The sequence below is a fragment of the Tachyglossus aculeatus genome, chromosome 12 (genome assembly GCF_015852505.1).
Source record: "Tachyglossus aculeatus isolate mTacAcu1 chromosome 12, mTacAcu1.pri, whole genome shotgun sequence".
NCBI classification, from domain to species: domain Eukaryota; kingdom Metazoa; phylum Chordata; class Mammalia; order Monotremata; family Tachyglossidae; genus Tachyglossus; species Tachyglossus aculeatus.
In genome coordinates, this window is record NC_052077.1 from 33,576,745 (window position 1) to 33,720,923 (window position 144,179).

The window sequence follows — 144,179 nt, forward strand, 5'->3', positions numbered from 1 at the left end:
TTGGGCAAGTCACTTCCCTTCTCTGTGCCTCAGTTCCCTCATATGTAAAATGGGGATGAAGACTGTGAGCCCCCCATGGGACCACCTGATCACCTTGTAACCTCCCCAGCGCTTAGAACAGTGCTTTGCACATGGTAAGCGCTTAATAAATGCCATTATTATTATTATTCAAGATAATCAGGTCAGTCCTAGCGTGAAGTAATGGGTAGAACATAGGTCTGGGAATCAGAAGGTAATGGGTTCTAATCCTACCTCGGCCACCTGTCTGCTACGTGACCTTGGACAAGTCACTTCTCTGTGCCTCAGTTACCTCATCTGTAAAATGGGGATTGAGACTGAGAGCCCCTCATGGGACAGGGACTGTGTCCAACCCGATTTGCTTGCACCCACCCCCGTGCTTAGTACCCACCCCCGCGCTTAGTACCGTGCTGGGCACATATTGAACACTTAACAAATACCATAATTATTACTTATAATTATTATATTGTATCCTCATTTTACAGATGTGGAAACTGAGGCACAGAGAAGTGAAGCGACTTGACCAGGCTTTTTTCACTCCTATGTATCATTTATGCCTCTGCCACTCACAACTTCATATCTATTTGGTGGGGTTGGTCAGCTCATCACCTTCATGGAGTTATCTATCACCCATGACCAGGGTCTTGCTTTGCTCTGTAATTCCCCACAGTGCCTTCCTCAGCACCTTGCAGGTGCAACCTCCTTAATAAATGCATCAGGCTGACTGGTCTAACTAGATTATCCCATGTGGGTTTTTTTGTTTTTATGGCATGTTAATCACTCTGTTGCCTTGTACTCTCCTAAGCGCAGTTCTTTACATATAGTTAAGTGCTCAATAAATACCATTGATGATGATGATGATAGGGAGAGCAAGGATCCTCTCCCCATTTTACGGTGAGAAAATTGAGGCTCAGATAAATCAAGCACCTTGTCCAAGGTCACCCAAAGGCCAGTGCAGAGCTGAGATTAGAATCCCGGCCTTCTGACTCCCGAACCCAGGTTTTCTATTAGGCCATGCCCCGTCCCCCAGGGAATCAGATCACACTGTGGCTTGGGAGAATGCATCATTTCTGTTTTTCCTCTTCTGAGCTCCCAATTTCAGTGCTACCCTACAGAAGCAAAGCCAGCAGATCACCTTTTCTAACTTTCCTCCGGATGGTTCTTTCCCCAAGGGAGTTTGAAAGCAACAACAGTGGCCACAGGCTTAGTGGCTTCATCTGCGGCTCCCTGGGCATGAGCCTGGAAAAGCTTTGCCCTGACTATGGTGCAGCCACCCATGAGAATAACATCCATCATGGATATCCACCTATCGATCCATCACTGTACCTCGTTCTCGCCTGTCCCCGGCCCACGTCCTCCCCCTGGCCTAGAATGCCCTCCCTCCACACACCCGCCAAGCTAAATCTCTTCCTCCCTTCAAACCCCTGAGAGCTCACCTCCTCCAAGAGTCCTTCCCAGACTGAGCCCTCTTTTTCCTCTCCTCCTCCCCACCCCCCCACCCTACCTCCTTCCCCTCCCCACAGCCCCTGTATATATGTTTGTACAGATCTATATACCCATATACCTGTATATATGGACATATTTATTACTCTGTTTATTTATTTTACTTGTACATATCTATTCTATTTATTTTATTTTGTTAGTATGTTTGGTTTTGTCACCCCCTTTTAGACTGTGAGCCCACTGTTGGGTAGGGACTGTCTCTATATGTTGCCAATTTGTACTTCCCAAGCGCTTAGTACAGTGCTCTGCACACAGTAAGCGCTCAATAAATACGATTGATGATGATGATGATCTATTACTCTATTTTACTTGTACATATTTACTATTCTATTTATTTTGTTAATGATGTGCATTTAGCTTTAATTCTATTTATTCTGACGACTTGACACCTGTCCAGGTTTTCTTTTGTTGTCTGTCTCCCCCTTCTAGACTGTGAGCCCACTGTTGGGTAGGGACCGTCTATATTTTGCCAACTTGTACTTCCCAAGCGCTTAGTACAGTGCTCTGCACACTGTAAGCGCTCAATAAATACGACTGAATGAATGAATGAATCCATCCAACCAGTAGCGGCCCAGAAATAGCACCCACTCCCCAAACCTATGCCCAGTCACCCACATGCAACCCACAGGAAGCACACGGCACCCCGGCTTTGCCCTCAGAACCAATGGACCTTTCCAATCAGGCAGTGTGATGTGAGCGTGAAACTTTGGAGTTGAGAAAAGCTCAGGTGACGGAAATAGTCGAGGACACGGGGGAGTCAAGGACACTGAGGTGGCTTTTCTTCGCCATTCCTGCCTTCAAGGAGTGTATTGAAGGAGCTTCTGTGATTGAATAATTCACGAGGAACTTGGCTCGCCTTAAGAGGAAGGCAACACAAGGTCTTACTCTGTGACTTGTAATAGCCTTGAATGCCATAAAAACAGGGACTAATTCGATTAAGCTTTCACTTTTCACTTGGGGAAGAATTGAAAGTGGAGGTAATGGGCCCTAATGAACGCGTTGTGTTTGCGATAGGCTATGACACAGCACTGGCCTTAACTTGAACTGACCTTGCTTCAGTGGAAGGGGAGTAGGAATCTTGTTTGTTTTGGAGACATAATTGAAGGCACCATGTCACATTCTAATTAGGCAAGCCAGACTTCTTTCCTCTATAAACAAAAAAAGTCTCCAGTTGGCTAAGGGCGGCATTCTAAATCAGAGACCCTCGGGGAGGGTGTCCTGAATCTTTATCCTGGCTGCCTAGACATCAGGAAGTTCATTTGGCAGGAACGTAGGAAGCCACAGTGTTCTCCGAGAAGCCTGGCAGGCCACAAATGCCCAGAGGTGGTTCGCAGCCAGCATCGCAAGACTGGTCCCAAGCTGACCCGAGGTCAGCAAAACCCCAGTAGGGGTTAAAAAATGCAGGGCTGTGCTTCAACCAGAGTCAAGATTGCCTACTGGAATCGAGCCGATCTATTACTGGGCCTGGGGGAAGACTGTCTAGAGTTAAGGAGACAACCGGTACCAAATCTTTCCACACAAATCTATTTTATTACTATTTTAAGCATTTGTTAAGTGCTTAATATGTGCCAAGCACCGAAGGGAAAATCACTTGCCTTTACTGCTAAGAGGACTATGGAGTTGTACAAGTATTGACTCACGCACGATCTGCCTATGATGAAATATTTTTAAGGGTTAGTCAATTCAAGTTGAATCGATTATGGCATTTATTAAGAGCTTGCGATGTGGTATTTGCTGAACACTTACTGTGTTTGCCAAGTGCTGTGTTTAGTGTGGCGGCAGATCATCGGACTAGGCACGGTCCCTGTCCCACACAGGGCTCACAGCTTAGGAAGGAGAACAGGTATTTTATTCCCATTTTACAAATAAGGAACCTGAGAGGCAGTCAAGTTAAGTGACTTCCCCAAGTCACACGGCAGGCATGCAGTCCCATGCTCCTTCCACTATACCACACTCCCACCCTTGGTCCGGGAAATAATTGGATTTCCTTGATTTCTTCACTGTGGGCAGGGAACATGACTACCAACTCTGCTGCAGTGTTCTCTCCCAAGGGTTTAGTACAGGGCTGTGCACAGGGTAAGTGCTCAATAAATTGATTCTTGCCCCCTTAGAGCATGTGACAGTCTACATCTTCAGTTTAAAGCCTTTTTAGTAGAACTCTTCCACCAACACAGTCTTCTGCTGCTTCACTTCCATCCCTGAACATTATTTTTTTTTTCGTTCATGAGCAATTCTGGAGCCTACTCCATTCTCCTATGATGAAGTAGTTGTGCTCACAAAAAACCCTGCATTAAGGAAACTATGCATTATAATACTGATTGTGTTGGCATCATATACTCACACCCCCATGGTTTCTTTCTACACTGCTTCACATTGGATCCCAACAGGCTCCTGGTATTGGAAGAGTATTCTCTAGATCCCCAATGATGCCCTAGCCAAAACGAGTGGTGAAAATTTGTGATACAGCGGAACAGGGCGTAGTTGGTGCTAACTTGGAAATCTAATTTAGTAAACTGTATCTCACTCTCACCCGCTTTAACTACGGTCTTAGCAATACATGTCGGCTTGTCTTCTTGACTTGCAAGCTCTTCGAGGAAAGGGATTGTGAATCAAAGCTGTTCTGTACAAAGCAGGTGCTCAAAAAATTCCGCTGATGATAATGGAGGTAGTGGGAAAGGTTCCTTTGTAAATTCACTGTTTCTGGTCTCATACAATGCTCTCCTGAAAATAACGCCAATCTTCTCGGTGATCCGTCTAAATAACGTTTTGTTGTGTTACTGGCAACCAGATTGCATACTGGACTTTGGCACACACCTTCTTGTTTCAAGCTCTCTGCCAAGAACAATTTTCCCAGGAATGGGAATGTTTAAACACTTGACATTTCAGCAATTATATCACCCGATCTCAGAGAGGACAAAATTTCTCACTGTAGAGTGCAAACTCCTTGTGGGCAGGAAATATGTCACTTCTTTATTCTGTATTTCCCAAGATCCTAGTCCAGTACACCGAACCAAATGGTCCCTCAATAAATACTACTACTACTACTACTCAGGGTAGTTGTCAGAGTGACTGACAGACATAGAGGTTGAACATCAAATTTTAATCTTGAATCCTTTCATCTATCCCCCCTCCCCCAATCATTCACATGAAAGACATGATAAATTGCAATTTTATCATTGTTGTTGCGCTGCTGGGGAACAAGTCCTTGTTACAAAACATTTAACTACTGTCTCCAAAAAGGTCAATAGAAAATTCATACATTATATCATCTAACAGAACTATTAACAGATGAAATTTTAACTGACTTTTACACCATGAAACTATTAACAGAGGAAATCACAGAGCTTAAAATACAGAGAAAGGACAGGTAGAAAAAGGAATTTTAACCTGCAGTAGTCTTTTTCTTTTTTTGTATAAAATGCTCTAATTTCCCAAAATAAAGAATATGACACATTAGTGTCAACTTATGCCAATGAAAGCTGATGTCAGCTTTTTCCAGCTAAAGTTCTTTTTCACAAAACCTTTATATATTACATGACCGTCCAAGTAAACTATTTTAAAAAATATTTAAAACACAGGAACATAATGTACAGTGTTTCATAAAAATGGTTAATTTAGGAATGATTTCATATTCATATCCATCTCTTTCTATATATATATATATTTAAGACCATGGCACTTCCTGTCACAAGAAGTCTCTGTAGGTTTTGTTTACATTTTCCCAGTTTTAATCTTTAAAAGTAAAAAAAAAAAAATTAAACTGTCATGTAGGAATCTATGGCAATGTTTTACCTCACAACCTGGTGAATGCTCCTCCTTTTGGGTTTTCAAGTATTTTCCGACTCCACAGTCGCACGGCACGACAACATGAGCACTAGGAGAGGCCAACGTGGTCAAAGGAAAGGGGAAAATGGGCGGCTTGGCTGGGACCTGCCACGATGGGAAGGTGCAGGTTTGCTCCCCGATGTCCCAAAACACCAATTAACCAGTAACAACAGTGGCTGCACTTCAGTCGGAAGGCATGTCTAACAGATGGGTGGGTCCCTCATATTGCCGTCTCAATTCTCTCAGAGTTCTTGTCAGTATAGAGACTTCGGGTGGGGGTAGAAGAGAATACTGTTTTTTGTGTTTTTTACATCCCCTGCCATGAGCATTTCTGAGGGCGAATTCACCCCAACGGGAAATTGCAATGAAAAACACGACATCATTCACAGTTTATCTTACTGTGGGAATTCAGCAACATGCAAAACAGTGGGGAAAAAAAATCACAAAGGACTAACGGCTCCATGGTTAAAAAGTTAGTAAACTTTTCACAGTGTCTCTTACAGCCTTTTACTTCAACACAAGTGCACCACTTACCACCACTATTGCTCAAACATGGTTTTTAATGTCTCCCGGGCATGCAGACCACTTAGGAAAGAAAAAAAAAAAGCAAATTACATTTCAGAGCCATTCTCAGACAGTGAGTACAAGTTGAATTTAACCTAATTTCCAACCCAAGGGATTATGTTGCTATTGTCATAAAAACAAATCTGTCTCATATATGTTTATATTTTCCTAGTGTTGTGCTTTCACCTTATATATCACTGACTGCATTCTGTGGAATTCCCAAACATCCTACAAAAGAAATATATGTTAGTTCTTAGAGCAATATCCTCAAACTAACCTAGAATGTCAGGGACTATCTTTTGGGTGTTTTCACAGTTTCCCTCTTGCCACCCTAAGCACATATCTGATGTCTATTAAATTGTACATCTGCATTTCCCTGAAATGTTACATTGCTTCTGGGGCATGTTTATGTTGTTGGAGAACCAGACTGGAGAACAACCAGTATTTCCCTCATATGACCAAAAATACAAACGTCCTCACATTTCCTCAGTTTGAACTGATCCACAAAACACCACCGTTGCCACAATCTGATCACACTGACACTTCAAAAAGATCTACTCCACTGTCATAAGCCATTTAAAATGGAGGAAATAGAGTAGAGAAAGGTACTCCGTCTAAAGAAATAACTTCCTCATCAGGAGAGAATCCAGCTTCTCCTTAGCTATCATTTCATAAATTAATAATCTGTTAAGGTCATAATCCCAAGAATTGATCTTTCGCGAGAAGAATTCAAGTTTGAAAACCAAATAAATTAGTTACAGCCTTGTAAACAATTGTCTATTTTAGCTATCTAACGACAAAAAAAGGTTTCTCTGTACAAGTCGATCAGACAGACAGTACAAGGCACACCTTACACATAAGAATCCAAAGGGACAAAGCCAGCTAATGTCTTCATCATCTTCGTTCGCTGGTGTAATTGTGCTGTCGGACACTGGAGTTATTCGGCGATCGCATTGTTCAAAACTTGATCGTCTGAAAATCCATGACTGTGCTCTTTCTGCTAAGATTATTTTGTGCTACTTCCTAGTGGAGTGGAGGTGGAAACTCTCAATACGCGTCCTTAGATGTTCTCCACAAAGCTGCCTGGGAAAAGGCCAGTTTTTCCATTGCGTTGCAAGGTGCCTTTGAACCAGCCATCCTCCCGCTTCTTGTGAACGAAAACGATGTCTCCTTCCTTGAGTTCGAGTTCCGCCTCACTCTGGGGCGGGTAGGAGACCACCACCCTGTGTCTGCAGACAGAAACAGATGTTTGAATGAAGATTATACAAAACCGAAGGGATGAAAGCATTACGATGTTTACAGAGTCTGGACTTGGTCCAAAGTACCAGAGCAGGATGGGGCACGAAGCTGTTCACAGAGTTTAGAGATTAACTCAAAAATAACTTCCTTCTGCTCAGAATGGATCTGACGTCAACGGTGTGGAAGCTAAGTTCACGAGGGCCAACCATCCCACCACCCTGCTGCCATGACTGGGTTCTTTATAACTGAAGGACCAGGCTGAGACCCACATGCTGTACGTAGTCATTTCAGCTATGAGTGAGAAGATGAAAACCAGCATTGACATTGCCTGACTAAACCCTCATTTCTCCTCCCCACCCTTCCCTCTGTGTTGCCTATGCACTTGGATCTTTACCCCTAAGCCCTTGATATTCACCCCAGCCCTCCATCTCACAGCATTTATGTACATATTTTTAAACTCTGCCATTTCCCCTATCTGTAATTTATTTTACAGTTCCACTCCTGGCTCCATCATTTGCTTGCTATGTGACCTCAGGCGAGTCACTAAACTCCTCTGTGTCTCAGTTTCCTCATCTGAAAAATGGAGATTAGATACCTGTTATCCCTCCCCCTTAGACCGTGAGCCCAGTGTGGGACAAGGGCTGTGTCTGATCAGCTTATCTTGTATCTACCTCAGTGCTTAGGACAGTCTGTGGTACACAGTAAGCACTTCAAAAATACCACAGTTAACTACAGGGATACAAGTTTCTCTTTCTCATCCTACTCTCCTCTTTTCCTTGCCTCCTCAGGCAAAAATGCAGACAGCAGCTGCAGGGTTTGGAGAGGAGGAGGAGGAAGTAGGCTTCCTGCCACTTTTCCTTCATTGCTCCTGATGGTCCTGGCTCCCAGACCCGCCCTTTTCCTTGTCTTGTCCTGAAAGGAATGAAGAATGAAAGAAAGCAAATGATAGAAGCTTTGGGTTAATGTTTGTGCCTCCGGCTGGTGTTAAGTTTTGAAGTATTCGGCAGTGCAGGTGAGGGTTTTTCATTTTTTCTTCAAAGTCATAAAAGAATAATAATAATAATAATGATAATGATAATAATTATGGTATTTGTTAAGCCCTTTCTTTGTGCCAGCACTGTTCTAAGCACTGGGGTAGATACAAGGTAATCAGGATGTCCCATATGGGGCTCAGAGTCTTAATCCCCATTTGACAGGTGAGGTAACTGAGGCACAGAGAAGTTAAGTGGCTTGCCCAAGGTCACACAACAGATAAGTGGCAGAGCCAAGATTAGAACCCACGTCCTCTGACTCCGAAGCCCATGTTCTTTCCACTGAGCCACGCTGCTTCTCCTTGAACGCTTCATCCTTGACATTTCTGTGTTAGGGTGGAGGTGATGAAAGCTGGGCCTTGGGGAAGGGAGAGGCGGACCTCATTTCAACTTGGCAGACCTGGCCCAGTCTTCTCCTCCTCTCTCGCCAGAGCAGACTGGCCCAGTCTTCATTTATTCATTCATTCAATTGTATTTATTGAGCGCTTACTGTGTGCAGAGCACTGTACTAAGCGCTTGGGAAGTACAAGTTGGCAACATATAGACGGTCCCTACCCAACAGCGGGCTCACAGTCTAGAAGGGGAAGACAGACAACAAAACAAAACATATTAACAAAAGAAAATAAATAGAATGAATAGGTACAAATAAAATAAATAGAGTAATAAATACGTACAAACATATATACAAGTGCTGTGGTGGGGGGAAGGAGGTAAGGCAGGGGGGATGGGGAGGGGGAGGAGGGGAAGATGAAGGAGGGGGCTCAGTCTGGGCAGACCTCCCTCCAAGAGTGGACCTGGCCAAGTCCTGCCCTGCCAGAGTGGACCTGGCATAAATAAATGGATATTTATTTATTCATATTAACGTCCATTTCCCTCTCTAGATTCTGAGCTTGTTGTGGACAGGGAATGTGTCCGTTTTTGTATTGTATCTCCCAAGCGCTTAGTACTGCACTTTGCACAGGATAAGCCTGGGCCCACATCCGACCTCTGTCCTGGAATGCCCTTCCTTCTCAAACTTGCCAGATGATCACTCTCCCCACCTTCAGAGCCCTGCTGAAGGCACATCTCCTCCAAGAGGCCTTCCCAGACTAAGCCCCACTTTTCTTCACCTCCTACTCCCTTCCACATCACCATGACTCGCTCCCTTTGCTCTTCCCCCCACCCCGCCCCACAGCACTCATGTATATATCTGCAATTTTATTTATTTATATTGATGCCTGTTTACTTGTATTGACGTCTGGATGCCTGTTTACTTGTATTAATGTCTGTCCCCCCCCGTGAGCTCATTGTGGGCAGGGAATCTCTCTCTTTATTGCTATATTGCAATAATAATAATAATAATGATGATGATGGCATTTATTAAGCACTTACTACGTGCAAAGCACTGTTCTAAGCGCTGGAGAGGTTACAAGGTGATCAGGTTGTCCCACGGGGGCTCACAGTCTTAATCCCCATTTTACAGATGAGGCAACTGAGGCACAGAGAAGTCAAGTGACTTGCCCAAAGTCACACAGCGGACAATTGGCGGAGCTGGCATTTGAACCCATAGCCTCTGACTCCAAAGCCCGGGCTCGTTCCACTGAGCCACGCTGCTTCTCTAGCCACGCTGCTTCTCAACTTTCCCAAGTGCTTAGTACAGCATTCTGCACACAGTAAGCGCCCAATAAACTGAAATATGATTGAATGAATGACTGAACTGGCCTAGTCCTGCCTTTCCAGAATGGATCTGGCCCAATCCTTCCCTGCCAGAGTGGTCCTGGCCCTGAGGAAACGATTCTAGCTTCAACAAGCTTCACCTCTTAGAATGGACCCCTGCACTGTGACCCATTCAGTCCCAGGTTCCAAGCTGGGGTAGAACTCACAGCCTGACCAGGGATATAAAGGCATCCCAGTGAAGCAACGGTTGACTCCTTGGTTATTCCTCAATCAATCACATTTATTGAGCGCTTACTGTGTGCAGAGCACTCCACTAAACCCTTGGGAGAATACAATATAACAGAGCAGGAAGACATGTTCCCTGCTCACAGCGAGCTTACAGTCTAGAGGGGGAGACAGACATTAATATTAATAAATAGATTCTGGAAAAAAAGGAAAAAAGGAAAATCTAACCAAAAGGAGCCATTTCTCACTGGGGTCTTTCGCCTGCACATGCTCAGACCCACATGTCTATAGGACACACACACGTCACAAGTTGCTGGGAGATAACCAGGTCAGGTCTCTTCCAGGACTCACTCATTCAGTCAATGATATTTATTGAGTGCTTACAATGGTCAATGGGCAAAGCACCGCACTAAGCGCTTGGGAGAGTACAATACAACAGATCCGCTAAGCTAGCTCTCTTCCACCCTTCAAAGCCCTACTGAGAGCTCACCTCCTCCAGGAGGCCTTCCCAGACTTAGCCCCCTTTTTCCTCTCCTCCTCCCCATCCCCCCCGCCCTACCTCCTTCCCCTCCCCACAGCACTTGTATACAGTTGTACAGATTTATTACTCTATTTATTTTACTTGTACATATTTACTATTCTATTTATTTTGTTAATGATGTGCATGTAGCTATAATTCTATTTGTTCTGACGATTTTGACCCCGTCTACATGTTTTGTTTTGTTGTCTGTCTCCCCCTTCTAGACTGTGAGCCCGTTGTTGGGTAAGGACTGTCTCTATATGTAGCTGACTTGTACTTCCCAAGTGCTTAGTACAGTGTTCTGCACACAGCGTTCAATAAATATGATTGAATGAATGAATGAATGAATTAGTGGCTACATTCCCTGTCCATAATAAGCTTATAGTCTAGAGGGGAGACAGACATTAATATACATAAATAGTTTATAATCTATCTACACTCACTCCCTTGGTGAACTCATTCGTTCCCACGGCTTCAACTATCATCTTTATGCTGATGACACCCAAATCTGCATCTCTGCCACTGCTCTCTCTCCCTCCCTTCAGGCTCGGGTCACCTCCTGCCTTTAGGCCATCTCCATCCGGATGTATGCCCGCCATCTAAAACTAAATATGTCCAAGACTGAACTCCTTATCTTCCCTCCCAAACCCTGCCTTCTCCTTGACTTTCCCATCACTGTTGATGGCACTACCATCCTTCTCGTCTCACAAGCCCACAACCTTGGTGTCATCCTTGACTGCGCTCTCTCGTTCACCCCTCACATCCAATCCGTCACCAAAAACTGCCGGTCTCACCTCCGCAACATCGCCAAGGTCCACCCTTTCCTCTCCATCCAAACCGCTACCCTGCTGGTTCAATCTCTCATCCTATCCCGACTGGATTACTGCATCAGCCTCCTCTCTGATCTCCCATCCTTCTGTCTCTCCCCATTTCAGTCTATACTTCACGCTGCTGCCCAGATCATCTTTGCTGAAACGCTCTGGGCATGTTACTTCCCTCCTCAAAAATCTCCAGTGGCTACTGATCAACCTACGCATCAGGCAAAAATTCCTCACTCTCGGCTTCAAGGTTCTCCATCACCTCACCCCCTCCTACCTCACCTCCCTTCTTTCCTTCTCCAGCCCAGCCCACACCCTCTGCTCCTCTTCCGCTAACCTCCTCACTGTGCCTCGTTCTCGCCTGTCCCGTCGTCGACCCCCGGCCCACATCCTCCCCCTGGCCTGGAATGCCTTCCCTCCGCACATCCGCCAAGCTAGCTCTCTTCCTCCCTTCAAAGCCCTACTGAGAGCTCATCTCTTCCAGGAGGCCTTCCCAGACTGGGCCCCCTCCTTCCTCTCCCCGTCCCCATCACCCCACCCTACCTCCTTCCCCTCCCCACAGCACCTGTACATATGTTTGTACAGATTTATTACTCTATTTATTTTACTTGTACATATTCACTATTCTATTTATTTTGTTAATATGTTTTGTTTTGTTGTCTGTCTCCCCCTTCTAGACTGTGAGCCCGCTGTTGGGTAGGGACCGTCTCCATATATTGCCAACTTGTACTTCCCAAGCGCTTAGTACAGTGCTCTGCACACAGTAAGTGCTCAATAAATACGATTGAATGAATGAATGAATAATATAGAACCTTAGATCTATGGAACGCAGGCGCTTTGTGAACATTAAAAAATTCAGCCAAGTTTGGGTCCTTCGAAAATAATGAATACTTCAGATCACGCAGAGGCTTAATCAACCACCCTTCATCCCCAAACCATTTACCTGGACTGGACTGAAAAGTAGACTTTGAAGATGTGGTAATATTACTGATTTCATGTTGGCAATTTGGAAAATGCACCAAACTGGTTTTGTTTAGCAACAACAACAACAGCAAAATTTAAACAGAATTTCTGTAGGGCTGAGAACTCGTTTCCTGCCAAGTTCCCAACGGGAGCAAATTTCCCCTGCTATATTATAAACTTCTGGCAGAGGGAGTGGGAAACCATGTGTGCAGTGGAAACTTTGACACAGTTTTTTTTACCACTCTAAGACCTCCAGGTGCAGCAAAAAAATGACTTTGCTGTAAAGGCATGACTAGTAGCATGGACCTTCATGAGGACTTAGCTTTTCACCTTGGGCAGCTCAAAGTCTTTTGACTTATAAAAGAGGGGAGAGTGGTTGGTATGGAGATGAGGGGTTTTTCCATACATCCTTAGCTTTATAACCCCTCCACTTCCGTCTTGCCCACAAGCTTCCTGGAGTCAATCAATCAATCCATGCTATTTATTGAGCACTTACCGTGTGTAGTAGGTAGTAGCAGGTACTTAATAAAGACAGTTACTACTATAGGTAACTCTCTCCTCTTCATAAAATATGGGTAGGATTCATCTACCATCATTTGTCCTGGATTTGGTTACTCAGGCAAGAATGCTTTGGGGGAGGCAGCGAAGTAGAGTGGAAATAGTGGAATTGGAAATCTTGACCTCTCAGAGCCTCAGTTTTCTCATTTGTTAACTGGTGTGCCTTCCAACTATTTCTACATCTCCAAGTGTTCTTAACTTTTCCCTCATCAGAGACCCTGGGTTTTCCCCTGAAATTTAAAAGCTGAACTCATACCCTGGTAGTTTTCCAGCTGCTTCACTAATCCCTTTTAAAGCCAAGCTGTTAGTCTATCTCTCTTGTCCACTGGGTCCTCTCCTGTTCACACAGAAGATAAAACTGAGAGGATGTATATCATATTTTATTCCATCCCTCTGTCTCTTGCCTTCACTCTAGAATACTTCAACTAAGAGTTTTCTCCAGTTTTATCTGAAATTTCCTACTTATTTCTCCCAAGGAAAAAAAAAACAACCACCCAAGTGCACGGTCTGATATTACTTCTGCTTTCATCCAATCTCTGCTGTCTGCCTCCGGGACTCTGAGCACATTTTCCTTGCTCTCCCTAGCAAACACAAAGGAACCCTTTGGTTCCCCCAGTGAATTCCCCTCCGCTGATACCAAGATCCTCTCGACACACTTCAAGGTTCATCTTGCTTATTATGAGCGCTCTTAAGCCATCACATTTCAACGGCGCTCTTCTCATTAACAGTCCTGGCTCTCCTAATTGTATCCCTTTCACTTTAGACATGAAGGGCAGGGCCTTTGATGTGAGTGGAAATTTTATGTCTTCGTTGTTCTCCCGCCTTCTCCTAGTCCTATTTACCGCTTCCATTTTCTCTTATGAATCCCAGCAGATGTTTTCATATGCAGGCAGTTAAGCAAACCCAAGTTTTAATACCCAGGAATTCACATTTAAGTTCAGATCATGACCATTTGAGTATGAGAAAAGAGTGAGAGAGAGAGAGAGAGAAAGAGAGAGAGAGAGTGTTTGTGTGTGTACACAAACACAATGGGGGAGGGAAGTAGTGTTACGCAGCTCCATCATTATAGTTACTACATTTAAAGATTCTTTTCGGAGAAAATGTATTAAAGACTCTGGGCAGAAGATGCTCACGATAGCCTCCTTTATCTGTCGTAGAAATGAAAACATCCTTATTGGAAAATCTGTCAACTGATTAAATTATGCATGTGCCCATCTGTCCACTGATTAAATTATACATGTGTCCTCCCCCAGTTCCCATCAGTCATCGGAAGGACGGTTTCCAGTCCTTCCACTCCCTGAAACCGCGGGAGTCTTTTAGAGATGATTTAGGCACGGAACGCAGCAGCCACAAAGACCCACGCAAGTGATGAGAGAAAAGGAATTAGGGGAAAGAGGAGGAATCGGTACCTCAGTTACCACATATAGGGATTTGAGGAGAAGGGACTGATTAGCTGCGGAACACATTTTCCAAAAAGCATAAAATCAATGGAGGAAAGGAAGCAAAGTCCCAGTCAGGCGGGAAAAAAAGCAATGGGCCTGTGCCAGGAATCGGAGCAGAGAATAAGTACTACCCCTCAGTCAGGAGAAATGTAAATAAGCAACTGGAGCAGTTCCCGAGATTTCTGGCGATGGGAAGGATCCATCCCTGGAAAGCAGAGGACTATCCCAGCAGCAGACCGTGAGAACAGAGGAAAAAACTGAATGACCTTTCATTTATATATTCTAAATTACCTATTTAATTCATATTAATCTCTGTCTCCCCATCTAGACTGCAAGCTCATTACGGACATGGAACATGTCTGCTAATTCTGTTTTACTGTACTCTACCAAGCCCTTAGGACAGTGCCCAGCACATAGAAAGCACTTGATAAATACAATTGATTGACTGATTGATTGAATTAGCCACCCAAGAAACTATTACTAATAATAATTATGGTATTTGTTAAGCATTTACTACATGCCAAACATTGTTCTAAGCGCCGGGGTAGATACAAGGTAATCAGGTTGTCCCATGTGGGGCTCACAGTTTTAATCCCCATTTTACAGATGAGGTAACTGAGGCACAGAGAAGTTAAGTGGCTCGCCCAAGATCACACAGCAGAGTGGTGGAACCGGAATTAGAACCCACATCCTCTGACTCTCAAACCTGGGCTCTTTCCATAACGCCACAATGCTTCCCAAAAGGAAAGCTGGGGGAGAAAACACAATGACAGAAGTTGGAATGCAATGCATTATTTATTTATTTTTGCGGCATTTATTAATCACTTACAATGTGCCAGACTCTGTTCTAAGTGCTGTGGTAGATATAAGGTAACCAGGTTGGACAGGGTCCACGTCCCGCTTGGAGCTCATAGTCTTAATCCCCAGTTTGCGGATGAGGTCAATGAGGCCCAGAGAAGTGAGTGACTTGCCCAAGGTCACACAGCAGACAAGTGAGAGAGCCGGGATTAGAACGCAGGTCCTTCGGACTCCCATAACCTTTTAACGTATTCTTTTGCAGGGATGAGAATGGCATTACCCCTTACCTGGAATTCATTTTAATGTCTGCCTCCCACGTAAGACTGTTAACTCCTTAAGAGCAAGGGTCGTGTCTACAAACTCTATTATATTCCCCTGAGCACTTAGTACAGTCTCTGCACAGAGGAAAGCACTCAATAGATACTACTGATGGACTGATGCGACATGTTCTACCAGGTCACTTCAAATTATAAAGCATCTAATTTGTACAGCTGAGCTCATTCTCTATTTAACCATTCCCTGGGATGTGCTGCATGACTTTCCCCATACATTTCTCCCCCCGCGAAAGGTAACTCAGAACAATCACACAAGAGAAATTCTTCATCTTTTAATGAAGTTCCAGAACAAATGTATATATATATATACATATATATATACCTAGGTGAACTGTGACTAGATAAACTGGGGGTCAATTTAAAATTGGAATGCTCAAAAAGAACCGAAACCATCCTTTATGAGCAATCATAATACTCTTCCAAAAGAAGCCACTCTTTTTAACTACAGGAAAATGTGCCCAATGAGAAGAGAAAACAAAATGCAGTACAACAGTTGACACTGCAAACATATGGCATGTGTTCGCTTATTTCAATCAATAGTGCGCCTATTCTCAGGATAAATGTCGTTTTACGTAACGTTTCATCGTGTTGTTTAAATGTTCCTGGTAGACGATGCTTATCTTACCAAATATGTCTTTCCCCCTAACAACTTACATGACTAGTTGCTATATCGAGAGACAACTGTTCACTCCAAAGGACCATTAATCAACCCCAGAATTGCTGCCACCCGTCTCATTTTTATGCTGCATTTAACAGAGTTGAGCCACTAGCTCTCAGGAGGAAGAGCTGAAATTCTCCAAGAAACACCTCCATGGGAGCCACAGTTTCCTGGCCTGGGGATAAAAAAAAATCCAGAAGCTTTAGATTGGGAAAAGTTTCCAGGTGCTTCCCAGCTTCTGCTTGTGATTGACAGAAGTAAAGGCGAAAGGATTTCGGAAACTGACACACTTCATCTAGCAATATTAGTATTTCTGAACACCAACTTGGTATGATGTATTGCACTAAGTGCTTGGGATGCAGAAAACAAAGAAATGATAAATACCCTGTTCATCAGAAGCTTACACTACAGTGGCAAATCTTATATGAGTTGCAGAGACAGTCCAAAAAGAAGGAATACCAGGAGACGTTTGTGAACAAATGGCAGACGGAAGTGCACCAGCAAGCAAATCTCTACTATGTTCTGCTGTGAGAAGGGAGAAGGGTCAACTTCTTTTAAGGAGGAGTTTTGTTCAGTTCTTGATAGGAAAGGAAATTATTCGGTTTGCAGTAAATGGGATTTAGGGCAAGTCACTTATTTTCTCTGTGCCTCAGGTTCCTCCAGTGTAAAATGGGGATTAAATACCTATTCTCCCTCCTAGGTAGAGTGCTTGAGTTAAATGTGGGACAGGGACTTGTGTCCCTGATTATCTTGTCTTGTCTGATTATCCCAGACCACAATATAATGCCTGGCACATAGTAAGCACTTAATAAATACCACATTTAGAGACACGTTACCTCATAACGTCCCTTCATTTGGTTTGGGGCTACCCCGTAGACTGCAATCCGCTTGCAGGCAGGGATTACGTCTACCAAACCCTACCGTACTGTACCTTCCCAAGCACTTAGTACAGTGCTCAGTCCGTAGAAAACATTCATTCGTTCATTCAATCGTATTTACTGAGCACTTACTGTGTGCAGAGCACTTTACTAAGTGCTTGGAAAGTACAATTCGGCCACAGATGGAGACAATCCCTACCCAACGAGGGGCTCACAGTCTCGACACAAATACCACCGATCGACTGGTTTGGAATCCATTTGTTTCGGTCGTTATTTTCTGTTCCAGCCCAGCACACCCGGCTCACCTTTCGCACACCACAGGCCGGGACTCATTCAGGACAGGACCCAGGGAGGAGCACGCTTGCCGCGGCGGGGGAGCGATGGGCACACTGGTGTCCAGGGAGCTCGCCTTCCGGTGCAGGGCCTCTTGGGCCGTGGCGGCCGGTCCGTCGCCATCCGCGGGGCAGGGCCCGACTCGGCCGTGGGCACCACCGCCCAGTGGGACTTCGGGGCCCACGGCCCCCTGCAGTGCCAATTCCGCCGCCCCCTGCTCCATTTCCAGAGTCGGCGACGCCGGGGGAGAGACTCGGGGCTTACGTTTGGTGGACGCTCCGGAAAGCAACTTCAGGAGACCCTTTTTTTCTTTCTGCAAGAGATATGCCAACTAGTCAGACTAGATCAATCAGTCGATCAATCAATCGTATTTATTGAGTGCTTACTGTGTGCAGGGCACTGTACTAAGCGCTTGGGAAGTAAGCGCTTAAGAAATACCATTATTATTACCTTTTTCTCTCCCCTACCTTCCCCTTTCCATCCCCTTTCCTCCTGGAGGCCTTCCCAGACTGAGCCCCTTCCTTCCTCTCCCCCTCGTCCCCCTCTCCATCCCCCTCATCTTACCTCCTTCCCTTCCCCACAGCACCTGTATATATGTATATATGTTTGTACATATTTATTACTGTATTTATTTATTTATTTTACTTGTACATATCTATTCTATTTATTTTATTTTGTTAGTATGTTTGGTTTGGTTCTCTGTCTCCCCCTTTTAGACTGTGAGCCCACCGTTGGGTAGGGACTGTCTCTCTATGTTGCCAACTTGTACTTCCTAAGCGCTTAGTACAGTGCTCTGCACACAGTAAGCGCTCAATAAATACGATTGATTGATTGATTGATCCCCTTTCCTCCAGGAGGCCTTCCCAGCCTGAGCCCCTTCCTTCCTCTCCCCCTCGTCCCCCTCTCCATCCCCCTCCATCTTACCTCCTTCCCTTCCCCACAGCACCTGTATATATGTATATATGTTTGTACATATTTATTAATCTATTTATTTATTTTACTTGTACATATCTATTCTATTTATTTTATTTTGTTAGTATGTTTGGTTTTGTTCTCTGTCTCCCCCTTTTAGACTGTGAGCCCACCGTTGGGTAGGGACTGTCTCTCTATGTTGCCAACTTGTACTTCCCAAGCACTTAGTACAGTGCTCTGCACACAGTAGGCGCTCAATAAATACGATTGATTGATTGATTGACTGATTGGGAAGTACAAGTTGGCAACATATAGAGATGGTCCCCAACCCAACAGTGGGCTCACAGTCTAAAAGGGGGAGATGGAGAACAAAACAAAACATATTAACAAAATAAAATGAATAGAATAGATATGTACAAGTAAAATAAATAAATGGAGTAATCATCATCAATCGTATTTATTGAGCGCTTACTGTGTGCAGAGCACTGTACTAAGCGCTTGGGAAGTACAAGTTGGGTAATGAATACGTACCAAACATATATACATATATACAGGTGCTGTGGGGAAGGGAAGGAGGTAAGGCGGGCGGGATGGAGAGAGGAAGGAGGGGGAGAGGAAGGAGGGAGGAAGGAAGGAGATAAACCCACCGAGGCATCTTTCGGCAAGAATCGAAACACGTGACCTATTTCCAGAAGTTCTCTGTGAAAGGACTGGGGAGGGAGCTTGAAACAAATGACTAAAATTTAAGTTTTCTCAAATTCGGAGTAGACTTCATTCACCTTTGAGTTCTCCTGCCCCCACCCCCAACCCTTCAGGTCCACCGATAAGGGTGAGTTGGCCCGGTTAAACTTTAACAAAGTAGCACTTAGCTTAACAAAAGAAGCTTATTGTTTATAGATATTAAGGCTTTGATCAGAGACAGGTGTTTTAACACTGAGAGCCAATATACCCCCTCAATAACTGCTTCCTAAAGTCAGTGAAGGGAATTAATGTCACCAATCAATAAGATTTTCAATAAAACCATTATCACACTGCAGGGGCCTCTTTAAGAATTAGTGCCAGGGCTACAACCAACATATAATCAAGATCTTTTTTTTTTCATGGATAAAGGGGAAAATCTTTTGTTCTGGTAATTTTGTCCCACATTATTTTTGCTTGGCCATATCCTGGATTCAGAGTAGACTTCTCCTAGCAATTTTTCTATACTGTGACTTTTTTTTATTCTTGCCTCTAGAAATAGAATAGTAGTACAGTGCTTAGAACAGTGCTTGGCACATAGTAACTGCTTAACAAATAACAACATTATTATTAGTAGTATCAATAGTAGCAAATATAGTAGTAGAGGAGCAACATGGCCTAATGGAAAAGCACGCGCCTGGGAATCAGAGGACCTGGGTTCTAATCCCGACTCTGTCACACTCTCTGTGCAATGTGACCTTGGGGAAGTCACTTCACTTCTCTGTGCCTCAGTTTCCTCATCTGTAAAATGGGAATTAAGACTGTGAGCCCTATGTGGGACAGGGACAGTGTCCAACCTGATTACCTTGTATCTACCCCTGTGCTTAGTACAGTGTCAGGCACGTAGTAAGCACTTAACAAATACCATTAAAAAAAATCTGTGGGGCATGAACTGTGTCAAACCTGATTAGGTTTGTATCTTCCCCAGTGCTTAGTACAGTGCCAGGCACGGAGAAAACACTTTATAAACCCCATAAAAAGTAATAGTGGTAAAAATGTTTATGAAGTGCTTCCCAGTTGCAAAGCACTCTATCAAGCACTGGTATTCTCTCTTGTACTCTTCCTCTTTACTCCTACTGAGTCCCTTTAGGTACAGTGGAGCATTATTATGTCAGATTGCTTTTCAGAATTCACCAGTCAACGGACCCAACCTGAACTGGGGAAAAGAGTTTACATTCTCATTAACTTCTCGGTGCAGAGCATAGCACCAAAATGAGCAAACAAAAAAACCGTGTCATACAATTAGCTGGGCTTCTGAAGGGAAATAGCGGATAAGCTCTACTTATTCAACTAGGGTTCCCCACAGCTTGCCAAAATTCGCATCAGCCCCTCGGGGGGCTGCTGAAATCATCCCTGCACCTGTAGGTGAACAATCCTCAGTGCAGTGAAGCAGCACACGCTAGGGGCTAGTTACTCTAGATAATTCTGGCCAGCTATATAGCTCTGCGGCTCAAGGAACGAAAGGAGAAAATGTCCTGGGTTCTTAAAATTCGGTGGAAACAAGACATGCCAGCATTCAAAAAGGGGCTGGGCTGGTCGGACTTAATGTCTGAATAACTCTACTACTCTGCCTAGCTCTCCAGACCTCCTTTGTGAGCTGTGAACCTGACCAGAACTGAAAAATACAGAAAGAGGCTCCTAAAAATAGCATATCCACCTGGGAATAATAGTAATAATGATAATAATTGTGGTACTTAGTGAGCATTCACTGTGTGCCAAGCATTGCTGTCAGCACTGAGGCAGATTCAAGATAATCGGGTCCCATCCGGGGCTCTCCGTCTAAGTAGGAGGGAGAACAGGTATTGAATTTCCACTCTGCGCATGAGGGAACTGAGGCCCACAGAAGCTAAGTGACTTGCCCAAGGTCACACAGTGGACATGGGGCAGAGTCAGGATTAGAACCCAGGACCTCTGACTCCCATGCCTCTGCTCTATTCACTAGGCCATGCTGCTCCGCTAATGGCTGTTACCATCAGCAGTTTCTAACCAGCCCTTAATTTCAAAAAGCAATCTCAAATCCCCAGACCCCCACAGATCCACCCCGAACAGTAGGTTTGACAATAAATTGCAATCTCGGCTGGCTTTGATTAAAAACATCTCTAAAGCCTTGGTTCTGGACACTCGGAAAATGTCAGCTAACTGGATGAGATTCAGAGAACAGCCACGAAAAATGAGTAGGGGGAAAGATGGATTGGTTCATCTTGAGAGATTAAACAAATTATGTACAGTTTGCCTTAATGACTTCTAAAGGGATGTGTTATCATCATCAACAGATATTAATTGAGCATCCACTGCATGCCTGGCACAGTACCAAGCAGAAACAGGAATTGACACAGTATGGACAAAATGAAGTCCCTACCCTACTGAGTCAGGCTTTTAAAATCTGTAATTATGATATTCTTGACATAAGCAAAGAAGCAGCATGTCACCTTGGGTCTTGAGAACCCGGCACCCTTACAGACAAAAGTGAAGTGATACCTAATGTTTATAAACCCAACATGGGAGACGTTAGTCGTGGCTGAATGAAAAGACACTAAACTTTTTTAAACCGTCATACTGTTGTCCTCAAAAAGAGGACGGACAAGTCTTTGTTGATGGGATCTCATAAGTCTAGTGGTTCTGTGGATTCCCCAGGGTAGAAAAAAACACATACACTCACACATTTATAGAGGGATTGCTATTATTCACAAAAGTTTACCCTTCCAAGGGCTGGAGAGGCGGCCTGCGGTTGGATACCAAAATGGTGCAATGCAGTACAGAGAACTCTTAAGGACAGAAACTGGCAGTCAGAAAGGAAGCACTTTTCACAAGGGAAATATGAATACCAAATTAAGGGAAAGGAGCTTCCCTATCACGGTGGTCACGGAGAGGCATGGATAACTAAACCCCAAGAGAAATTCCCATATTCTTATTTGAAAATTTAAAAGTCAACAGTTTCTACCTCTTTCCTAATCCAACTTTTTACTAAACCCTCACCCCAGAACAGCCTCTGAGAGATTTGAGTTTTATCTCTTCTTTCTCCCCTCTCCAACCTAACAAGCAGAGAGCTAGCCGGAAGATGGGGTGGGAGATAGAGGACGGTTGGCCCTTTGACAAACCAGATTGTCAATCCTTATACTGTCACGGATTTCTAGTATTCGGAAAGTTGATTAAATAAGGGAATCTCTAGAGTCACAATGTTTTGAGGGTAATTAGTTGGGAGTGTTCAGGGGGTAGCCGGACAGCCCCAAAGGATGCTAGGTGATGACCTGAGTCTGCTAAACCCTGGCTGTCTGATGAGGTTGCCACCTAAGCAGGGTAAGAGACTGCGGAGTAGTCTAGGCTACTGTTTCATGAAAAATACAAGAGGTGACGCAGAAACGAAGAGAGGAGTAGGGAGGAGAGAAGATGTGGTTTGTTGTGCTCGGAGGGAGAGGGAGGAGTTGCAGTGAATTCAGTGATGGAAGGGACTGTTCAGGAGAGAAGTTGGGTACCATGAACTCTGAGAGCATGGAAGAAATCAGGGAAAACCTCAAATGTCCAGTGTTTTAAAACCAGGCTGGAGTCTGGCTTTTTATGAAGCATCTCTGCCCTGATGCAATGGGGATCTAGAAAGTTCCACAGTCCAGTTCACTGCTTTATTTCACCCTACAGAAAAAATGGCCCAGGAGCCCCATTTCCCCAAGCTTCCACATTCTTGATGGCAAAATCATTCCCCTTTACGATATTAGTAGAACGCAAAACTATCAAGGCCCTCTGGATTAATTTTATTTTGTTAATTATAACTCTCTGAACAGACACTAATCTTCTGTATTCATAAACTTTCATGTTAACCTGGCAATTAAATATTAACTTTCTTAGTAGGCCGCAAGGTTAACTTCCTCATAAATTCGTGTTTACAGGCATACAGTGCCATTTAAACAGGCACAAGAACATTACCAGGGAATGGGGTGGTTGGGAGTTCAAGAGTGCCTTGGGGCATCAGAGTCCTGAAGAACACTTTTGAGGGGAAATCCACGAAAGGTCCATAAGAGAGTCCCCTGGAGGACTGAACCAATCTAATTTTCCAGGCTAGCAATCATAATCTTCCCTTTCTGCTGTCTTCCCAACCTCATTTCTGGCCAGTCTCTAAAAATCAGACAGGCAGCCTAACGCTGCACTCTCGCTCCAATCGGAACACCCTCGCAAACCTGACCAGAAGGGAGGGCTAACAACTCATTCCATTAACATTAGACATTCTGATTTAATTTTCTAACACTTAGAGACAAACCAAGCGGCCAAAAGTCCGCACTTTTTACCGGGTTGGGGTAGAGAGCCCAAGGATAATGAAATCATCTGATGGCTGAAAACCCACACTGTATCCCATAATGTCAATCTGCTTCTTCCAAGCGGCGAATGAGTGACACTTTTCTTACTCTTGCTTTCTCCAGCTAGAACTGGAATAAATGGCTCAAAAGCGGGTAGACAGCAGGAAGGAGAAGAGAAACAAAGGACTTGTTGGAGGTGGGAAGTGTTCACAAACAGATATTTCGTCCCCAGTGATGATAATAATGGTAATGATGATAATGACAATCGTAATAATAATCATTGTGGTATCTGTTATGTGTCAAGTATTGCACTAATATAATCAGGTTGGGCACAGTGCTTGTCCCACCTGGGTCTGAGAGTCTAAAGGGGTGGATGGGAACCTGATTGCAAGCTCTGTGAGGGCAGGGATCATGTACAGAAGCAGTATGGAGTAGTAGATACAGCTTGGACCTGAGAGTCAGAAGGTCATGGGTTCTAAACCCAGCTCCACTACTTATAATAATAATAATAATGATGGCATTTATTAAGCGCTTACTATGTGCAAAGCACTGTTCTAAGCGCTGGGGAGGTTACAAGGTGATCAGATTGTCCCACGGGGGGCTCACAGTCTTAATCCCCATTTTACAGATGAGGTAACTGAGGCCTAGAGAAGTAAAGTGACCTGCCCAGAGTCACACAGCTGACAATTAGCGGAGCCAGGTTTTGAACCCATGACCTCTGACTCCAAAGCCCAGACTCTTTCCACTGAGCCACGCTGTCGGCTGTCTGACCTTGGGCAAGTCAAATCACTTCTCTGTGCCTCAATTACCTCATCTGAAAAATGGGAAATGAGACTGTGGGCTCCTTGTGGGCCAGGGGCTGCGTCTGACCTGATTTGCTAGTTTCCACCCCAGCCCTTAGTACGGTGCCTGGGACAAAGTGAGCGCTTAATAGATACCACAATTATTATTATTCTAGCTGATGACGTCCTCCCAAGAGCTCAGCAGAGCGTCCTGCCCGTTACAGGCCTGAAATGGCTACGAGTGACTGACCGAGGACAGATGACCCCACCCGGGGAGATAAACAGATAGAAGCCACCACCTTGCCGTCTCTGTCCGGTCTGGAGGGCCCGCCGCTCCCGCCCGAGGCCGCGGCGTTCTCGGGAGAGGCCGGAGGGCCGGGGAGAGCCGCTCCAGGCCTGCTGTTCGGCTCTGCCTCCAGTGAAGCGGCCGAGGCGCTGGCAGGGGGGAGCGAAGCCCCCGCGGCACAGGCCAGCGGGACGTTTGCCCGGTTGATGTTGACGGCGGTGACGTAAGCCACGGAGGATGAAAGCTGAGACTGCGGAGGCTGGGAAGCCGAGTGATGGGGCAGGATCACGCTTGCGGGGATGAGGCAGGCCGAATTCTGCGCCTGGATCGGGGTCACGGCTGCGGTGGGGCGTTCTTGGCTGTGGACCGCAACTATGAGCAAAGAACAAAACTTTACTGCTCACGGCTTGCAGAGAAAGGAGTCGTTTCTAGCAAATCCCATAAATGCTGACACTCCCAACTACGACCGAAAAACTGAATGGGAGAGCGTTTTGAGGCCTCCTGTCCCAGGTCTTTGAGCAACTATGACTGAATAGAATTTTCCGTCCGTTTTTGATCAACAACTAGCACTGGGACAGCTGATACGCCCGATGGACCTGTAGAATGTTGTAAACTCAAGTCGTCGGAGGACTTTCTGCTCTGACTCTTGTTCTGGTAAGCTCAAACCAGTCTTGGAAGTATGTTTCAAAAACACTTGGCAATCCAGCCGGCTCTTAACAATATCCAAAGAGTGATACGGCTTGAAGGGAGTGAACCCCGTGACCGAATTTCACACCATGGATCGTACAGAAATCTCCACCAGCGCCTTCAAAAGGCAAGTTCATTTTTAGTGAAATCAGCATTTGAGGACTAGTCTAGCGTCTCAACCTTAGGAGAAGTAGCGTGCCCTAAGGGATAGAGCAAGGACTGGAAGTCTGAAGGATCTGGGTTCTGATCCCAGCTCTGACTCTTGTTCTGGTAAGCTCAAACCAGTCTTGGAAGTATGTTTCAAAAACACTTTGCAATCCAGCCGGCTCTTAACAATATCCAAAGAGTGATACGGCTTGAAGGGAGTGAACCCCGTGACCGAATTTCACACCATGGATCGTACAGAAATCTCCACCAGAGCCTTCAAAAGGCGAGTTCATTTTTAGTGAAATCAGCATCTGAGGACTAGTCTAGCATCTCAACCTTAGGAGAAGTAGCGTGCCCTAAGGGACAGAGCAAGGACTGGAAGTCTGAAGGATCTGGGTTCTGATCCCAGCTCTGACACTTGTCAAATCACTTCACTTCTCTGTGAGTGATTTCATTCACTCATTCATTCATTCAATCGTATTTATTGAGTGCTTACTGTAGCAGAGCACTGTACTAAGTGCTGGGGGGGTTAATTCCGTACACACAACAAGCTTACATTCTAGAAGGGTGCCTCAGTTACCTCATCTGTAAAATGGAGATTAAGACTGGGAGTCCTATGTGGTACACAGACCTCCTACCTCACCTCCCTTCTCTCCTTCTACAGCCCAGCCCGCACCCTCTGCTCCTCTGCCACTAACCAGTAAGCGCTCAATAAATATGACTGAATGAATGAATGAGTGAATGCATCCAACCTGATTAGATTGTATCTACCCCAGTGCAGAGTACAGTGTTTCGCACATAGTAAGCGCTTAACAAACACCTTAAAAACCAAACCAAACAAAACCGTCCTCCATCATCTTCCTTGTTGCTGCCATCCATCCACATGTTCAAAGAGTTACTACATGCTTTTTTGACACTACAGTTCTGCTTTGCGGGGTGCTGCAAGTTGAAATCAGAACTGAACTAGACGGAAAAGCATTTTTCCAGGAAGCACGGTGCTCACAGCTGAGTTTCGCATCCCTCTCTCACATACACACACAGACACCAAGGTATCTTTTCCCGGCCATCGTCATGAAGTGTGTGGAGTTGCCCTTCCTCAATGCAGCCCTGATTTATCATGTGCCCATGGCCCCAACACCACGACTCCACATTTGTTCCATTTCTTTGTTATTTTTCACCCCCCTAATAGTCTGAGAGCAAAACTTTGCTGGAATTTGCAAGTTCTCATGTTAAAGACTGCAAGTCCCTCGTGGGCAGGGATTATGGGCATTGTTTCATACTTTCCAAAGTGTTTAGTACAGCACTCTGCACAAGGAGGCACTCAATAAATACCTTTGATAGACTGACTGACTGGAGCAGAGCTAGGGATGTGCAGAACTGCGTTGGCGAGGGCAGCAGTATTCTCAAAGTTTTTAAGAAAAACTCTTTCCTAGATGCTGATTTCATTCAGGCTGTAGGGATTAGTGGGTCAGTGCTGATCCAAAAACACATTTGATTCAATTGGCCTAGCCTGAATTCACTTACATCTACTAATTTGTTCAGCACGTTTAATCAATCAATGATAATTCGTCCCACTCTCTGCCCCACAGTACTTACGTACATATCCAGAATTTATTTATTTATAATGTCTGTCTTCCTCTCTAGACTGTAAACTCCTGATGGGCAGGATTTGTACAATCTCAAGTGCCTAGACCAGCGCTCTGCACATAGTAAGTGCTCAATAATTTCCATTAATTGACGTTATGTGTAGAGCATTGTACTAAGTGTTGGGAGAGAATGGTACAGTTGGTAGACACAATCCCTGCCAACAAGGAGCTTACAGTCTTGGTGGGGGGATAATCGGCATGGTATTTGTTACATGTCTACTACAGGCCAAGCACTGTGCTAAGCTGCCCTGGGGCAGACACAGAATGATCACATCCAGTTCAAGTCAAGTAGCAGCATGGCCTAGTGGATAGATTACCTCATCTGTAAAATGGGGATTAAGACTGTGAGCCCCATATGGGACAACCTGATCATCTTGTAAATTCCCCAGTGCTTAGAACAGTGCTGTGCACATAGTAAGCGCTTAATAAATGCCATTATTATTATTATTATTATAGAGCACAGACTTGGGAGTCAGGAGGGCCTGGGTTCTAAACCCAGCTCTGCCACTTGTCTGGTTGTTAACCCTGGGAAAGTCAGTTAACTTCTCTGTACCTCAAACACCTCATCTGTAAAATGGGGATTACGACAGTGAGCCTCATGTAGGACAAGGACTGTGTCCAACCTGATTAGCTTCCATCTACCCCAGCGCTTAGAACAGTGCTTGACACATAGTAAGTGCTTAACAAATACCACTATTATTATTATTAATATTAATAATATTATTATTATTAATAGTGGTATTTGTTAAGCGCTTACTATGTGTATTATCAATCAATCAATCAATCATATTTACTGAGCGCTTACTGTGTGCAGAGCACTGTACTAGGCGCTTGGGAAGTACAAGTTGGCAACATATAGAGATGGTCCCTACACAACAGTGGGCTCACAGTCTAGAAGGGGGAGAGAGAGAACATAACCAAACATATTAACAAAATTAAATAGACAGAATAGATATGTACAAGTAAAATAAATAGAGTAATAAATATGTACAAACATATACATATATACAGGTGCTGTGGGGAAGGGAAGGAGGTAAGATGTGGGGGGATCAAGAGGGGGACGAGGGGGAGAGGAAGGAAGGGGCTCAGTCTGGGAAGGTCTCCTGGAGGAGGTGAGCTCTCAGTAGGGCCTTGAAGGGAGGAAGAGAGCTACCTTGGCGGATGGGGAGAGGAAGGGCATTCCAGGCCAGGGGGATGACGTGGGTCGGGGGTTGACGGCGGGACAGGCTATTATTATAAGTATACACATTATACTATGTGCATTGTTATATTAATACTATGTGTATTATTATTATTAATAGTGGTATTTGTTAAGCGCTTACTATGTGTCAAGCACTGTTCTAAGCGCTGGGGAGGTTACAAGGTGATCAGGTTGTCCCACGGGGGGCTCATAGTTTTAATCCCCATTTTACAGATGAGGTAACTGAGGCACAGAGAAGTTGAGTGACCTGACCAAAGTCACAGAGCTGACAGTTCGCAGAGCCGGGATTTGACTCCAAAGCCCGTGCTCTTTCCACTGAGCCACGCTGCTTCTTATTCGTGCCACCCAAGGTTCCCAGTCTAAGGGCCCTGCAGTCCTCACTGCACACTAGGAACATGGGACCTGGCAGTTTCTGCTTGTGGCAAGTGGGAGCGGGTCCTCTTAACTGTAAGCCTGCTGTGGGTACGGAATGTGTCTGTTGTATTGTTATACTGTACCCTCCCAGGCGTTTAATACAGTGCTCTGCACACAGTAGGAATCCTGACTGACTGACAGGGTAGATTCCCGATTACCTGTCCGGGCAGCGTTGCGGGCTTGATTGACTGTCATCTGGCCGGTCATGTGCATGAGAAGTTTGGCCTGAGGGCTGGTTTGGAGGTGGGCGGCGGAGACCACGGCAGTGGGGACGGCACCGGCTCCCCCGGCCAGCCCGTTCCCCTGGGCTTTCTGGGCGAGCCCCCCCGTTGTCGAAGGGTTGACCATGGTCACCCCCCGGCCCGCCTGGCCCGTGGTTGGCATGGGGACTTTAGCTTGGGAAGCGCTCGTCACTGTCCTGTTGAACAGAGAAACACATCTGGTTAGCTGGGGAAGGGATAGAGAAATGAGGCGAAACGTGAAATGTCTACAGAAGCAGCGTGGCTCAGTGGAAAGAGCCCGGGCTTTGGAGTCAGAGGTCATGGGTCCAAATCCCAGCTCTGCCAATTGTCAGCTGTGTGACTTTGGGCAAGTCACTTAACTTCTCTGAGCCTCAGTTACCTCGTCTGTAAAATAGGGATTAAAACTGCGAGCCCCACGTGGGACAACCTGATCACCTTGTATCCCCCCCAGCGCTTAGAACAGTGCTTTGCACACAGTAAGCGCTTAACAAATGCCATCATATTTTATATTTTTTATATTTTTTACAGAAAATTAATCAACCAGTCGATGGTATTTACTGAGCGCTTACTATGCGCTGAGCACTGGACTAAGGGCTTGGCAAAATGCACCAAAAGCAAAAAACACCATCCCTGACCTCGAGGAGTATATTATTCATTCATTCATTCATTCAATCGTATTTATTGAGCGCTTACTGTGTGCAGAGCACTGTACTAAGCGCTTGGGAAGTACAAGTTGGCAACATATAGAGATGGTCCTTACCCAACAGCAGGCTCACAGTCTAGAAGGGGGAGACAGAGAACAAAACATAGTAACAAAATAAAATAAGTGGAATAAATGGGGGAAACCGAAAGACAGTGATAATTGTGGTATTTGGCGCTTAGTACGGTGCTCTGCACCCAGTAAGCACTCAATAAATACGACTGAATGAATGAATGTGCCCAGTACTGTACTGAGCCTTGGGGTGGATATACGCAAATTGGATTGGATACGTGGGGCTCACAGTCTCAAACCCCATTTTACAGATTAAGTAACTGAGGCACAAAGAAGTGTGACTTGCCCAAGGTCACACAGCAGCAAGCGGCAGGGCCGGGATTAGAACACACGACTTTCCGATTTCCAGGCCCATGCTCTATCTATGATGTCATGCCGCTTCCCATAAAAGCTAAAAATGAGAAAAATGACTTACAAACAGTGGGACAGAAGGGAAGAACATGGACAGAACTATTAGCAGCAAGAATCCATAGGAGTGAAGTAGATTAATAAATAATTAAATTGACATGTTTAGTTGCAGAAACTAGGCATCAAACCCATGGTAACATACTGTAACCATCTGGTGACCACACAACACGGTTTAGAATTTCAGTCGGCTGCCTTTCAAGTTGAGAGTCTACATACCAACCGAAGCCAACAGCAGGCAAACATGTCATCGTGTTAAGTCATATACTTAAAAACTGCGAAGTCTGAGAAGTGAGTTAATGGGGATGATTTAGCGTTTTCCATCTGTGCCTCCTAATGGCCAACTACCTTTCCTATCTCATGGAGGCTGGATGAGTTGGGGGACATTCCATCAGTTTGCAGCGTGGCTCAGTGGAAAGAGCCCGGGCTTTGGAGTCAGTGGTCATGGGTTCAAATCCCGCCTCCGCCGATTGTCAGCTGTGTGACTTTGGGCAAGTCACTCAACTTCTCTGGGCCTCTGTTACCTCATCTGTAAAATGCGGATTGACTGTGAGCCCCCCGTGGGACAACCTGATCACCTTGTATCCCTCCCAGCGCTTAGAACAGTGCTTTGCACATAGTAAGCATTTAACAAATGCCATTATTATTATTACTATTATTTGCTCCAGTGGAAAAAGCATGGGATCGGGAGTCAAGAGGCCTCCATCATTTGCTGGATGTGTGACCTTGGACAAGTCCCTAAACTTCTCAAATTCCTCACCTTTAAAATGTAGTGCACTGCCCACAGCAGGCACTTCATAAATCTTTCTGATTGACTCTATTTAGGAGAAGCAGCGTGGCTCAGTGGAAAGAGCCCGGGCTTTGGAGTCAGAGGTCACGGGTTCAAATCCCAGCTCCGCCAATTTTCAGCTGTGTGACTTTGGGCAAGTCACTTAACTTCTCTGGGCCTCGCTTCCCTCATCTGGAAAATGGTGATTAAGATTGTGAGCCCCCCGTGGGACAGCCTGATCACCTTGTAACTTCCCCAGCACTTAGAACAGTGCTTTGCACATAGTAAGCGCTTAATAAATGCAATTATTATTATTATTATTATTATTTAGCTCTGCAGCCGAAAATGACTAACCAATCAGGGAATGACTATCCAGCTTGCCTGGAACACTTTTGCGATTTATCTTGAACACAGCATTTAATGTAAGCAGTCGGGAGCAAGAGCATTTATGAACAGAGACCCCCGCCTATCAATGAATGAATGAAGCAATGAAGAAGCAGCGTGGCTTAGCGGAAAGAGCCCGGGCTTGGGAGTCAGAGGTCGTGGGTTCTAATCCCGGCTCCGCCGCCTGTCAGCTGTGTGACTTTGGGCAAGTCAATTCACTTCTCTGGGCCTCAGTTACCTCATCTGTCAAATGGGGATTAAGACTGCGAGCCCCATGTGGGACAATTTGATTGTCTTGTATCTACCCCAGTGCCCAGAACAGTGCTTGGCACACAGTAAGCACTTAACAAATACCATCATTATTATTATTATTAATGGTATTCACTGAGCACTTACTGTGTGCAGAGCATCGTGCTAAAAGCTCGGGAGCATACAATTCGAAAGAGTTGGTAGACAATTACAGTCCAGAGAACTACCAGAGCTAGAGGACAGCCACATGAAGCTCTTAGGCGTGATACAAATATAACAAAACATGAACGGACTGTGAACATAGACTGGGAGAGAGAAAGAGACATCCCTCATGGTTGAGGCCGATCTGGTCGGTTGGCAAACGCCCCTGACAAACTTCCTTTTTGAGAGTGATTTAGTGAATACCGTACCTTGTGACTGGGGCCACATAGTTGCCAGGGAAGACCCCTATTTTGCTTGTGTGCATGGAGGTCCCTTTGAACCATCCATCCTGACAACGCTCAAATACCAGGAACATCTCCCCTTTCCTCAGCTCCAACTCGTCCTCTTTCCTGGGGGTGTAGGGATAGATAGCGACATACCTGGAAAGGAAGTGAACATGAAATTACTCATTCATTCACTCAACTGTACTTACTGAGTTCTTACTGTGTGCACAGCACTATACTAAGTGCTTGGGAGAGTTCAATATAACAGTAAACAGGGACATTCTCTACCCACAACGAACTTACCAACTAGAGAGGAGCTTATAGTCTAGAGATTAAGCTACGTGATAGCCACAGGGCCTTTAGATATAGGACCACTTCTCGCTTTGAACAATACTGGGCACATAGTAAGCACTTAACAAATACCATTATTACTATTATTATTTCCCCTGGCTGTACTCCAGGAGAGCAATTTTCCTCACACCTGAAACTGCAGCTGAAAATCCCCTTCCCTGAAAATCTGGTAGCTTAACAGCCTCCCGACCAATTGAAACATGGACTGCCATTTTGATTAGAAAATGTTGAGCTGGGCTCTCCCGGTGTGTAAATTAGCTTTCTGGATGGCGTCCTAATGACGGAAAAGAGTTAATGGATCTTCTAAAAGCACCTAATTGGTTCCCAGGGAACATCTTAACCGCCGCGGAAGTTTGGCTCGCAACTCGGTTGGCGCTCACTTAACCAGATGTGGAGAGCAACCGTGAAGGGGGACACGCGGGACCCAAAGCCCCTCAGTCTAAGCCCCACATGCTGCTTTCGACTCCCGGGCCAAGTGTGCGGTTTCAGGCGGCCCCCGCTGAATGTGATGCGTTGTGAGGAAAGTCACCGAACCTGGAAAATCAAAGGAAGTGAGGCACTTTCGGGCGTGCTTGCTAATAGCCCGAACGATGCCACACTGAGAGATTAATCCCATTGCATCGATGCCATGGGTAGGTGGGTGGCCTTTCGCTCTCAACACTGCCAAGTGGCAGGACCCACCAAACTCAGTGGCGACTAGGCTGCCCTTGCCCACAGCCAGTCTCGAATGAAGTGCTCCGTGTCCCGGGGTGGGCTCGGCGCTCGGCTGCTCAATCTGGGCGACCCATCCCCATCCCCTCCACTGCATGCTCTTGTTAAGAGAAGCCAGCTAGGACTGTAAGCTCCTTTAGGGCAGGGATCGTGACTAAGAACTCAACTGTACTCGACTCTCCCAAGAGCTTAATACAGTGCTCTCCACACAGCGGACGCTCAATAAACACCACTGATCGATCGATTGACTGACCTTGGTTGCCGCTGTGGAGTCAGAAGACGAAAGGGGAAACACCAGGCCAGCTCGGCCTCCTCCCATCCTACGACAGAACATCCTATCCACGTCTCACGGGTGGTGGTACGATAATGTGGCAGCCATCACCCATTACTCTATCAGCCCACTGCCTGCAGGAAGGAGGCTGGGGGACAATCCTCACGTCAAACCCCAGTGAGTTGCAGTTGCTTCTTAGCTGTGTTTACGGTGGAATGGGAGCTTTTGCCTGTCTCCATGAGCCCCCAGTGATTAAGAATCCCACCTCAAACCACCTCAGGAAGGTTACCTCATGGCTCTGGGGCACGTCTTCTTTTTCTTTTTATTGTACTTCTTTCTACTTCGATTGCCAGCCCCCTTTCATTCATTCACTCATTCATTCAATTGTATTTAATGAGAGTTTACAGTGTATTAAGCGCTTGGGCAAATGCAACATAACACTAAACGGACACATTCCCTGCCCACAGCAAGCTTACAGTCTAGAGGGGGAGACAGACCCTAACAGAAATAATGCAGTAAGAGTATCGAGTACCGACCATACCAGGCCTTCGGCACATAGTGGACACACGATAAATACCGTAACCATGCCACAACAACTGTAAACACATGGTACATGACTTTCTTTTCTGGCTTTTTTAAAAAAAATGGCATATCCAGAAAATTCCGCCACTTACACGCTCGGTCGGGCCTGTGGCCGAAGATGCGCGATTTGGTCCGTGGAGCCTGTGGCGGGTCTCTGTCCCAGTCCGGAAGCAGCGACACCTGAAGACGACGTGGAGGCGACGACTGCAGCAGCCAGGAGAGGAGGTGGGGGGAGAGGAGGATTCATATTCTGGAATGGAGGGGAGGGGGCCGGGGGGAGAGGAAGAAAAGAGGACAGAACAGGTTCTTCAAGGCTTTTTCCACTGGCGACGCGGGGGTGGGGGGATGCGAAAGGCATGGGAAAGGCATTTCGGGAGAGTCCCTGTCGGAATGCGTGCTAAGGTTTGGCCCTGGTTTCGGTCGTTCTGCTCTCCTTCGAGATCCTGACATCCAGCAGCCTACTCAGCAAACAGGTAAGCAGTCCTCCCAGCAGCTGGAGAAGATAAAAGTGTTGTGTCTAATTTTCATGTAAATAGCATCTCAAGCCAGGACTTGACCAAAATCCAGAAGTCCTGTCCCTTAATGCTTCTGTAACTTGAAACTGAAAGGCAACTCAAAATAATTCAGCCCCACTACACCGCAAACCACTCCCCTGGGGGGAAAACTATCTTTGATTCGGGACCCACAAAAAACACACACAATGGCAGGCCTGGCAGTCCACCGTCACTGTGCTATTGTTGCCACTTTGGCTTATTCTTCCATTTCACTTTGCCAGCTTTTGAAATTCAGCACTATCAAGGTTGGTAATCTTTAACAAGTACACCAGTGAAAGGCTGCCAGGTTCCTTTATGGGCCCAGCCTGCAGCCCGGGTTCTGTCTACGGGGACTCTGCATCTTTTGAAAATCAATGGAGCAATTGTTACCTTCTGATCTATAAAACCTCAGATAATTCTTTAGGGTCTGTACACCAACCCCCCTGGGAAAATAGGCACACAAAGCAGCCTGCCCAAAAAACATCTCTGAACCACTCCACCAAGAGCCGAATCAAAGGAAAAAAGGGAATAAGTACAGAATGTGATCTAGAAACCACAAATCGGCTTCCACCCATCAGTGATGGAAAAACAATCCATTGATTTCTAAACACTGGGCATCCACAGCCATTTTGTTTCCCCTTCTTCAATTCAAAATGCAAATCTCTGCCGCTTACTTCAAATTCATGGCAGGGCGCACAGATTTCCCAATTACCGGACGTGCGATGCAACTATTGTGCTGGCTCAAATTGAAATTAGCGACATTCTGCCTCCCTCTCTCACCCGCCCCCCTCGCCATGTGCCTTAGATGAATTATTTGAGTTCAAACTAAATCGGAGGCGGTACTGCTCAGTAAGTGCTTGTATGGCACCTTTGCAAAATCTGTTCAGGGAAGTGGGATTCCTTCCTGAAAAGGAGCGTCTCAAATTACAAAAAGGTGGTTGCACGAACATAAATCGCAGCTTTGGAATTCTGAACTGCTAGTCTTCCAAAACATTTACTCAGCCTAGGCTTCCCCTCCCACTCCTTCCTGCTTCGGAGCAGAAGAAGCAGCAGCGGCGACAGTAATAGTAGTTGTCACATTTACTAAGCACCTTCTTGGTGTGTGTTACACCACATTAGGTACTAAGGAAGTATAGAATTAAAATGGGTTACTTCCCCTCCCCAAGAGAAGCTTACCTTTTAAAGGGGGAAGACAAACATAAAAGTCTTTACAACTAGACTGGCCCAAATAAATAATTGGGCACACAAGCAGACGTGAGTGCTAAGCACCAAACAGAACGAATCGGGAGAATGGATGTAACCACCAACCTGGAAACGTATTCTTGGAATGGCTGGGTGAACCTTGGGATTGACGGAGCCAGCCCAGCACTGTAGACTTTTCAATGTTTTAGATAATAACAATAATGATGGCATTTGTTAAGTGCTTACTATGTGCAAAGCACTGTTCTAAGCGCTGGGGGGGATACGAGGTGATCAGGTTGTCCCACGTGGGGCTCACAGTCTTAAACCCCATTTTACAGATGAGGTCACTGAGGCACAGAGAAGTGATTTGCCCAAAGTCACAAAGCTGACAAGCGGCAGAGCCGGGATTAGAACCCATGACCTCTGGCTCCCAAGCCCGTGCTCTTTCCACTGAGCCACGCTGCTTCTCTTAAGCAAGAGGAAGAAGGAGAAGAAGAGAAGGATCAAGAGGAGACACTCTGAAATAGCTGTTGTGTCTTATTTTCGGCTGTAACTTTGAAAGCTAGAGGTCTAGAAGCCCATTGGATTAAGAGTAGCCAGTGTCAAATACCACCAGCCCACAACCAGTTCCATCGAGTGCCCAAATTACATCACTAGCCTCATGTTTCCATGGGTCACCCAAGACCTATTTATTCTAACAGTTTTGACACCTGTCTACATGTTTTGTTTTGTTGTCTGTCTCCCCCTTCAAGCCTGTGAGCCCATTGTTGGGTAGGGACCGTCTCTATATGTTGCCTACTTGTACTTCCCAAAGCACTCAGTACAGTGCTCTGCACACAGTAAGCGCTCAATAAATACGACTGAATGAATGAATACACAGAGGCTCAAAAATCCCAGAGCCTACTTTCGGCTTGAAAGATGAAATTGTCCTGCTCTCCAGAATGTGGCTGTGGACAAGCAGGCCTGGCTTAGTGAAAGGTAGAGAGAGTGATGGATAAATTAATGATAGCATTTGTTAAGCGCTTACTATGTGCAAAACACTGTTCTATGCACTGGGGAGGTGATCAAGGTTGTCCCACGGGGGGCTCACAGTCTTCATCCCCATTTTACAGATAAGGGAACTGAGGCCCAGAGAAGTGAAGTGACTTGCCCAAAGTCACACAGCTGACAATTGGTGGAACTGGGATTTGAACCCATGACCTCTGACTCCAAAGCCCGGGCTCTTTCCACTGAGCCACGCTGCTTCTCAGTGAAGCAGCGACTTGGCAGCGTGGCTTAGTGGAAAGAGCCCAGGCTTGGGATTCAGAGGTTATGGGTTCTAATCCCAACTCCGCCACTTATCAGCTGTGTGACTCTGGGCAAGTCACTTAACTTCTCGGTGCCTCAGTTACCTCATCTGTAAAATGGGGATTGAGGATGTGAGCCCACCGTGGGGCAAGCTGGCTACCTTGTATCTACTCCAGCACTTAGAACAGTGCTTGCACATAGTAAGCACATAATTATCATTTACCTGTGAATCCAGAGGCAAAACAATGGGATTCAGGTGCTGCTTTTAGATGTCTTGTAGCCATTTTCCTAATGCTCTTGAGGATTTAATGTGCTGCCTGGGAACTGTGATGCCAGGCTAGACGGAGCAGGACGTAATCCCGTACGCGGCTAAATCTAAGTGAGTTAAAATCTGATCTTTTACAACCAACGTTTTAACCTCAGGTTTCACCCTAGCAAATCAAGCTCATTGAATAATCAGAGAATCACTACAAAGTCCAAGATGCTTTGAAGTAATAATAATAATAATTACAATAATCATGGTATTTGTTAAGCAGTTAACTATGTGCCAGGTACTGTACTAAGTGCTGGGGTGGATACATGCAGATCGGATTGGACGCAGTCCCTGCCCCACATGGGGCTCAGAGTCTCAATCCCCATTTTACAAGATGAGATAACTGAGGCACAGAGGAGTGAAGTGACTTGACCAAGGTCACACAGCAGACAAGTGGCAGAGCCGGGATTAGAACCCATGACCTTCTGACTCTCAGTCCCATGCTCTACCCACTACACCACGCTGCTTCTCTAAGTAGAGCAACGTAATGGAAAGAACACTGGCCTGAGAGCCAGAGGACCTGGGTTCTAATAATGGCTCGTCCAATTGCCAGCTGTGTGGCCTTGGACACGTCACTTAACTTCTCTGTGCCTCAGTTCCCTAACCTTTAAAAAAAAATGGGAATTCAGTATCTGTTCTCCCTTCTACTTTGATTTTCAGTCCCACGTGAGGCAGGGTCTATGTCCAATCTGCTTATATTGTATCTACCCCATTGCTCAGTACATTGCTTGACAGAGTAAGAGTTTAACAAATACCAAAATAATAATTATTTTACATATTTTCTGTTACTGAAAAACATCTCTTTTTGTCTTGATAGTGACATTTATTATCCATGGATGATGGGTTTGCCAAACTTTTTAAAAATCCCCATAGGATTACTGTGATGCAATATTTAGTTCTCTATCATTAGTTTCCATAAAACTTGGAAACTATTTCAGGTTTTACATTAAACGACCTGAAGGAATTAACATGACCTGTAGCTGGCAAAGCTTACCCTGACTGATACATTACAACTTAAGACACTAAATCCAAAGCTTTTGGCTAATTTCTCAAAACCAATGACAGTCAGTTATCCCTTGGAGAAAATGACAGTCACGTCTGCCCACACTTCGAGCCAAACTGAGTTCAGCGTTTCATTAATTGGAACTGGCATGGTATCCACAGTTTAGCAAACCCTTCCTCTACCTGGCACGTGGACTCTCTTATCCAACACTTGGTAATGAAATGCACGTCGCCCCAGAGTTCACCCTACCCTATAATCGCACCCCATTTATTTATACATGGATCTATCCCCAGCCCAGAGCAGTTTGCCATATGTTACTCTTTTGAGCTTTTGAGTCCTGCGGGATTGAAACGTCAACTGGCTTAGGTCATTCTTCAGTCGTTATTTCTCCAAAGATCAGAAAAGGCACGAGCTTTCTGAGGAAGTCAAATTAATATTTTTCAATATGTGGCAGGCACTTGGCAATGAAGATAACCACTTTCTGTCTGTCAAAGATGATTCTCCTGCATTAAAAAATACCCCAAATGTAAGATATGCCAAATCCTCTCTTCTCTTTTTAAATGGGGAGAGGGGAAAAAGAGAAGGGAAAGGGAAAAAATGAGAAACTTTGATGTTTAAAACCTTCATTATGTTTCCTCGCCCCATTCAGGAGCGTAGAGATGAGAGCCAAGATACAACTGTCCCATTAGCAGTGCTGGAAATTTTTACAACACGAAGTTTTTTGTGCAGTCTGTTGAGCGATTAGGAGGAAAGACACCACACAACAGCGGAAGAAGTGTGGTCTAGTGGGAAGCAGCAAGGCCTAGTGGCTAGAGCACAGGCCTGGGAATCTGAAGGACCAGGGTTCTAATCCCGGCTCTGCCACTTGTCTGCTGTGTGACCTTGGGCAAGTCATTTAACTTCTCTGTGACTCAGTTACCTCATCTGTAAAATGGCAATTAAGACTGTGAGCCCCATTTGGTATACGAACTGTGGGTAGCTTGTATCTACTCCAGGGTTTAGTACAGTGCCTATCACATAATAACCGCTTAACAAATCCCATACAAAACCCTTTTTCCTCCCTCACCTCCCTCCTCTTGTCCTTCCCCTGACAGTAGGTTCCAGCCCCTGCCCTGCTGGAGAGGGCGATGAGACAAACTTCAGCTTTGGGGGAGGGGGCATCCCTGATATTTTTAATGCTCAGGGCCCAGAGGTGCCTTAAACTAGCCCAGTGAACCAACGTCCCATTGACTGTAAGCTCATTAATAATAATAATAATAATAATAAAATATTTTTGGGCAGGGACCACATCTACCAGTGCTCTGCACACAGTAAGCACTCTATAAACACCACTGACTGACTGAAGACAGAGATAGAAACCTCTGAAGCTGCAAATTTTGATTTAGACTCCCAGATTCTACCCTTCAAATATGGCAATATCAGTCTCACTGTAAGCTACTGAATTTCTGGAACCCGTTTCTACTTTAAAAGAAGAATAAAGAGGTGAGGATGCCAGAATGGCACATTCAAGAGGGACTAGGAATGTTACCCAAATTAATCCCTAACCCCTTCCCAGATACTTAGCCACGGCCTACAGGCAGAGGCTTCAAAGAAAACTGCTGCTGATCAAGTCTGAATCTGAATGAGAGTTGAAAAACAGCCTCTCAGGTCTGGTGGTGTCAAGCCCTTATTGCCACCTGGGAGACAAGTGAAAATTTTGATGGCTGTGAAACTTTCAGCTGGCCAGACAGATGACAGGCAGATAGAAGGATGTCTTCAACCTCTTCTGTCCCAGGAATGTACGGATGAAGAGGCCGGGCTAATTCCAATATAGCTAATAGAGCAAGCAATAAAGAAGGGGAGCACCTGATTGTTCGAAGTTTAGTACTTACTCCGAGGGCAGCCTGGTAGGGAACATCTGACGGGAAGGTAAATGAAGGCCCAGTGGTGACTGGACTGCTTGGAGGTGGGGTCACAATTAACCCTGTAGTGCTGATGTGAACCTGTCAAAAGAGAAGAACGGTGGTAATTTCACAACTGATTTGAACACGATGGAACCCTATGACAAACCTAGGGCATTCCGACTCTATCTCAGGAAATAGACCATCATCAGCGCCGGAAAAAATCCCCAGACCATTTTTGACTTCTGTGTCACATCCTTCCTGGGTTCTCTCCCATTCCCAGCTCCCGGCAGGGTGTGCAGCCACAACAATTCTAACGCGTTGGGCTCATTTGCAGTCAAGTTTTCCCAGAAACATAGTGGCAGTCTTCCGCTCCCTGCAGAATGACCTTTCAGATGTCCCAAACTGGCATATTTTAAGAGCTCCTGGCAACCCTTCTCCCCAGTGTGAGAGAGGCCCCAGGTGCCCTGCTCCACGTTTTCCCTCTGGGAACCATTTCTACTTTGATGCAGTGAAATGCAGATGTATGCAAGGCAGCCTCAGCCCCCCCCCCCCCCCCCCCCCCCCCCCCACCCCCGGGCCACCTTGATATACTTGGGGCACTGAATTCATTACACTTATTAGGAGCTTCCTTTGTACCAAAGCACTGTGCTCAGCTCGGGGGTAGATGCCAGATCATCAGCTAAAACACTGTTCCTGTCCCTTATGGAACTGATAATCTCAGAGGTGGAGAGCACAGGCTCCTTACCCCCATTTTATAGATGGGGAAGCTGAAATTCAATTCAATTCATTCAATCGTATTTATTAAGCACTTACTGTGTGCAGAACACTGTACTAAGTGCTTGGAAAGTAAACTTGGCAACAGATAGGGACAATTCCTACCAAACAACAGGCTCACAGTCTAGAAGGGGAAGACTAACAACACAACAAGTAGACAGGCATCAGTAGCATAGTAGACAGGCATCGCTAGCATAGTAATAATAATGTTAATATTTCTTAAGCTCTTACTATGTGCAAAACACTGTTCTAAGCACTGGGGGGGATACAAGGTGATCAGGTTGTCCCATGTGGGCATCACAGTCTTAATCCCCATTTTACAGATGAGGTAACTGAGGCACAGAGAAGTGAAATGACTTGCCCAAGGTCACAGAGCAGACAAGTGGTGGTGCCGGGATTAGGACCCATGATCTCAGACTCCCAAGAGTGTCCTCTTGCCAATGAGCCACGCTGCTTCTCGTAATAGACAGCAGACAGTAGACAATAGACATGATGCCTGTAGTAGTTGACAGGCATAAATACCATGATAAGAGAGGTTAAGTGATTTGTCCAAGGTCACACATCAGGTCTGAGGAGCACTGTGGCCTAGTGGAAAGAGCATGGAACTGGGGGGTCAGAGGACCTAGGTTCTAAACCCAACTCGGCTACATGTCTGTTGTGTGACCCTGGGTAAATAAGTTAACTTCTCTGTGCCTCAGTTTCTTTGTAAAATGGGGGTTCAATACCTGTTCTCCCTCCTACTTTTCTTTTTTTAATTGTATTTGTTAAGCGTTTACTATGTGCCAGGCACTTTTCTAAGCGCTGGGGTAGATATGATGCAATCAGGTTAGACTCAGTCCTTGTTCCACATGGGGTTCTCAGTCGTCATCCTCATTTTACAGATGGGGCAGCTGAGGCAGTTACTTGGACTATGAGCCCCATGAGGGACAAAGACCGTGTCTGACCTGATTAACTTGTATTTATCCAAGTGCTCAGAACAGGGCTTGGCAGATAATAAGTGTTTAACAAATTCTATTGTTATTATTATTATTACTATTGTTGTTATTGCTGTTGTTGTTATTAGAACCTGGATGCTCTGGCTCTTGGCCCTTGCTCTCTTTCCAGTTACGACACACTGCCTCCCTTTCTCCCCAGCCCATCCGAGGCCTCTCTCACCTCCACCCTACCCGGGGAACTGCTCTCCTTGAATGGAATGTCTTTGAACACCAGACTTCATACTTCATATTTGTGTCCAATTCTCGAGGCATTTGTCTTTCACGAACACATTCCCCAAAATTTTTACGGTTCTGCGGGGACTACAGCAAAAATACAGCTGCCTGGACATGTCTATAGCACGTAATTATTTATCAGGGCCTTAAAGGGACAAGGAAAAAGTTAGACTTTTCAAAGTCTCTGACACTGATACCACCTAAGATGATTACAACCAGAAAGGGTTGAAATCCTGTTACACTTCACTGCTGTGCTCCTCGTTTACTGGATCTACAGTCACCTTGGTTGGGATTAGTCGCCCAAGTGTCTCTGGTTCTAGCCTCCGGCCTCAGACAGGCCAGGCTTATTTGGGATCTACAGCTCAGTGCTCAGAGGGAGATGTATGATTCTGTTGGCCAAGTCCAGGGGTGGGGAGAGGGGAGGAGGAGGAGAGAATGGGAAAAGGGAAAAGAAGAGAGAAAAGATGAGGAGTGGGGGGAAGTGGAGAGAGAGTGACTGTTCACAGCCTGGTGCCGCTGGTTCCCTGCCATCCAGGGAATGGGGCATCAGGGGCACAAGCTTTGCCTTGTTGGAAGCCCAGGACCAAGGGAATGGGCAACAGTGAGAGAAGCCCTGGCACAGACATCTCAGAGATGATGGTCACTAGTACCCCTTTCTTCCTCAGAAGGCCTCCCTTGCTCCCTCCCCCAAGCAATTCCTCCTGACAAGACTACCTGGGGCAAAATGTGTGCCCACCCCCTTGAGGAACCACCATGAAAAGAGGGACACGCTGGAGGGGAAACAGGGCTGTGACAATGGCTGGTGGTGACCCAACTCAACTAAGAACCCTTGACCTGGCTCACCCAAACTTGTGCTGTCTGTCACCTTGGGGCTGCCTCTCGGGAATGTTCAAACTGGAAAAGAAGCAACGGATACAAAACAAATCCCATGCCTCACAGCAGAGACAAAAAGTGGAATTCTGAGCATTTTAAAGACAACGGAGTGGATGATTTTCAATTCCACCAACGAGTTCCCCAACACAGAGTAGCCGCAAGAGTGTCAGTTTGGGTAATAATAGTAATAATAATTGTGGTATTTGTTAAGCACTTACTATGTGCCAAGCACTGACTAAGCACTGGGGTAGGTAGGTACAAGGTAAATGGGTTGGACACAGTCACTGTCCCACATTGGGTTCACAGTTTTAATCCCCATTTTTATAGATGAGGGAACTGAGGCACTGATAAATAAAGTGACTAGCCCAAGGCCACACAGCAGACAAGTGGCAGAGCCGGGATTAAAATCTGGGTCTTCCTGACTCCCAGCCTGTGCTCTATCCACTAGGCCATGCTGCTTCTCTCATGTGGCTCCAGACTAGGATGGAGCGGAGGTTCAGGTTCATTAGCGGAGACGGATTAGTATTCACTGACCGGAGAGTTTAGAATTCATTGACATTCCACGATTGTTATGTCATCCACACCGTATTCCACAGAGCAACGGTAGAATAAGACTCTGGCAAATCTTGGCAGGATATACACGTTCCCCAACCGCTGGAGAAGGGGACTGCTGTTCCGCAGGCAGATTACCAGGTTACTCTCTTCATATGGGGAGAAAAAAATGATCAGCTGGCTCTAGACTGTCCCAAAAGGATTATTTTTACATTTTCCCTCTGTGTTAGGTCCTGCCCTAGCCCGGTCATTAACGTCACAGCACATCCCGGACACCCAGAGTGAACGCGGTTCTTCAATTTGGATCCAGATTTCTACTCAGTGCTTTGTAAGCTGCCCTCCCGGACCCTGCACCACATGTGCTCAGGGAATACAAGGTTTCTGAACAGATCTACGTTTTCTGCACCCTGAAAACTTCATCTAATCATGGTCTACTGTTACATTCCTGGAAAGCTCATTTTCCAGCCTGCTTTCTCTTCAGGAAGTGAACTGCAGCTGTCTGATGGTTTTCGCGTACCCAGTTCTTCTCTTCAGCTTGACCATTTCCCAAAACATTCCCTGAGTTATTCCGGGGGACAGTGGTGCTGACGGAAGAGGCAAACTGTCATGCAAAGCACAAGGATGGGATGGGGATAGGAATTGTGAGCCCCAGGTGGGACAGGGACAGTATCCAACGCAATTTTCTTGTATCCTCTCCTGCACTTAGTACAGTGCCTCACACATAGTAAGCACTTAATAAATACCATCATTATTATTATTATTATTAAAACTCTTACTCGAGGTGGGTGGGAAAAAGATGGCCATGGAATAACGACAATACTAACAACAATAATTGAGGTATATTTTTTGAGGTATATTTTAAGCGCTTACAGCGTGCCAGGCACAGTACCAAGTAATCAAGTCAGACTTTAATCTTGTCCCCTTGGGGCTCAGAGTCTAAGGGGGAAAGATAAGAAGTATTCAAATCCCATTTTACAGATGAGGAAGCTAGAGCAAAGAGAAGTTAAGTGTCTTAACCAGTCACCCAGCAGACAAACGGCAGAGCAAGGAGTAAAACCTAGAGAAGCAGCGTGGCTCAGTGGAAAGAGCCTGGGCTTTGGAGTCAGAGGTCATGGGTTCAAATCCCAGCTCCGCCAATTGTCAGCTGTGTGACTTTGGGCAAGTCACTGAACTTCTCTGTGCCTCAGTTCCCTCATCTGTAAAATGGGGATTAAAAACTGTGAGCCCCCCCGTGGGACAACCTGATCACCTTGTAATCTCCCCAGCGCTTAGAACAGTGCTTTGCACATAGTAAGCATTTAAGAAATACCATTATTATTGAAACAGTTTCCCAGATTCCCAGGCTCATGTTCCTTCCATGCAAAGATGGGTGATTGTTAGCTCCTCGAGAGCAGGGAACACACGTCTTAGGACTGTTGTCCTTGCCCAAGTGCTTAGTACAATGCCTGGCACCCGGAAGGTTTTCTTTTAAAAAAATGGCATTTGTTAAGCACTTCCTGTGTGCCAGGCACTGTAATAAGGGCTGGGGTAGAAAGAAGGCAGTCAGTTCAGAAACAGGCCCTGTCCCACAAGGGACTCACAATTCATTCTTTCATTCAATTGTATTTATTGACCCTTGAACTGACCCTTGAGGAACCCATACAGTAAGGGGATGGGAGGGGGAGGAGGAGCCCACAAAAGAGACTGAGAATGAACGGCTGAGAATGAGAGATAAGAGGAGAACCAGGAGAGGACAGAGTCTATGAAGCCAAGGTTGGATAGCGTGTTGAGGAGAAGGGGGTGGTCCACAGTGTCGAAGGCAGCTGGGAGGTCGAGGAGGATTAGGATAGAGTAGGAACCGTTGGATTTGACAAGCAGGAGGTCATTGGTGACCTCTGAGAGGGCAGTTTCCGTGGAATGTACGGGACAGAAGCCAGATTGGAGGGGGTCGAGGAGTGAGTTGGCGTTGAGGAAATCGAGGCAGCGTGTGTAGACGACTCGTTCAAGGAGTTTGGAAAGGAATGGTAGGAGGTAGACAGAGCGATAACTAGAAGGGGAGGTGGGGTCAAGAGAGGGGTTTTTTTTAGGATGGGAGAGATGTGGGCATGTTTGAAGGCAGAGGGGCAGAAACCAGTGGAGAGTGAACGGTTGAAGATGGAAGTTAAGGAGGGGAGGAGGGATGGGGCGAGAGATTTCATAAGCTGAGAGGGAATGGGGTCAGAAGCACAGGTGGCCGGAGTAGCACTTGAGAGGAGGGAGGAGATCTCATCTGAGGATACTGCTGGGAAGGATGGGAGAGTAGTGGAGAGGGTTGAGAGCCGGGGGGTTGGAGAAGGGGGAGGAGTGACTTTGGGGAGCTCAGACCTGATGGAGTTAATTTTACTAATGAAGTAGGAAGCCAATTTTAATCCCCATTTTACAGATAAGGGAACTGAGGCCCAGAGAAGTGAAGATTTTGACACCTGTCTACATGCTTTGTTTTGTTGTCTGTCTCCCCCTTCTAGACTGTGAGCCCATTGTTGGGTAGGGACCATCTCTATATGTTGCCGACTTGTACTTCCCAAGCGCTTAGTACAGTGCTCTGTAAACACTAAGCGCTCAATAAATACGATTGAATGAGTGAATGAATGAGAGTGACTTGCCCAAGGTCACACAGCAGACAAGAGGCAGAGCCAGGATTAGAACCCAGGTCCTTCGGACTCCCAAGCCTGGGCTCTATCCATTATGCCATGTTGCTTCTCAATTCTGAACAACTCTGTATAACAATACAGTAAAGTTCAACTCAACTGTACTGAACTCTCCCAAGCGCTTAGTACAGTGCTCTGCACACAGTACATACTCAAAAAATGTCATTAACTGACTGATTGGAAGGTTGTGCAATGGGGACCTGAGAAGCAGAGAAAAGAGTCAAAGGCAGAGCTATGCCAAGATGCCTACCAAGCACAATCAAAGACGAAGGCCTTGTATATGAAAGAGCAGGCAACAGTCTTTGACGCAAAGGGTGGGGTGTCAATCAGAGCTTCTGTGCACATCTGGGGAGTCACCTGGTTGACGGATGTCTCATTACGCATTTAGAGTTCAAAAAATGCCATCCTTCACTGAACTGCCTTCAAATACGAGTACACGACGAAAGGCCTCTAATTAAAACATTTCAAATACGCGCAGGCTGCATTTCATAAAAGGGGAGAATAAAGGAGTACACCACGGTCATGGTTACGCATGGTTACGTCAACCGGGTCGGCCAGATTCTCCAGGACGGAAATTCCTTGTTTGCTATGCCTGATCCTGCATTTGGGAAAATGACCCGGGCAGGCTACTTCACAGTCCCTCAGTACAGACTGTGAGCCCGCTGTTGGGTAGGGACTGTCTCTATATGTTGCCAACTTGTACTTCCCAAGTGCTTAGTACAGTGCTCTGCACACAGTAAGCGCTCAATAAATACGATTGAATGAATGAATGAATGAATGAATGAATGAATGAATACAGACTGGTTGTTGGTTTCCGCCCTCAGTGAGGCACTATACATGACATTTAGGGATCCCAACCCTTTTTTCTGATCATTCGCCCCCAAATAAGGGCACTGTTTCTGCCGCATCAGTTTGGCCGAGATCAAGAGAGTCAAGAAGTTTACATGAATTCACATGGGCTTCTTGAGATGATTTTATCTGCTCCCTAGATCTGTGGAAGGATTAACACCCAAGCCTCTCCAGTTTGCGAATGGGAGAAGCAGCTTCTTCCCATCGATTTAGGATAATTCACTTCCCGTCTCTGTGCCTCAGTTTCTTCATCTTTAAACGGAGATTATATACTTGTTCTTCCTCCGTCTTAGACTGCGAGCCCCATGTGGGATAGGGACTGGGTTGTCTGATTGTGTCGAATCTTCATTAGCGCTTAGCACAGAGCTGGGTACATAATGTGGCATTTAATTCATTCATTCAATCGTATTTATTGAGCGCTTACTGTGTGCAGAGCACTGGACTAAGCGCTTCGGAAGGACAAGTTGGCAACATCTTTTCAAGTTGGCAACCCTCCTTCCTCTCCCCCTCCTCCCCCTCTCCATCCGCCCTGCCTTACCTCCTTCCCTTCCCCACAGCACCTGTATATATGTTTGTACGTATTTATTACTCTATGTATTCTACTTGTACATATTTATTCTATTTATTTTATTTTGTTAATCTGTTTTGTTTTGTTGTTTGTCTCCCCCTTCTAGACTGTGAGCCCGCTGTTGGGTAGGGACCGTCTCTAGATGTTGCCAACCTGGACTTCCCAAGCACTTAGTACAGTGCTCTGCACACAGTAAGCGCTCAATAAATACGATTGAATGAATGAATTTATTACTCTATTTATTTATTTTACTTGTACATGTTTATTCTATTTTATTTTGTTAATATGTTTTGTTTTGTTGTCTGCCTCCCCCTTCCAGACTGTGAGCCCGCTGTTGGGTAGGGACCATCTCTAGATGTGGCCAACTTGCACTTCCCAAGCACTTAGTACAGTGCTCTGCACACAGTAAGCGCTCAATAAATACGATTGAATGCATGAATGAATAATGAATGCTTAACAAAGACAGCTATTAGGATTACAGACCTCAACTGCTCCAAGTTCTCCAGCCGCCTCATTTGCTGTCAAAAACATCATGGCCTGTCAGTCTACCCCGATGCTGTGGCAGGAAACTAAGAAGTCTTGGGAAATGACTCCAATTAGTGCACACTCCTTTCCATCTTCTGGTGGATATTCTGCCCCAGTCACGCATCCGGCCTGGTCGTGAGTTTGGCTCTATCACTCGTAATAAGCAAGAGCCTGGAGCAGAGAGTAGGCAGTGGCTTCTCACTCTCGAGTCAAGCCAGGCCAAGCTCAACACTCCAATGCTTGCCTATCCACCGTCACATCAATCAATCAATCAATCGTATTAATTGAGCGCTTACTGTGTGCAGAGCACTGGACTAAGTGCTTGGGAAGTACAAGTTGGCAACATCTAGAGACGGTCCCTACCCAACAGTGGGCTCACAGTCTTGGTGGATGTGCACATCATCATCATCATCATCATCAATCGTATTTACTGAGCGCTTACTATGTGCAGAGCACTGTACTAAGCGCTTGGGAAGTACAAATTGGCAACATATAGAGACAGTCCCTACCCAACAGTGGGCTCACAGTCTAAAAGGGGGAGACAGAGAACAAAACCAAACATACTAACAAAATAAAATAAATAGAATACAAAATAAAATAAATAGAATGCAAAAGAAGCCCCTTACCACTGGTTTTACCGCACTTGATTTGCTTACCCCCTTCTACCTTACTTCACTGATCTCCCACTACAACTACTACTCCTGCTACTGCTTAAGAGAAGCAGCGTGGCTCAGTGGAAAGAGCACGGGCTTGGGAGCCAGAGGTCATGGGTTCTAATCCCGACTGCCACTTGTCAGCTGTGTGACTTTGGGCAAATCACTTAACTTCGCTGTGCCTCAGTTACCGCATCTGTAAAATGGGGATTAAGACTGTAAGCCCCACGTGGGACAACCTGATCATCTTGTATTCCCTCCCAGCGCTCAGAACAGTGCTTCACACATAGTACGCACTTAAAAAATGCCATCATCATTATTATTACTAGTATTATTATCACTGTGCCCCAATCTCATCCATCTCACCGCCGAACCCTTTCCCAATCCTCCCCTTAATCTGGAACTTCCTCCCCGTCTGTGTGTCTTCTATGCATTTACTTATCTATCTATCTATTTATTTATATTAACGTCTGTCCCCCCTTCTAGGCTATGAGCTCCTCCTGGGCAGGAATATGTCTGTTGTTATACTGCACTCTCCCGAGCGCTCAGTACAGTGCTTTGCATACAGTAAGCGCTCAATAAAGACGAATGAATGAATGAATCGGTGACCTCCGGACATTTGGTATTCACCCTGCCCTCAGCCCCACGGCACATATGTACATATCTACTGATTATATATTAAAAATTATTTATTTATATTAACGTCTGTCTCCCCCTCTAGACTATAAGCTCATTGTGGGCAGGAAATGTGTCTGTTGACTGTTGCATTATACTCTCCCAAGTGCTTAATATGGGGCTCTGCACATAGTAAGCATTCAATCGATAGCACTGAAAATGATGACGCCAATCCACTGCTGGATTTCATTCATTCATTCAATCGTATTTATTGAGCGCCTATTCAGTGCAGAGCACTGTACTAAGTGCTTGGAAAGCACAACTGGGCAACAGATAGAGACAGTCTCTACCCAACAACAGGCTCACAATCTAGAATTTCACCAATGACATCTGCCTTCCAGCCTGGGGGCCTGGATGAAACTGACTGGGTCTCACCCATTACTCACGTGCCCACCCGGGATGACTCAGGGCATGGAGCAGAGCACTCACTAGGTTACAGCTGTACATTCATTCATTCATTCAATCATACTTATTGAGTGCTTATTGTGTGCAGAGCACTGTACTAAGCACTTGGGAAGTACACATGGGCAACATATAGAGATGGTCCCTATCCAACAACAGACTCACAGTCTAGAATGGGGAGACAGACAAAAAACCAAAACAAAACAAGTAGACAAGTGTCAATACCAACAGAATAAATAGAATTATAGCTATATACACATCATTAATAAAATAGAGTCATAAATATGTAGTAATATACATAAGTGCTGTGGTGAGGGGAAGGGGGAAGGGTGGAGGGGTGATGGGAAGGGGAGGAGGAGGAGAGGAAAAAAGTGGGGGCTCAGTCTGCGAAGGCCTCTCGGAGGAGGTGAGCTCTCATTAGGGCTTTGAAGGGAGGAAGAGAGCTAGTTTGGCGGATGTGTGGAGGGAGGGCATTCCAGGCCAGAGGTAGGATGTGGGCTGGGGTCAATGGCGGGACACGCAAGAACAAATTAATAAAATAGAGTCATAAATATGTACAAATATACACAAGTGCTGTGGGGAAGGGAGGGGGGTAGGTCGTGGCTCAGTGGAAAAAGCCCGGGCTTTGGGGTCAGAGTTCATGGGTTCAAATCCCGGCTCTGCCAACTGTCAGCTGTGTGACTTTGGGCAAGTCATTTAACTTCTCTGGGCCTCAGTTACCTCATCTGTAAAATGAGGACTAAGACTGTGAGCCCCCCGTGGGACAACCTGATCACCCTGTAACCTTCTCAGTGCTTAGAACAGTGCTTTGCACATAGAGAAGCAGCGTGGCTCAGTGGAAAAAGCCCGGGCTTTGGAGTCAGAGGTCATGGGTTCAAATCCTGGCTCCACCACTTGCCAACTGTGTGACTTTGGGCAAGTCACTTAACTTCTCTGGGCCTCAGTTCCCTCATCTGTAAAATGGGGATGAAGACTGTGAGCCCCACATGGGACAACCTGATCACCTTGTAAATTCCCCAGCGCTTAGAACAGTGCTCTGCACATAGTAAGCGCTTAATAAATGCCATTATTATTATTATTATAGTAAGCGCTTAATAAATGCCATTATTATTATTATTATGATTAAGAGGAAAAGAAGGCTTAGTCAGGGAAGGCGTCCTGGAGATGTGCCTTCACTAAGGCTTTTGAAGGTGGGGAGAGTGACTGTCGGATATGAAGAGGAAGGGTGTGCAAGGCCAGAGACAGGGTGGGGGTGAGAGGTCGGTGGCAGATAGACAAGACTGAGGTACAGTAAGTTGTACTTCCCAAGCGCTTAGTACAGTGCTCTGCACACAGTAAGCGCTCAATACGATTGACTGCATGAATGAATTAGAGGAGCAGCAGGTGTGGGCTGGGTTGTCCAGGGAGAGCAAGGAGAAAAGGAAGGAGGGGGTCCTTGGAAAGGCAGATCCTGCTCTGTTGTACTTTCCCAAGCACCTAGTACAATGCATCGCCCCCAGGGGATGCTCAATAAATTCTACTATTACTACTATTTAAGGGTAATCAGTGTAAATAAGGCAGACTATGCATTCCAACTTCCCAATGAAGTGCAGAACACCCCAAAGTAATCCCTTTCCTATGTAAAAGTGATGCACCCATAAATCCCTCTGTAATCTGACATTAGATCACTTGACCTTAACAACCCTAGGTGACAGGCACTCTCCTGTTCACTATCAGTCGGAGGAGAGTGGGCGCCTTCTCTCCCTGGTCTATATCCCCTTCAGATAACTGTCGGTGGCTCCGGACAATAGCCCCTTTCATGGCCTTTTCCCCTGCAGTCATGAGAACCCCCTTCCCCCAGATCTGGCAGTGAGGGCCTGGTCAAAGCCACCTGGCAGGGATGACTGTGGGGGCAGCCAGTGATGCTTGTAAACTCCTTGTGGGCAAGATCTCCTTTACGAACTCAGAGAAGTGGATAGATCACAGGCCTAGGAGCCAGAAGGACCTAGATTCAAATGCCAGCTTCACCACCTGTCTGCTGTGTGACCTTGGGCGGGCCATATTTTACTTGTACATATTTACTATTCTATTTATTTTGTTAATTATGTGCATATAGCTTTAATTCTAGTTCATTCATTCATTCAATCGTATTTATTCTATTCTAATCGTATTTATTCTATTCTATTTATTTTATTTTGTTAGTATGTTTGGTTTTGTTCTCTGTCTCCCCCTTTTAGACTGTGAGCCCACTGTTGGGTAGGGACTGTCTCTATATGTTGCCAATTTGTACTTCCCAAGCACTTAGTACAGTGCTCTGCACATAGTAAGCGCTCAATAAATATGATTGATGATGATGATGACTTATTCAATCAATCAATCAATCGTATTTATTGAGCGCTTACTGTGTGCAGAGCACTGTACTAAGCGCTTGGGAAGTCCAAGCTGGCAACACCTAGAGACGGTCCCTACCCACCAGTGGGCTCACAGTCTAGAAGGGGGAGACAGAGAACTAAACAAAACATATTAACAAAATAAAATAAATAGAATAGATATGTACAAGTAAAATAAATAAATAGAGTAATAATGAGTGCTTACTGTGTGCAGAGCACTGTACTAAGTGCTTGGGAAGTACAATATTTGTTCTGACGACTTTGACACCTGTTTCCATGTTCTGTTTTGTTGTCTGCCTCCCCCTTCTAGACTGTGAGCCCGTTGTTGGGTAGGGACCGTCTCTATGTGTTGCCGACTTGTACTTCCCAAGCGCTTAGTACAGTGCTCTGCACACAGTAAGCGCTCAATAAATACGATTGAATGAGTGAATGAATGAATTTCTCTGAGCCTCAATCATCTGTAAAATGGGGATTAAGACTGATGCCCATGTGGGACATGGACTCTGTCCAACCTATATCTACCCAAGTGCTTAGTACAGTTCCTGGTATTCATTCAATCATATTTACTGAGCGCTTACTGTGTTCAGAGCACTGTACTAAGCGCTTGAGCACTGTACTAAGCGCTTGGTACATGGAAACTGCTTAACAAGTACCATAAACCCCCTCACCCTCCCCTGCAAAAAAAATCTCTACTGTATTGTGCTCTCCCAAGTGCGCAAACAGTGCTCTGCACACAGAAAATACTAAGTAGGACTGAATGATTGATTGATTGATAGATCAGATCTCACTTGCCCTCCTCACACACACACCCTGACCCCTTGGGGCTCCACACAATAGCCCCTTTCATGGCCTCTTCCTGGCACAGATCACATCTTGGTTCTGCCTACACGCTTATGCAAACGAATCGCAAATGAACTCCGTGTCTCAGGTTGAAAAATAACGCTTTCTAGAATTCCCAACTCAGCACTAAATCTCCCCCACTTAGGTGGCAAGGTTGGCTCAGGTAACAGTAGAAATTCCCACGTGAAGGTTCACATTAAGGTTAACTTGGCTCTAGCCTTCCTCCCAGAGAAAAAAATAAAATCAAACATCTAAATGATACCAGCCTACTCAATGTACCTCCATCTCATCTATCTTGCCACTTGACCCATCGCCCATGTCCTGCCTCTGGCCTCCCTCTTCATGTCCGACACACGATTACTCTCACTCTATTCGAAGCTGTATTAAAATCACATCTCTTTACATCTCCTCCAAGAGACCTTCCACGACTAAGCTCCAATTTCCCCTACTCCCTCTCCCTCCTGCATCGCCCTTGCATTTGGATTAGTACCTTTTATTCACCCCAACTCAGCCCCACAACACTTAGGTCCATGTCTATAGCTTATTTTAACGTCTGTCTCTCCCTCTAGACCATAAATTCGTTGTGGGCAGGGATCAGTATCTACCAACTCTGTTACACTGTACTCTCCCAAGTGTTTAGTACAATGCTCTGCATACGGTAAGTGCTCAATTAATACCATTGATTGATTGATGAAATCTGGGGTGGGCCTGCCCAGACAGCCCAATTCAATTTTGCTGAGTTTTGCCAAGTTTCAAATATCCAAACTGGCCTTGATTCATTCAATCGTATTCATTGAGCGCTTACTATGTGCAGAGCACTGCACTACGCGTTGTGGTTTGGGCACAGACTAAGCTTTCTACTGTCCGACTGCCAGTGTCACGCCTGTACCAGGTCTTTGAAATTCCAAGAACAACAAAAACAAAACCAAACATAGTCATCTAATTGCCCCAATTATTTGCTAACTAACTAATTATTGGTAATGCCTGATAATTACTGACATTGTGCTGTCTAAAAACTAAAGCTGATAAAAATACCCTTTAGAAATTAAACTTTATCTGAGCCCAGCTACATTCCAAACGCACATAGTAACTGCAGTTCACAATTCAGAGCTGACCTTCAGAAGAAAGGGCTGCAGGATATGAGCCTCTGGGTAAATAAAGCTAAAAATAGCATCCATAATACCACGACTGCATTTTTTCAGACTACAGATGTTTATGGCTCTCAGATGCTCATCACCCTGACACTGGAAAGTGTGGGAAAATCTGCAGAAAAATCTCACAGGCTACAGGGACTGCTCAAGTGACTCAATTTTCATCATCCCTTGTCTCCTCCTTTAAAGCTAGCAGAAGGAATCCCAAAGACAATTGACAGTTTATGAAAATAAAGGCAACCGAAAGCCCTGCAAAATAATTTCAATCACAGCATCCTCAACAGAGAAAAAGGGGGTGTTTTTCCAAATATATTTGGAAACCAGCAACTATGGATAAAAGCTCTGTCATGGCTTTGTGAAACTGGCAAGTTCGGCCCAACTCGGCTTTGGACTTCTGATCCTTTCCCTTCTACTAAACGTTATTCCAGCATCCCTCTGCCTCCCAGTTTCTCCATCTGCAAAGGGAGGGTAATAATTTTGCCTGTACAGGGCTAGTTCATTCTGGCTTTTGGAATAGCTCTAGTTTAGAGCTATTCCCATGGGGTTAGAAAAGGGCACTGCTCCGGAACAGTTTGGGGATGCAGGGAGAAGGGCGAGAGAGGAAGGAAGACAGGAAAGGGAGCCACACTTGAAGCTGGAGAAGGGCAAGATGGTGGGAAGGATAAGTCTTCCTAAGACAGCAGGGCTGCAGATCCTTCCTTTGGTCTGCACTCATTCATTCATTCTTCCAATCATATTTATTGAGTGCTCACTGTGTGCAAAACACTCCCTTCTATCACTCCCTCCACTACACTAATACTCCACCAATTAGCCACGCGGAGGGATTCTCCCAGAAGCACCAGGGAGAGGAGGGACATGGGAAAGCCAGTAGGGTGATGCACAGGACATCATTCGCACCAGCACCCAACCCTCTCCTTCTGTTTTCCGTCATTCCTGCCGTGCTCAACACACTGTGGGTAGGAGAGTGGAGGGACGAAGGAGGAAGGCTCAGCTTCAAAGCCAAATGCGGCCCCTCCCAAGTCAAGCCCAGTTCCCAGAGGCTGGGAGTGACAGAACATGTGTATCTGTCTGTGTCGTCCCCTCTAGACTGTAAGCGCGCTGTTGGTAGGGAACATGTCCATTGCATTATTAGATAGTACTCTCCCAAGCTCTTAGTACAGTCTTCTGCACTCAGCGAGAGACCAATAAACACGAATGACTGATTGACTGACTGACAAGTATGTGGGGGGATCACGTTCACGGTATATGTTGCCAACTTGTACTTCCCAAGCGCTTAGTACAGTGCTCTGCACACGGTAAGCGCTCAATAAATACAATTGAATGAATGAATGAATATCTTCTCAGTGGCCGCAAGCCCTTTTTATCTCGGGGTGGGGAGGGGGTTTACCTGAGAAGGGGCACTGCAGGAAAGTCCAGTCAACTCGCTGATCCGAGCGGCCGCGGTGGGGTTGCTGGAGCTGATGAGGACGGGAGGACTGATCTCCATGGAGTGGCGGTTCTGAGAGGCCTGCGAGGATTTGTTGGACATGGTGAGGGAGGTGAATGAGTGTCGTTTTTTGGTGTTCTTCTTGATGTCGGGGTGTTTCTGTGCTGTGCTGTTGTGGGTCGCCCCGGAGGGACCTTCTCCAGAGTCCAGGCTGGAACCAGAGGGCTTGTCCAATTCTATCAGCTGCTTGGCTGCTGAGTTGAACTGCAAAACAAATCAACACGGGCACACGTTAGCAACTCCTTGATGGTATCCACATGCTTTCAGCAGTCTCGCTATTGCACGTTCCTCTATTTATCTTTTAAAGACTCCGAGGTAAGACTCGGGAGTCTTATATTGTAGTGCGCTGACGCAGCCGAGCCTAGTGAAAAGTGGATGAGGAGTCCAGAGACCCAGGTTTTAATCTCAGCTCCGCCACGTGCCTGCTGGGTGACTTTGGGCAAGTCGCTTAACTTCTCTGAACCTCAGTTTTCTCACCTATAAAATGGAGATTCGATACCTGTTCTCCCTCATAATAATAAGCGTTGCATCTGTTAAGTGCCTATTATGTGCAGGCACTGTGCTAAGTGCTATGGTGGATACAAGCAAATTGGGTTGGAAACAGTCCCTGCCCCTCGTGGGGCTCACAGTCTCAATCCCCCTCCTACCTCTCCTTCGTTCTTTCCTTCTCCAGCCCAGCCCGCATCTTCTGCTCCTCTGCCGCTAACCTCCTCACTGGGCCTCGTTCTCGCCTGTCCCGCCGTCGACCCCCGGCCCACGTCCTCCCCCTGGCCCGGAATGCCCTCCCTCCGCACATCCCCCAAGCTAGCTCTCTTCCTCCCTTTAGAGCCCTACTGAGCGCTCACCTCCTCCAGGAGGCCTTCCCAGACTGAGCCCCCCATTCCTCTCCCCCTCCCCCCGCCCTACCTCCTTCCCCTCCCCACAGCACCTGTATATATGTTTGTACAGATTTATTACTCTATTTATTGTACATATTTACTATTCTATTTTATTTTGTTAATATGTTTTGTTTTGTTGTCTGTCTCCCCCTTCTAGACTGTGAGCCCGCTGTTGGGTAGGGACCGTCTCTATATGTTGCCAACTTGTACTTCTCAAGCGCTTAGTACAGTGCTCTGCACACAGTAAGCGCTCAATAAATACGATTGAATGAATGAATGAAGCCCCATTTTACAGATGAGGTAACCAAGGCAAAGAGAAGTGAAGCGACCTGCCCAAGATCACACAGAACAGTGCTGGAGCTGCGATTAGAACCTGTGACCTTCTGATTCCCAGACCCTTGCTCTAACCACTACGCCATGCTACTCCCACCCTTAGAGAAGCAGCGTGGCTCAGTGGAAAGAGCCCGGGCTTTGGAGTCAGAGATTGTGGGTTCGAATCCCGGCTCCGCCACATGTCTGCTGTGTGACCTTGGGCAAGTCACTTCACTTCTTGGAGCCTCAGTTACCTCATCTGTAAAATTGGGATGATGACTGTGAGCCCCACGCGGGACAACCTGATCACCTTGTATCCCCCCAGCACTTAGAACAGTGCTTTGCATATAGTAAGCACTTAACAAATGCCATTATTATTATTATTATTATTATTATTATTATTATTATTATTATTATTAATTAAACTGTGAGCCAATGAGGAATGGGAACTAGATGATCTGCTTATACTATGTCCAAGCATTCACCACAGTGCTCAGCACGAAGTAAGCACTTAATAAATACCATAATAATTATTATTTAATGCCAATATTTCTTGCAACATCCTTCCTGACTTCATAATAATGCTCCTGTATCCACGGTGTGTTCAGTGGGGAGGGGGGAGGACAGTCAGCAGCTATGCCTCCAATGGAGAGTGTGGGCAGGTGGCAAGAAAGGAAGAAAAGAGGAAGAAATGCAGTCAAAAGGGCAAGGCCATCGTCCCCAAAGATACCGAGGAAGTCGGGGGGACCTTCCTGGGGCCCGCTCCATTTGGGCTAGTAGGAGAAGACCCTTCATTCAGTGCTGTTTCCTAAGCACTCTATTTCATGGAACAAATCAGGAGTGCTACCTGGACAATCTCTGACATACTAGTTCCTTGGCCTGGCTCTGCGGAAACGGGACTCTCAAGGTAAGGAAAACTCAGGCTTCCAGGGGACCTGTGCTGAACTCTTCCGACACCCTCGGTGCAATTTTCCCTCACCATGGTTGCGGCATTCATGGCATTGTTCTGTCCACAATAATGCTGGTGACAGACACACCAACAGTGACGGTGAGTTGCACTGCCCACCCACTACAATACACATTCCTCTTCCACCCTGGGTACATACTGGAAGACCAGTTGCGGGGAGGGGGAACAGTGAAGGAGCACTCTAAGCCCCCTTCTCTGAGCTTTCTTGCCCTTCCACATCCACTCTTCAGCCAGGGGATCCGGCCATAAATGATTTGTGGCCAGAATTTGTGGGTTTTGTTTCTACACAACTTTCCCATTGACGAGGGGGTACTTTTACGGTAAAATCATAACCCATAAAGCTGACAGAGCACTCCGATCCCATGAGATGAGTGAATTTATTAACATTAATTGCCATAAAGGTGCAAATGGAGTAAATGTGGTGATATTTCTAGCACTAGTACATCATAAATTCTAAACCTGAGCGATGGGGACATTTGCAATAAAAGGAAGAACAAAAAGCTTTTTGTTGGCATTCAGTTTGACTGGCCTTTCTTGAGAACATTGTTCCATTTAACAAGTTGCAATTCTATTGACACAGAGCTAAAGCCAATACCTGAGTTTTAAGTGAACAACATCACATGGATATTCTAATCTCCTCACAAACAAACTGTGTTAACATGGGGATAACACAAATCCTAGGGGGAAAAAAACTCCAGCCCACAATGGCACACTTCTTGACTAAACTAGATAACTAATACTGAATTAAGAAACCTCTTTGTTAAGCAAAAGTGGTTACCACTGTATCATCAGGCAGACGGTCCTGCTGATTTGAAGGGTATAACAGAAGAGTAATTCCAGACTAACAAAGGTTATCCTAAATAATTCAGTATGTCATAATCACTGTTTCCGGGTCTTGAAAAGTATATTCTCCAGGTTGTTGATAGAAACTAAATATTTCAGTCTGGCTTCTGGCGAAAGTTGCTTGAGGCCTGTCCCAGTGTTTAAAAATACCCTGACAGTCTTAACAAAAGCTTCGTATTTCCTCTTGTTCAATTCTCTGTGGACAGGGCAATCAATTTCAGAGTCCTCATCCTCATCCTTCATATGCTTGAAGATAGTTAGAAGGTCAGCTATGGCCCGTACTTTTCTCTTCTCCAGGATGATCAATCCTCATTCCATTAATCTTGTCTCTAAAGACCTTTTTTCATCATCCCAACAAAATCACTTCTGTTTCATATGGATTCTAAACTGCAGGCTCCTTGTGGGCAGGGATTGTGTCTACCAACCGCTTAGTACAGTGCTCTGCACATGGTAAATGCTCAAATACCACTGAGTGATTTATCTGGATTGCTTTCCAGTTTTTCACATCCTGTAGAAACAGTGACCTAAAGTTACCACAGTACTATATTGTAATGAAGTCTGACATAGTGCTAGAATTTGTGTAGAGGATTACTGTCTTGTCTTATGCCAATGAGTCATTTCCGACCCATAGAGACACTACGCACACATCTCTCCCAGAACGCCCCACTATCCATTTGCAATCGTTCTGGTAATGCATCCATAGAGTTTTCTTGGTAAAATTATGGAAGTGGTTTACCATTGTCACCTTCCGCGCAGTAAGCTCAAGTCTCCTCCCTCGACTCTCTCCCATGTCGCTGCCGCCCAGTATGGGCAAGAAGCAGAGAAGCAGCATGGCTCAGTGGAAAGAGCCTGGGCTTTGGAGTCAGAGGTCATGGGTTCAAATCCCGGCTCCGCCAACTGTCAGCTGTGTGACTTTGGACAAGTCACTTCACTTCTCTGGGCCTCAGTTCCCTCATCTGTAAAATGGGGGTGAAGACTGTGAGCCCCCCGTGGGACAATCTGATCACCTTGTAACCCCCCAGTGCTTAGAACAGTGCTTTGCACATAGTAAGCGCTTAATAAATGCTATCATTATTATTATTATTATTATTATTACGGGTGAGTTTTGACTTGTAGCAGATTGCTTTCCACACTCTAGCCACTGCCCAAGCTAGGAATGGAATGGTTCTGCCTCTGCTTGACTCCCCTTCCCATAGCCGAGACTGGTCGAGTACTGGAAACTCTCCAGGTGCGACCCTGAGAGGGAATAGAGGATTACAGCCCAGCTCTTATGAACCACCTTCTTATTAACCCATTCCAGTTTCACATTTGCTTTTTTAAACTGTAGCACTTTCTGCTTAACTTGTAATCAGCTGTTGGGCCATTATGACCCTAATTGTGTCCTTTCCCCCAACCTGTCTCAATATAGTTTGTTTTTTTGTCCTGTTTTTAATGAGCCATTTGTCTAATCTACTGAGATTACTTGATGATGATGACGATGATGGCATTTGTTAAGTACTTACTATGTGTAAAGCACTGTTCTAAGCACTGGGGAGAATACAAGGTGATGGGATTGTTCAGGGGAGCCAGTAAGGTTATTCGACTTAGCTTCAATCTACTGAGGTTACTTGTGAATTTGATTTGCTTTCAGAGGAACCAGTAAGGTTATTCAACTTAGCATCCCTGAGCAAACTTGGCAAACTCTCATTCCCTCTTCTGTTAACATCTGATGTTAAAGACATACTCTCCAAGGAACTGGAGGAAGAAGAGCCCTTTTGCTTGGGTTCTGGATTCTCCAGGATGGTCAGGAAAAAACCACCCGAGGACTGGAGTCAGAAGAAAACCATAAGCTATAATAATAATAATAATAATAATAATTGTTAAGCACTTACTATGTGACAGGCACTGTTCTAAGCACTGGGGTAGATACAAGCTAATTGGGTTCATTCATTCATTCAATCGTATTTATTGGGCGCTTACTGTGTGCAGAGCACTGTACTAAGCGTGGGTTGGACAAAATCCCTGTGCCATACAGGGTTCACAGTCTTAATCCCCATTTTACAGATGACAGAACTGAGTCCCAGAGAAGTACAGTGAATTGCCCAAGGTCACACAGAAGTCAAGTGGAAGTGGCGGGGCCAGGATTAGAACCCAGGTCCTTCTGATTCCCAGGCCTGTGCTCTATCCATTAGGCCACGCTGCTTCTTGTGACAGTGAGGGCCAGATACTTTGAATCAAATTACCCGGTCATCAGCCACACCATTATCAATCAATCTATGGCATTTATTATGTACTTACTCTGAGGGAAAGTACTACACAATAGATTTGGTAGACATCAGGAGCTCCTCTAGAGGATGAGACAGACATGGATGTGTACACAAGTGCCTGGAGCTGAGGTTGGGGTGAATGTCAAATGCCTAAAGAGCAAAGATTAAAATCCATAGGTGACGCAGAAGGGAGAGGGAGTAGGGGAGATGAGGGCTTAGTCAGGGGAAGGCCTATTGGAATAGATGTGATTTCAATAAGGCTCTGAAGGTGGGGACAGTGTGGTCTGTTGAATATGAAGTGGGAGGGAAATCCAGGCCAAAGGGAGGACATGGGCATCACAGGCATTTGCTAAACCCTCTCTCTGGGCAAGGCACTAGACTAAATACTGGGGAGATTAGAGAGCAGGAGAAAAAGAGGACCTCAAATCCCAAGCAGGGAAGATCACTTTCTACGGTGGATAATAATAAAAACAATAATAATAACAGCCTTTATTAAGTGCTTACTATGTGCAAAGCACTGTTCTAAGTGCTGGGGAGGTTACAAGGTGATCAGGTTGTCCCACGGGGGGCTCACAGTCATAATCCCCATTTTACAGATGAGGTAACTGAGGCACAGAGAAGTTAAATGACTCGCCCAAAGTCACACAGCTGACAAGTGGCGGAGCTGGGATTTGAACCCATGACCTCTGACTCCAAAGCCCGGGCTCTAGTCCCTCCCAGCAGTCCTCATGATCTCAAGTGGAGAGAGAGGTAAGGAAGGACAAGCGCTCTTCTGGCCCCTTTGAGAGGGCAGGGCTTCAGGGTGCTTCCATTCCCAGAGGTAGAGTGTGGGAGACGTGAAACCAATCATAAGACAAGACAGTGCTCACTTTCCTGCTTCCCCCCAAAAGTGCAGATTGAATCCTCACCTTCCTACAGTGTTGATAAGGAGGTTTCACCAGTCTTGCTGAAGACTAGAGAGATTCCACCTATTGTTTCCCTCTTGTCTAGGTGACATGCCATTCTATCAGAGAAGGAAATTAAATGGATCTGGCAGGATTTGCTCTTCGAAAGCCACTTTAATCGTGGCCCTGTGCTATTTTAGGCAGTGACAAATTGATTTTTGTCTAGAATCTTTCCAGGTGTCAATGTTACGCTGACTGGCCTATAATTATGAGGACATTTTATTTTGCCCTGTTCCAACGAAAGTGAGGTCTCAAAATGAATGGCTCCAATAAGTACTGCCAATTCTAGCTGGAATTTAGGAAACCTGTTCCAGGGCACAATCCTCAAACTAAGGGTGGTACTCCCTAAGAAGGGTACAGAATTGAGCCTTGGTCCATTCAGGACTCAACACCAGGTCTGTGGAACTACATCCCCTCTAGACTGTAAGTTCACTGTGGGCAGAGAACGTGTGTACCAACTCTGTTCTACTGTATTCTCCCAAGCGCTTGGTACAGTGCTCTGCACACGGTAAGCGCTCAATTAACAGCACTGATGGATTGATTGACTGACCCCCAAAACTGTGCCATGCCCAAACCAGTCTTTCCAGGATAATTTGAGTCCAGGCTAGGGCTGAAACTATTCCCTCTTTCGCACACAGTCCTTCGACGGGCCAGGCCCAGACTTGATCCAACCTCTGGAGTTTCAGGAAGAAGGGAAGAGAGGAGGAATGGATTGGAGAAGATTCCCTCTTTTGCACACAGTCCTTCGACGGGCCAGGCCCAGACTTGATCCAACCTCTGGAGTTTCAGGAAGAAGGGAAGAGAGGAGGAAGGGATTGGAGAAGAGAGGGATGGAAGGGTTGGTCAAGTTCTAGAGGCTGTCCCGTGCAAGATTACTCTACTCAACTTCTGATTCTTATCAAGCACTTACATCATTTCTAATCGCTGTCAAGTGGGAAATCAGGATGGCGATTAGATCTTTATAAAATATTCTGCTGCCCCAACCATCCTTATACATGGGTTGCCTTTACATGGCTAACCGGTCTCTAGCCACAAAGGGCGAAAACAAAACATAGGGACTAGGGTTTTGCCTCTGAGATCCACGACCAGAAAGGAATAGGGTAGAAGTATGTCACCCGTCGTCCGGGGATGGGTTCGTTCAGTAATCGGCGTGGAGAGAGAGAGAGAGAGGCCAGGGACGGAAAGCCTGAGTTTTACGTAAAATTTATTCCGCGAGACAAACTGAATTATTTGTTTAGGCGCAATGGACTGAACTTTTCGGGAGGAATGTAGTCAATTAGTAATACTAGAGCTTCCCTAACAGGAGGAACAAAATCATACGTTACTCGCACGTGGGTGAGGCGGATAGCTCTCACCCATGTGCACTTCCCACATGGGCGAAATCCACTTACTTCCCCACATGGGAGGAATCCATTACATTACCCACGCACGTGGTGGGCAGCTAGCTCTTACCATGTGCTCTCCCTACATGGGAGGAATCCACTTATGTTCCCCATCCGCAGCGGGGCACCTGGGTCCCACCCACGAACGTTGGGCAAGACACTCACCCGTCCCACGGCCCTTTCCTCAGTGTGTTGGTTCTGGTTGCAGAGCAGGCATCTGGCCTTCTGGGCAGAGAAAAACAAGTGGGCCGCTGCTGCTGCGTGTCTTGGTGTTCTGCCCCAAGAAGGTCAGAGGCGACAGGTATTTATCACCTGTGCTCCTAGGCCATTCCAGCCTCGGGCCCCAGTTTATCCAATCTCTGCCCGCCCCCCTCCTCCATACCTAATTTAATTGACACAGGGGCGAGGGACACCTCCTGTATTCCCAGCTTGGGCTGTCAATCAAGCAGTTTTGGTTGCGGGGGCGTTATCCCACCCTCACTTCCGAGTTCCGCCTGCTGGCTCAGGTGGCCACAAGATCATCATCAATCATCAATCATATTTATTGAGCGCTTACTGTGTGCAGAGCACTGTACTAAGCACTTGGGAAGTACAAGTTGGCAACATATAGAGACAGTCCCTACCCAACAGTGGGCTCACAGTCTAAAAGACAGCATTTGAACCTTGAGATGGCCGGTACCCCAGGGTCACTTTGGGACAAAGTAGGAGTAGGACAGGATGATAGCACGTTATTTTTCCTAAGTGAAGCGTTTTCTCTCTCTCTCTCTCTCCCCCACAGAGTGAACACAAATGTTTCTGTCCTGCTTGCTCAACTCTCCTTTATGATGGAGCCATAAACAGAGATGAGTTCTCATCATACTCTGAGAACCCCACGTTCTCCTCATCCCCCCACTGTTCCCCTGAAAATGTATCCTGGTGAACTTTTCCAGAATTTCATTTCCTTGCAGGACCACTGATAATCAGAACACTCCTCCGCTTTCCCTTCACCACAGTTTAGACTTTTCCTCTCCCACTGAGGGAGAGCAGGAGGGAGCAGCTTCTAAGACACTCTGCATTCTTTAAAGCTTTTCAGTACCATGATGTGATGAGCCTTTGACAGTGGCATCACCTAAGGAAAGAAGTTCCTGTTGACAAGAGTATCTTAACCTTCAGCAACAACGGGGAAACAAGCGCTTGGCAGCTTAATGGAATTTTGATAAAGTTCATTTATGCATGTTTGCCTGAGCACAGTAGTAGCCCTTCCAGTGACATTTAACGAACAAATGCCCTTTGGTCCAGGAGCTTATTTGTCAATGCTTGATAGACTCACTCCCCAGGGAATCTACCTTGGGTGCATTTGATGGACGACGTTTTATAGGAGTCCTGGGCAGGGGCAAAGGTGCAAACCAGGGCGCTGAGTTTGACGTAAAGAAAAGCAGCAGTTACTTACATGATGTACTGATCTTTGGGGAATGAAAGCCTCACCTGACAAAACTGAGAAAATCCTTAAGAGTTTGGGTCACGAGAACCAAACAGGCATGGATACAATAAGCACACAATGTACACAACATACAACAGAAAACACAGACTGGACCTCGGGGCAATGTTAAGCCTTCTCTACATTGGCAAGTCTTAACTCCCTATTTAACCACTGGGCTTCATCAACTGGATTATTTAGCCACGCTTGGGAATTAGGTAACTAGGCTTTTGTTCTTGGGTGACCCTGAATAAAAACCAATGCTGGGACTTCATAATATAATAATAATAATGGCATTTATTAAGCACATACTATGTGCAAAGTACTGTTCTAAGCGCTGGGTAGGTTACAAGGTGATCAATTTGTCCCACGGGGGGCTCACAGTCTTCATCCCCATTTTACAGATGAGAGAACTGAGGCCCAGGGAAGTTAAGTGACTTGCCCAAAGTCACACAGCTGACAAGTGGCGGAGCCAGGATCTGAACCCATGACCTCTGACTCCAAAGCCCGTGCTCTTTCCACTGAGCCATGCTGCTTCTTCATGTGTTTATTTGACTGGTCTAAAATAGGAATTAATTTTTGGCATTAACCTTTATGCCAATCTGTTTTGTTTGTTAGAACAGAAATCAAAATCCAATAAAACTAGAGTAGTAATTAACCCCAGAATGCCTTTGCTAATCGAAACACCCTGTAAATATAATATGGCTGGCTAAATGACGAAACAGTGTACTACCTTCATATTAAATCTATGTAACGGGATAGCTTCTTAGGTTTAAATGACAGAATGTTTCTGCTATTTTGTTGCTAGGCCTGGAAACACATGTGCCAAACAGGTTATTTTTCTTTCCGTAACCCAGTTGGGTAACTTGTTGGGAAATACTAGTAAATTAATTTGAAATGTGCTACATATGGTCCTCTGAGTAAACGACATTAAAATGAGATGGACAAGAGAGCAAATCAGTATTCCATACTTCTGGATTAATTGATTGATTGGTTCTGGGATATTCAGGAAAAAAAACGGTGGAAGGGGAATGGTGATAACAAGCCTGGTAACAGCATTGTGTTAAATTCAGAGTATAGTCTTCTGTTTCTGTCACACACACACACACCTCCCTCCTTCCCCCTTTCCCCTCTCCCTACACTCCATTCTGATTCTGTAAACACATCAAGATTCTGTGGCTGAGAACCAACATTCCTCTGCTTTGAACAATAGCTGCTGGAGGGCAAGGACTCTATCTTACAGTTACTAGTAATGGTATTTATTAAGCATAATTCTGGGGTAAAGACAAAACTAAAAGATGAGGCATCTCTCTATCGCCCAAAGGGCTCAAAATCTAAACGGGAGCTGGAAGATAGGTAGAACAATAACAATGAAGTGCAAAACAATAAATTACCAATTCAACAATCAACAACAAAAACACTCCTTAAACTCAAGTAGCTAAAAAATGGTTCTTGGAGAGGATAATTCACAGGCTCTCCTCATCTCCAGGAAACAGCCTTATTTTTCTGATTGTTCCCCAAGCTCCTTGCACATTGCTCTGTTGCACACAGGAAGGCACTTAATCAATACTGTTGATGTTAATGGTTCCACCATGGTGGTTTACTGACACACAACTATGACATAAGTGTGTGTGTGCGTGCGCATTTGTGTGAATGCTCGCACCTGCAAGAGAGGCCAAGGGAGTATTTATGGATGTTTTTGTGTTTCTAAATGCTGATACTTGAAAGCTATGAGAGCCAGAAAACGTGGATTTGTTTAGGTTTGTTTTTATTTTAAAATTTGGTGAATATTTTTATGTTTACTTTTCAAGGAGCTATAAAACTGATCCACTTCCCAGTTCTTGTGGGGCAAAAGGCACAAGATGTCAAAAGATGTCTTTAATCAATTTAGTTGTCTCGTTCCGCCAGCCAAATGGCCAGGGTTTATAGTTCCACAGACTGCTAGTTCGGTATTGTTTGGGGTGTAGAGTGTGGAGCTGCAATGCAGATCCACTTTTAACTCTCCTATCTTGGAAGAAAACACTTTGGATCAAGTACAATCTCGGACTACACATTCCAGGCTGCAAAATACGTTTAGCATAATGGCAATGACAGTTCATCTCCCCAAAGGCTGAGGCTTGAAAATTAGGTAACGGGGCTTTGGTTCGTGGGTGACCCTGAATAAAAATCGATGCCGGGACTTCATTTATAATACAGGAATCGCCCACTGAGTTGGAGCAATTAGAAAGATGGAAGGGATTACCCAGAAGCCTACAAAAACTCTGACTAAAACCTCCCCTCAGGTAGCGGTTCTTCTTAACTGTGTTTGTTTATCTTCTAAAACCATGACCGTCTGAAAGACTGGCCTCTAGGGATACTGAGGGAAGATCATGGAGCTTGCCACACTCTGGGGACCCATTGCAAGACTCCCCTCCTCCAAGCAGAAACTGCCTGTGCTGTACTTCAGGCATGATCTTGCTGATCCTTAACATTTCTTAAATGGCAGATACGCTCAGGAAGCCCCTCAGGAAAACAGGAGAAAAAGGGAAAGAAGGGGAAGACTCATTCCAACTGCTTACTGGTGAAAAATGCAGCCTGACTGAGCGACACTTCCTGCTACCCCACAAGCCATTCAACTGGGCAGAGATTCAATCAATCGTTAGTATTCATTCAGTGTCCACTGAGTGTGAAGCCCTGTGCTAAGCACTTGGGAGAGTACAGTTATATTTACAAGACAGGACCCCTGCCTTCAAGGAGTTCATAATCTAACAGGGGGAACAGACGTTAAATAATTTGCAGATAGGAAAAGGAGAGAATGGAAATTTGGGTAGGTGAATTTCTCTAATCAATCAATCAAGCGTATTTATTGAGACCTCTAGACTTTTTAAGCTTTTTATGGATAAGGAACGTGTCTGCTAATTCTGCTGCACTATACTCTCCCAAGAGTTTAATAGAGTGCTCTGCACGTAGTAAGTGCTCAATAAATACCATTGAGTGATTGATTGATTACCATGTGCAGAGCACTGTACTAATCGCCTGGAGAGTACAATATTTATATGCATCTGCCTGTGACTAGTTCAAAAGAATATGTTGAGAAAGAGATTGCTAGGAGTTGCTTAGGCTTTTATTAAGTGAGGCTCCCCTCAATGCTTTTCAAATTTTCTCCCTCGTGGGGCATATTCCTCAAAAGGTTTCAGCTCTAGAACAAGAATAAGAGCCGAGAGACCAGCAAACTTAACTCCCACACAGCCAATTCATGCTCGGTAAATGAGTTTTCTGCTGCTGACATGTTCTGACTCCCTCCTCCACAGCCAGAACATGTGGGAATCTTTTGAGAAGAGTCCATCTACACAATATCCTCATTAGCCCCTGCAAGGCTGAGCCACATTTTTCTAATTTTATTCATTTGGTTTTTTACGATACTTGTTAAGCACTTACTATGTGCCGAGTACACACATTGCCTTTTATTATGTTGCCAACTTGTACTTCCCAAGCGCTTAGTACAGTGGTCTGCACACAGTAAGCCCTCAATAAATACGATTGATGATGATGAGTACTGCTCTAAGTATTGGGGAAGGTACAAATTAATCAGGTCGGACCTACTCCCTGTCCCACATTGGGATCGGTCTAAATACGGGAGAGAATAGGTATTTAATTTCCATTTCACAGATGAGGCAACTGAGGCACAGAGAAGTTGAGTGATTTGCCCAAGGATACACAACAGGCAATTGGCAGAGCCAGGATTGGCACCCCTCTAGACTCTACGCTCCTTGAAGGCCAGGGAAGTGTCTGCCAACTCTGTTATATTGTACTCTCCCTAGCCCTTAGTACAACAATCTACACACAGCAAGTGCTCAATAAATATGACTGATTGTCTGAGGTCCTCTGACTTCTAGGCCTGTGGTCTTTCCACTAGACTATTCTAGTTCTCTAGACCACGCTGGTGCTTTAGTGATTCCAAAATTCTTGCTTCATATCAGGACCCCAAGCTGGTCAAATCAGCTTAACTATGTAGATAATCCGGTCCTATTTCCTCCCATACTCCCTAATTGCAGAAAAATGGATCTTTTGGGCAAAAGCAGAAAGATTTTGCCTGGAATGATCAACAGATTTTATCATCCTCCGCTCCTCTGCCATTAACCACCTCACTGTACCTCGTTCTCACCTGTCCCGCCATCAACCCCTGACCCATGTCCTTTCCCTGGCCTGGAATACCCTCCCTCCACAAATCCGCCGAGCTAACTCTCTTCCTCCCTTCAAAGCCCTACTGAGAGCTCACCTCCTCCAGGAGGCCTTCCCACACTGAGCCCCCTTTTTCCTCCCCTCCTCCCCATTCCCCCCTTACTAGTCTATTTATTTTGTTAATGATGTGCATATAGCTATAATCCTATTTGTTCTGACAATTTTGACACCTGTCTACATGCTTTGTTTTGTTGTCTGTCTCCCCTTTCTAGACTTCTAGCCGTTGTTGGGTAGGGACCGTCTCTATATGTTGCCGACTTGTACTTCCCAAGCGCTTAGTACAGTGCTCTGCACACAGTAAGCGCTCAATAAATATGATTGAATGAATGAATGAATCACCTCCACTGTACTTTGACGGGATGGGTCTGGCTTTGGAGACGTCTTCTCTTCCCATTCACAGAGATTAAAGTCTACCTCTAGGTGAATTCATGCCATTCCCTCTGAGATTAGCACACCATGGGAAAGGAGGCAAGCACTTAGTACAGTGCTCTGCACACAGTAAGCGCTCAATAAATACGATTGATTGACTGAGGCAGACAAGGAGGGTGTTGTTCACTGTGAGCAGGGAATGTGTCTGTTATATTGCTATACTGTTCTCTCCCAAGCTCTTAGTACAGTGCTCTGTGCACAGTAAGCGCTCAATAAACATGACGGACTGATAATGATTGACTGACTACTGTTTTAGAGCCCTGCTACTGTTGCTTCTAACAGTCTCGTTTATTGACCTCCAGAAAAAGTCTAAGATATCTCTTGTCTTTATTGTCTTCACTGAAGGGGACGGGAAACAGGGGAGTTCCTGGATAAATAAAAACCGAGCCTGCTTTATTTATAACGTGCTGTGTTTTGCCTTTTATTGCAAACACCCTCCTTTTAGCATAGTGAGGTTGGGAAGTAAATATAAAACTTTAAGACAGTTAAAGGAAGTTTTAGATGATCCTTTGAAATGTGTTTTTCTATGAAGAACATGTGAATCTCCCTCTTCTAAGGAACACAAACAAAAACCTAAGTGCCTCCAGTAGGGCTGAAAATACCTAACAACAATGGCAAGTGAAGGCAGGTTTTAATCAGAAGTCTGATGTTACCTTTGCTTTTTAGTGTGACTGTTAAATGCTTGGAATTTTCCACAATCTATAATTAGAACACACAAATGATGTACAGAAATCAAGCCCAAGAGGTACAAGATTTTTTGGTTGTTTTTTTCAAAGGAGAGAAAGTTATTTAAGAAAACTGAAACCCCTAAAGGGCTTGGGCACAACGCAGGACTTGTACTTATTTTGCATTACTTTTCCATGGGCGTAGGCAAGATGATTTGTTATGAAAACTTGGTTCTCTCACTGTCAAAGCTGGAAAATTGGTGGTTACAAGGATACAAATTATGCATTTAATTTTCAGAATTCTGCCAAACAAATGTTTCAGATTTTTAAAAAAAGAGACAGAAACAACTAAAGGTCATTTTTCAGGGAATTGTCCTGCAAGTTTCGTTATTTTGAACTTCTCTCTGAACACTGCTATTCAAAATCCTAAATCCATCGTCCTTCATCAATGGTATTTACTGAGTGCGTACTGTGTGCAGAGCTGAAATGAAAGCTGAAAGCAGGTATCAAAATTTTAAAATTAATTTGAAATTTTCATTGAAAATGCCTCCGCCCAACTACTGAAACTCGGGTTCTAATCCAGGCTCCGCCACTTGTCTGCTGTGTGATCTTGGGCAAGCCACTGAACTGCTCTGTGCCTCAGTTATCTCATCTGTAAAATGGGGACTAAGATTGTGAGCCTCACGTGGGACAACCTGATCACCTTGTATCTACCCAAGCACTTAGAATAGTGCTTCACACATATATTATTATTATTATTCTCTAGTGAGTCCGTGACAGGTCAACTGTAGAGCTTGGAAAAAGACTGGTTGTTAACACGCTCACTGTGGGTGGAGTTGTTGTTTAACTTGACTTTTTCACTAGGATTTTTTTGTTTGTGCGGGAATCAAAATGGTGGGCTCTCCAGAACCTAGTTAGAAAAAAACAAATACGGGATAGATTAAGGATGAAACGAGTTGCTCAGATTAAGTCCACTGGAGTTTTCTGCCCACCAACCTTGCACGTAACTGCTTGTGCACATTCAAAAGTGTTCACAAAAATGGATGGAAAAGGGCAAATTTGTCAGGTTTAACTAAACTTAAAATTGAGGAATGGTAATTCAAGGAAGAAAGAAAATTAGCCAAAAGCATACAAAAATCTGAGCCTTGCAGTTAATTTGCTTTTCCCTCCAAAAAATTTTGGAAAGGGGAAAAAAAACCACACTAACCACCCAAAGAAACCCACAGTGGAAAAAGGCAGCCGGACTTAGTTTTATAAATGAGTTTTATAAGAGCACAAGCCTGGGAGTCAAAGGACCTGGGTTGTAATCCTGTTTCCACCATTTGTCTGCTGTGTGTCCTTGGGCAAGTCACTTGACTTCTCTGTGCTTCAGTTACCTCATCTGTAAAATGAAGATTAAATCCCCCACCCTCCTCCTACTTAGACTGTGAGTCCCATTTGGGACAGGGACAGTGTGTCCAACCTGATTATCCTGTATCTAACCCAATGCTTAGTACAGTGACTGGCACAGAATAAGTGCTTAACAAATAGCATTAGAAAAAAAGATTCCATTACAGAATCTGGCTTGGTTGGGGATGGTTTCTAATAATGATTAAATCTGTGAATCAAGTATTACTGAGGATTGGTCTGCTTTCAATTTAGGGTCAATGGTCTTTATGTTAAAAAAATGAGATTGGAAATAATTTCATCTACTTTGTCTATGAAGATATCAAACAAAATGGAATACTTTCCTTTTAAGATTGCCATTCAATCAATCCATTGTATTTATTGAGTGCTTACTACCTGCAGAGCACTGTATTATTCATTCAATCGAATTTATTGAGCACTTACTGTGTGCAGAGCACTGTACTAAGTGCTTGGGAAGTACAAAACAGCAACATATAGAGACAAATAGCAGACAAGGTCCCTGCCCATAATAAACTTATAGTATGGAGAACCAGCTTACATTCAACAAAGGAAAAGAACTGAACAGCCTTTGGGGATGTGAATTAGAGCCAATTATAACTCGAATGCCCTGCACTTGTATTTTAACAAGTAGTAAAGAACACATTTTCCCTCCTGACAAAACACAGTTTTGATTCTCTATCATGTCTAAAGTTGGACACCAACCACTTCCTAGATCTTTGTGGAGTTATCTTTCAGACAGAAAGATCCAAACAGAAAACAGCTGTCTAAACCAATCTTCATTCAAAAAATTCCACGGTCATATAAAACTTCTCTGGTCTCTTCTCTCCCCTGCCCCAGAGGTCTGTTGTTTATACTACATAACCGAATACAAATAAAAACATCTCTTCGTTCCTCAGAGGTCAGATTTCAAAGCAGCTAGGCAGTAGCTTTGGAGAGGTTCCATAATAAAACAAGAGTGTCACCAAACGCTAAAGTTCAACAATTAACTCAGGCTGGGAGCCCAAAAGGAGGATGGCACATTGGTAAATTCTAGAATCTTTAATATGTGATGACAACTCCAAAGATACTGTTCTCAATCAATCAATCAATAGTCTTGTTTAAGGCGGGCGGAATATTGTACAACTGCTTCAAAGTGATATTGATAGGCAGGAAAAAGAGCATGAAAAGGTCTTGGTGGTGACAGACCCTTCTAGACTGTAAGCTCCTAGTGGGCAGGAAACGTGAGTACCAAGTGAGCCCGCTGTTGGGTAGGGACCGTCTCTATATGTTGCCAACCTGTACTTCCCAAGCGCTTAGTACATTGCTCTGCACACAGTAAGCGCTCAAGAAATACGATTGAATGAATGAATGAACTCTGTTGTACTGCCCTCTCTCAAGCATTTGAGTGTTCTGCATTGAGTAAGTACTCAGTAAATACCTCTGATTAATTGATGGGAGGGTGATGAAAGATGTTTGGAACACAATAAGCGCTTAATAAATGCCCCAGTTGTGATTACTGTTATTATTACTGGGCCCTCAAACTCCTTTGGAAGCAACTAGAACCCCTGGGGAGGATGGGAAGTACAAAGAGAGACAAAGGAAAGGAATACCCACTAGCCCTTCCCAAAAAAGGGCACAGGTTTTGGAGTCAGTGGTCATGGGTTCAAATCCCGGCTCCGCCAACTGACAACTGTGTGACTTTGGGCAAGTCACTTAACTTCTTTGTGCCTCAGTTACCTCATCTGTAAAATAGGGATTGACTGTGAACCCCCCGGGGGACAACCTGATCACCTTGTATCCTCCCCAGTGCTTAGAATAGTGCTTTGCACATAGTAAGCGCTTAACAAATGCCATCATTATTATTATTATTAAAAAAAACTCCCAGATTTAGGATTCTCTGCTACTAGAAAGAAGCAATAAAGAGCTTGAGAAACTGCACCAGGAAGGGCTGCTTCACTGTGCAACCAGGGGTGACTCAGGATTGCTCACCACACCTGTGTTTGAACTTGTGAAACGAAAGAACGACGATAAGGTCCTGACCCCTGGGCCACCAAGGCAAAGTGCCGAAAAGCACATCTCCTGGGTCCCCCGGCCTCTACGGCTTTACGCACCTCCACGTATGAGATGGGGAATATCCCTATTTTGTCTGCCAGCATCCCTTCGGCCCAGTTTTCATCCACTCGGCGGATCACGGTCAGAACATCATCCTGTAGAAATACAAAATGGTTACAATCACTCAAAGCTGAAAAAAATCTTCATTTAATTTCCCCTCGCCAACTGCGGACTCCGGTCCAAAGAACTTGGGAACAGACATTCTTTGACAGGCGCCAACAGCTTGCTGCATCCCCAGATTAAATAGCTCATTCATTTTGAAGATTTCCCGACAAGGAATTCACCTTCTGATCACCTGGGGTTTTCCTGAGTGAGGGACCTGGTAGCCTTTAAATACTTGGACCAGAATCTTGGTTTCTGATTAAATTTCCTACTCCTTGCACTTTTTAATCACCACTAAAACCCAACCCCAACTCACTGCTCTACTTTGCAGATGAGTAAAATGGTCAACTTAAAATGCACAGCCATTATTGACTCAACAGATATGCTTCCGGAGTGTTCACGCTTCTAAGCACAGTAGGAAACATAATTAAATGGAAGGAATTTACTGTTGGCTCCTTCAACTTGCTGTAACTCTGTCCTTCTAATGTGCCCCTGAGTAAATCATGCTTACAATTTAGCTTCAGAATTTGCTAAAAGGTCTAAATTGACACAGTGCCTCCAAAAAAGGTTCCTTTTCTGATCACGTACATTTTCTACACACAAAATTTCAAGTTCAATTATTGTTGTTTTTTAACAGGATCATTAGGAATGATGTATTTTACTAGGGCCACAATGAGGATCGGAAAGGCTGTTCCATGGATAGGACTGCTTCTGGTAAAGGACAAGATTTACTTATTAAAATGAGGCAGTGGTGGCCTAGTGGAAAGAACATGGGTTTGGGAGTCAGGAGACCTAAATTCTGTTTTCAGCTCTGCCTCTTGCCTGCCGTGTGACCTTGGGCAAGTCATATATCTTCTTTGTGCCTCAGTTTCACCATCTATAAAACAGGAATTCAATAGTAATTCTCCCTTCCCCTTAGATTGTGAGCCCTGTGTGGGACAGGGACTGTGTCTCCTCTGACTGCATTACGTCTACCCTAGAATGTAAGTGCAGTGCTCAGCTCACTGGAGGAACTTAACAAATGCCATGACTGTTATTCCTATCATTATAATTAATATGTGAAATGTTTCCACAAGCCATACTGTCTCACCAGTTCATTAACATTGTGACCCCATCAGGAACCTGTAACCCACACGGCCTACTGGGTTGTGGGGATGCAAGAATCTCTTCTAACCCCACTTCCAACATCCATTTCCAGTTGTCCCTGGATCCTGGAATCTTTTTTTAGTTCCATACCGGGCAGTAGAAGGGGATCGTGAATATTCATTCCAAGGCTTTCCTGGCACCATTTTAGAACAGGTTCAGCCCGAGAAGCTGCTAAGGGCAGAGGGAGAATTTGCATCTCCATTGCCGACAGATGGTAGGAGGAACCCTCAACCCCCAGAGGTGAACTGAGAGTGTGAAAAGTGACACCCTGCTATGCTTCCAGTTCTGTTACACTACAAACTGTGGTATGTGCTCATGCATTCACTCAATGGTATTTATTGAGTGCTTACTGAGTGCAGGGCACTGTACTAAGCATTACTGTATGCCAAATTCTGTACTAAGTACTAAAGTTATTTAATGATAGGTTAACATAGTCCCTTCCCTCCCCCAGGCTCACAATCTAAGGGGAAAGACATGACAGATATTTAATCCCCATTTTACAGATGAGGAAACTGAGGGCCAGAAAAGTTAAGTGACTTCCCCAAGGTCACACAGCAGGCAAGTGGCAGAGTAATAATAATAATAATAATAATAATGGTATTTTTTAAGCGCTTACTATGTGCCAAGCACTGTTCTAAGCACTGGGGGGGATACAAGGTAATCAGGTTGTCCCTCATGGGGCTCACAGTCTTAATCCCCACTTTACTGATGAGGTAACTGAGGCACAGAGAAGTTAAGTGACTGGCCCAAAGTCACACAGCTGACAAGTGGTGGAGCCGGCATTAGAACCCATGACTTTGGACTTCTGAGCCCATGCTCTTTCAACTGAGCCACACTGCTTCATCCTCTGACTTTCAGGCCTGTGACCTTCCATGCTATATTCCCTCCCTCCCACCCAGCACCTCCCCAGGCCCACCCCAGCCTGAAGAAAAATTAAGAAGAAACAACCCACCCACTCTCATATCCAATCGAACTTTACCTTTGCAAATGGCAGGCAGTCTTTGTCCGCTTCTTTGTCTTTCACTTCAAAGTCATAAAGTGCTTTGCACTGAGGAGGGGGCTGAGGTAAAGGTTTAATAATCTGAACGAAGTTGGTGGGGAAAAAACCGTGAATCCCATTGACTTCTCCGTGGTACCAATTCTCATCCACTTGTCGCCGTAAAATAATGATGTCACCCTTGCTGAATTTCAGGTCACCTGGTTCTTTCCCCTCATAGTTGTATAATGCTTTGGCACATGGTAACTGAGGCACACCCTTTAAAAAAGAAAAAAAAAAAGAAGATGATTTTTGGAAATGAGGCACAAAACACAGGAAGGCTTCTTAAAATACATAACAGCTGCTCAGTAAAAAAATAATGTCGAATTGGTTCTATCCTTTTTCTTTGGAGTTAGGACTTTATGTAAATTTTCAAACATACACTTTTGTATCTTTTATCCCAGGCAACAAGTGATATAGCGACACATAAAACACACACACAAATGCGCGCCTGTGCGCTCACCTCTTTACAGCTCTTAATTCAGTGCCTAGCACATAGTAGGCGCTTACAAATACCACAATTATTATTATTTACACACTTACCTTCCCTGAAGTGGCATATATGTCTAAGACAGTTTAAACCACTGATGCTTTTTCATACTGGAAAACTCTGTACTCATCCCTTGGGACAATTTAATCACAAAGGGACTCCATTTTATAAGGTACAAAAATAAACAAAAGGAATCTCGATGAGGCGTGGGGAGGGAGTGGGGGAGCTCAGACACTGACCATCTCCCACAACCCCTGATGACTGAAATAGTCTTTCCCAATCAATCAATCAATCAATCGTACTTATTGAGCGCTTACTATGTGCAGAGCACTGTACTAAGCACTTGGGAAGTACAAATTGGCAACACATAGAGACAGTCCCTACCCAACAGTGGGCTCACAGTCTAAAAGGGGGACACACAGAACAGAACCAAACATACCAACAAAATAAAATAAATAGGATAGAAATGTACAAGTGAAATAAATAAATAAATAAATAAATAAATAAATAGAGTAATAAATATGTACAACCATATATACATATATACAGGTGCTGTGGGGAAGGGAAGGAGGTAAGATGGGGGGATCCGGAGGAGCAGGAGACAGGCCAAGGAAGCCCAGAATGCTGAACTCCAAAGACTTCCCAATAAAGCCAGGTGCTGGCTCTCCCAGCTGACATCTCTGAGGGGATAGCTCTTCTCTACAAGAGCAGAAGGCAGGAAAAAGCCCCTGCATTTAAACCCCTGGGAGGGTAGAAGGATGTCACACCTCTGGTGGCCCCATTTAAGGAGCCAAACCATCTCCCCTTCAAGCAGTGACAAACTGGTGCAAATTTGAACCTTTGAAAGACTGAACTTCACTTGTTGCCTTACAGCACTTGCTGGTAAAATAATAATGATGATAACAATGATAATAATAATAATAATAGTATTTGTTAAGCACTTACTATGTGCCAGTCATTGTACTAAGCGCTGGGGTAGACACAAGCTAATTGGGTTGGGCACAGTCCCTGTCCCACATAGGGTTCACAGTCTTAATCCCCATTTTACAGATGAGGGAACCGAAGCACAGAGAAGTGAAGTGACTTGCTCAAGGTCACAGAGCAGACAAGTGGCAGAGCCAGGATTAGAAACCCAGAGCTTAGAATAATGCTTGACACATAGTAAATGCTTAACAAATATCATCATTATTATTATTATGAGTGAGGCAGCATGGAGGGAGTGTTTTGGGTGAGAGTTTAAGGTTTCCTCCTCCCCCTCCTCCTCCTCCTCATCAACAGTATTTACTGAGCACTTACTATGTGCAGACCATTCAGTCAGTCAGTTAATTGTATTTATTTATGTATTTGTTGAGCTCAGTGGTGGGCTTCATACCCTGAATGTGCTTATTAAACCTTTAGGATTGAGCCTGCCACGCTGAACACGTATCTGCCTCCCTAAGCCCGCTTCCAAGAAGCCAAATCCAGGGTAGTCCAAATAAAGAAGCCCCTTCTGATAAGTTTTAGAAAGGTGGTTCATTAACATGCTGAAGCAGTGAGCAAGAATTAAGACTTCCAGAGAGCCATTTAAACAAGTCTAGACGGTGAGGCTATCCGGCACTTGGCGTTCATTCGCTCTACGAGTGAAATATAGTCAGGATGAGCGTCTCTTTCGGCAGCTGTCAACTGGCCTACCCAAGACGTTTCTGTACCTTGTTCCATTCTATACAGAACCACATCTCCTTCCCATCAATTTCCCAAAGGATGAAATGGGGCAGAACCCACCTGGGAGAGCTTTGGATGAAAACCAAAATCTTGCCCGGAACCATTCTGAATTAATTATTCCTCATAATCAAAGAGCAGTCATTTTTTTTTTTTAATTCTTTTGATTCCCTCCAGATCTCACTAAGGAGAATTTGAAAATACAACCTCAGTTGTGTGTCGGCGATCCTACAAGGGCTTCAAACCGAAATAAATGGCCAGCCCCTTCAGAGAACTAACTAAATGTATGTATTTTCCAATTAAAAGCAGGCCAAGAAAAACACATGTTTTTTTCTGTCTGTTTTTGGCTCCACAGTGTGCCCCAGCCCTCAGTAGCGAGAGGAAACAATCACTACAAACCACGCTGTGACCCGTCCAGCACAGAAGCCAGGCACTCTTCATAATCGTTTGTTTCTAGGCCCAGCTGGATATTTTTTTTTCCCCCTTGGCTGGCTTCACAAAAGTTACCCCTTTGACACGCATTCACTCTATCACAACGGAGTGAATCGGTTCCTGTGAAAATACCATAATGCTCTGCATTTTTAAGATGTTTGCATTTCCACTACCAGGATTTATTTTCGATAATTTGACCGTTTACTGCTTAAAGAGAAGAAGGCACAAAATCACTGACAGACACAGTTTGCTTTGGATGACTCTTCAGACATGGATATAGTTTGGATATGACAAGATTAATTTAGCAAACACAGGAGACCTGATTTGATTCATTTTGAATTCCCTTGCCAATCTAGTAACCGGCCATTGAATCTACCTTGATGATCCCCTCTCAGCACTGCAATTAATTCTGAATTTGTCTGTTCTGTCCCAAAATAGGCCTCTCAAATACATACCCACAAGACCCTTGTTGAGCAGATTGTTCCAGAATAGACATCTTTGAAATGCTGAGCACTGTGGCATTTTCACAGGAACTGATTCTCTGAGTCGTGATAGGGTGAATGTCTGTCAAAGGAGTATCTGAAGGGATCGGCAGAGTCCTAAAGCACCATAATTTAGTTCTTCAGTGATAAATGAAGCACCCTCTTTCCTCTCCCCCTCCTCCCCCTCCCCATCCTCCCCGCCTTACCTCCTTCCCCTCCCCACAGCACCTGTATATATGTTTGTACGTATTTATTACTCTATATTTATTTTACTTGTACATATTTACTATTCTATTTATTTTGTTAATATGTTTTGTTTTGTTGTCTGTCTCCCCATTATAGACTGTGAGCCCGCTGTTGGGTAGGGACCATCTCTATATGTTGCCAACTTGTACTTCCCAAGTGTTTAGTACAGTGCTCTGCACATAGTAAGCGCTCAATAAATATGATTGAATGAATGAATGAAATGAGTGTGATATCTGAAGGTTAATGCACAATCCGGCCACACATCACAGTCAGGCACTGGTGGTCCTATTCAGTACTAGCTCTTTTCCTAATCCCACTCCATGATGTTTCCTAAAATGCATCAAGCACTCTCCTTAAAGTGCATAATAATAATGATGGCATTTATTAAGCACTTACTATGTGCAAAGCACTGTTCTAAGCATCAGGGAGGTTATAAGGTGATCAGGTTGTCCCACGGGGGGCTCACGGTGGGGAGATAATAATAATAATAATAATAATAATGATGATGGCATTTGTTAAGCACTTACTATGTGCAAAGCACTGTTCTAAGCGCTGGGGAGGATACAAAGTGATCAGGTTGTCCCACGTGGGGCTCACAGTCTTAATACCCATTTTACAGATGAGGGAACTGAGGCCCAGAGAAGTTAAGTGACTTGACCAAAGTCACGGAGCTGACAAGTGGCGGAGCTGGGATTGTGGTTAGCTAGGAAGAGATCCATAGCTGGACTGCCCTCTGGCCACAGGGATGCCACCAATTCATTCACATCATATTGCCTTGTGACTTATTGGCTACCGATAGTAATAGCCCTAATCAATCAGTGGTAAGTACAGCGCTCTGCACACAGTAAGCGCTCAAGAAATGTGATTGAACAAATGAATGAATTCATTGGGCACTTACTGTGTGCAGAGCACTGTACTAAGCACTTGAGAGAGTACGATAAAACAGAGATGGTAGACATGTTCCCTGTCCACAACGAGCTTTCAGTCTAGAGGGGGAGACAGACACTAATATAATTAAAAATAAATTACTGATGGGTTCATAAGTGTTGTGGGGCTGAGGGAGGGGTGACTAAAGAGAGCAGATCCAAGTGCAAGGGTGACACAGAATGGAGTTGGAGAAGAGGGAATGAGGGTTTAGTCGGGGGAGGCCTCTTGAGAGGAGATGTGCCTTCAATAAGGCTTTGAGGGTGGGAAAAGAAATTGCGGGACACTCAGCTAAGAGCAGCAAAAAGGCGCCGAAAAGGCAGGGGAAAATTTCTATTGTATGGTTAAATCACTGCAATGATTAAACTATGCAATATCCAGAACTTCACAAAGTCTACACCAAACTCACCAGTGATCAAATCATTTGAGCAACTGGCTAGAGCTGTAAACTCCCCTTTCAAATGAAGCCCAGTAATAACTATAAAATAATAACGTCAAAACAACAATAGTAATAATGGTATTTGCTAAGTGTTAACCATGTGTTAAGAACTGTGTTAAGCGCAGAGGCAGATCCACTATAAATCCACTATAAATAGATTGGGCACAGTCCCTATTCCACATGAGGCTCAAAGTCTAACGGGGAGGAAGAAAAGTTATTTTATACCCATTTTAAGCCCATTTTTACGGATGAAGAGGAGCATGGCCTTAATGGGAAGATCACAGGCCTGGGAATCAGAGGGTTCTAATCCTGTTGTGCCACTTGATGATGATGATAATGATGACAGTATTTGTTAGAGAAGCAGTGTTGCTCAGTGGAAAGAGCACGGGCTTGGGAGTCAGAGGCCATGGGTTCTAACCCTGGCTCCTCCGCATGTCTGCTCTGTGACCTTAGGCAAGTCTCTTAACTTCTCTGCGCCTCAGTTACCTCATCTGTAAAATGGGGATTAAGACTGTGAGCCCCACGTGAGGCAACGTGATCACCTTGTATCCCCCCAGCTCTTAGAACAATGCTTCGCACATAGTAAGCACTTAACAAATGCCATCATTATTATTATTGTTAGGTGTTTACAAGGACTCTACTAGGCACTGGGGTAAACACAAAATAATAGTGTTGGAAATTCATTCATTCAATTGTATTTATTGAGTGCTTACTGTGTTCAGAGCACTGTACTAAGTGCTTGGGGAGTACAAGTTGGCAACATATAGAGACGGTCCCTACCCAACAACGGTCTCTGTCCTTCATGGAGTTCGCAGTCTAAGGGTTGCTGGTGGGGAGAACTTGTATTAAATCCCCATTTTACAAACAAGAATACTGAGGCACAGAGAAGTTAAGTGATTTGCTCCAGGTCACCTAGCAGGTGAGTGGCAGAGCCAGGATTAAAAACCCAGGGCCTCTAACTCCCGGGCCCATGATCTTTCCACTAGGCTATGGACAAATCACTTGAGTTCCCTGTGCCTCTTCCCTGTGCCTCAGTTTCCTTATCTGTAAAATGGGAATTACAGACCTGCTCTCCCTCCTAGTTAGACTGAGATCCCCATGTGGGATAGGGACTATGTCCAACCTGATTAACATATCTACCTCAGCATTCATTCATTCAATCGTATTTATTGAGCGCTTACTGTGTGCAGAGCACTGTACTAAGCCCTTGCCCAGCACTTAGTGCCTGGCACATGGTAAGCATTTAACAGATGGTCAGTCGTACTTATTGAACGCTATCTGTTTGCAGAACATTGTACTAAGGGCTTGGGAGAATAGGACACAGATCTCAAAATTATTATTGTTATTATTATGATCATCGTTATAATTAAACCCAGGCCCAGAGATGATAGGTGACATGCCTAAGAAAATCAAAAAATGAGGGATCCTGACTTTTAGACTGTGAGCCCACTGTTGGGTAGGGACTGTCTCTATATGTTGCCAATTTGTACTTCCCAAGCACTTAGTACAGTGCTCTGCACACAGTAAGCGCTCAATAAATACGATTGATGATGATGATGATCCTGACTGATAGGCACACAGGCAGAAGCCCAAGCAGGCAAGTAGAGGCGGCCAGATAAGAAGCCGGCCTCCCTACTTCCAAGCCCTGCTCTTTCCACTAGACCACACTGCTTCTTTCCCCCAGAAGCTGTGGAAGTTTAGTTGCCTATCCAGGTTCTCAACGGAATGTCTCCTTCGTTAAATAAAATGCACTCCGCGCTCTAATTCCAAAACGAACCAAAGTCTGTCCTGGTTCCCAGTTGGGCGTTGAGGGGTTGAAGATAAATGGTTAACGGCTTGGAAGAATTATAAATAATGTCTCTTCCTACTGGAGCGTGGGAGGCCTCCGGACAACGGGTTTGGAGAGGTCAGGCCTATTCTTGTGGGTGTGATATATCTCCGGTCCAACAAGGCGATATCTTCCCATTCATCCTTCCTGAAAGATCTGAAGGCCAGGCCCCAAATGGCCCCACTTTCATCCCGCACCTTAGTAGGCTCCCCCAATTCCAGTCTCCCGAGATACACACACACACAAGCCCCCAGCCCTTGTCCAACTTCTGTGTGCAACCTGATAACGTATCCACCCCAGCGATTAGAACAGTGCTTGGCACTTAGTAGGCACTTAATAAATATTATTGTCATCATTATTATCATTATTAATAATAACCTAGCCCAAATGTTGCTTCTCCTCCTCTCATCCAATTGTTGCCTCTCATCCACCCTCCCCTCCACCCTCACCTAAATGCTATCTCTCCTCCCCGCAACTGTTGCCTCTCCTCTACCCTCCCTCATCAGCTACAGACCTCAGCTCTACTGATAGAGTTTACAATTCCTTTGGAACCTTTCACTTGGCTACACATGAAAGGGAGGTTTAAAGCCAAGGGTGGGGGGGAGGAAGAAAAGAAAGAAAACACCCCTCTCCAGCCTAGCTCTCTGTGAAAAAACTCAGTCTTAAAAAACACGTTCCAGGAACACAATGATTCTCCATCTGAAATTCATTTCAATAAGCGCTGATTACTTGGCTAATAAAAAATAAACACTGTCTATAAACAAATGCCTGATTTGCCAAATATCACACAGGATGTGTAACTTATAAATTATGCATATGTGTAGCTTAAAAGGAACGATGCAAATGAATACGGTGGATATACCCAAGTGTATGAGGAAAACTTGCATATGTATGAATATATTCTAAAACAATGGAGAGTCACAGGACTTCTAATATCTTTTGCAGAGCACGTAAGGATCCAGAAATAGGCGATAACATTTTTTTGAATCCTGCAGTATCCGGTGACTGGACCACCTTGCTTTTCTCATATAAAATAAAATGGCAGAAAGGCATAATGAATGGAACTGCCAAAGCTTCATTAGGATGCTGTGCAGAAGACAGGCTCTGTAGCTCTTCCCCAAGCCTTCCCTAGCATTGTATGGGGTTAAGAAAAATCAATTATCTCCTCAAAACAAAATTCTGATGACAAACATCCATTTGTCTGCTTATCTCTTTAGCTAATCTTGGAAACAATGAAGAGAAAAAGCAAATAGATGAGTAAGAACACTGGTTTGAAGTGGGTCAGTTTCCATTCTAAAATGGCAATAAATCCTAGCTGACATCAACTTGGCATATTGACCTGGTTTTCCAAGTACATTTGAGATAGAGAGGGGTTAACTGTCTCTCACTTAATTATGCCTTTTTTTAAGTGTTTACTATCTGTCAAGCCCAGGGGTAGGGGGTACAAGTTAAACACATTGGACACAGCCCCTGTCCCATATGGGGCTCATTATCTAAGTTGGAGGGAGAACAGGTACAGAATCCCTATTTTACAGATGAGGAAACTGAGGCAACAGTTAACAGAAGTAAACTGACTTGCCCAAGGTCACAGAGCAACAATTTGGCAGAGCCCATAGTAGCCTGTGTTCTTTCCACTAGGCCATGCTGCTTCTTGCATTTGTGACTATCCCTCCTCTGACCCCCACTGCTTACACGTTTTAGTAAGAAAAGGAAGGTGGAAGAAACAAAGGGAAAAAGAGTGAGACACAGGGAAAATGAGGAAAGGAAAGGGAAGGAGAGAGAGAGAAATCAAATGGAACAGAAGAAGAGGGAAAGGAGTTAGAGAGGAGAAAACAGAGGAAGAAAGTGGGGCGGGGAAGAAGAATGAAAAGAAAAGGGTGATGTGGGATTGTAAGTATATTCATATACCCCTCTCCCCAACCTCTAGACCATAAGCACATTATGGACAGGGAACATGTCTGCTATTTCAGTTACATTATACTCTCCCAAGCACTTAGTACAGTGCACTACACATAGTGAGCCCGCTGTTGGTTAGGGACTGTCTCTATATGTTGCCAACTTGTACTTACCAAGAGCTTAGTACAGTGCTCAGCACACAGTCAGTGCTCAATAAATATGATTGAAGGAATGAATAGTAAGCACTCAATAAATGCCACGGATTGATTGATTGATCTATCTTTTATTAGCCAGGGGCTGTTCACTCGTTTATTTCCACTAAGCCCCTTTAGATTTATTTCCACTAAGACCCCACTCCTCACCATCGGCTTCAAAGCACTCGATTACCTTGCCCCCTCCTACCTCATCTCACTTCTCTTCTTTTCCAACCCAGCCCGCACACTTCGCTCCTCTAGTGCGAACCTTCTCACTGTGCCTCCACCTCACCTATCTCACCACAGAGCACTAGCCTACATCATCATCATCAATCGTATTTATTGAGCGCTTACTATGTGCAGAGCACTGTACTAAGCGCTTGGGAAGTACAAATTGGCAACATATAGAGACAGTCCCTACCCAACAGTGGGCTCACAGTCTAAAAGGGGGAGACAGAGAACAAAACCAAACATACTAACAAAATAAAAAAAATAGAATAGATATGTACAAATAAAATAAATAAATAAATAAATAAATAAATAGAGTAATAAATATGTACAAACATATATACATATATACAGGTGCTGTGGGGAAGGGAAGGAGGTAAGATGGGGGGATGGAGAGGGGGACGAGGGGGAGAGGAAGGAAGGGGCTCAGTTTGGGAAGGCCTCCTGGAGGAGGTGAGCTCTCAGCAGGGCCTTGAAGGGAGGAACAGAGCTAGCTTGGCGGATGGGCAGAGGGAGGGCATTCCAGGCCCGGGGGATGACGTGGGCCGGGGGTCGATGGCGGGACAGGCGAGAACGAGGTACGGTGAGGAGGTTAGCGGCGGAGGAGCGGAGGGTGCGGACTGGGCTGGAGAAGGACAGAAGGGAGGTGAGGTAGGAGGGGGCGAAGTACATCCTGTCTCAGGCCTGGAATGCCCTCCTTCAAATCCGCCAGACAATTACTGCCCCCTCTTCAAAGCCTTATTGAAGGCACATCTCCTCCAAGAGGCCTTCCCTGACTAAGCCCTCCTTTCCTCTTCTCTCCCTCCCTTGTTCATTCATTCAGTCTTATTAATTGAGCGCTTGCTGTGTGCAGAGCACTGTACTAAGCGCTTGGGAAGTACAAATGCGTCACCCTGACTTGCTCCCTTTATTCATCCCAGCCCCAAAGCACTTATGTACATATCTGTAATTTATTTATATTAATGTATGTCTCCCCCTCTAGCTCTTTGAGGGCAGGGAATGTGTCTGCTTATTATTATATTGTAATCTCCCAAGTGCTTAGTACAGTACTCTGCCCACATTAAGTGCTCAATAAATACCCGAGCGCTTAGTACAGTGCTCTGCACACAGTAAGCGCTCAATAAATACGATTGAATGAATGAATGAATGAATGAATGAATGAATGAATGAAATACGACTGCCTGAAAGGATGAATGAAAGATTGTGATTGTGAGTTCACTGAGGGCAGGACTCATGCCTCTTGTTTCTTTTCTGTTCCCCAAGAGCCTCATATGTGTTTGACACTGCTTACTGCAGCCACTCAATACATACCGTTGACACTGCTACTGCTATGGGGTAGCCATAGAAACCAAGACAAGATAATACGAAGTGGACAGGAAGCAGAAAAGCTTGGGAAACAAAGGGCCTTTAAAATTTCCCCTTTTAATACAGCAAGGATTTTTTTTCAATGCAGAGCATTTATGGGGACACAATAAGAGTCTTTTCGTGAGGAAGTTAATGCTTAAATCAATAAATACATCAACGGTACGGCTGAGCCTTGCTTTGCAAAACATCATATTTCATCTAAAATGAAGGGATTGCCACAATCCACAGGTGCCGAAGCCTAAACTCCAAGTCCTTACACGTGCCAGAATGAGATGCCTTGGCCAAGGACACCCACCTGGAAGATTAGAGGGGCAAGGTCATCATCTTCTGCTCTAAGGAGGATGAGTTCCAACTTTCGAGAAGGTCACAAATCAGATCTCCCATCCCTGTGGACGGATTCGGTCAAATCTGAAGGGCACAGGGAGCCAAATAAGCTACAGTCGCCCTTCTATTAATATTAACCTTTCCCATTTTCGCTTTGGTTGACACTCTGCTAAATCGGTTGCCACTCTCTTAGACCAGTTGTATAATTGTTGACCCTAATTTGAGAAGCAGCAAGGCCTAGTGGGAAGAGCATGAGTCTGGGAATTAGGGAACCTGGATTCTAATCCCAGCTTCACCACTTGCCTGATGTGTGACCCTGGATCAGTCACTTTCCTTCTCTGGGTCTCAGCTTCTTCATCAGAAAATGGGGATTAAATAGCTGCTCTCCTTCCTTGGATGGTGTGCCTTATGTGAGACAGGAACTGTGTCTGATTTGATGGAATTATATCTACCCCAGCCCTTGTTACATAAGAAATAACAGCATTAGACTGTGAGTCCGTTGTTGGGTAGGGACTGTCTCTATCTGTTGCCAAATTGTACTTTCCAAGCGCTTAGTACAGTGCTCTGCATACAGTAAGTGCTCAATAAATACTATTGAATGATTAATACTACTATTATTATTACTAATAATAACAACTAATAATTATGGTACTTGTTACGTGCTTACTATGGGCCAAGCGCTGTTCTAAGCAGTGGGGTAGATACAAGTCAAATCAGGTTGGACACAGTCCCTGTCCCACTTGGGGCTCATAGTCTTAATCCCCATTTTACAGATGAGGTAACTGAGGCCCAGAGAAGTGAAGTGAATTGCCCCAAGTCACACAATAGATGTCCAGGTCTTTCTTATTCCCAGGCCCATGCTCTATCCACGAAGCCACACTGCTTCATTAAAAGATGCTCCACATTTTCAGTAGATGGGAGCCATAAGTGGATAGGGATATGGTGATAACTTCCCTTCCTGAATTTTGCTTTTCTCTCTCTTTTTTCTATTCTCTCAGACTTCTTCTTCTCACCTTTTCACCTATTCTCTTTCCCCTCTCTTACTTTCCTGCAGGACATTCTTCTTAATCTTCTCCACCCCTCGCCCAGTCTCCGTGGAGTCAAAGGAAAAAGGAAAGCCAAGGTGAGGGGGGGGCAGCCTAACAGTTTGTCCAACTGTCACACCTCTCCATCCTCTGACTGATGCCAGAGGAGAGGAAGAAAAACATCACCCTGGGACAGGGGAGAAAATGACAGCCATCAGAGCAGCGATCTGAGGTGGAAGCTAGATTCCCTGCTACACTGTCAGCTCTTTGTGGGCAGGAAACACGTCTACTAACTCTGTTATGCTGTAGCATGGCCTAGTGGTGGTGGTGGTGGTATTTGTTAAGCGCTCACTATGTGCAAAGCACTGTTCTAAGCGCTGGGGGGGATACAAGGTGATCGGGTTGTCCCACGGGGTGGCTCACAGTCTTAGTCCTCATTTTACAGATGAGGGAACTGAGGCACAGAGAAGTTAAGTGACTTGCTCAAGGATAGATGGCCCTGGGAGTCAGAAGGTCCTGGGTTCTTACCTTGGTTCTCCCACTTGTTTCCTGTATGACCTTGGGCAAGTCATTTCACTTCACTATGCCTCAGTTCCCTTATCTGTAAAATGGGGATTAAGACCTTGAGCCTCGTATGGGACAGGGACTGTGTCCAAGGCAATTATCTTGTATCTACCCCAGTACTTAGAACGGTGCCTGGCACACTGTAAGCTTTTTACAAATGCTATTTGTACTATTATTTTTATTTTTAAAATTATTTGTATTTGTATTTTTAAAATTCTTTGTATTTTTATTATTACTTTCCCAAGCATTTAGTACAGTGCTCTGTATCATTAATGGTATTTACTGAGCACTTACTATGTGCAGAGTACAACAGAGGTGGTAGACATGTTCCCTGTAGACTAGTAAGTCTATAATCTAGTAAGTGCTCAATAAATCTGATTGATTGACTGATTTACTGAGCTGTAAGGGACTGTAGCCTTCCACGGAAAGGGAGAAGCAAAGCAGATAATGAAGGATCATCATTTCTGACCAGCAGCTCCACTTCACTAATTTCTGGCTGCACTTTGAGACAAGATGGCAGAGAGACTAGGTTGCCACGGGAGGCTCACGTTGCCCCTCCCCAACTCCCCACGATGCAGACCACCCAGCAGTCTACTGGTACCTCAGCATCCCCCACTAAAGTTTAAACGCTCACTGAATCAGGGGAGGAGGTCATCAGTGTTGTCATACTTTGCATACTCTAGATGTTCAACAAAGGTGAACAAAAACTCCCTACCCGGTTGGTGCGGTCAATGGTTTCTCTTCATCTGCTCTAGTGTTCATTTAGAAGCAGTCTTAGGGCTGCTTTGGTGCTCTGTCCTTGGGTGACCCCAGGTTGAGAGGCAGAAGTGTGAACGGGGCCAACATTTTATGAATTTGGGGAAGGAAAAATAGCCCTTGAGAATGCATTAACCAAGGGAATTTGGGAAATTCAAACTCGGGCTGATATGAAGCCATGACCATTCGTAATTGTCTGCCTAGATAAGGAACTGAAATGACTACGAGGGAAGGCAAGGGGAGGCTATGGCCTGAATCAATAAATGCTCCACGTACATTTCTGAGAACTCATAAAAAACTGAGGTGTTTTGTAACCTTCTAGACTATAAGCTCACTGTAGGAAAGGAACATGTATACTAGCTTTGTTATAATGTACTCTCTCAAGCGCTTAGTGCGGTGGTCTTCACACAGTAAGTACTCAGTAAATGTGACTGACTGTCAGTCTCTTGAGCAGGATGGTTGACCCAGTGCAGTAATCCTTTCCTAAGATCTTGTTTTCCATCCACATTGCCCACTGACATTTCCTGTCTCTCACCTCCTTCCTCTCTGTCTCCTCTAATAAAAAATAGTCCTTATGAAACAGTTGAAATATTGCTGACTGGGCCACCCAGAAAACTGAAGCAGAGAGAGACTGAGGTCTCACCCATGCTCATGTTCACTAGACAACTCCAACCAAGGCAGAAGAGAATAATACCACCTTAGTTTTTGTAGAACATTTTTCTTCCTAAAGCACTCTCACATTCAGATTAGGAACCCCTTGAGGGACAAGGCCTGTGACTAACTCCCACCTGTATACTTTTTCCCAGGACTTAGTGGAGAGCACATAGCAAACACTTAACGAATACTATTACTATTGCATTACCCATCTCATTTTTGTCCTCACGGCAACTCTGTGAGGTGGGTAGAAAGGCAAGTATTATTCTCCCCATTTTACATATGAGGACACTGAGGTTCAGAAAGGTAAAGTGACTTGCCCAAGGTCACACAGCAGGCTGATGGCAAAGGTCACACTTGAACCCAAGTCCTCCAGCTTCCAGACTGGCACTCTTCCATTACACCATGCTGCCTCCCGAAAGCGGCATAGATGGCTACTGGTTTATTTTTCTCATTCTTACTACCAAGCACTGATGAAGGACTCCAAATGGAAGATTAAAGGCAACAAAACAGGAAATCTCAGCTGTATCTACGCGTACCATGCTGCCTTATCTCCTTACTTCTGCTTGTGCCAAAAATGGTCTGCATTATACTTATCACCACTGCTATTGGCTGGAGATTACCACTGTTCAAAGAACTACAACCACCAGCTGATTTAACATCAAGCTGATTTAACATTATTTCAGAACAAAATTCTCTTTTACTTTGAAATGCAATCCTTTGCAAGAATAGAAAAAAGCAATTCTACTTAGTGAATAAAGAAAAGCCAAGATCTTTAAAAACAATGCAGCCTTTCAACAGCAAAAATATAGACATAAATATTTGCTTTGAACCTCAATTACAAAAAAACTCATAGCCCAAGAGGGACAGTATAGTTTAAAGATTCAAACTGCTTCCAACATAGTCTCTTCTGGCTTTGATTTAATGTTTAGTTTCTAAGTGACTTGAGAAAAGCTTATGAATTTCCTTGCCACAGTGAATTAGTACCACTGAGAGCGTAAGCTTGTTATGGGCAGGGAACGTGTGGGAATGGAACTGTCTTGACCTGACTAGCTTACATCTACCACAGTGCTTTGCACAGTGCTGGTAACACAGCATATGCTTAACAAATCAATCAATCAATCAATCAATCGTATTTATTGAGCGCTTACTATGTGCAGAGCACTGTACTAAGCGCTTGGGAAGTACAAATTGGCATCACATAGAGACAGTCCCTACCCGATAGTGGGCTCACAGTCTAAAAGGGGGAGACAGAGAACAGAACCAAACATACCAACAAAATAAAATAAGTAGGATAGAAATGTACAAGTAAAATAAATAAATAAATAAATAAACAGAGTAATAAATATGTACAACCATATATACATATATACAGGTGCTGTGGGGAGGGGAAGGCGGTAAGGCGGGGGGGATGGAGAAGGGGACGAGGGGGAGAGGAAAGAAGGGGCTCAATCTGGGAAGGCCTCCTGGAGGAGGTGAGCTCTCAGCAGGGCCTTGAAGGGAGGAAGAGAGCTAGCTTGGCGGATGGGCAGAGGGAGGGCATTCCAGGCCCGGGGGATGACGTGGGCCGGGGGTCGATGGCGGGACAGGCGAGAGCGAGGTACAGTGAGGAGATTAGTGGTGGAGGAGCGGAGGGTGCGGGCTGGGCAGTAGAAGGAGAGAAGGGAGGTGAGGTAGGAGGGGGCGAGGTGATGGAGAGCCTTGAAGCCCAGGGTGAGGAGTTTCTGCCTGATGCGCAGATTGATCGGTAGCCATTGGAGGTTTTTGAGGAGGGGAGTGATATGTCCAGAGCGTTTCTGGACAAAGATAATCCGGGCAGCAGCATGAAGTATGGATTGAAGTGGAGAGAGACACGAGGATGGGAGATCAGAGAGAAGGCTAGTGCAGTAGTCCAGACGGGATAGGATGAGAGCTTGAATTAGCAGGGTAGCGGTTTGGATGGAGAGGAAAGGGCGGATCTCGGCAATGTTGCGGAGCTGAGACCGGCAGGTTTTGGTGACGGCTTGGATGTGAGGGGTGAATGAGAGAGCGGAGTCGAGGATGACACCAAGGTTGCGGGCTTGTGAGACGGGAAGGATGGTAGTGCCGTCAACAGAGATGGGAAAGTCAGGGAGAGGACAAGGTTTGGGAGGGAAGACAAGGAGCTCAGTCTTCGACATGTTGAGCTTTAGGTGGCGGGCGGACATCCAGATGGAGATGTCCTGAAGGCAGGAGGAGATGCGAGCCTGGAGGGAGGGGGAGAGAGCAGGGGCAGAGATGTAGATCTGGGTGTCATCAGCGTAGAGGTGATAGTTGAAGCCGTGGGAGCGAATGAGGTCACCAAGGGAGTGAGTGTAGATTGAGAACAGAAGGGGACCAAGCACTGAACCTTGGGGAACTCCCACAGTAAGAGGATGGGAGGGGGAGGAGGAGCCTGCAAAAGAGACTGAGAAAGAACGACCGGAGAGATAAGAGGAGAACCAGGAGAGGACGGAGTCTGTGAAGCCAAGGTCAGATAACGTGTTGAGGAGAAGGGGGTGGTCCACAGTGTCAAAGGCAGCTGAGAGGTCGAGGAGGATTAGGACAGAGTATGAGCCGTTGGATTTGGCAAGCAGGAGGTCATTGGTGACCTTTGAGAGCGCAGTTTCCGTGGAATGAAGGGGACGGAAGCCAGACTGGAGGGGGTCGAGGAGAGAGTTGTTGTTGAGGAATTCTAGGCAGCGCGTGTAGACAACTCGTTCAAGGAGTTTGGAAAGGAATGGTAGGAGGGATATGGGACGATAACTAGAAGGTGAGGTGGGGTCAAGAGAGGGTTTTTTTAGGATGGGAGAGACATGGGCATGTTTGAAGGCAGAGGGGAAGGAACCAGTGGAGAGTGAGCGGTTGAAGATGGAAGTTAAGGAGGGGAGAAGGGATGGAGCGAGAGATTTCATAAGATGAGAGGGAATGGGGTCAGAAGCACAGGTGGCCGGAGTAGTACTTGAGAGGAGGGAGGAGAGTTCCTCTGAGGATACCGCTGGGAAGGATGGGAGAGTAGCAGACAGTGTTGAGAGCCGGGGGGTTGGAGAAAGGGGGGAAGAGACTTTGGGGAGGTCGGACCTGATGGATTTAATTTTGTTAATGAAGTAGGAGGCCAGATCGTTGGGGGTGAGGGAAGGAGGAGGGGGAGGAACCGGGGGCCTGAGAAGGGAGTTGAATGTACGGAAGAGCTGGCGGGGGTGATGGGCATGGGTGTCAATAAGGGAGGAGAAATAGTTTTGTCTGGCAGAAGAGAGGGCTGAGTTAAGGCAGGAAAGGATAAACTTGAAGTGAACGAGGTTGGCATGGTGTTTAGACTTTCGCCAGCAGCGTTCGGCAGCTCGAGCATAAGAGCGAAGGAGGCGGACAGTGGCAGTGATCCAGGGCTGTGGGTTAGTGGTGCGAGAGCGGCGAAGGGAAAGGGGAGCGAGCGAGTCTAGCTGAGTAGAAAGGGTAGAGTTGAGAGCAGTAATCTGATCATCAAGACTGGGTAGAGAGGAGAGGGCGGCGAGGTGGGGTGTGAGGCGTTCCGAAAGATGGGTGGGGTCCAGAGAGCGGAGATCTCTGTGAGGGAGTAATACGGATTTACAGGGGAAAGGAGTGTGAGTGAGGAGGCAGGTGAGAAGATTATGATCAGAGAGAGGGATCACAGAGTTGGTGAGGGTGGACACAGTGCAGCGGTAGGAGATGATGAGGTCGAGGGTATGACCAAGTTGGTGAGTGGGTGAGGTGGGGTGGAGGAAGAGGTTGGCAGCGTCAAGGAGAGATAGAAGGCGGGCGGCAGAGGAGTCGTTAGGGATATCCATGTGGATATTGAAGTCTCCAAGGATCAGAGTGGGCATGGAGAAGGAGAGAAGGAATGTGACAAATCCTATTATTATTATTATTATCACAGCTGGCACGAAAAGAGAATATGCATAGCACTGCACAAAGCACTGATACCATACCAGATTTCTCTGCACAGGTTCTTGTTCCCAAAATTTTCATGATTGACTCACAAGTCTCATCTGTCATTTATGATGGGGAGACTCCATTATCATATGTTCATGCTTAAGGAGAGAGAGCATTACCATTAGACCAGAAGATGGCTTTGTTTTCCCAACTTCCCCAAAGTCAGACATCCTCCCACTCTGCTCGAGACAGCCCTGTCAGGCTTGCAAATTCACAAGAGCCACATGTTTTCTGGATGTTGCTAATGAACTCTGAGCAGGGGATTTGCTACCACAGTAAACTCTCATTTTAACAAACCTCAGGAGATTGGAAAATTGTGTTTATTAATCTGAAAATGTTATTCCGAAACTGCCTTCGCTTAGTTTAGGAACGCATTCAAATGCCCTCCTGACAACATCCTTAAGAAATGAGGTTGTTATTGTGGTGGACTTTAAAATGAGAGTTGACTTTATTGCCATTCAGCCTGGATCAAAAAGGAATTAAACAGAAGACCCAACGGGAACCACTTTGGAGCCCTCGGAGATGGGGTGACGATTAATGTTGGCATCCCCTCTTTCCACTTCATCCGATCGCGTTCAGATTGTGAATAAAGTCTGGGATGCAACAGATGGCGGTGGCACTGAAAAGCAAGGGAGACTTAGGCTGTGGAGTAGGGGAAGCCAGCTTTCCCCTTCCCCAGGATGGACAGGGCTGTGATCCTGCTGACATAATCCCCCCTAACCCAGGCTCTACAAGTCCTCAAGACTGTAAGCTCCTTGTGGGTGGGCTGGGAATGTGTCTGTTCTATTGTACCCTCCCAAGCGCTCAGTGAAGTGCCCCGCACAAAGAAATAAATATGATAAATATGATCATAAATACGATCAACACAAGAAGTAAATATGATCAATAAATACGATCAACTGATTACATCCACAGGCTTAGAGGCTAGGGAAGTGGCCAGTTGCCTAGGGCTAAAAATTTTGATGGTCCAGTCTCTCCTCCCCTCATACAGGGACAAAAGTAAGAATTCCTCCCCTGCCCCCCAAGAACCAGTACCTCAAGGACTAGGCTTGAGGCAGGGAGGGGAAAGGTGGTTTTTAAGGGAATGGAACTAATTGCATGGTATTCCTTACCTTACTTCAACTGAGCCTGGGGGTGGTCCCTTATGTCTTGGACTCTGCCCTCTCCCTAACCCACCCCAAAACTTGCCTGGCCTGGGAGTCTGAGGCTCTGAGTTCTAATTTGGACTCTGCCACCGATCTGCTGGGTGATCTTGGTCAAGTCATTTATTCCTTCTGAGCCTCAGTTTGCTCAGCTGTAAAATGAGCATTCAATACCAGTTCTTCCTCTTACTTAGACTCCTAGACCCCCATCTCAAGGGATTGTGTCCAAGCTGATGATCTTGTATCTACCCCGATGTGACGCTTCTGCATCAGATGAAATCTCTGGTACTCCTGCGCGATACCGAAAGACTGACCAGCGCTCTGGACCAGTTCCAAGAATATTGCCTGATGCCGCCACATGCTCTACTTCATTTACGGCATTTCAGAAGGAGGGAGAACGCTATTTTACCTAGTTGGAATGGAAGGGAAACAGCACAAAATGACCCTCTCGAAACCAGGCAGGCTGACCCAGCGGAGAGAGCCAGAGGCAGGAGCCCTGGGTTCAATTCCCATGTATGCAACTTGCCTGCTGTGTGACCATGGGAAAATCACTTAACCTCTCTGGCCCTCAGTTTCCTCATCTGTAAATTCTGACGGTTTTGACACCTGTCTACACGTTTTGTTTTGTTGTCTGTCTACCCCTTCTAGACTGTGAACCTGTTGTTGGGTAGGGACCGTCTCTATATGTTGCCGACTTGTACTTCCCAAGCGCCTAGTACAGTGCTCTGCACACAGTAAGCACTCAATAAATACGACAATGAATGAATGAATACCACAGCACTGAATTCAGGGCTTAGTGTGTAATAAATGCTTAACGCATCCCACAATTATTATTCAATCTCAGTAAACAGCTCTGGTGTCGGAGGGAGGCTGGAAGCTCTGTGATGCTTGCTCCCTTTATCTCACCCGTCACCTCCCCTCGAGACTGTGAACTCGTTGAGGTCAAGGATTGTCTCTCTTTCCCAAGTGCTTAGTACAGTGCTCTGCACACAGTAAGCGCTCAATAAATATGATTGAATGTCAGTTTTGGGAGGGCTGTAAGAGTTTGTTTTGCTTCCTTTTTTAAAAAACGGTGAAGCACTTACTATGTGCCAGGCTGGGATAGATACAAGACGCCTTCTTGTTGTTATTCAGTTTTCTTCTTCAACCAAGTAACTGTGTTCAAGTCAAGGCTCCTGAGCCAAACTAGGAGGTGGGACTAGTAATCCTTAGGGCCCAAAATCACATCTGCCAGGATTGGCGCTTGAAGGCGCACTCGAATCCATGTGGTTCTCCTCTAATTTAGGAGTTGCACTCTCTCAGAATCAATCAATCAATCATATTTATTGAGTACTTACTGGGTGCAGAGCAATGTACTAAGCACTTGGGAGAGTACAATACAACAGAGTTGGTAGACCTATTCCCTGCCCAACCATCTTACAGTCTAGAAGGAGATACAGACATGAATACAAATAAATAATGGGAAGCAGCATGGCCTAGTGAAAGAGCACTGAGTTCCAATTCTAACTCTCCCAATTGTTTGTTTTGTGCCCTTGGGCAAGGCACTTGACTTCTCTGTGCCTCAGTTCCCTCAATTATAAAATGGGGATTAAACACCTGTTCTCCCTCCTACTTAGACTGTGAATCCCATGTTGGACAGGGACTGTGAACAACCTAATTAATTTGTATCTACCCCTAGGTTTACAACAGTGCTTGGAACACAGTAAGTGTTTAACAAACACCATGATAATTATTATTAAATACATTACGGATATAATAATAACCATAGCATCTGTTAAGCGCTTACTGTGTGCCAAGCACTGTTCGAAGCGCTGGAGCCCGGTTTTGCACATGAGTGCTGTGGGGCTGAGGGAGGGGTGAATAAAGGGCCCCAAACCAAGGATAACATAAAAGAGAGTTGGAGAAGAGGAAATGAGGGTTTAGCTCAGGGGAATCCTGCATTAAGGAAAATACGCATTGAAGCACTGACCATGCACAGTGCATGACACTGCATACAACCAGTTTTCCTGACACCATGACGCCCTGTCTCCAGATAGACGTGCGTTGCTGGAAGCAAGTTCTCTAATTCTGTCCATGTGTTCGATCACACGAACACGCGCTGAAGACAGACCTTGCAAACCTCATCTACTCTGTCGGGATCAAAATCCTGTGACCTCCCCTCCCGCCTCATATGGACCCTTTTCCGTTCACCGCCCTTGATGATCCCTTATCGAGAGGTATTTAGAGAAACATAGGGTAGCTTTGCCAAGAGCTTCAAGAATAACTGGTTTGCAAAAAAACCTGTTCAACCTGAAAACCAAAATCTGAATTTGCTTCACCAAGTGTATCACTGTTGGCTCATTTCCCAAGAGGAGGGAGGAAGGAGAAAAGGGAGAGGGGGGAAAGGAGAAGGGAGAGCAGGAGGGGGAGAAGAAGAACAACAGCAATAACAGAACTTGGTAAGTGCTTACTATGAGTTAGGGTAGGAAAGGGGAGCACTGAGGTAGATACAAGATAATCAGGTTGGACCCAGTCCCTATCCTACATGCAGCTCACAGTCAAAGGGGTAGGGAAATCAAGTATTTCATTCAATGGTATTTAATTCTCATTTTTTGAAACTGAGTCACAGAGAAGTTCAGTGACTTTCCCAAGGTCACACAACAATCAATCAATCGTATTTATTGAGCACTTACTGTGTGCAGAGCACTGTACTAAGCACTTGGGAAGTACAAGTTGGCAACATATAGAGACAGTCCCTACCCAACAGTGGGCTCACAGTCTAAAAGGGGGAGACAGAGAACAAAACCAAACATACTAACAAAATAAAATAAATAGAATAGATATGTACAAGTAAAATAAATAAATAAATAGAGTAATAAATATGTACAATGTACAATGTACAAATATGTACAACAGGCAAGTGGTGGAGCTGTGATTAGAAACCAACTCCTCTGATGCAAACATCTGCATGCAAAACACACACATACACACAAAAACAACCCTCCCCCTCCTGAAATTTAAATACCAAAAAAAAAATCAGAAAGGAAAGGCAAAAGTATATTTCTTTTTAAGCTGATTTCCTTTATGCCTAAAACCCATGAACCTCTACTTATTTTTATGGTTCTGTCCTCATTGCTATTAAATAGGTTGGAATTTTATGGCCATTCCTTCTCTCAATGAACTGAGAAATGGTCATCAAATAAGGATTTAACAGCCCACCTGCTCAGAGTGGTTTACCGGTCCAAACCCATTTTAAAGCTTGTAGAAGTTTCACCTAGTTTGATTTTAAGTTTAGATAACAGCAAAATAAATTATGGCTCACTAATGGTAGAATTCTACTTTATCTCCAAGGCTTTTCTTAGAAAAATGCAGTTGCACTGTAAAATCTAGGCAAGCACTGTTAACAATACTTGCTTTTCCCAGTCCACATATTTAGACAGTAGGTTAATGCATGATCACATCTTCAATCAGGCTGATTGATAATATTCTACATATGACCCTAAATACTGTATCATACTTTCCTTCCCCTACCAATGTAGTTCCAAAGATTTAAAACACACACTGAGGCAGATACCCACAAGGACAAAGAATTAAAATACACACACACACACACACACACACACACACACACACACACACACAGAGATAGTTCTACAAAGAAGGCATTTAGGTGGCCAAGAGTATTGAAATGATTTCACGGATATCTGTGAAGACTGCTCTCTTCTCTCTCACTAGCTCTCCTTGACCCACAAATAACATTTCACCTACCCATTCATCCCTCCTTATATTTCCACTTCAATTGTTCTCCAGAGATGAAGGTAATGCAATTATTAGATGACGGTAAAGTGATTATTATTGTGCCTTTCATGGAAGAGGGTGACAGTACGTTGTGCCAGTGAAAAGGAAGCTGTCACAACTTTCTCAAGGTTACCAGTGGGGCTGAATGGTCCCCAACTACTTCAGTAAGAGATACATAATAGCCTCGAGATTCACTTGAGCTCTAGGCTCAGTGGTGGGGATGGAAGTGATTTACTCCGGGAAGCCAGACTGTCTATTAAATTATTTGTATTCGGTTAAATGATTTGCATCCTAATGAGGAACTCCTGGAACTGTATTCATTTGCATTCCACACCCCACAGCTCTGCTTCTTGTGGTCTAAGATGTTCAGCTGCACTGAATTGTGGACTCACAACACAATGGGGCCGGAGTGGGCCACATGGATAAAATCATTTTAACGCTGGAGACCAGAGCAGGCTTGGTAGGATAAAGATTGTGTTTTTCTACTTACACCTGTCATATTTTAAACTTCCCCAAGCGTAACCGTCAGTGCTGAGTTCCCAAAAGCAGAGGGAGAGACCCAGTTGGATGAGAAAAAAAAAAAATGTGAGTTATCCCTTCTGCAGGGCCCTTGCTTTCCCAGGGTCTTGTGGTCCCATTAATTAGTGTGATTGCACTAGTGAAGTTTAGGAGTGATCCAACAGGGCTGGATATCAAGGGACTTGAAGGAAGGGAAGTGGGGAAGCAAAGCACAAGCTCCGGGAAAAGATATATTGTAAAAGAACTCCTGGAACTCAGCACTACCTGGTGTAAAAAGCGCAGGTCTGACAGAGTCAGGAGAGCTGGGTTCTAACCCTAGCTCCACCATTTGCCAGCTACACTGATTTATTCATTCAGTCACTCATTTATTGAGTGCTTGCTGTGTGCAGAACACTGTACTAAGCACTTGGGAGAGTATATCCAACAATAAACATCAGCTTGGGAAAGTAATTTCACTTCTCCAGGTCTCAGTTTCCTGCTCTGTACAATGGGGATGAAATGCCTGTTCTCCCCTCCCCTCAAACTGTGGCTTTGCATGAGACAGAGACTCTGCCGGATTGTATCTAACCCCAGTGTTTAGCATAGTGTTTGGCCCATAATAGGCACTTTAGAAAAAACACTATTATTACTGTTGTTGTTGGGTTTTTTGGAATTTAAGTGCTTACTATGTGCCAGGCACTATACTATGTTCTACGGTAGATACAAGCTAATCAGGTTGAACACAGTCCCTGTTCCACATAGGGCTCACAGTCTTAATCCCCATTTTACAATGAGGTAAGTGAGGCATGGAGAAGTGAAATGATTTACCCTAGGTCACACAGAAGACAACTTGCTCTAATTGGGGGTGTCACTTTCAAAGCAAGTTAAGAAATTAAAATGTAATTTTAAACCATTGGGTAGCTATTGTCTTCCAAAGTGGAGAAGCTCTCGGTGCAGCTAATAATACAATTTTAATGACACAAGTGACTCTAAATAGGGCCAAGAATCCAGGGTTAGGTTATTGGTTCTACATGATCTAAAATGTCAGGAAAAGCTTTTCTCCCCCCAAGTTCAGTACAACAGTTTTTTGAAATGTGTGGTTTTCCCCAGAATAACTTCAAAGAGTTCAAATTAAAAGTTACCTTAATCTTGAGTTTTCTTGGGGTTGGGGAAATATGCATAAATATTACATTGTGCCTTTTCTACTGCTACTCCTACCTCAAACCCCTCAACAAACCACAACAGAGCAAAGAAGTCACACAGGGTAATGCATTATTCACGAGCCTATAAAACACAGAGAGCCAAGCCATTTTCGCAAGAAGACAAGCTTCAACACTGACCCTCAGGTGCACTGAGATATGCTTTATTCAAAACCACGGATTTTCTTCTCTCCCATGTCTATTGTGCAAGGGACGGGGTGTGTGTTGTGTACGTGTGTGCTTCTGTGCGCACGTGCACTAATTAAGATTGTGCTTCACTCCTTGTTCCTTGTTCTCCAATTTTAGCTTCTTTTAGAAACTGCAGGTCTCTGTTCAAAGCTATGAAGTTTATAGCCTAGGGAAGATTTATTTCAGACTCACCCACTCCTTACACAAAAGAAAAAAATAATCCCCTTCAAATTATACAAGTTGGGAACTGAGGTAGAGTCAGTGAAGAACAGAAAACATGGCTCTTAAAAAGACTGAAATACTGATACTCCAGGGGGGCCGGTCTGAATGTACATAATACCTTTTATAAATAAAACATAGGACTCAATGAGGAGGGGGAAAACAGTAGGAGCTCAGTAAACAGCAGTCAACAATGAGGGACAAAACAGACACTCCAGTCTGGGAAAGATGAGTGGCAGGAACCCACCTGCCTCCCCTCTTGCCTTTTCTTTTTTACAGGAGTCCCCCTGCCAGCCACCAAGGAACACCCAGTGTGGTCTGTTTCCTTTTGTTGTGGAAACAGGGGCAAGAAGTAAGTCCACTGGCTTGTTGAAAGGCTTTGTCTTAAGGAAAGAACCAAGGGCAGGAAAAAAAAGAAACCTTCCTTGGCTATCTGAGCTCAATGTTCTAGCTATCACGAAAATGCCAAGAGTCCATTACACCTATTATCGTTTGCTATTCTATCTCCTGCACACTGAACTGTATCTTTCCGGGGCCTAAATATTCTCTCAGGGGATTTGATAGGAACTTCAGAAGGGTCAGTCAGGTTTTAATTAATTCATTCATTCAACTGTATTTATTGAGCGCTTACTGGGTGCAGAGCAGCATATTAAGTGCTTGGGAGGGTACAGTATAACAACTAATAGACACGTTCCCTGCCCACAACGAGCTTACAGTCTAACCCCTCCGCCAAGCTACCTCTCTTCCTCCCTTCAAGGCCCTGCTAAGAGCGCACCTCCTCCAGGAGGCCTTCCCAGACTGAGCCCCTTCCTTCCTCTCCCTCATCCCCCTCTCCATCCCCCCATCTTACCTCCTTCCCTTCCCCACAGCATCTGTATATATGTATATACGGTTGTACATATTTATTACTCTATTTATTTATTTATTTATTTATTTTACTTGTACATTTCTATCCTATTTATTTTATTTTGTTGGTATGTTTGGTTCTGTTCTCTGTCTCCCCCTTTTAGACTGTGAGCCCACTGTTGGGTAGGGACTGTCTCTATGTGTTGCCAATTTGTACTTCCCAAGCGCTTAGTACAGTGCTCTGCACATAGTCAGCGCTCAATAAATACGATTGATTGATTGATTGATTGATACAAGGGGAGACAGACATTAATATACATAAATAAATTACAGCTATGCACACAAGTGCTGTGGGGCTGGAAGAAGGGGATGAATAAAGGGAGCAAATCAGGGCAACACACAAGGGAGTGGGAGAGGATACCTTTGGATAGTAGGGTGAAAATGCCTTTCCTAAACTGACCATTTGGGGTTAACTTTAGGCACTGCGACAACTGCCTGTTTTCTTCTGTTCATACCGTGACTGTCCACTGGAGCCCCACATTTCTTTTCAGATCCATTTTCTAAATGTGCAAGATAATGAAAGTATTTCTCTTAATTCACCGCAATGTATTACCAATTTAACACAAGAGTTAAGTTAGGAATAAATACCAGGACCAAAGCCTGGGCTTGGGAGTCAGAGGTCATGGGTTCTAATCCCGGCTCCACCACTTGCCAGCTGTGTGTCTTTGGGCAAGTCACTTGACTTCTCTAAGCCTCAGTTACTTATCTGTAAAATGGGGATTAGGACTGTGAGCCCCACGTGGGACAAACTGATTACCTTGTTATCCCCCCAGAGCTTATAACAGTGCTTTGCACATAGTAAGCACTTAACAAATGCCATCATTATTATTATTATTATTATTATTTAGAAGATATTATTAAGCAATAGGACTGGTAGGGGAAAAAAAGCAGGGGATAAAGACCATGGCAGCTCCCAGAAGACCACGGTGGCTATTGAGACCTCGGCAGCTACCCGAGACAAAGGCAGCTATCAAGACCTCCATGACTACCAAGATCACTGCCTGTCAAATTAATAATAATAATAATGGTATTTGTTAAGCGCTTACTTTGTGCCAGGCACCGTACTAAGCGCTGGGGTGGATACAAGCAAATCTAGTTGGAACCAGTCCCTGTTCCATGTGGGACTTACAGTCTCAACCCCCATTTTACAGACGAGGTAACTGAGGCCCAGAGAAGGCCCATGGTCACACAGCAGACAAGTGGCGGAGCCGGGATTAGAACCTATGACCTTCTGACTCTCAGGCCTGTGCTCTATCCACTATGCCACGCGTCTTCTCTGGTACCATTAATTATTATGATGCCATAATTAATGTCTTCATGCAGGTCTCTCCTGAGGCTCATCTGTCACTCTCAATGAGAGAGCTCTCATCATCCCCATAATAATGATATGAATGACAATAATAACAATACTGTTATTTGTTAAGTACTTACTATGTGCCAAGCACTGTGCCGAGTGCTGAGGTGGAGACAAGACAGTTGAGTCAGACACAGTTTCTGTCCCACACAATCTAAGCAGAAGTGAGAACAGGTACTGAACCCCCATTTCCCAGATGTGGATACTGAGACACAGAGAAGTTCAATAACTTGCCCAAAGTCACAGAGCAGGCAGGTAGTGGAGCTGGATTTACAACCTTGGTCTTCTGACACCCAGGCCCGTGATCTTTCCACAGGGTCCTGCTGCTTCTCATTATCACTCAATAATACAGGGTCATTTTTATCTCCTTTTCTTCACACTGGAAATTCTCTGCAGCATGCAATCAACTCATTATGGGGTCATGGTCCAAGTGACCCTAGTTTATGAGTTCATTCATTCTAAAAGACGTCCACATATTTTATAAACGATACGGGAGCAATTTCAACACCCTGACAAAACAGATGTTCAACCAAGAGCTGATCCTCATTTCCAAAAAGACATACAGTCTTTGCTAAGTGAAATTCCACTGTTTACTTTAACTTGTTCTTCACACTCCTTGCTTCCAAATGAAACAAAATTGACTTTGAATAGATTTTACAGATTTCTCCTTAAAACAGCTGCTTGGTCTTTTCCTAAAAGCATCGCATCAGAATTATATATTTTTCCTTAAAACATATTCTTTCACCCAAGTCATACTGGGAAGCGGAGTAAATTACTGTCTTAACTACATATCCACAGTGCAATAAGCCTCTTAGAGGAAGTTGTGATTTCATCAAAGGGCTTGGATCTAATGTTGCATAAACCTACATAAATCTCTGCCACATGCAGCATTAGATCCAAGTTCAAAAATAAGAGGAGTAGAAGGTCAGGGGAATCTCGGTTGTCCTCTCCCAAGTGCTCTGCACACAGGAAGCATGCAAAAAATACCACTGATTGACTGACTGAATGATTGAGTCCACACCCCAGCCAGATTAAGGAGGCCTGAGGGATCAGAAAACAATTTTTATGGTACTTGAGAAGCATCTACTATGTGCCAGAACACCGTACAAAGCGCTGGGGAAGACACATCCTCTTCAGATCTGACACAGTCCACGTCCCACATAGGGCCTACAGTCTTAATCCCCATTTACAGATGAAGTAACTGAGGCACAGAAAAGTGAAGTGACTTGTCCTAGGTCACACAGCACACAATATATTTGTACAGATTTACTCTTCTATTTATTTTACTTGTATGTATTTACTATTCTATTTATTTTGTTAATGATGTGCATATAGCTTTAATTCTATTTGTTCTGATGACTTTGACACCTGTCTACATGTTTTGTTTTGTTGTCTGTCTCCCCCTTCTAGACTGTGAGCCTGTTGTTGGGTAGGGACCGTCTTTCTATGTTGCCAACTTGTACTTCTCAAGCGCTTAGTACAGTGCTCTGCACACAGTAAGCGCTCATTAAATACTACTGAATGAATGAATGAATTGGTGGAGTGGGGATTAGAACCCAGGTCCTTCTGACATCCAGGCCTGTGCTCCGTCAGTTACCAATATACAGCAGGACACTGGCCTGAACTTAAACTTTAACTGAATCTTCCCATTCCAGGTTCCAACCGGATTTATCCCTGCTTGGGAAAGCAAGATTTCCTGTCGAGGAAATTCAACGGCGTGGAAGGAAATTAAAGGGTTAAACCGAGCAGCTGTGGCTCAACAGAACCACGTCTGTCTAAACTGGCAAGTTGATGGGCCTACTAACACAAGTTCAATCCTGGGCACTGCTCACAACAATGCTGATTCTCCACCTCATTTGAATTGTTGACATTACATAATTGGCCAGTTACAATAACAAGCAATGCTGTTCAACAGCCTGCCACCATAACTGGAAGATTTTTAGCTCCACCAAGTGAATCTGTTGTCGCCAATTACGCTCCAGCTAGCCTTCAAAGGAAATGAAAGGGGGAAGGGAAGGCGGATGGGTGAATGTTTAATATGCTCAGGACCAGGGACTATGCAAATACCATAAAAAATAAAAAAAAAATTAAAAAGCAGCTCAAACAGCCTATGCCTTCTCAGATTTTTGATTTGGCTGGCAAAGCCTTCTACTGCTTCCAATTTTTCTAAGTAGTCTGAAGTTGATGCGGGGTGTAATGCTGAAAGATGAAAATGCAAGTACTTCGCTTACAACAGGTTTATTGGTGCATAAAACAAACAGTGCCAGATGTTTCTATTCTTCCAGGCCTTTTAAATTAGGGAAAAAAAATTTCCTTTTCAGTGTTCTTTGGAGAGGCACAACCAACTATTACCATCCCTGACACTAGCCAGGGGACTAGTTCCACCAAAGTCTGCTCTTCCTCTCATACTGGGTGTTCCACAGGGCAACTGCCTGGATGACCAGAAAAAAAAAATCTACCAATCTGAGCCAAAACTTTCTGCTGCTTAATGACCAAGGTGGACCCAGCCTTGTTTACAAATGAACGAGAGCCCAGAAAAGGACTTTTTTTTTTGCCCAATCAGAAAAATGGGTCCTAAACACCACCACCAAGAAAGGCCTGTGTTTAAAACAGGGCTGTGATACAGCTTTCCGGTTCCTGGATACTTCTGTCATATTCCAGGTCCTCCCCTGCCACCAGCTCTTTTTTTGCAAAGTGCTCACTAGGTGCCAGGCACTATACTGAGTGCTTAGATACACAGTCCACGGTACCACATGGGGCTCACAGTCTTAATCCCCATTTTACAGATGAGCTAAGGCACAGAGAAGTGAAGTGACTTGCCCGAGGTCACACAGCAGACAAGTGGAGGAGGTGTCGGTTTCCTTCTCGCCCCCCAATGTCGCTTTCGCACTATCCCTCCTCCCCCTTCCCTTTCCTTCCCTTCCTTTGAAGCCCACATTATTCGCCTCTACCACCCCCTCCAGATTCTTGTAGCCGTCATCTACCGCCCTCCGGGCCCCCACTTCCAACTTCTTTAACGACTTTGACCCCCTTCCTCACCTTCCTTCTCTCCTTCTCCATGCCCACTCTGATCCTCGGAGACTTCAATATCCACATGGATATCCCTAACGACTCCTCTGCCGCCCGCCTTCTATCTCTCCTTGACGCTGCCAACCTCTTCCTCCACCCCACCTCACCCACTCACCAACTTGGTCATACCCTCGACCTCATCATCTCCTACCGCTGCACTGTGTCCACCCTCACCAACTCTGTGATCCCCTCTCTCTGATCATAATCTTCTCACCTGCCTCCTCACTCACACTCCTTTCCCCTGTAAATCCGTATTACTCCCTCACAGAGATCTCCGCTCTCTGGACCCCACCCATCTTTCGGAGCGCCTCACACCCCACCTCACCGCCCTCTCCTCTCTACCCAGTCTTGATGATCAGATTACTGCTCTCAACTCTACCCTTTCTACTCAGCTAGACTCGCTCGCTCCCCTTTCCCTTCGCCGCTCTCGCACCACTAACCCACAGCCCTGGATCACTGCCACTGTCCGCCTCCTTCGCTCTTATGCTCGAGCTGCTGAACGCTGCTGGCGAAAGTCTAAACACCATGCCAACCTCGTTCACTTCAAGTTTATCCTTTCCTGCCTTAACTCAGCCCTCTCTTCTGCCAGACAAAACTATTTCTCCTCCCTTATTGACACCCAGGCCCATCACCCCCGCCAGCTCTTCCGTACATTCAACTCCCTTCTCAGGCCCCCGGTTCCTCCCCCCTCCTCCTTCCCTCACCCCCAACGATCTGGCCTCCTACTTCATCAACAAAATTAAATCCATCAGGTCCGACCTCCCCAAAGTCTCTTCCCCCCTTTCTCCAACCCCCCGGCTCTCAACACTCTCTGCTACTCTCCCATCCTTCCCAGCGGTATCCTCAGAGGAACTCTCCTCCCTCCTCTCAAGTACTACTCCGGCCACCTGTGCTTCTGACCCCATTCCCTCTCATCTTATGAAATCTCTTGCTCCATCCCTTCTCCCCTCCTTAACTTCCATCTTCAACCGCTCACTCTCCACTGGTTCCTTCCCCTCTGCCTTCAAACATGCCCATGTCTCTCCCATCCTAAAAAAAACCCTCTCTTGACCCCACCTCACCTTCTAGTTATCGTCCCATATCCCTCCTACCATTCCTTTCCAAACTCCTTGAACGAGTTGTCTACACGCGCTGCCTAGAATTCCTCAACAACAACTCTCTCCTCGACCCCCTCCAGTCTGGCTTCCGTCCCCTTCATTCCACGGAAACTGCGCTCTCAAAGGTCACCAATGACCTCCTGCTTGCCAAATCCAACGGCTCATACTCTGTCCTAATCCTCCTCGACCTCTCAGCTGCCTTTGACACTGTGGACCACCCCCTTCTCCTCAACACGCTATCCGACCTTGGCTTCACAGACTCCGTCCTCTCCTGGTTCTCCTCTTATCTCTCCGGTCGTTCTTTCTCAGTCTCTTTTGCAGGCTCCTCCTCCCCCTCCCATCCTCTTACTGTGGGGGGTTCCCCAAGGTTCAGTGCTTGGTCCCCTTCTGTTCTCAATCTACACTCACTCCCTTGGTGACCTCATTCGCTCCCACGGCTTCAACTATCATCTCTACGCTGATGACACCCAGATCTACATCTCTGCCCCTGCTCTCTCCCCCTCCCTCCAGGCTCGCATCTCCTCCTGCCTTCAGGACATCTCCATCTGGATGTCCGCCCGCCACCTAAAGCTCAACATGTCGAAGACTGAGCTCCTTGTCTTCCCTCCCAAACCTTGTCCTCTCCCTAACTTTCCCATCTCTGTTGACGGCACTACCATCCTTCCCGTCTCACAAGCCCGCAACCTTGGTGTCATCCTCGACTCCGCTCTCTCATTCACCCCTCACATCCAAGCCGTCACCAAAACCTGCCGGTCTCAGCTCCGCAACATTGCCAAGATCCGCCCTTTCCTCTCCATCCAAACCGCTACCCTGCTCGTTCAAGCTCTCATCCTATCCCGTCTGGACTACTGCACTAGCCTTCTCTCTGATCTCCCATCCTCGTGTCTCTCTCCACTTCAATCCATACTTCATGCTGCGGCCCGGATTATCTTTGTCCAGAAACGCTCTGGACATATTACTCCCCTCCTCAAAAACCTCCAATGGCTACCGATCAATCTGCGCATCAAGCAGAAACTCCTCACCCTGGGCTTCAAGGCTCTCCATCACCTCGCCCCCTCCTACCTCACCTCCCTTCTCTCCTTCTACTGCCCAGCCCGCACCCTCCGCTCCTCCACCACTAATCTCCTCACTGTACCTCGCTCTCCGCCTGTCCCGCCATCGACCCCCGGCCCACGTCATCCCCCGGGCCTGGAATGCCCTCCCTCTGCCCATCCGCCAAGCTAGCTCTCTTCCTCCCTTCAAGGCCCTGCTGAGAGCTCACCTCCTCCAGGAGGCCTTCCCAGACTGAGCCCCTTCTTTCCTCTCCCCTCGTCCCCCTCTCCATCCCCCCGTCTTACCTCCTTCCCTTCCCCACAGCACCTGTATATATGTATATATGGTTGTACATATTTATTACTCTATTTATTTATTTATTTATTTATTTTACTTGTACATTTCTATCCTACTTATTTTATTTTGTTGGTATGTTTGGTTCTGTTCTCTGTCTCCCCCTTTTAGACTGTGAGCCCACTGTTGGGTAGGGACTGTCTCTATGTGATGCCAATTTGTACTTCCCAAGCGCTTAGTACAGTGCTCTGCACATAGTAAGCGCTCAATAAATACGATTGATTGATTGATTGATTGATTGGAGGAGCAGGGATCGGAACTCAGGTTCTTCCGATTTCTCCCGCTAGACTGTAAGCTCATTGGGGCAGGGAATGTGTCTGTTTATTGATATATTACACTCTCCCGAGAGCTTAGTACAGTGCTTTGCACACAGTAAGTGCTTAGTAAATATGATTGATTGACTGATTCCCAGGCTTCCCTGGGACCTGCAGAGAGGGAAATAAGATAAGGAAGGACAGGGAGAGATTAGCACATGGGGAGGGAATAGGGTTGGGGGTGAAGGGGGGAAGGCGCACCTCAAAGGGCAGGTTGAAAAGTCGGACTATGGGTGGTACTGTGGACTCTCTCCCAGTGCTTAGCACAACACTCTGCACACAGCAAGCTTTACTGTCACCTCACAATCCCCACCAGATCACTGCGGCGAGGGCCAGAGGCTGACTATGAAACGCGTCCCATGGAAAACAGTGGCTGCCACAGAACTAGTTTCTAAAACTACACTTGGGAAAGACACCAGTTCCCTGGGTCGACATTTTATGGCCCTTCTTTGACCCTCCTCCTCTAAAGACTGGAGAGTGTCGCGTTCTCCTCGTAAAACAAATTAAATCTGAAACGCAGTCCAACCCTGCTCTTAAGGCGTATCACATTCAGCAGTCTGTAGTTCTGAGAAAGACTTAGCCCTTGTTCTACCCTCAATCGGAGATGCCAACTGCATTTTTCCCCTTGCTAGGGACCGCAGGAAAACACAGAACACATTTGGTTTTCAGCTGCAAAGCACATAAAATCCAGGGGCCCCTTGCAGCAGAGAAATGCTGGGTGCCCACTTAATCCCTGCTGCCAAGACAGTGATGCTGATGCTTTAATTAATTAATTGATGGTATCTGTTGAGCGCTTACTATGTGTCAATCACCGTTCTAAACCCACAGTCTTAATCCCCATTTTACAGATGAGATAATTCGGCACAGAGAAGTGCTTAATACAGTGCTCTGCACACAGTAAAGCGCTCAATAAATACGATTGAACAAATGAAGTGACTTGGCCAAGGTCATACAGCAGACAAGTGGAGGAGCCAGGAGTAGAACCCCAGGCCTATGTCCTAGCTGCTAGGCCATGCTGCTTTCCCAGCTCCAACTGGCTGCCAGCTGGAGGGGGTCAGATTATCCATCCACTCCTGACACACACACACTCGCTCTCTCTCTCTGTGTCTCACCCCCAGCATTCCCACCCCCTCTCTCTGCTGCTGTCCAGCACAGCAAGACTTTTTTCTGTGGTATTTGTTAAGTGCTTACTAGGTGCCAGGCACTGTACTAAGTACTGGAGTAGATGGAAGATAATCGGGTTGGACACAATCCCTGTCCCACATAGGGCTCACTGCCTTAGTCCCCTTTATACAGATGAGGTAACTGAAGCACAAAGAAGTTAAGTGACTTGCCAAAAGCCACACAGCAGACAAATGGTGGAGCTGGGATTAAACACCCAGGTCTAGTAACTTCCAGGACCACGTTCTTTCTGTGGGCTTGGGCTGGGCTAACAGAGTGGCAGCAATCCTTTCTTTCTTCTTTTCCTTCCTTCCTTCCTTCCTTCCTTCCTTCCTTCCTTCCTTCCTTCCTTCCTTCTTTCTTCTTCTCTTTCTTTCTTTCTTTCTTTCTCTCTCTCTTTCTTTCTTTTTCTTTCTCCCTTTCTTTCTCTCTCCCTTTCTTTCTCTTCCTTTCTTTCTTTCTTTCTTTCTTTCTTTTTCTTTCTTTCTTTCTTTCTCCCTTTCTCTCTCCTTCTCTTTCTTTCTTTCTTTCTTTCTCTCTTTCTCTCTCTCTCTTTCTTTCTTTCTTTCTTTCTTTCTTTCTCTCACTCTCCCTTTCTTTCTCTTCCTTTCTTTCCTTTCTTTCTTTCTTTTTCTTTCTTTCTTTCTTTCTCTTTCTTTCTTTCTCTCTCTTTCTTTCTTTCTTTCTTTTTTCTCTCTCTCTCCCTTCCATCCTTTCTCTTTCTTCTCTCTCTCCTTCTTTCTCCCTCCCTCCCTCCCTCCCTCCCTTCTTTCTTCCTTCCTTCCTTCCTTCCTTCCTATTTATTGAGTGCTTACTGTATGCAGAGCACTGCCTCCCCATACTGCACTAGGCAGCCTAGCTGGAGGACAAAGAGACTCTGCAATGATCCTGACAAACACTGACAGTCATCTATCTTCACCACTGTCCAAGGCTTCTGCAGCCCTGAGTTTTCAACTCTCCCTCTCCCTCCCACTCTGTTCCCTGGTGGGAACTGAAAAAAGTGTGGTTTTACTGTGAGTTTGGATAGAACACAATGGCAGAATCGGGGAACAGTCTTCCTACTAAGCAAAACTGTCCTGGTACAGCACGATGCATTGCTGAAGAAAAGTCTGTGTGTCTATGCACAGCACACAGAAAAGGAGTTTCTCTTAATGTGGAGCTCCACAAAACACACTGGGTGTAACCACGCTAGATTGCACATGGATGTACTTGGAGCTAAGGTTTTGGTGTTGGCATGCAGAATTAAAGCAGAGGCATCTGTGAACAAGTACTGTTGAGTGCCTGCTAGTTTTCACGTGGTTATCTATACATTTAGGGCTTGCTTCTGAACTGACAACACTAGCTTCTTAGACAGAAGAGCAAAGATAAAAGGCCAAAGACTGCAGAGCTGCAAAAGTCATTTTACTGAAACCTTCCACAGGGCCATTAGAAGAGTGTGGCTTGTCATATTCCACGTGTTTTTACATCCCAGTTAAGACACATGGAAACAGAATCCAGGCTGCTGAATCTTGTGCTCTTATTTCTCCTTGTCACCGAAGGAGATTCATAACTCTGAAGGGGACAAATATGTGGCGCACTTGATGACAGTGAACCGCAGTAAGCCAATTCCCAAGTCTTCTTTTTCTCAAGTTTTGGAACGGCTCTGGGATAGGAAATGGAGAGAGGAATTCCGTTAGCCTACACCATGGATTAACTCGGGGATCTCCTAGGATCAATTTCACCCTAATCTGATTCACTTGGAGGGGGTCTAATGGGAAAAGTTTCAACTGAGTAAAAATAATTTCATTGGGCTAGAGAGGGAGGTCTTGGGGTTTTGAATAATAATAATAATAACAATAATAATATCATCTGACTTAGAGAAGGAAGTTTGGGGGTTTGAAGAATGTGAAAGAGAACAAAGTATTGCCCCCTCCTTCCCCTTGCCTTCCCCATTTCTTCCCTACCGCCTCAACTGTTATAACTGGATTTGAATAGCTACGACAGTTATGACGGAAATCAAATTCATGCGCTGATGAGCCGCTCTTGCCATAGTGATGAGCAGGAGAGGCGGGATGGGGGCAGGTTGGGGAGGAGCCTGAAATTTCCAGTGTAATTCGGGTTGGCTGGGCAATGTCAGGATTCCTGGGGCAAACTTGAAAGCAGCAGTAGCCGGGAAAGTCTTCTGAACAGATGTCAGCTTCTTCCCATCCCTGTGAGCTACCACAATTCAGTTGTTTTCTGTCAGCCCACCACTCTCAGCATCTTCAACGCTCTCCTCAAGTCCCACCACCTCCAAGAAGCCTTTCCTTTCACATTCTCACATTCACCCCTTCACCTTCCCAATCTCCAACTATGGACAGCCATATCTATCTTCCTCCTGGGTCTCTAGTTGGAAATAACTTGCTTTCATGTCTCCCCCATCGGCATATAACAATAACAAGAATAATAATGGTATTTGTTAAGCACTTACTATGTAACAATATTATTATCACTATTATTAGTAGTAGTATTAATAATAACGGTATTTGTTAAGTGCTTACTATGTGCCAAGCACTGTTCTAATTGCTGGGGTAGATACAAGGTAATCAGGTTGTGCCACGTGGGGCTCACAGTCTTAATTCCCATTTTACAGACGAGGGAACTGAGGCACGGAAGTTAAGTGACTTGCTCAAGGTCACACAGCAGACAACTGGCGGAGCGTGGATTAGAACACAGGACCTCTGACTCCCAAGCCTGGACTCTTTCCACTAAGTCACGCTGCTTCTCCTTGGGGGCAAGGACCACAACTTTGATCAATTAGTGGTGTTTATTGAGCACTTACTGTGTGTAGAGCACTATTCTAAGAACTAGAAACCATCCGATACAATAGAGTTGGTGGACATGACTCCTTCTCACAAGGAGCTTACAGTAAACAGTGCTCTGTATATAACAGACCCTCGGTAAAAAACTATCGATGTCTCTTTTCTTGAAAGTAATGTGCTTAGCAAACATTTCCAAGGAGGCATTAGATTGCTTCTCCATTTGGCCCTCCTCTCATAGAGTAGGAATGTTCCTGGCTAAGAGAGCTGTGTTTCTTAAACTTAGACTGTGAGCCATTCAGATGGGGACCATCTGAACTGTTTCATTGGTATTTTCTTCAAGGGCAACAGGAGGTGCTTAATAAACACCATAAACAATCACATCAATCAAAAGTTGGGATGTATGGAGGAGCGGGTTAAAAAAGTGTGCTTCTTTATCAGTTTTTGGGAAGTTGCTTTCCTCAGTCTTCTCAGAGCTAACTCATAGATGAGTGAAAATAAGGTAGGTTTATAGAGAGCTTCAAGGTGGGTGAGGAAGGGACAGTTAGGACGAGCCAAATCTCTTAGACCATGAGCTACATGTGGGATAGGGACTGTGTCATTCATTCATTCAATCATACTTATTGAGCGCTTACCATGTGCAGAGCATTGTAGTAAGTGCTTAAGAGAGTTCAATATAACAATAAACAGACACATTTCCTGTCCACAGCACCAAACTGATTATATTAGAGAAGCAGCATGGCTCAGTGGAAAGAGCCTGGGCTTGGGACTCAGATGTCATAGGTTCTAATCCCAGCTCCGCCACTTGTCAGCTGTGTGACTTTGGGCAAGTCACTTCACTTCTCTGTTCCCTCATCTGTAAAATGGGGATTAAGACTGTAAGCCCCATATGGGACATCTTTGATTACTTTGTATCCCCCCGCCCCAACGCTTAAAACAGTTCTTGGCACATAGTAAGCGCTTAACAAATGCCATTATTATTATTATTATTATTATCTTATATCTACCCCAGTGGTTAGCATAGTCCCTGACCCAGCTCCTTGACAAGCAGGAACTTGTTTCCTTAGGTTTCATACCATTCCTTATACAGCCCTGACCTGTTCATCTGCACAAGGCACAGGTGTGTCAATTCCAACCTCAACAATGTGGAGAATTATCTTGTGTCTACCCCAGTGCTTTGTACATCCAATGCTTGCCACATAGTAAGCACTTAATAAATACCACAATTTATTGCTATTTACTCTTAATAATGTAAACTCCTCTAGTCTGTAAACTCACTGTGGGCAGGGTACGTGTCTACCAACTCTGTTACAGTGCTCTGCATACAGTAAGCACTCAATAAATACCACTGATTGACTGACTGATGGAATAATAAAATAGTTCCCAGAAGCTAAGGAAGCAGCAGGTTAAGTTCCAATGTAGATGAATGATCAACTCTGAGACATAAAAAAAGAGATCATCATCTTCACATTATGAAGACTAATAGAGAGGGCATCTGAAATTTCCTGTTTGAGGCATTGTTATTACTGGGCTGAACAAAAAGTACTTGGCAAGGTAAGGAACGTGCAAAATCCGTGCCCTGAGGATCTAGAGTCTATACTGGAAGAAAACTATCTTGGATAGAATCGCTTCGAACGAGACTGGACAAAGCCTAGGAAACAGTCCAGGAGGAGCAAGCTCACACATGAACAGGCTATGCAAGTTGATTTGGTGTGTGGGGAAGGATTCTTCTTCAAACCGGACCTAGATTAATTTTATCTGATTTCAGGACCAAAGCTGTCCTTTTCCAACTGTCTTTTCGAGGACAAAAGAGCATTTGCCTTAAAAATCAAGCCTACATCTAAACGCATCAAAAGGATTAAATCTCTTAAAGTCAGTTTTCTACAACTTTTCAGGCTGAAGAAAAAAGTTAAAAAAAATCCTAATGCTACATGAATAGCTTTGTTTAGAAGTGGCAAAGTCTTCTCTCCAGGGCTCCCTCACAGCAATATTTTTACGCACTTCCACTTTTCAGCAAATAGTGTCAAAACACACTCCCCCCCCCCCCGTTTTTTTAATGTCAGTATCAGTAAGGAAATAGTTTATTAACATATGGCTGGCTTTTCTGACAGAATTATGCAGGCATCTTGACATTTCTAGCAGTTCAGATTTGGTGACGAAGCCAAAAAAAATACTACGAAAGAAAATTTCTGGGGGATGCAATTAAACTGTCTTTTCCTAGTAAAAATAGCCATTCAGTTTAAATAGCTACTCTGAAGACAGCACTCTCACCAGTTCAAGTAAAAGCTTTTCCAGATGTTCAGGATGAAACGTATTTTGGTTCTCGATTCTATCTCCAGTTGATGCAACAGTTGAGTGTCTTGTTTAATATGTAATTTTTCTACAGGAAACATGTCCCAAAAGTCCCAAGTCTTTCAAACCAACTCAAAACCGCATTATCTGCAATTAGCCAAATAGCACTGTCAACAATAGTACTGATAAAGCACCATCATGTCAGGGCAATGCTCTAACCCTCTAAAGAGTTACAAAGGAAGCTGAAGCCTCTTACTCTTGAGATGCTGACAACCTGATGGGGGTTACATTATCCATCAATCAATCGTATTTATGCAACATCTACTGTGTGCAGAGCACTGTATTAAGCGCTTGGGCGAGCACAATTTAACAGACATGTTCCCCGCCCGCAATGCTTATAGGCGGGACACAAAACGTTTGAGTACAAGTATCAGAACTATACACAAAACATTTGCAGACCTCTCATTTCCTCTTCTCCCCTTCCCTTTTGCGTCACCCTGACACTTGGATTTGAACCCTTTATTCACCCCACTCAGCCCCACAGCACTTATGTACATAGCTGTGATTTATTTATTTAGATTAATGTGTGTATTCCCCTCTCAACTGTAACTCTATACTGTGGGCAGGGAATATGCCTACCAACTCTGTTATACTGAACTCTCCCAAGCGCTTAGTACAGTGCTGTGAACTCATAATCAGTGTAGTCTAGTGGATAGAGCACAGGCCTGGGAGCCTGAAGGTACTGGGTTCTGGTCCCAGCTCTGCCACTTGTCTGCTGTGTGACTTCGGGCCAGTCACTTAACGTCCCTGTGCCTCAGTGACCTCATCTGTAAAATGGGGATTAGGACTGTGTCCAACCTGATTACCTTGTATCTACCCCAGTGCTTAGAATAGTGTCTGGCACATAGCAAGCGCTCAATGGACTCCATTAAAAAAAAACAGTTTGCATTCAATAAATACGATTTACTGACTTGTAAAAATGCTGAAGTTGTTCCCTCTCAGGGTCACACCTACAGAGTTTCCTGTATTCTTCCAGTCTCGACTATAGGAGGGAGATTCAAGCAGAGGCGCTTCCATTCCCAGCTTTGGCAGTTGCTACAGAGTGGAAGGCAATCTGCTACAAGTCAAAAAACACCTGTGCTGGGCAGCAGCGGCACAGGGGAGAGTCGAGCGAGGACACTCAAGTTTATTGCACAGAAGGAGGCAATGGTAAACCACTTCCGTATTTTTACCAAGAAAACTCTATGGATACACTTCCAGAACGACTGCACATGGCGAGCAGGGCGTTCTGGGAAAGATGTGTCCACGGCATCGCCATGGGTCGGAGACAAATCGATGGCATAAAAGACAAGCTAAGTTGACGCCATGACAAGCTAAAGTTGACAGGCTATTATTTTCAACCACTAAAATCCACTCCCTTGTTCAGTAAAACTGCAGAAATCACTTAAGTCAGTGACACCTTTGAAACTGGTGAGGAAGCAGGGAAAAGAGCTCTTAAACGGTAAAGTCAAACCTGATTCTGTCTGACTTTTCAAATAGTTTCATTTCCTACAGTTAAAAGTTTGATGAAGCTAGGAGGCATAATTAAGTCAGAAAGCTTTAAGAGTGTTTTGAGAGAGCCTAATCTCTTTCATCTCAAAGGTTCTTTTTCTTGAAACCCTTCAAGCACTCATCAAGTATTATATACATACCTGCCACTACCTAGATCATTTAAAAGCGAGATACTATGAGAATTTAAAGTGAAAAGCAAGTCAAAGTGTTTGGTTCACTGCATTCCAAGAAAAATGATGCTCACTTTCTTTTTTGGCTCATTGGTTTATAGAGCGGAAGTCACAAATGGTTAGAAAAAATGTCACTGACTTATAACGCTATCATCTCTGACAAGTGTAAACTAATGGCAATTTCAGCTCATTTCCTCCAAATGGAACTTTTCATCACAAAGCCTTCATCTTCCCAACTTCCCACACTCCATCAGAACTGACTCAAGGATTCAGCTACCACAATGGGGGAGAAAGAATAGATTTACTTGACGTTTAAAGAAACTCATCACAACCCTAAAGCCGGAAAGATCAAGAGGAAAAGGCAGGTAAGGAAGACGGGGGAGAAATAAGAGCTACAAGGCTCGGAAGGGACACAGATGTGTTCCATAACGATGAATCATGCTTATCTTTTCTACATGTATAAAGAATTTTTATTTCCTGGTTTACTTTTGCTATAACTTTTTGTGTGTTTGTGTATGTGTGTGTGCGTGCACACACTTAGGAGAGTGTACTGAGAAAGACAGTCTGTCTTCCTGAGGCAGACAAGTAAGTTCAAAACAGATGGCTCAGTGTAACGTTGGCCACCACTCACTGGAGGTTACTCCAGATACTTCTCACTCAGAAGATCATTGATTGTATATTGGTTATTGAGGTTTCACAGAGTTATCGAAAAACTAAAATTGCCTTACAAAAGTCAATTAGTGGTCTAGTGGATAGAGCTCACGCCTGGGAGTCAGAACAACCTGGGTTTTAATCCACGATCCACCATTTGGCTGCTGTGTGACCCTGAACAAGTCACTTAACTTCTCTACACCTCAGTCACCTCATCTGTAAAATGGGGATTAAATCTTTCCTCCCTCCAATTTAGACTGTGAGCCCCATGTGGGACACAGACTGTGTCCAATCTGATTAGCCTGAATATACCTCAGCATTTAGTACAGTGCCTGGAACATAGTAAATACCTTAAAAAAAAAATCAGTCCCACGAGACACTGCCTCATCGTCATTCTGCGATAAAAACAAAAAGAGCAACTCATTATATTCAGATTTCCAGAAAGTATGGCGGTGTTCATTTATTAGGGGGCCCATGAAACACATTATGTCAGCTCTTTAACTTGGAAACCCAATAAGGAGATTTTAATTTGTTTCACATTTTGAAAATCAGATCCATGGTCTGGATAAAACATGGAGGGCTAAAACTGAATCTCTCAGCAGTTTTTAAAATCAAGCCTCTGGAATAGGGATGGCATAAAGGAATCATGGAAAGACTTATAACAAAGAAATGAAGAAAACATTACAAGAATTAATGAAAAAATATGCAATTGCCTATCCTTATTAAATGTTATTACATTTATACCTTTTAAATAAAGAGTGTGAAAAATGTTGGTAATTTCATTAAGGGTATTTTCTTGGGGTGTAAGAATAATCAATCGATGATACTGATGGAGTGTTTACTGTGTGCAGAGCACTGTACTAAGTGCTCTGCACACAATAAGCGCTCCATAAATACGATTGAAATATGAATGAATGAATGCCTGGGAGAGAACAATGCAACAGAGTTGCTAGACAAGTTCCCTGCCCATGAGGATCATGAGGCTCTTACAGTCAAGAGGGACAGACCCACATTGATATAAATAAATTACGGTTACATAGATGAGTGCTCTGAGGCCAAGCATTTAGTACAGTGCTCTGCACACAGTAAGCTCTCAATAAATACAATTGAATGACTGAATGAAGGGGGGTGAATATGAAGTGCTTAAATGGTACAAATCCAAATATATAGGCGATGCACAAGGGAGCGGGAGTAAGGGAAGGGTGTGCTTAACTGAGCAAGGCCTCTTGGATTTTATAAGATTTAATAGGAGCATGGGCCTAGAAGTCGGAGGACCTGGATTCTAATCCCAGTTCTGCCAACTGTTTGCTGTGTGACCTTGGGCAAGTCACTTAACTTCTCTGTGCCTCAGTTACCTCATCTGTAAAATGGGGGTTAAATTCTGCTCCCTCCAATTACGACTGTGAGCCCCGTGTGGGACAGGGATTTTTGTCCAACCTAATAAGCTTGCTTGTATATTTCCCAGCCCTTTAAACAGTGTTTGACACATAGTAAGCCCTTAACAAGTGTACCATATTTTCTTTTTTTTAACAAAGCTTTGAAGGTGGGGAGAGTGGTAGCCTGTCCTTTATAGAACGGGAGGGAGTTCCAGGGCAGAAAGAGAATGTAGGCAAGGGGTCGATGGCGATTAAGACAAGCTCTATACACAGTGAATAAAAAAAAAATAGGTAGAATAAGTTATTTTTTTCTTTCTATACCAAAGAAAAACCAATTATCTATTATTGAGACACCCAGTTCTGATTGCAAGTTACTAGCTGGTAACTCAAAATCAGAACTCTCTCCTCAGAAGCCAGGAATGAATGGATTTCATAACTATTTGTACTTTAATAAGATTTTCCACTCCTTCTGTCATTATAGGCAACCTGCTGGGCTACCAGAAGAGGTAATGGGCCTTATGAAAAAGTCCAAAACAAAGTCCTCTGTATCAGCCATTCATTTCCCCTCCATGTTCAGAAAGGCTGATGTGCGTTAATGAATTTCAAGCTATTTAAACCACATATGAAAGAAGAAATTCTTAGAACGCTGGCAAAATGAAGGCTTTGAACCTGGCCAGCCATTTTAATGCTGATATTTTCTTTCATCACCAAACGGCAAGACTGTATTTTATAAAAGTTACTTTAATCTACTGGGTTATCAATTGTCTAGCATCCAATGGACCGCTGGATTTTTAACCTCTAGAAAGCTGGCATGTTCCAGGGCGCCCATGATAGGCACTTTGTTCAGTATTTGAAAATGCCTGCCACACGAACAGTTGAGTTTATAGGAATATTTTTTCTACGAAGCTAAAAACACGGTATTGCTCTGAATTCTAATATTTGTGCTTCATGAATTCAAATGCATCATCACATACCTATAATTTAAAGATAAATTTAAGATTCTTGGAGTAATTTCTGGGCAAATTTGGGGTTCCATTTTTATGAACGATTCATGAAAACCTCCCAGTTAGTATTTGGCTGTAGGGAATACACCCCTGGGAGTTCCACTGGCATGAAAACCCCAAATGACCATCTACATACAATGGAAGAGGGATGTGCTGGAGAAAGAGAGGATGGAACTGGTCCAAGTCACTAAAATACCCGATCTGGGTTATGGTGGGAAAAGACAAGGAGACACGTGGGGAAAGGACCTGGGGAGAAGGGAAGGAGATGCAAGGGGAATATCTAAACTCCTGCTATGAAAATTGCATGTCAAGGAGCAAGACTTGGGAGGCCCAGACAGCTGATTCAAATTGTAGCATTCCCATGCACCCAGCTCACCACTCAATCAATTCCTTTTCAGTTTTAAATGGTCGATCTAAGAAAGCTCTGCAGCCATTAGTAATAGTTACCAAACCAGACTCCTACTCTCAGACCCCAAATTTGGCTACAGAAGCAGCTTCAGATCAGACAGCAATTTGTTCGACTAATTGAAATGTGTTGGATTGACAAGTTTCCGGATCTCAGTGTGCCAGTGGGCCAGACAAACGACTAGACTGTTCTTTAGAACGGTCAGTTCTTTTTTCGAAGGAATGACAACATTTAGAAGACAGAAGTCCTCAGTGTAACCCAAGAGCCTTTTCAGACTCAATGCCAGCTGAATTAATGATCAAAACCAAAAGGCTGTAAGCAGAGTTGGGGAAAAAGAAGACACACTGATTGTGGCAGAGCCTCCACCTCTAACCAATCCGTGATGTTTATTAGTGTCTGTTGTGGGCAGGGTACTGTTCTCAGCACTCTTTTTTATGGCATTTGTTAGTTGTTTACTATGTATTAAGCACTGTAGTCAGTGCTGGGGTAGATATAAGCTAATCAGGTTGGACATGGTCCATATCCCAGAGTAAATCTCCATTTTACAGCTGTAAAATGGGGTAACTGAGGCACAGAGAATTAAGTGACTTGCCCAAGGTCACACAGCAGACAAATGACGAGGTTGGGATTAGAGCCCAGGTCCACTTGGAAACTTCAACAGAAGACGCAGATGACTGCCTGCAAAGAGCTTACAATCTAGAAGGTGGGTGGGAGTTCTGAGGAACGCCTTCCACAATTACTGTGATTTTTTTAAAAATCAGAATTGTAATCTCTTTCAACTAACGAAGGTAGAATCCGAATATCAGATGTTTGGAAAAATTCTGAAATGATCATTCCTTTGGAGAAAACTGCATTTTGTTTCCTCTTTGCTGGCCTGGCAGCAGTACCCACAGTAGTTAGTACAAACTGAAATTTGCAAAGTATCACCAGGAGGATGGGGATGATGCAAAACCTAGGAAACAGCCCAGTCCCACCGGGAATAGAGGAGAAAAGAGGAGGGAGAGGACAAATCTGTGAAAAACAATACACGAGCAACCCACCCCCAAACACTCACGGAGGAATTATTTTATTTGCGACAAGTTTATAAAGGAATGATAAGATGGAGGAATCCTGAAAGAAAAGTTATAACCCTACTAGTGCGGGAATACTGCAGCAGAAGCTTGGCGTTCATCCCTTAGGTTGCTAGCTTGTTTCTCAGTCATTTAAAAATCATTTGCATGACAACACCATTGCTGTTTCTCAGCAGTTTGTCAGCTCCTGCGGTTTATTTCCTACTTGAAGTCATAATCTCATGTTCATAATACCACAGTCATTACCATAGCAACCAACTGTGATGTCACAAATCGACCATTATGACTTTGGTTCCTGCTCTCTATTTCCCAGTTTAAGTAATGATGTTGGTTTTACTTTTTTTTTTCCTTTCTCCCCAGGCAAATCAGTTGGGGTGAGGTATTTAGGTAAAAGTATTTTGGAAAAACAGGCTCCATCTGTCTGCACTGCATTTAGGCAATTAAAGGAGCTAAGTAAGAGTAAAGGCTTATTGCTTCCATGAACTGGGATATGGCGACCATATTTTCTGAAGGGTAAATGGGCTAGAGAGCCAAGACTATGGGACGTGGCTTAAATAAGGTGGGGCTGGTGATCAGATTAGATGAGCAAAAGTCTCAGGAAAGGAAGAAAGAGAGGTAGCTAGGCAGAGAGAGGGAAAGAAGCAGGGACAAAGAAATGAGGAGCAGAAGGAGGGAAAGAGAAAACAGAAAGGGAGGTGGGCAGAGGAAGGGGACGAGTATGTGCAGCAGAAAAGAGAGTATCAGCTGAAGGTGAGAGAGAGAGAAGGAGAAAATGGAGGTCAGCAGGTCCTGGGGAAAGGGAGAGACCCTGCTTCTTGTTCAGGGTAAAAGGGGTTTACCCAAGGTAAAATCGCTTGCTCCCCTGACTCCTGTCACCACAGTCTCTCTTCCCCATGTGCTTAGTCAGTGCCTTGATAGCAGGAGGTGCTCCACAAATACCACCACCACTAGTCATGGAAAACACAACCTTGTAGGCCTGCCATGTTTACTGCTCTCTCTTTCACCCCTACTGTCTCACTCCTGCTTGCCCCTGAATCCCCGACCAGGTCTGGCCCATCCTGAGGGCTCTGGGGGACGGAAGGGTACTGGCAATGCCCGCGGGTCGCTTCACAGCAGGTAATGGGTATCCGGCCCCCTGTGAATCCTCCTGAACTGTGGATGCAGCGGCCATTGTTTCCTTCCTGTCACCATGAGTTTGTATGACAGAGTCCAGGCCACGCTTAGTAACCTTAAAGTGTTGGGGCCAAGGTATTGATTGGGCAGCAGATGAAGATTTTAAAAGGTGTCCTGGCCCCAGCAAAGCCTGGCCGTTTGCCCTGCCTCTCTGGTTATGTCTTCCGGAGCTGAGGAGTATGGTTCTGAGATCAAGCCGGATTTTTGGCTCTCCCCATTTCGCGTAGGTGCTAAAAGAAGACTCGCAGATGCGGATGTGAGCTGAATAGAAACCTGGGATACAGATGTGGTTTGGGTACTGGCCATGAAAAACGCCACTCATCTGCCATTTCCACAGATCTTCAGCTCGACGTCCAAATTGGTTGGCCCGATATTGCAGACAGTCTTGTTCTTTTCATTTGAGGAACCGACATCTTTAGCTAAGTAACCTGTTCTTTTAGCTCCTGTTGGGAAGCCACACCATCCTCCAAACGGTCATACTAGGAGAGGGAAGAGAGGGAAGAAAAGGAGACGTCCTAGTTCTTTAGTTCAAACATTCAGGAAGAGGCGTTTCTAGGCACAACACTGACGTGGGATTCAAGAGCCCCTATGAACTGTAGGAAGATCCCTTGATGGCAGACTGAACTATAATTGTCAAAAATAGCGGGTGGTAAGCATATGGAATCTGTTACCACAGGAAATTGTGCAGGCTGAAAACATCAGCAGTTCAAGAATAAATTCACAAGCGAGAGGTCCACATGGGTTACAAAGAGGGATAGTTTAGAATGTCAAGGGAAACATTAGGAGGGCATCCTGTTACTGCTGTCAGACACAGAATACTGGGCTGTATTATGCTTTCATATTGTACTCTCACAAGTGCTTAGTACAGTGCTCTGAAAACAGTAAGTACTCAATCAATACCACTGATTGATTGGATGGATCACTTCCCTGATCTACTGATAATGATAATTTTGGTATTTGTTAAGCGCTTACTATGTGCCAAGCACTGTTCTAAGTGCTGGGGGAGATACAAGGTGATCAGGTTGTCCCACATGGGACTCACAGTCTTAATCCCCATTTTACAGATGAGGGAACAGAGAAGTGAGGTGATTTCCCAAAGTCACACAGCTGACAAGTGGCAGAGTCGGGATTAGAACCCATGACCTATGACTCCCAAGCCTGCACTCTTTCCACTGAGCCACGCTGCTTCTCTGATGACAACTACTGATGGCCTTGTTAAAGGTCTGATGCATACAGAGTTAAGTCCCCTGAACTAAAGGAAAGAGCCCCATCTGTCTCTCCCATTCTCGTATCAGGTGGGGATTATGTTCTTACAAAACCCAGCTCGCACTGTAGTACCTACTGGTTCCATCATGTATTAAAACCATATCTTCTCCAAAAGGCCTTCCCCGACTAAGCTCTCATTTCCTCTTCTCCCACTCCCTTCTGTGTCACCCTTGCACTTGTGTTTGCTCCCTTTATTCACCCCTCTCAGCCCCACAGCACTTAGGTACATATCTGTAATGCATTTATTTACTGTAAATGCAAGATCATTGTGGGCAGGGAACGGGTCTCCCAAATCTGTTATATTGTCCTCTCCCAAACACTCAGTACAGTGCTCTGCACCCTGTGAGTGCTCAATAAATGCAACTGATTGATGGACCGATGGACACAAGTGCACAAACTGATTCTTATGACCCTGTTGCCAACTTGTACTTCCCAAGCGCTTAGTACAGTGCTCTGCACACAGTAAGTGCTCAATAAAAACGATTGATTGATTGATAAAGAACACCACTGTCAAAAAGGCTTGCACCACCCCGGATGAATGTTGCAAAATTTCTGATAGCATTATAGCCCAAATGCCTTGTGAAAAGACAGAATATAATTAACTGACCTCCAGCTCACCAAAAATTTAGAGGTTCAGAGTCACCTCAGATTTAAAAGCCAATATCTTTCATGGTAGGATCAAATACACACATGGTGGTGTGTACATATCTATAATTCTATTTATCTATTTTGATGGTATTGACGCCTGTCTACTTGTTTTGTTTTGTTGTCTGTCTCCCCCTTCTAGACTGTAGCCTGTTGTTGGGTAGGGACTATCCCTATCTGTTGCCTAATTGTACTTTCCAAGAGCTTAGTACAGTGCTCTGTGCACAGTAAGCACTCAATAAATACGACTGAATGCATGAATGAACAAAAAAGAGAGAAGACAAGAGGAAATGCACTGTGAGTAGGCTAAGTTAGAGAGGAATCCAGTGCTGTAGTAGACAAAACTACTAACTGGAACTGAGGCTAGCTCAGATAATGTCAAGTTGGGATAATTGAACAAACTCGATTTGGAACTAGCCTGATTCGGACACGAAATCATATGGATAATCAGCTTTTAGCTGTGGGTTTTTTTTTTCCCCTCAATCATTCAAGGTCAAATCAAATCAAACCAGTCCTAAGTTCCCCAGGCATGTTTTTGGCTTTGCCAGACACTGAGGGCTTCTTGAAATGTACAGTTTCCTAACAAAAAAAAGAGGCAATGCCTATTTTGTTGGGTAGGGACCATCTCTATATGTTGCCGACTTGTACTTCCCAAGCGCTTAGTACAGTGCTCTGTATACAGTAAGTGCTCAATAAATACAATTGAATGAATGAATGAATTTACTGAGAATGCTCAAATCCCAACCTAATGCTGACCATGGTAATTATAATATTAATTAAGCCGCTTACTTATTATGTAACAAACACTGCACTAAGCAATGGGGTAGATACAAAACAATCAGGTTAGACACAATCCCTATCCCACATGGGGTTCAAAGCCTAAGTAGGAGGGAGTAGGATTAAATCCCCATTTAACAGATGAGGAAATTGAGGCACAGAAAAGTTTAATGACTTGTCCAGGGTCAAATCGACAGTCATGTGGCAGAGCCAGAATCAGAACCCAGGTCCTCTGACTCCCAGCTCTGTGCTTGTTCCACTAGCCCCCACTGCTTCCTAATTCTCTCACACAGGTAGGCCCAGCAATGGTTAAACCTTTGTTTGTTTGAGCATATGCCATCAGTTTCCTTCTAGATCCTCCTCTCCTACAAAAAAGAATTTGGCCACCACAGCACCTGAAGGTAGTGAAACTACACCTTGGAATATATGTCCCTGATCCTCATTTCTGGGAGTCAGAGGACCTGGGTTCTGCCACTCGTCTGCTGTGTGACCTTGGGCAAGTCACTTCACTTCTCTGTGCCTCAGTTTCCTCATCTATGAAATAGAGATTAAGTATTGTCCTCCTTCCCCCTTAGACTGTGAGCCCCACGTGGGACAAGGCCTGTGTCGGACCTGATCGTCTTCCATCTGCCCCAGTGCTTAGTGCTGTGCTTGGCACATAGCATGCGCTTAAACAAATACCACAATTATTATTTCTCATTTCCATGTATCAAAAGAAGATGCTACACCTATGATCCTAGAATATTCCATTCCTACATGATTCGGACCCTCTTGAAACAGGAAAACATTATTATTATCACGGTAAGCTTTAAAAACCCACGCAGGACGAGGGCAAAAATAAATGTTCCTTTCCATCCTAGGCATTCCTACTAATGAGTCTATTGGAAATTTTCCTTTCTGAGTTTTAAATGCAATCTGACATCCCTCTCTTCCCCTCCAAAACCCCCAGGAAAATCAATCATCCTTAAATCCCTTTCTCTCAGATGCAGCCCTCTTTTTTCAGATTCAAAGTGGCATTTGAAGACAAACAGGTATACAAAATCTGCTTCCTTCATAAAGTGTTTCAGTGCCCTTGGTTGAAAAGACTTTAAATCCATTTTTTATTCCTTGTTTAAAACTGTCTCATTCAGAAATTACTTCAAAAGTCGACTAACTTTGACTCGCCACAAGTCCCAGCATTGCTCATGTACACAGGGTACCGAGAGTCAGTCTTGCGTGCCAAATACTGAACTCATTTTGGAGAACCAAGCCTGGCCACTCTGAATTGCGATTTTCTCCCCATGAAGGCCAGGGGGTCAAAAGACATTTACTTTGCTATATGGCCGTATGCTGTCAACTCAAAAAGCCCCAGAAGACTGCATTTGGATCATCAAGAGATGCTGATGGGGTTTTTTTTAAATGGTATTTATAAAGCGCCGACTACGTGCTGGGCACTTCCTCGCTCCTCCCCTACTCCCCATCATGTGCCAACACAGTTGTTTCCCTTGTCTTCCCTCCTGTTGGCTGAAAAACTTGTGCATCCTGGTTGACCAGTGTGTTCTAAAGGGTTATGCCTCTTAAAGGAGGCAGCAGACAGATCTTCTAACTTGGGGACCGATCCCCTGAAATCAGAAAGAAGCAAGAATCTGAAAAGCAAATCTCGGGCACAACAAAATTACCTCATGTGTTGTCCCTGTAGGCGGGGAACATGTTTTGTACTCCTGTTGTACTTTATCATCATCATCATCATCATCAATCATACTTATTGAGCGCTTACTATGTGCAGAGCACTGTACTACGTGCTTGGGAAGTACAGATTGGCAACATATAGAGACAGTCCCTACCCAACAGTGGGCTCACAGTCTAAAAGGGGGAGACAGAGAACAAAACCAAACATACTAACAAAATAAAATAAATAGAATAGATATGCACAAGCAAAATAAATAAATAAACAAGCATAACAATAAATAAATAAATAAATAAATAAATAATAAATTATCAAGCACTTAGTATGATGCATCGCTCTAAGGAAGCAGTCAAATGCCATTACTATCACTTATTCAATCAATGGCATTTATTGAGAATTTACTATAATAATAATAATGATGGCATTTGTTAAGTGCTTACTATGTGCGAAGCACTGTTCTAAGCGCTGGGGAGGATACAAGGTGATCTGGTTGTCCCATGTGGGGCTATCTTCATCCCCACTTTACAGATGAGGTAACTGAGGCACAGAGAAGTGAAGTGACTTGCCCAAAGTCACACAGCTGACAGCGGCGGAGCTGGGATTAGAACCCATGACCCCTGACTCCCAAGCCCGTGCTCTTTCCACTGAGCCACGCTGCTTCTCTGTACTATGTGCAGAGTACTCTCCCAAACGCTTGGGAAAGTACAACAGAAACACAAGACATGTTCTCTGCCCTCAAAGAGGTTACAGTCTCCAAGGGAAGGCAGACATTAAAATGAATTACAGATAGGGGAAATAGTAGAGTATAAGGATATAAATATTATATCCACAATGATAAGTGTTGTGGGGTGGGGTGAGTGTCAAAGTATTCAGGTCAACTGATTCCAAGAACAATTGTGATTATTCTTTTGTTTCAGGGTTCTCTCTTCAGGGACTCAAACTGTTAACAAAAGAATCATCAGTAGGCAAGGGAAGAGAACGAAATCCACTATTTTTTTTTGACTATTAACTTAGATGGAACAAAGGTTTCAAATGTAATTACTTTTTAAGTTTTCTCAAAACATAATCACTTACTCCAGCCTTCCAGCCTCACAATTATGAAGGGAAAAAAACAAAGAGAATAACTTACTCCTAGCACTCCCAGCATGGGACACCAGGAACAAGCCTCGTTTAAAATATCATAAAGATAAATGTCCTCTTCTCTCCATCCCCTAACCCTTATGGCCCACTTACTCCCATTAAATCCAATTTCTTAAAGCTCTGACATTGTTTTGAAATCAGACTTCAAATTCAGGATCATAGTATTCCTGTTGCTGGCAAGAGCACTGGGAAAGTTAAATGCCCGTAAGCCGGCATATTTTATACACCCTGTTTGTGTGTTGGTTTCCGAGGACGTATAATTCAGATCTAAATTAACACCAGACGGATGGTTTTTGATGAACTTGGAAATGTCTTTGGTTTATATTTGTCTGACTTCTATTAGAAAATCTAAGCAAAATATCTATGTGTATCTGAGAAACACTTAAGACAAATAAAAGCATCGTTAAATCCCACCCATAAAACTACCCATTTTATACAAGAAATGATTTTGCCGACCTGCCCACTCCGCCAACCATCACCACCAAAAATAAGAAAAGATTACTTAAAATTGTGTGCACAGTCTCCAACAGGTCAACTGGTGTTTTATGCTGAGAGGGAAAAGGAGGCAACACACACCCCTTAAAATGGTTTTAATACGTTTGGCTCTTTTAGGATATTTACAAATGCTTTGCTTTTTGAAAAACTCTGCAGCACATTTTTTTCAGTTAGTTATATGTGACTCTTCCCTATCTGGTTAGTGGGTCAATTCAGCGTTATAAGATTACACAGAACTATTTGGGATGGTCCTGCACAGATCCTTGCCCTACATTCTAGTTTATCCTACCCAACAGGGTGCCACTAACTGTACTCTCTCTTCAACATTTGGAAAAATTAGGCTTATACAAAATGTTCGGAAGCTGATGAATGAGGCAACTAAATTTACTCTTCAAATTTTGAAAAAATTCAATTGCTACAAATTTTCTGAGTCTGGCAAATGAAGCAACTAGATTTAATCTCTCTTTGAAATTTGGAAAAATTAAGCTGATACACATTTTCTGAAGCTGACAAATGACTCTATCCTTTCCTCTTTCCTAGAAGTTACCACCAGCACCAACCCATCAAATATTTAAATGCATATTCTTTGAAAGTGCAAGATAAAAGAAAAAGTTGGATGGGGGGCTTTTTCTTCCCTAAATTCTGCTTTCCAGGATCATATAATAAAAAAACAACTTAAAATAGCAGGTGTTAGGTCTGCGCACAATAGTTCCCAAAAGCAATTATAAACCATTAGATGGGTTAGTCTGTTCTGAACTCTTGTTCGTGCTGATCAGTCCTCAATTTTCTAGTCACAGAACAAGACTAGAAAACAAGTATTTTAAATAGCACAAATAATGATTACATCCGGGGGTTAGGACTACTAGTAATAGCAACATTTTTTGAACACCCGCTGGGTGCAATGCACTGCACTAAGCACTTGGGAAGTACATTCCCTGCCCACAAGGAGCTTACACATGCGTGCTAGCAAAGATAATAATTGTGGAATTAGCACGCTGTTGGGTAGGGACTGTCTCTATATGTTGCCAACTTGTACTTCCAAAGCGCTTAGTACAGTGCTCTGCACACAGTAAGCGCTCAATAAATACGATCGATTGATTGATTGATTAAGCAATTACTATGAACTAAATACTGGGGTGGATACACGGTTGTTGCTGAACTGTACTTTCCAAGTGCGTAGTACAGTGTTCTGCACACAGTAAGCGCTCAATAAATATGACTGACTGAATGAATGAATGAGTGATGGTTATTAGGTCAGACAAAGTCCCTCTCCCACACAGAGCTCACAATCTGTCTTAGCACTTAGTACAGAGCCTGGCACATAGTAAGTGCTATACCATCATCATTATTATTATTATCCCCATTTTGCAGACAAGAAAACTGAGGCCCTGAGGGGATAAGGAACTTGCCCGAGGTCACACAGTAAGCCAATGGCCGTGTTGAGACTCAAATCTGGTTCACCTAACTGCCAGTCTTGTGTTCTGTCCACTAGACTATGATAATCCCCGCAAGACCCAGATTGCCAGTAACCAGAATGCTCTGATACTTCGAGCCCTAAAGAGTGTTCCTGGAGGACTTCAAATTCCACAAATCCTCAGGCCTCCAACCCCTGCCCCCCAGTCCCCAAACCTGAACCCAGAGCCCGATGTGGTGGGGTGGGGGAGGGTTGGAGGGTGGTGTCCACAACTTCCTCAAGAAAGGGGCCAATCCAAACCTCCAAGTCCCCACCCTCACCTCTTCAGGATGTACAGCCCCCCAGAAGACTTGTGTTTTTGTTTTTTAAGGTATTTTTTAAGTGTTTACTATAATAAATGCTGGGGTAGATACAAGCAAATCAAGTTGGACACACTCCGTGTCCCACATGGGCTCACAGTCTTAATCCCCATTCTACAGATGAGGTAATTGAGGCTCAGGGAAGTTCAGGGACTTGCCCAAGGTCACACAGCAGACAAGAGAAGCAGCGTGGCTCGGCGGAAAGAGCACGGGCTTCGGAGTAAGAGGTCATGGGTTCAAACCCTGGCTCTGCCAATTGTCAGCTGTGTGACTTTGGGCAAGTCACTTAACTTCTCTGGGCCTCAGTTCCCTCATCTGTAAAATGGGGATTAAGACTGTGAGCCCCCTGTGGGACAACCTGATCACCTTGTAACCTCCCTAGCGCTTAGAACAGGGCTTTGCACATAGTGTTTAATAAATGTCATTATTATTATTATTACTATTATTATTATTAAGTAGCAGAGTGAGGATTAGAATCCAGGTTCTCTGACTTCTAGGCTCATGCTCTTTCCATTAGGCCACACTGTCATCTTTTGGCCAGTCCCTCTAGACTGTAAGCTCGTGTGAGCAGGGAACGTGTCTACCAACCCTGTTGTATTGTACTTTCCCAAGTGCTTAGTACAGTGCTCTGCAAAAAGTAAGAGTTCAGTAATAATAATAATAATAATAATAATAATGGTATTTGTTAAGCGCTTACTAAATATGACTGATTGACTGATTGATTAAAGGATCCACAGGGAGGTAAGGGGACAGTGAGAAGACTTAGATTGGCCCTCCATTTCGGTTGTTTCCCTGGGATGTAACTCTTGAATCAAGGAACAGTCTCGGGAAGTGAAGCTCTGCTCTTATTTTTGCTCATATTGTACAGAACGGAAATAAAGAGTAAACTATTTTCCCCATGTCTTAATAAGGGTACAGGCAGCAATCAATCAATCTATCAATGGTATTTATTGAGTGCTTACTGTTTGCAGAGCACTGTACTAAGAGCTTGGCAGAGTACAATATAACAAAGTTGGTAGGCATGTTCCCTCCCACATTGAGCTTTCAGTCTAGAGGGGGAGACAGACATTGATTCAAATAAATATTTATCATATATAATTTATAAATATGTGCATTAAGAGCTAATATCAGTGATGCTTGCTCTGCTTTATTTGTCTTTTCATAAGCAAAATATGGCAAGTTTTAGTGGTAGTATAGTAATAGTATTTATTAAGCACTTACTGTGTGCAGAGCACTGTACCAAGTTCTGGGACAGAATACATAGGTGGGAATTAGCGTGGCTCAGTGGCAAGAGCCCGGTCTTGGGAGTCAGAGATCATGGGTTCTAATCCCGGCTCCGCCGCTTGTCAGCTGTGTGACTTTGGGCATGTCACTTAACTTCTCTGTGCCTCAGTTACCTCATCTGTAAAATGGGGATTAAGACTGTGAGCGCCACATGGGACAACCTGTTCACCCCAGCGCTTAGAATAGTGCTTTGCACATAGTAACCACTTAACAAATCTTCTAGTCTTCTAGTCACGGTCTTCTAGACTGTGAGCCTGCTGTTGGGTAGGGACCGTCTCTATATGTTGCCAACTTGTACTTCCCAAGCGCTTAGTCCAGTGCTCTGCACAAAGTAAGCGCTCAATAAGTACGACTGAGTGAATGAACAAATGCCATTATTATTATTATTATTATTATTATTATTATTATTAATTAGACATGGTCCCTTGGGAGGCCATGAATACACCTGAAGCCTCCGGGTCTCTTCCACACCAGCACCTTCCATTGCTTCTTGGAGGAATTAAGTAGCAATAAGCTAAAAGCAAGGAAGACTAGCCTGCAGTCCATTATCAAAATAATGAAAAAGAACGCCCATCCCGCTCCCTAACCCCCTTGGAGGAGGGCTGAGCGAAGGTGTTCATACTATCCTCAAGTCCCTTTCTGCTGAGTTAAAAGGCACCATGATTAATTTGATTAGAACAAAAGCAGTGACGGTTTATCCAGGTGCCATTTTGCTCCAGACCCACATCAGAGAGCTCAGAGAGGGAAACTGAAAGGAGCAACTCTTTCTGTGGGTGGTGGACTCAAGATTCCGGGATTGGGGAGCCATGTGTGTGCAGGGATTGGGGGGGCCCAAGGGGGTGGCCCTCAGAGGGCCCACACAGCCCTTCCTAGCACCTACAGGGAGAGCCTCTGCAGGATTTGAGCCGCCGACTGCCGTCTCCTTTCCTTTCCTTTTTTTCAGGATTCCTCTCCGTCAGACACTGGGTGGGGAAAATACAGAGATGATCCAGGGACAGGAGCTCATTTCAAAATCAGGCTTCTGCCAGCTCCGTTCATTTAAAAGGCACCGAGAGAATTTCTAAGCCATAAAGAAAATACTTTCCTCTAATGGTCCGGTCGGTGTTTGTTTTTCCACAGACAATGGCAGCTACTGTCCAGAGTTTAAATGACCTCTGCCCTGCCACCTACTATGTTTTCCTTTGGAATTTCATTCATCCTTTTGAAACCCATTGTCATTCATTACTGCTCCATTTTCTCCTGCCATTCCCCCATCTCCGCTTTGGAAGGAACTCTCTTTCCATGGGCAAAAGCAACAGTTAACTTTTGGTAAAAACACTCCTTGATTTTAATACAATAAATTGTATGGTTTTTTTCCAAGGATAAAGAGGAAACCATCCAGTATACATACATATACACCCACATAGACACATATATATGCACATATATGTATTAGGCATCAATTTCATTATGGGGAAATATCACCTTTAAAGAAAACTATGCCTCTTGCTAATTGATTTTTATTCAAGTCCCAGTCCACCAAGTGACCAAGAAATATCCATCTACTTTTCATAGTCCGAAAATTCACAAGAGGAGGTCCACTGCCAAGATGGGAAGGATTGTGTCCATGTCCTGGAATGGCTGAGAAGATCTCTGTGGATTTACCAGAGCCTTAAGCATTCAGGATGATGTGCCTGAACATGTGTAGCAGCTGCTTCGTTCATTGGGATTCCATTCCAGGAATTCCATTCAACTGGAATTTCACAGGACCTCCATCTCAGGTCATTTGGAGTTGGAGGGGAGGAGTCCATAGGGTGGAACTGGACCCTTAACCAGCCCGGTCAAAGTTCATGTGCTAAGTGGTTGGGTATGGAGAACATAGGAAGAAGAGAAGAAGTGAATGAAAAAACAAGTGGATGGAGCGAGCAACTTAAGAAAGTTGGAAAAAGGAATGGAAAAGCAAGAAAAGGAAGAGAAAAGATATGACTATTATGCACAGTAAAGGCTACAAATATGTTTTTATATGTACCCAGCTTTAGGCTCTCCAATCTCTCTCTATATACTCCTTCTAAATTCTCTTCTAAATTATCTTCTAAAAGCTCCTTGTGGACAGAGATTGTGCCTACCAACTATACTGAACTCTCCCAAACGTTTAGTACAGTGCTCAGCACACAGTAAGTACTCAATAAGTACCACTGACTGATTTTGTCTCCTTTCTTCCTAACTTCCTTTTCTGCCTAACCTCATCATTTGTCTCTCTTCCTTTACTTTTCCCTCCCCATCTCACCATCTTTGCTTCCATTTTCCCTTCCCATCACCCCCCTCTTCCTCTTCCCAGGATAAATGAGACTCATAGCTGAGTTTTGTCATCTAATTAATATTAAGGAACCATAATTATTTACCTAATTAGCTCATAGAACATCAAAGAAGCAGCACTCATTTTAACTTCATCAGCAGACCCCTTCAAACAAAAACAGCATACGCTGTGATTTGATATTTCCAAATGAGGTCTTTGGTCCAGTATGAGACCCTTGAATTTCCAGAAAAAATAGCTACTGAAACGGAAATGGATTTATGTAAATCGTTTATGCAAGACATTTTCTTTTCACTAATTACAGTCTACTTCAAACTGACTCCAAAATAGGAAGAAGACTGAGCTTATTTTTATGGTGATTTTTAGCATCAAGAGCAACTGCACTTTTCACACAGTAGAACTCTTATGGGGTAATGCAAAGACTGTACTGAACCGGCAGCATAAACCATAGTAAATACCAGAAGCATCTAAAAGCGATGAGCTAGGGCTTTCTGATGATTTTTGTCTGTGAAGTAGCTCACTCTTGAAATTTTGAAACCAGAGCCTCAAAAATGAGATAAATTAAGAAATAAAAATCATGTCACTCCTTATCACCTGTCAAATCAAACAATGGGCAACCTACACCAATTAATTAAAAATTGGGGAGGAAGGAGGTTATTTCAATGAAAGTCCAGAATGCTATTGAAAACGTACTTCAATGTCAAAGTTGAAAAAGTCCAGCTTCCCTGGCACAGAGTGGAACTGAAAACCAAAATGAGAGACAAGGGAAACCAAACTCTTGCTATTTCATTTTTCAGTTCCCAGATTCAGGGAGTCAGAGGATATGTGTTCTAACCCCAGCTCTGCCACTTGCCTGTTGTGTGCCCTTGGACAAGTCACTCAACTTCCCTAGACCTCAGTTTCCTCATCTGTAAAACAAAGATTTAATGCCCGTTCTCCCTCCTACCAAGACTGTGAGCTCCATGTGCCCAACCTCAACATCTTCTATCTACCCTAGCATTTAGCACAGTGCTTGGCAGACAGCAAGTGCTTAACAAATAGCACAATTATTATTATTAGACCCTTTTCCCACTTTGAGGGTAATGCTTTCCTTCAGGTGAACAGAATCAGTGTTTCCGGGGCACGTACTGTGCCAAGAATGGCCCTGGGCACTTGAAGAGCATACAGAATGACTATAAGCTCACTGTGGGCAGGGTCCATATCTACTAGCTCTGTTATACTGTACTTTCCCAAGCACTTACTTAGTACAGTGCTCTACACACAGTAAGCACTCAATAAATATGACTGATTGTTAGACATGACTCCTACCCTCAAGGATCTTACATTCTAGTGGAGGAGCCAGAAAGCTGGTATCTATGACTAGCATTCTGGCCTCCAGCCCCCTCAAAAAAGGTCTAGTCTTAAGTGGTAAATTGAGCTGCGCAGCTTGGCTTAGTGAAAACAGTAAGGGCTTGGGAGTCAGAGGACATGGGTTCCAATCCCGGCTCTGCCACTTGTCTGCTGAGTGACCTGGGGCAAGCCATTTAACTTCTCTGTGCCTCATTTACCTCATTTGTAAAATGGGTATTAAAACTGTGAGCTCCATTTGGGACAACCTGATTACTCTGTATCTACCTCAGAGCTTAGAACAGTGCTTGGCACATAGTAAACGCTTAGCAAATACCATAATTATTATTATTACTGTTCATAACTCCTGCTGTTGACCACTCAGCAAATTGCCTCTCAGAAAATAATGTGCTGTTTTACAATAACAATAACAGTGTCATCTGTTAAGCATTTACTACTGTGCTAAGCACTATCCTAAGAGCTGGGGTAGATAAAAGATACTCAGGTCCCACATACGGGCTTATCATGAGCTTGCTGATCACAGCCTTCTAATATATTTCCACTTGGGCCCATCCATCTTTAATGGTCTTAGAGAAAACAATCAATCAATCAATCCTATTTACTGAGCACTTACTGTATGCGGAGCACCGCACTAAGCGCTTAATCTACACAATGTGTGTGAGCCAGTTCCCTGTTCTGCTGGAAATGTTACTTAACGGCGTTTCAAATGTGCCCAACAATTTCATATATAACCTTGAAGAGACTGTTTCCAAACCATTGTGACAGCTTGAAAAGCATTTATAAATTTCTAATGGAAACACACAATTCTCTTTGAAACTAAAAATTGGGATCTGAACAATTAAGAAGTCTATTTTATGACTCATAATCATAAATCCCACTATTACAGCAGTATAAATCAATTTATTTATCACTGCAATTTTCCAACTTTTGGGGCGGAAGGGAGTCTTATTTCTACCTGAAAATATATCCCTGGCTGGCCTCACTCCAAATGTGAAAAGCTTTGGGGGAAAATTTAAAACTTTGAGGGAAATCCATTTAGTCGTTCTTGAGTTATGAGGTGTCGATTCAAACAAATCTCTCACTGAGCATTTCTACAGAACATATCAAGCTCCAGGGAAGAGAAATTAGGTTTTTTTTTTTTCTTAAATGACTCTAAAAAAAATACTGGGAAACCTGGCATACAAATAAGTTTTCTATAAGAGAGCTCACAAAATTTAATCATTTGGAGCTGTTACCATTCTGACATGCAGAGTGGAAAATTTTGTTATAAGGAACTAGCAATTATGTATACATCTCTTCCTCATGCTTCTCTAGAACTGTAGTCTGACAATTAAAATGAGGTAGAGAGGTGAAGAATGTGTGAAACTGTGAAAAGGGAGTTGTCCACGTATACTGTGGTTTTACGATGGCAACTGCATGTCTATTGATCCTAAGCAGCAACTATCGGCATGAATCATAGCTACCCTTTTTCCCGTCTGCTTTCTCCACCTAATTTCTTCTCTTCCAATCTTCATGCAAGCTGATTGTAGATTTTAAAGTAATGCACCATTAATGCTACACTGATAAGCACTGCAAAAATATCGAGAAAAATATGAGTTAAGGTCCCCATGGAAACATGAACTCACGTTTCAATGTAAACACTTTTTTGGGTTACTATGCAGGATGTTATCCTTGTGCATACAAATTAAATCTTCAGTTGCTCTATACACACTTGTGAATACATAAATCTCAGAGCAATAAGGAAATATTTTATCGACCTAAAAAGCACTGCTTTTATGAGTAATAAATGTAGAACATTTAAAAGCTACTAAAATGTTAAATGACTGTGATGAAAGAGTAGTTCTACAAAAAAGTTCTGACTCTATGTTAGTGCATGTTAAAAGATGGGGAAGTTTTGGGTGGCAAATGAACCCTAACAATTCTGGGGATTTCTGCCTGGTGCTTGGAAAATAACTGGGAAGAAGCATGGCCTAGTGGAAAGAGCACTGGCCTGGGACTCAGGGGATCTGGGTTCTAATTCCAGCTCCGCTACTTCCTTGCTGGGTGACCTTAAAGTCACTAAACTTCCTTGTTTCGCAGTTACCTCATCTGTAAAATGGGGATTAAGGCTGTGTGTCCCATGTGGGACAACATGATTACCTTGTAACTACCTCAGTGCTTAGAAAGTGCTAGGCACATAGTAGGCACTTAGTAAATACCATTATTATTATTATTATTATCATTATTATTATTACTTAGACTGCGAGGTCCATCTGGGACAGGGATTATGTCCATCCTGATGACCTACCCCAGTGCTTAGTAAAATGCCTGGCACAAAGTGCTTAACAAGTCTCCCCCTTCTAGACTGTGGGCCTGTTGTTGGGTAGGGACCGTCTCTTATGTTGCCAATTTGTACTTCCCAAGAGCTTAGTACAGTGCTCTGCACACAGTAAGCACAGGAAGGAAGGAAGGAAGGAAGGAAGGAAGGAAGGAAGGACAATTTTTAAAAAAATATGTGCATCCATATTCACGATGTAATTGAAAAAGCCTGCCAAAAAACCTAAGAGCCTCTAAATGGCTTGGGAGCTTTTAAAGGGTCAGTTAATATAGTTCATTTTATATGTTGTAAGATACTGCCCACCAATCAATCAGGGTATTTATGAAGAGCACTGTACAGCGCACAGCGCTCTACTAAGTGTTTGGGAAAGTACAATACCATCGATTTGGTAGACATCATTCCTGCCTACAAAGAGCTTACAGTCTACAGAGGGAGACACAACAAAATTCATTCAATCACTCAATCGTATTTATTGAGCGCTTACTGTGTGCAGAGCACTGTACTAAGTGCTTGGAAAGTTCAATTCAGCAGTAAGGAGAGACAATCCCTGCCCACACAGGGTACAAACAACCACCATTTTGCTCCTCATTAACTCCTTAAATTCTTCTTTGGGAAATCAATTCAAAGTTCCTGAAGATTCATGTGTGTTCCTACTTAGACTTGGGATAACCTGCCATTTTATCTTCCATCTCTGCTCACGCTCAATGACGAGCCTCTGCGCTCAGAGAACCTGTGTAGAGGAATTCATCATAGCATCGGTCATTTATGCAGCACCACTCAAGCTCTGAACATTCATTCATTCATTCATTCATTCAATCAATCATATTTATTGAGCGCTTACTGTGGGCAGAGCACTGTACTAAGCACTTGGGAAGTACAAGTCAGAATAGACCAGTATATATATAGTATTATTTAATCGTAGATAATCTTTCAAAATGCTTTACAAACATGCTTGTTTGTATCTACCCCGGCGCTTAGAACAGTGCTTGACAGATAGTGTTTAACAAACATATTATTATTATTAGATTAAAGCCCCTGATTACAATAAATTGGAAGCAGTATGGCCTAGTGGATAGAGCACACACCTGGGAGTGAGAAGCACATGGACTCTAATCCCGGCTCCACCACTTTGTCTGCTGTGTGACCTTGGGCAAGTCACTTCACTTCTCTGGTCCTCGGTTACCTCAACCGTAAAACAGGGATTAAAACTGCGAGCCCCATGTGGGAAGTGGACTATATCCAACCTGATTAGCTTGTACCTACCTCAGCACTTAATACAGTGCCTGGCATACACGATTTTTCTTAAAAAAAAAATCCATGCTACTAGAAATTCCCTGCAGCAAAGGGGGGGGGGGGGGGGTGTCCTCCCTACTGAAATTCACCCTTGAGGCAGATGGCCAGTGACTGGAGACTGATTATTCCACTAGTTCAGTCTCGGGTTACTTGCTCTGGGAGAGAGATTGGGTATTGGGCCAACTATGATGCTCTGGTTGGGGGAGAGGCAGGGAAACTCTTAGTTTCTGCCTGTTTTCTTCTTCTATGAAATAAGTACACTCAGTTCTGCCACAACCCATGTTTCCACTACTCATTTTGGCTACAATGTTGTATCCCATAACACAAGCCTGTTTGGATACAGTGCATTACAGCGTTGGAATGGGTCATTACTAACAGCAGCGTGAGTCTTCCCTAATGTGGGGTTTAGCAAGCACACAACCGCCTTAATATAAGAGAACTGGGTCTATCAGACTTCCATGCCAAAAAGCAAAATCAAAAATTGGAATAAAAACGATCTTCAAGTTAACTCATTCCTTCCCTCCTGCTTATTCCCCAGGTTTGGGTTCCCACTGGCTGGGAGCTGGAAGCCACTGGTTGAGGCCTAGCACAGTTGAAGAAGCAAAACAACCAAACTTCTCTTGCTGTAGTCAATTTCCCAGGGAAAGATGGAGATGTCTTAGTCCAGAAACACTGAATGGTTGAGTGAAATATGTATTTTACTTTATTAATATTAATAATAACAATGATAGCTGTGGTATTTGTTAAACCCTTACTTTGTGCTAAGCACAGTACTAAGCACTGAGGTAGATTGAATAGATGCAGGTTTGACACAGCCCTTGTACCACATAAGGTTCACAGCCTAAGAGGGAGGAAGAAGTATTTAATTCCCTTTTTACCAATGAAGAAACTGAGGCACAGTGGAGTTAAATGATTTACCCAGATCACAGGCAGGCAATCGGTAGAGCTGGGATGAGAACACCATTCTACTTTCTCCACTGCCCCACCCATCTCGGTTGAAAAACCTGTTATTATGCAGGTTTCTCACCTAGAAAAGGTGAGGCTAAACAGCAAAACCCAGTCACATGAAAAGACCCTTCAATTTCTGCACTTTCTGAGAGAAAAACTAATAACAATTAAGGTGGCCGCCTTGAAATACTCAACGCTTGCCCCCTCTCAGTCTCGGTACTAATCAATCAATCAATCGTATTTATTGAGTGCTTCCTGTGTGCAGAGCACTGTACTAAGCGCTTGGGAAGTACAAGTTGGCAACATAATCTCAATGAAATCTCAATGGTTGCCACTTTTGCCCCATGTACTTCATCAACTCAGAGAGGCAGAGTAAAACTTTCACACCTGCTGACATATTAGAGTTCCTTCTCTTTTCAAGCATGAGGACCAAGGAAGTAGAAATTGTCCTAAAATAACATGTCTCCGAAGTCTGTGTTTATTTCCTCTCTTAGCTCAGCCAAAAATTGAACAAACCTAACAAACTTTATTTTTCATTCTTCCCAAAATTTTCAGACAGTGAATCCCAGCCCAAGGGATTCAACAGCCCACTGTTTAACCCCCACCTGTATATTCCCTCCAGAAGGGTATGCACTTATCAAATTATAAGAATAATAATGGTATTTGTTAAGCACTTACTATGTGCCAAGCACTGTTTTACATACTAGGGTAGATACAAGTTAATCAAGTTGGACACAGTGCCTGTCCATGAGGTTCACATCTTAATCCCCATTTTACAGATGAGGTAACGAAGGCTCAGAGAAGTTAATTGACTTGCCCAAGTATACACAGAAGACCTGCAGCAGGGCTGGGATTAGAACCCAATCCTTGTGACTCCTATAGGCCCATGTTCTATCTACTAAACTATGCTGCTTCTCAAAAAATATGATTACTACTACTAATACTGTCCTTTGGTTCTTTTTTAAGGACCTGTACCTGTGGGGCAGTCAATCAATCATTTTTACTGAGCTCTTACCATGTGCAGAGCACTGTATTATGCACGTGGAAGAGTACAATATAACAGAGTTGATAGACATATTACCTGCCCACAACATGCATAGAGTCTAGAGGGAGGACAGGGATAGGACGAAAAGGATGTTCTATGCTAATCCAAATATCTTTGGTGTTCTCAGATTCAGGAACTCACAAATTGGCAGGTTTCGCACTAATCTGAGCCCACAGTTTCAAGATGATTGGCTCCCGCCACACCACAGTCTTTCCTGAATGAGTAAATTGCCCACGGAATCTCGAAGTAATTTAAGAAAGCTAAGGCATCATCAAACCTCCCCAAGTCAAGGTAAACAAGTCTCCTCTCCTCTTGTGGACAAAGGAGTAAAAATACTGTACGTAATGATTTAGGTGGGAAAAACTAGAAAATAAAATTATGCCGCTAAAATGATAGGAGGATGATGCACAGGCTTTCAACCTTCAGGATCACAGTGAAAGAGAAGCACTCAGAAGCTTATAACCTCTTTCCTTTCCTTTCCTATTGGGTTGGGGTAAATCACAGGTTAAATTATTCTTTAAAAGCTAAGGCTTAGCAGATGAAAAAAAATTGCTTTAGGCTAGCTGCCTGCTGCACAATGCCTTTGAACTACGGGTGGCAGAATAACTTAATGCAACATAATTTTAGGACCAGTGAGCTGTCAGGCGGTTAATCAGAGGTGAGAGCCCGTCACATTTTATATTTTTTGAATCTGCTGACACATTATTCTCTCCTCCCTAGTGAGCAAGCGTAATCCCTAATAAGATTAATATGAGAGCCTAAACTCTATTCCACAGGGAAAACTAGTTGAGTCCAGCCCTGATAGTCTTTTTAATTTTTGCTGTTTAAAGCAGAGAAAGATTCCTATCTTTCCTTCTGATGACCTTTAAATCCAAGTCCACATTAGAATAAAAAAAAATAAGAATTTTGCTCAAACAATCAGCTAGCTGTGAGCTCACCCTACAAGCAGGGGTTTGAAACTACTTTCAAGACCTGGTTTCCACAGCAACCAAACCACAAAATTCCCACAACTGATAGTTTAGATATCCTATCATAGAAATGCAGCACGTTTGTTAAGGCAAAAGATAATCAGTTAAACCAATAATGATTATTTTTGTGAAAGGAAAAGGTTCTGGAAATATACATTCAGAAATAGGGTGCCAACGTGTATATGCTAAAATAGATAAAACAACCCTCAGAACCTCCCGGCGTTTGTGAATGATGTCACGTTCAACTTCTGGAGATGTCTTTAATGTATTTTTAATTGAGAATGAAGCTTGAAAAGCCTCTGAAGACATAATATTTCATCTTTTCCCCTCTGAACTGTAATCTAAATTTGGATTACTTTGTGAGGGGGTCTGACTGCTTGTTAACCCATCTTTCTTCAAAGTCAGCACACCAAACACCAACTCAATCACCTTGCTGGCCATTTCTGCTTCCCCGCCTCCTGAAAAAATTCATGCATCTTCCCATTGGAATTTGCAGCACGCATGCTCCAAGACACCCTGGAATAACATCCCCCCATCTCATAACATCCCCCCATCCCCACCCTATGCAACCTGAACGTTCCCTATCCCTTTGTTCACCAACACCAAGAAAGAAGTAATTAGAGAAGCAGCATGGTCTAATGGATAGAGCACGGGCCTGAGAGTCAGAAGGACCTGGGTTCTAATCCTGGCTCTGCCACCTGCCTGCTGTGTGACCTTGGTCAAGTCACTTACCTATTCTGTGCCTCAATTACTAAGACTGTGAGTCCCATGTGGGACAGGGACTGTGTCCAACCTGATAAGCTTGAATGTACCCTGCCTGCCATCTAAAACTCACTATGTCCAAGACTGAACTCCTTATCTTCCCTCCCAAACCCTGCCCTCTCCGTGACTTTCCCATCACTGTTGACGGCACTACCATCCTTCCCGTCTCACAGGCCCGTAACCTTGGTGTCACCCTCGACTCTGCTCTCTCGTTCACCCCTCACATCCAATCCGTCACAAAAACCTGCCAGTCTCACCTCCGCATCATCGCCAAGATCCACCCTTTCCTCTCCATCCAAACCGCTACCCTGCTGGTTCAATCTCTCATCCTATCCCCACTGGATTACTGCATCGGCCTCCTCTCTGATCTCCCAATCTCCTGTCTCTCCCCACTTCAGTCTATACTTCACGCTACTGCCCAGATGATCTTTGTGTAGAGACACTCTGGGCATGTTACTCCCCTCCTCAAAAATCTCCAGTGGCTACCAGTCAACCTACGCATCAGGCAAAAACTGCTCACTCTTGGCTTCAAGCCTGTCCATCACCTTGCCCCCTCCTACCTCACCTCCCTTCTTTCCTTCTACAATGCAGCCCGTACCCTCCGCTCCTCTGCCGCTAACCTCCTCACTGGGCCTCATTCTCGCCTGTCCCGCCGTCGACCCCCCGCCCATGTCCTCCCCCTGGCCTGGAATGCCCTCCCTCTGCACATCCACCAAGCTAGCTCTCTTCCTCCCTTCCTCCCTCCCCTACTGAGAGCTCACCTCCTCCAGGAGGCCTTCCCAGACTAAGCCCCCTCTTTCCTCTCCCCCTTCCCACCCCCCTGCCTTACCTCCTTCCCCTTCCCACAGTACCTGTATAAATGTTTGTACAGATTTATTACTCTATTTATTTTACTTGTACATATTTAGTATTCTATTTATTTTGTTAATGATGTGCATCTAGCTTTACTTCTATTTATTCTGATGACTTGACACCTGTCCACATGTTTTGTTGTCTGTCTCCCCCCTCTAGACTGTGAGCCTGTTGTTGGGTAGGGACCATCTCTATATGTTGCCAACATGTACTTCCCAAGAGCTTAGTTAGTACAGTGCTCTGCATACAGTAAGTGCTCAATAAATACGACTGAATGAAATGAATGTATCCTAGTGTATAGCACAGTATCTGGAAAATAGTAAGTACTTAACAAATACCATTAAAAAAAATAGACTGTAAGATCCTTGTTCATTCATTCATTCATTCAATCGTATTTACTGAGCGCTTACTGTGTGCAGAGCACTGTACTAAGCGCTTGGGAAGTACAAGTCAGCAACATAAAGAGACGGTCCCTACCCAAAAACGGGCTCACAGGTCTCCTCTATCAACTCTATTGTATTGTACTTTCCCAAATGCTTAATACAGTGCTCTCTGCACACGGTAAGCACTCAAAAATTACCATTGATTCAGGTCACCCTGATCCAAGCACTAGACAGTGGGCACAAGATCTACTGGATCTAGTGCCAATTTTGCATAATTGTAGCAATGGGCTGCAGTCTTAACGGCTAAACAAAACAACCATTTTCCCCTCCAGCAAGGGAATCAAGTGTTTTCTCTTCCCCCACAATGCTCTCAAATGTGGAATGACTTAAGTGATAATCAGGAATGGAATCATCCCATATGATTAAAAACCCTTCCCACCTCAAAAACAAAAACTAGTACAATGTACAGCAAAATTACATCCTATTTTTCTCTACACCTGGTTGCCTTCCTAACAGATAATAAAGATTGGAGTTTGATCCAGTTTGCAACAACCTGCTAGAGTATCCTAACTGAATAATAAATTGCCTCCTTCCAACCAAAATGGAAAAATAGTTGGAGGGCAAGTTTCAGCCAGTTTATTGCTTTCTTTTGTTAATCCCTCACTTTATGAAAGGTATTCCACATTTAAAAGTGAGAAAGCTCACATTAACAAGTCTCTAGTTTTATGGAGTTCCTTTCTCCTTGCACTGTTCCCTGCCCCCTTGGGGAAACTCAATATATGAGTGGATCAACACTCTGATTTAAGAACTTCTAATTTTTTTGGCTTTAAAAAAAAAATCCCACTGTCTTCTTCGGCTTTCGATCTCTCTCTCTCTTCTCTCTCTCTCCTCCAATGTTGTAAAAGTGTCCAGCTTAAGAAAAAGGCTCTTCAAGTCCTTTAGGGAGCAGGTTAGGGAGTCATCTGCTGTTTGTTGTAGGCAGGTAATGTATCTGTTTATTGTTCTATTCTATTCATTCAACTGTATTTACTGAGCGCTTACTGTGGGCAGAGCACTGTACTAAGCACTTGGGAAGTCCAAGTTGGCAACATATAGAGATGGTCCCTACCC

General features: G+C 44.5%; 1 protein-coding gene and 1 non-coding gene across 2 annotated transcripts; both read right to left on the bottom strand.

Moving 5' to 3' along the window:
* Window positions 1–3,494: 3,494 nt before the first annotated feature.
* Window positions 3,495–75,755, bottom strand: SH3RF1 (SH3 domain containing ring finger 1). Its single transcript, XM_038755265.1, has 10 exons — window positions 75,485–75,755; window positions 73,257–73,352; window positions 55,318–55,620; window positions 39,814–39,924; window positions 33,717–33,874; window positions 31,695–31,865; window positions 28,622–28,881; window positions 24,382–24,740; window positions 17,337–17,677; window positions 3,495–7,139 (listed from the first exon to the last, which is right to left on the bottom strand). The coding sequence occupies exons 2-10, from the start codon at window positions 73,299–73,301 to the stop codon at window positions 6,971–6,973; spliced, it is 1,917 nt and encodes a 638-aa protein (XP_038611193.1). The 5' UTR covers window positions 73,302–73,352; window positions 75,485–75,755; the 3' UTR covers window positions 3,495–6,970.
* LOC119935960 lies at window positions 59,525–59,662 on the bottom strand. The gene has a single exon (XR_005453554.1). It is a non-coding gene; the product is annotated as a small nucleolar RNA SNORA7 (small nucleolar RNA).
* Window positions 75,756–144,179: the final 68,424 nt, after the last annotated feature.

Coding starts and splice junctions, on each gene's coding strand:
- SH3RF1 (XM_038755265.1), bottom strand. CDS start 73,301: ATGCTGGCAGACAAAATAGGGATATTCCCCATCTCATACGTGGAG. Junction 31,866..33,716: donor CCACAGGCCCGACCGAGCGT/GTAAGTGGCGGA, acceptor CTTCCTTTCCAG/GTATGTCGCTATCTATCCCT. Junction 24,741..28,621: donor CCGCAACGCTGCCCGGACAG/GTAATCGGGAAT, acceptor CTTTGCTCATAG/TTGCGGTCCACAGCCAAGAA.